General features: G+C 43.0%; 3 protein-coding genes across 7 annotated transcripts; 1 reads left to right on the top strand and 2 right to left on the bottom strand.

Annotated features, from left to right (window-relative positions):
* Positions 1 to 2,479: 2,479 nt before the first annotated feature.
* On the bottom strand, positions 2,480 to 10,207 carry DNAJC25 (DnaJ heat shock protein family (Hsp40) member C25). 3 transcript variants are annotated; one of them, XM_056325028.1, is made up of 4 exons: positions 9,869 to 10,207; positions 8,302 to 8,454; positions 6,145 to 6,216; positions 2,480 to 3,516 (listed from the first exon to the last, which is right to left on the bottom strand). In XM_056325028.1, the coding sequence occupies exons 1-4, from the start codon at positions 10,175 to 10,177 to the stop codon at positions 3,394 to 3,396; spliced, it is 657 nt and encodes a 218-aa protein (XP_056181003.1). In that variant the 5' UTR covers positions 10,178 to 10,207; the 3' UTR covers positions 2,480 to 3,393. The 3 variants fall into 3 exon arrangements, with proteins under 3 accessions (XP_056181003.1, XP_056181001.1, XP_056181002.1); XM_056325026.1 differs by having other exon boundaries at positions 6,145 to 6,615; positions 9,869 to 10,202; XM_056325027.1 differs by lacking the exon at positions 2,480 to 3,516 and adding an exon at positions 4,738 to 5,028 and having other exon boundaries at positions 6,145 to 6,615; positions 9,869 to 10,205.
* Positions 10,208 to 18,490: 8,283 nt separating this feature from the next.
* On the top strand, positions 18,491 to 90,169 carry ECPAS (Ecm29 proteasome adaptor and scaffold). 3 transcript variants are annotated; one of them, XM_056323681.1, is made up of 49 exons: positions 18,491 to 18,585; positions 35,863 to 35,993; positions 39,663 to 39,779; positions 41,382 to 41,500; positions 42,571 to 42,723; positions 44,818 to 44,986; positions 45,528 to 45,667; positions 47,117 to 47,198; positions 47,453 to 47,572; positions 47,746 to 47,831; positions 48,071 to 48,149; positions 49,258 to 49,307; positions 49,853 to 49,919; positions 50,026 to 50,148; positions 51,293 to 51,396; positions 52,395 to 52,518; positions 54,756 to 54,836; positions 55,582 to 55,810; positions 56,357 to 56,448; positions 58,200 to 58,334; positions 60,384 to 60,549; positions 60,961 to 61,133; positions 61,638 to 61,739; positions 63,812 to 63,935; positions 64,903 to 65,048; positions 66,127 to 66,181; positions 66,953 to 67,067; positions 68,005 to 68,070; positions 68,324 to 68,441; positions 70,732 to 70,899; positions 71,794 to 71,873; positions 72,648 to 72,753; positions 74,062 to 74,109; positions 75,140 to 75,261; positions 76,370 to 76,520; positions 77,295 to 77,360; positions 79,032 to 79,121; positions 79,628 to 79,694; positions 80,423 to 80,514; positions 80,604 to 80,670; positions 80,902 to 81,093; positions 82,039 to 82,247; positions 82,726 to 82,769; positions 83,327 to 83,519; positions 84,145 to 84,289; positions 84,949 to 85,054; positions 85,207 to 85,295; positions 86,433 to 86,504; positions 87,324 to 90,169. In XM_056323681.1, exons 1-49 carry the CDS (start codon positions 18,564 to 18,566, stop codon positions 87,461 to 87,463), a joined length of 5,535 nt encoding a protein of 1,844 aa, XP_056179656.1. In that variant the 5' UTR covers positions 18,491 to 18,563; the 3' UTR covers positions 87,464 to 90,169. The 3 variants fall into 3 exon arrangements, with proteins under 3 accessions (XP_056179656.1, XP_056179655.1, XP_056179657.1); XM_056323680.1 differs by lacking the exon at positions 18,491 to 18,585 and adding an exon at positions 18,826 to 18,997; XM_056323682.1 differs by lacking the exon at positions 18,491 to 18,585 and adding an exon at positions 36,601 to 36,705.
* A 330-nt stretch (positions 90,170 to 90,499) lies between these two features.
* On the bottom strand, positions 90,500 to 112,127 carry SMC2 (structural maintenance of chromosomes 2). Its single transcript, XM_056323683.1, has 25 exons — positions 112,116 to 112,127; positions 111,148 to 111,376; positions 110,119 to 110,268; positions 109,281 to 109,403; positions 108,330 to 108,368; positions 108,013 to 108,123; positions 107,801 to 107,845; positions 107,060 to 107,293; positions 106,209 to 106,358; positions 105,281 to 105,514; positions 104,270 to 104,429; positions 102,283 to 102,400; positions 101,314 to 101,452; positions 100,961 to 101,080; positions 100,435 to 100,639; positions 99,756 to 99,891; positions 98,608 to 98,732; positions 97,590 to 97,783; positions 97,155 to 97,298; positions 96,707 to 96,901; positions 95,962 to 96,162; positions 95,011 to 95,127; positions 93,446 to 93,606; positions 92,452 to 92,599; positions 90,500 to 91,491 (listed from the first exon to the last, which is right to left on the bottom strand). The coding sequence occupies exons 2-25, from the start codon at positions 111,313 to 111,315 to the stop codon at positions 91,330 to 91,332; spliced, it is 3,579 nt and encodes a 1,192-aa protein (XP_056179658.1). The 5' UTR covers positions 111,316 to 111,376; positions 112,116 to 112,127; the 3' UTR covers positions 90,500 to 91,329.
* Positions 112,128 to 115,460: the final 3,333 nt, after the last annotated feature.

Consider the following 115,460-nt stretch of genomic DNA (forward strand, 5'->3'; position numbering starts at 1 on the left):
CGCTAGGGACTGTAAGCCCCTTTGGGGTCCCTTCGCCTTCTGGCAGGGCTCTGCCAGCCATCGGTTTGCCAGGCTGTTAAAAAGTGGGATGAAGCTCATCGCCTCAAACGATTGCTCTGAACACAGAGGCAGCCGCCACGGATGCTCCAGCCTCAGCCAAAGCTCGGCAAGGTCATGGAAGAGACCCGCGCTGAGCGTGAAAGGCCCTGGCTCCAAATACGTTTTGCATATTGACTGAAACATATAGTTTCACCTTAGATACACTATATATTTGAAAGTACATACATGTTAACAAATACAGTTCTTTGAAAAGAGTTGATGGGCCCGTAACGCGGTTCCTCTCCAAGACCCTGTTACCTTGCCACGCTTTTCCACACGAAGATCTCACCGCTACCCAGTACCAGCAACACTTGTTCATGCAAACACTTCTCTCTCGTCACTTCAATGTAGACTTTACTAGGTACAGCATTGTAACTGTCAGCAGTCTCATTCCTGGTTTTTTTTTCCTATGTAATTGCTTTGTCAACTTTATTTCCAAGACAAAATAGGACCTGAAAACTTATTTCCAGCAGACAGACATGACGTAGAAGTACAATGAGATGTTAGGCTAGGAATGGTCAGTAGGCTCAGCTAATGAGGTGTCACTGCAACGCTGCTAGCTTTGTAAAGACACGAGTTTTTTCCATCCTTTGTCAGAGAGATGCGACTGCAGTGTCACTGCCCAGCACATTTTTGCTGCAGCCCACGAATTTATGCCTGTGCCTAATTATTTTCAGAGGACTCATATGTTAAGAATAGCTCGTTTTGAGCAGGTTGTACAATACCTGCTGACTCTCCCTTTTCCACTGACTCGGTACCAGGCCACAGTTTAAAAGACAAAGACACCATTGCTGCTGAAAGACACTGTTCTGTCCTCCCCAGGGACCGCCCCTCCATTGCACCAATTTCCTGCCACAGTGTCAGGTCAAGAAGTTAAACTTAATTAGAACTAACCCAGGCAAAAAGGGAAAACAGGTCTGTGTTTTGACTTCTTATTTGCGTAACCCAAACACTTGGCTTGGAAGGGAAAGGATGGAGCAAAATGAGGCACAAGGGCAAACGCAGCAGAGCCGTTAGCCTGTGAGACTGTGACTGCAGGTTTGGATCCTCCTGCATGCACTTGACTGGTTCCTTTCCAGACATAACTGTCTCGCCTAATAACCAGTACCATTTCACTTGTGCTTACCTTTATTCCCTTTGTTTCTATTACAGCAACTTCAATCTTCCCCCCTCCACTTTTACAGGAGGCTGGCTGTCTTGGGGGATGAAGCAGCAATATACCCAAGCTGTGAGTCTTGCAATACGTGAACATTTTGCACTGTCCCTGCCACACCACTAGTGTCCCCAAACCTACTTCAGGAAAGTAAGTACAGCTTATGCAAGATATATTCTTTAACAAGTCTTAGATTTGAATTGACCGTTAAATATGAGGTGAATTAAGTTTATTAATTCATCTCACACAGCAGAGATGAAGGACAGATCTAGCAGTTACTCTTCAACTTTACTAATGCACACAGATGTAAGTAATTTAGCATAATACTTCTAACAGACTTTTGCATGTGTATTATTTTAAACAGAAAAATGAGACATTCCAAGAACTAGTAAAAGCTAACCAGAAGGGGCTTAGGAATAGAAACTCCTCCTTCAAAGAATGAGGACAGGTCACCTTTGCAGCATCAGAAACATCCTGCTTCAAATATTAATCAAAAAGTATTTTAAAACTTTTAAAACATCTCCTCTTCCCCTTAAGCAGGCCAAGTTCATACTGTCGGTTTCTCTTGTAGAAACCTCCCACCCAGATGGGCCACAGATGAGCTTCTATGGAACAATCAAAGTGTTTTGTCCATCTGCCACCCCTCAGCATCCCCAGTCATTGTGGACTCCAAATTCTGTGCTGTGGCTGATGTTCTTTCACTGCTCTCACAGAAGCTTAAAAAAACCCACTCATTGACTATTTAGCAAGGGGCTGTCCATGGCAAGAGTTCGCAGCTGTGCCCAGTGGTATTTCATATGCCATCTTTACTTGAATGGGCTCACGGCACAGCAACAACAGTCCCTGGCTCACTGAAGGCCAAAGAACTGTCAAGGGACAGTTTAAAAACCACAACCTAGGAATTCATGGTTTAGAAGACTGATGAAATAGGAGTTTTAGATTATTTTCGTTATTACCGGCTTTGGCAGGAATATTAAGTTCAAGAGCTTTTCTCCCAGAATGATCTCAACAGGAGCCAAGCTAACCTGGTACCATTTTCAGTAGAAACACTTTTGAGGAACTTGTTTTTACAGATGTGATAAATGACAAAGCAGCCCAAACTGGCTACACTCCCCACCTGTCACCTCCCCAGTAGAATTCCTGAATAGAAATACGGTAACAGAATCCCTTTTACCAGAAAATCATGGAAACTCTGACCTGGGCTGAGTTACAGAGGAAACCACATCATGGTGTTGTGCATTATTTATTCCAAGTACTCTGAGGTCTGATCAGAAGAGATAAACACAAAGAATACTTTAGATTTAGAAGTTAAAATAAATTCAGTGTGTGTATTATATAAACTTTTTATTTACATAAGGCATCAAAATTGCCCTTTTTAACAAAAGGGTCATTTTCCCTTTTACCAATACTTTGGTGAAAGAAATGTCACATTTAGTAGATTAATACTCACTGGTATACTTGTTCTGAACAAGCAGGTACAATCCAACACACAAGATGAAAACCCAAACGCAAAAGATCTACACATACTACTTCATTAATTACTCTGTAAAACAAAGAATTAAGGCTTATTTGCATCACAATGATGATCAACCATGCATCATTTATTCCCACAAAAAATAAAATTAATTTCCAACCGCAGCAGAAATAGCAAAAGAAGTCTGGTATAATCCCCATATTGTCTACATCAAAAAACATTTTGGCATCTTAGACATTAGATTGAAAAGTAGGGAGGAAGAGAGAGGGGAAAACAGAAAATGGCCCTTGCTCAAGTGTCCATGTGCAGGAACGCTTCAGTTTAGAAGGGAGAACCGGGACATTCAAGGACTGATCTAGAAATATTTTCAGAAAGACTAAAGTTACAGTTCCACTGATCATGAATATGAAATATGTAGAGAAAATAATTGTTTGGAATAATGAATTCCACACCGAGATCCCCAAGTAAGTGGCATATGTACATTTAGCTGAGCCTGTTTAATAGGTCTGATTTATAAAAATGGTAAACCTGTATTATTTTTTGGCCTGATTTAATAATTCCTGAGTTTTAGATCACTGCTGAGCCACAGCAGACAAAACTCTGAATGATGTAGTGAAAAGTTTTGCAAATCACTTTCAATATCAGCACACACTTTGTTCAGCAACTTTCAATCATCAATAAAAGTCAGTCTTCCAGGTCCTTCATTCTTCATCCACCGCCGATACCTCTTCCATCGGGGATCCATGGCCATCTTCTTCTTTAACTCCTCCTCTTGTTCTCGTTTATAGATCTGACAGACAGATGAAAGTTTTTAATAAGGCTGAAGAAACAGTTAAGTGAACCTCAAGGGGGACATGAAGCATTCATAGTTCAACCATTCACCAGCTTATTGTTTTTACACAAGACTGAACTGCAACATAGAAGCAGACCTTGGCCAACAAAGCGTAGGAGTATCTTCAACGGAGGAGCCTACTGGCTGTGGTCGAGATGCTCTGCATTCTGCTGAAAGCAGAATTATCTCTTTGTAAGATGTTGCTGCAAGCTCCACAACTTTTTCTGCTAAAAGAACTAGACGCTCATGCATTCAACAAAGTAAGATTTACAGTAAAGAACCGCTAATGCTCAGAATACCTTCCCCGCACACATACTGTTCAATGCAGTTGTTCAGCTCCTCACTTAAGTTGTTTTCCTCTTTCAAAGTCATCACCTAGACAAAATACTGCTACAGAACTTTTTATTCCTAATTAAGTTTCTCAACTAAGTATCTCTACATTAGTTATTCAGGGCACCAAATGACAAGTAACTACATTCTGTCAAGAAATGGTGTTGTCTTAATGAAATCTACAATTATCAGCAGAGTTAAATATCTAAAAAAAGCAACTGTATCTGCAGTTTTAGTCTGGAAGGCAGTTTACATAATACAGCCAGTGTAAATCTCAACACCGTACAGGTTTAAGTCATCTCAGCATCATCTGACTTCTTCCAAGAAGGGAATTAAATCTAAGGTTCTGCTAAGCATGAACAAGATTTTAAAAATACTATAGATGGCTTTATAAATACACCGCTCAATGTTCAGTGATCATACAGGTTTTAGGAGTCATTAGGAAGGTAACAGGGTAGGGTGGGGGGTGGCAGAATATTGTGGAGCTTCATGATGTACATGTGTATTGAATTCTTGGTCCTTCCCATGCTAAAAGGACATTAGAAAACTAATTAACATGCAAATAGGCACCTCTAATGATCAAAGAACAAAGAAGCTTTTGGGGAGAAACACCTAAACATATTTTTCAGCTTAGAAAACACATAGTTAAGTTTCAAGTAAGGATATGGAAGTGGTACACAGGAGCACAGGCAGCACAAGGAAAGAGAATAAAGTATAATTATTCCCCACCTCCAATAATGCAAGAACACACAGGTGTCTGGGTGGCTTCAAAAACCCCCAACCTATCTTCTACATGTATTGTTGAACTCATGACCAGATGGCACAGCAGACAATGGAAGTTTTAATGCATTCAAGGAGTGACTAGGTAAGTTTATTAAAGGAAAACTCACTAAAGCAATTACCTACAAAGATACCACTTCCTTTTCAGGATGTCCCAAAGCCGCGAATTATACTGGATAAATATTGCTATATAGGTGCAAATTTCATGTATTCTTCACTAAAAATCAACTGCTGACCACCCCAGGAGATGCGTTTGGGCTAAACAGACTTCACTTCTGGCAAACACAGCTCCTTCATATTCAGTGACCAAAACATCAGTAGTTAGAAACAGTAAGGAATCCAAATCATGTCATTTTTTCTCTACAAAAAAAAGAAATTCACTCTATCCTACTTTTTCCATATAACACCTGCTTTGACTAGTAACATTACTCCATCTTTGGACTTCCAGACTCTTTTCTAGCAAACCCATCATAATTTAACATGTGTATGTACCTGTTGGCTACCCCTTTCCTCACATTAGCATGAATTTTACTATATTCCTTTACAAGCTTCTAGATTAATCCACCCCTGCCTACTTTTAAAGCAGCATTCTCCTATCTTCAGTGGTCTGCCAGCAGCAAAGGCAGTCCTGCCACCATTCCATTTCTTTTTACAGCATATGCAGAGCAGCAGCAATGTCTCCTCTTCCCCTTAAGCAGGCCAAGTTCGTACTGTCAGTTTCTCTTGTAGAAACCTCCCACCCAGATGGGCCACAGATGAGCTTCTATGGAACAATCAAAGTGTTTTGTCCATCTGCCACCCCTCAGCATCCCCAGTCTTTGTGGACTCCAAATTCTGTGCTGTGGCTGATGTTCTTTCACTGCTCTCACAGAAGCTTAAAAAAACCCACTCATTGACTATTTAGCAAGGGGCTGTCCGTGGCAAGAGTTCGCAGCTGTGCCCAGTGGTATTTCATATGCCATCTTTACTTGAATGGGCTCACGGCACAGCAACAACAGTCCCTGGCTCACTGAAGGCCAAAGAACTGTCAAGGGACAGTTTAAAAACCACAACCTAGGAATTCATGGTTTAGAAGACTGATGAAATAGGAGTTTCAGATGATCCAGGTAATTCTCATTACAAATTCTTACTGTTTGGAGAACAGTCTTCAACCTACTGTAATAACTTTGCCATGTACCACACTGTTATAAGAAAGCCTTTCATCAGATTCAGCTAAATCATGTATGCATAGATGGACGTCCCCTGACCAAGCAAATCTCTTCCTACATCCATGGGCATGGTCAGGAGCTGTTGTCTACCAGACCATGAGAATAAGTCAAAGAAAACACATCAAGTGGTTGTTTAACAGTTTCCAATTTAGAAAGCAACAGCTAAAACTGGAGCATTGCTTCACATAGCCCTGTATCACAAAACAGCTATTTTTACTCTGGAAGTGCTGGATAACAAACATTAGCTTGTTCCACCAGAGCTACCCACCTCATACTTTTCTCGTATCCACAGTCGCCGTTCAAGAAAGGTCTCTTTTTGATGATCTTCTAGGCTGTCAAACTGAGAAGGAGACATTTTCATGTACTTTCGTATGATATACAGCTTCTCTTCCACACCATATTCTTGCCCTTTAATAGAGAAACAATAAATCCACCAACAGTTCCAAACTAAGTATTTGCCCAAGTAAAAAGGAGCAAGAAGGATCTGAAATAGAAGGATATCATGTATCTTGGGCTTCTGATAACCGCCTTTTATATCTATTTTATTTTTAATAATGTCTTTGATGATTTCTTCCTCCTCTTCGCGAATTTCTTCTTTAGAGCGCCTGTTCTTGCCTTTTTCTTTAGTCTTGTTGAGTAAACCTTGTTGCCTGGCAATCTCAGTAGCTTGTATACGGTATTTTGGCACTGTAGCTAGGTAGTTGATAGCTTCGTTGTAACTACTCCACCAGCTGAAGAACTGTAATTAAAGAGTAAAAGTAGAAAACATGTTTTTATACAGACACAATCCTACTTGGAGATTTGCCAGGAAAAAAGAAAATGCTGCTATACAACTCTAACCAAAATCACATTACAGCAAGAGTAAAACCTGAAGGTAAGAGTACTTCCGCAGTATTGCAGAAGCTATAATTATTCCTCCACAGTTCGTAAGGCACCTGGAAAACAGATATATAGATATATATCTCACAGCCATATACAGTGACAAAGAAGGACAAGCAGACACTGTTCAGACCAGTTTTGCTCACAAGAAGATGGTAATCTCCTGAAGGTTAATGCTAGGCTGGTGCTGCCCATTCTCAGAAGCCCCCTTGGATTTATAAATAAAGTAGCTGGTGTGTGAACATTTCAGTATAAAATTTTTACTTGTTTAAAACATTAATTAAACATGACTTAAGAATATGACATCTCATTAGTCTGACAGGATTCACTTTACAAGATTCTCAGCATCCCTCTCTAATCTCCAGCTACCCTCTCAATTTCAAGGGGGAAAAAACCCCCAAACCAACCAGAAATACAGTGCCTGGGATGAATGTGTCTTAATGGGACAACTTCTTTAAAAAAGCAGTATTTCACACTGTTCACCAAGACAAAGGGCAGGCATATACACATAATACAACCTTAACAAAGGCCAAAAAGCAGAAAAAACAGAAAGCAAGAGAGGCAGATCAGTTTATACAGGCATCTACACTGAATTTGCAAACATCTGGCAACTGGACTGCAGAAAAGCGATCACCTCCACTTACAGCCAAAACAAGAAATAAGAGGTGAAATGAAACTCTGCCACTGGATGCAAGTCAGAAGAGAAATCAAGTATTTGGCTGCATATGCCACTGGAATTTAATCTTCCAAGCTCTGACATTCTGATCAACACATTTTTGTTTTAACTTCAGATATCCCACTAAAAAGTGAGCTACCTGTACTACAGAATAAGTTGTATCTACATGTCTTAAATTTTTGGAGTACTTTTGATGACATTTTGAACAAGTAAGCTAATGAATCCTAAAGAAAAGAGTTACGCATCTTCTTTCACTTAAGTATTTGTCAGCAATAGCACAAGTTTTCTCATCCAAAACGCAGGCTGTTTTCTTGACCTTGGATCTACCACCTTCAGAGCAAACTTCGCTAAACCCAATTCGCTTCTCTCCTGACTTCACTGTGGTGTTCAAAATACACTGCAATGTAAGATTCACACATTAGTAAACTCCTGATATTCAGTCCTATCATCTGAATTGAGTCTTGAATGTAGTATGTAATTGATCTCTTTTTAAAAAAGTACTTATCCAGCTTGACAAACGGACACATGCTTATTGGGAGCGCTAGTCCTGCTAGCGCTCAGGAACAGGCTATTCTGAGCCTGCCATGAAGAACTTCTTCAGAAAAGCTGCACTGGTCTCCATGAAATATCCTACCGTTAAAAGAAACTAATCTCTACTTTTGTCCAAGGTACCAAGGACAGTCAAAAATCTTGCCCAGTCTATCCTGACTTCAGATTTGTTATGGAGACCACACAGAAGTTTACCAAAGCAGATGGGAAGGGGCCTCCTCATGGCCACTGTTTAATACCTGGCACATCATGAGAGCTGCAGATACTTCCCCTTCCATGCAGAAACTCATTAAGCAGTGTCACGTAAACATGAAATTTTACCTGAAACACGGAGATGGCACACACCATAACAAGAATCACTATTCTGACATCCACTTTAGGTGCCAATCTCCTGCTGTAGTAGTGGTAATAATGCCTGTAATACTCTTCTGGATGATCCAACATGTAGTCATAATCTTTACGTGTTTCTTCATCCTGCAGGATGAGATGAAAAATATGCACAGGTTCAGATTCCTGCTTTCACTTACTCTTGTTATAGCTGTGTTTTACATCTTATTAATGGCCATTCTGCTATAAAATTGGCAATAGCCCAAACGAGTATGAAGTACAGAGAAAAATCTTTGGTCCTTTTCTCATATTCTCAATTAGTTTGTTCTCACATGTATCTGCCATATGGGGTCATATGCATGCACACACTGCACAAAGATCTTTAATACTGAAATAAAGACAGGCAGCTAAAATCTACGTATTTTTAACTTCAGAATGTGAATCCACATGGACCAGAGAATAAATAAGGTTTTCTGATGAAGAACCTATTAAGAGATTGTTTTACAAATGTTTTAGAATTAGCTTACAGGGCTGTGGAATCTATCCAATGGAAGGCTGTTTCAAAATCTCATTGTCCTCAGCTCCTTGGAGTTTTTCTCATTTTCACCCATGTAATTAAGAGATGAGAAATCGAATTTTGTCAGCCTCAACTGCATTCCTTTCCTACCCGCAAAAAAGTTCCCTTTTCTCTCCCTTGTAGCCTTAACGCACTTACAGGTTTCTTTCTGCCGAGTTCCCGAGTTCCACCTTTGCCAAGCCACACATCTGGCCCGATAAGCCTCCTTTATAGATCCCATGCGCTACTGTCACTTTTTTGTTTAATGGTACGCCTCAAAGATAAAGCCAAACTGGCTCGTTTTAAATGCAAAGGCACTTTCAGAAAAACAAATTCTAGCTACAATGGGATTTTCAGGAAAACTGCATCCTTCCTCCCTGCGGTCTTGGACTGGCTCTTGAAGAAGGTTGGTTTTTCCCCCTCCCTGACTGCTGGAGGGAGGCAAGCCGGCGAAGTGCTGACAAAGGAACGCCAAACCGAAGCTGCAGAGACACGGAGGTGTCAACCCGAGGGGCTCCGACGGTCCTACCGGGGGCAGCCACCGCCGGCCGGGCGCCGGCCGGGCAGGGTCCCCGCGCTGGACCTCCCTCGCCGCGCTCCGGACGCAGCAGACGAGCCGCAGCCGTCGAGCAGAACTCGGAGGGCACCACGGGCCTTCCGGCGCACGTCCCCAGCCGCGGCTCTTCTCCTCGCGGCACACGGCCGCTTCGCTCTCGCCGCCTGTCGCCCCGCAGCCCGCACGCCGAGACGGGCGGTGCCAGCACCGGCAGAGGGGCGGGCAGCACCCGGGCCGGCGCTGGCCCCCGCCCCGCACCTACCCGCCTGGGCGCCGCCTCCGTCCCCGAAACGGGACCGCCGAGGGAAACGGCGGCGCGGGCAGACGCGCGGCCGGGGTCAGGCGCCCCGCCCGCCCGCCCGCCGCGCCCCCCGGCCCGCCGCCGCCCCCCGCCACGGCGCTGTCTCTTACCGGAGCGGCTCCGGCCGCGGCGGCGGTCCCGCTCTCACCTTGAGGGTCTCGTAGGCGGTGGCGATGAGGAGGAACTTCTCGTGCGCCGCCTGCGGGCCGCCGCCGCCCGGCGCCGCCGCTTCTCCGCGGTAGCGGTCGGGGTGGTACTTGCGGGCCAGCTGCCGGTAGGCGCGGGCGATCTCCACCTTGCTGGCCTGCCGGCTGACGCCCAGCACCTCGTAGCAGACGCGCCGCCCGCAGTACAGCCCCTCCGTCAGGCCCCGCGCCGCCCGCGGCAGCACGGCCGCGCACAGCCACAGGCTCAGCAGCCAGCGCCGCCCCGGCCCCGCGCCGCCGCCGGCCGCCATCGCGCTGACGATCGCAGCCGCCCTCCCCCCTCCGCCCCGCCCCGCGGCCCGCCCCGTGCGAAGGCGCCTGCGCGCGGCGGGAGGGGGCGAGGCCGGCGGGCGGGGGGCGGCCTCAGCGCGCGCCGCTGGGGCCCTCTAGCGGCCGCGCGGCACAAAGCGGTCGCGATAGAGCGCGGCCCGCAGCGCGAGAGAAGGCTGCGGTGGCGGTAGAGCCCGGGCTTGACACACCGATCTTGTGCCTGGTTTCTTCCAGCCTGCCCGGCTTGTTCTTCCTTCCAAGGAAGGACCTTCGGAAGCGCCCCCGGGGCTCGCCCTTCCGCTCAGCTCCGCCTGGCAGGGCTCGGCGGGCTTCGCTCTGCTTTGTGCGGTGCTGGATCGGCGGGCTCCACCGGCAGCCCCAGAGGGCATACACGCATCACCCGCGCCGCAACAGCCACGCTAGCAAGCGCCCCTGCTGCTGCTGCCGGGGGGTGTACAAGGGCGCCGGATGCTGTACAGCTGCCCAGGGGGTGTACAGGGGCCCGGGGGATGCACAGCTGGCCAAGGGATGCACAGCTGCTCAGGGGATGCACAGCTGGCCAAGGGCTGTACGGCTAGCCAAGGGATGTACAGCTGCCTATAGGGATGCACAGCTGGCCCAGGGCATGCAGAGCTGCCCAGGGGATGCACAGCTGGCCAAGGGATGCACGATTGGCCAAAGGGATGCACAGCTGCCCAGGGCATGCACAGCTGCCCAGGGGATGCACAGCTGGCCAAAAGATGCACAGCTGCCCAGGGGATGCACGGCTGCCCAGGGCATGCACAGCTGCCCAGGGGATGCACAGCTGGCCAAGGGATGCACGACTGGCCAAAGGGATGCACAGCCGCCCAGGGCATGCACAGCTGCCCAGGGGATGCACAGCTGCCCAGGGGATGCACAGCTGCCCAGGGCATGCACAGCTGTCCAAGGGATGCACAGCTGCCCAGGGGATGCACAGCTGGCCAGGGCATGCACGACTTCCCGGGGGATGCACATCTGCCCAGGGCATGCACGACTGGCCAAGGGATGTACAGTTGCCCAGGGCATGCACACCTGCCCAGGAGATGCACAACTGGCCAAGGGATGCACAACTGGCCAAGGGATGCACAACTGGCCAAGGGGATGCACAACTGGCCAAGGGATGCACAACTAGCCAAGGGATGCACAGCTGCCCAGGAGATGCACAACTGGCCAAGGGATGCACAACTAGCCAAGGGATGCAGAACTGCCGAGGGGATGCAGAGCTGCCATTGGAATGCACAGGTGGCCAAGGGATGCACAGGTGGCCAAGGGATGCACAGCTGCCCAGGGGATGCACACCTGCCCAGGAGACGCACAACTGGCCAAGGGATGCACAGCTGCTTGCACAGCTGCTCAGAAGATGCACAGCTGCCCAGGAGATGCACAGCTGCTGAGGGGATGCACGAATGGCCAAGGGATGCACAGCTGAACAGGGGATGCACAGCTGGCCAAGGGCTGTACGGCTGGCCAAGGGATGCACAGCATTCCAGGGGATGTACAACTGCCTATAGGGATGCACAGCTGGCACAGGGGATGCACAGCTGGCCAGGGGATGCACAGCTGGCCAAGGGATGCATGACTGGCCAAAGGGATGCATAGCCGCCCAGGGCATGCACAGCTGCCCAGCGGATGCACAGCTGGCCAGGGGATGCACGGCTGCCCAGGGGATGCACAGCTGCCCAGGGCATGCACAGCTGTCCAAGGGATGCACAGCCGCCCAGGGCATGCACAGCTGGCCAGGGCATACACAGCTTCCCGGGGGATGCACATCTGCCCAGGGCATGCACGACTGGCCAAGGGATGTACAGTTGCCCAGGGGATGCACACCTGCCCAGGAGATGCACAACTGGCCAAGGGATGCACAACTGGCCAAGGGGATGCACAGCTACCCAGGAGATGCACAGCTGGCCCAGGGATGCACAACTGGCCAAGGGATGCACAGCTGCCCAGGAGATGCACAACTGGTCAAGGGATGCACAACTAGCCAAGGGATGCAGAGCTGCCGTTGGAATGCACAGGTGGCCAAGGGATGCACAGGTGGCCAAGGGATGCACAGCTGCCCAGGGGATGCACACCTGCCCAGGAGACGCACAACTGGCCAAGGGATGCACAGCTGCTTGCACAGCTGCTCAGAAGATGCACAGCTGCCCAGGAGATGCACAGCTGCTGTGGAGATGCACGAATGGACAAGGGATGCACAGCTGAACAGGGGATGCACAGCTGGCCAAGGGCTGTACGGCTGGCCAAGGGATGCACAGCCTTCCAGGGGATGTACAGCTGCCTATAGGGATGCACAGCTGGCACAGGGGATGCACAGCTGGCCAGGGGATGCACAGCTGGCCAAGGGATGCATGACTGGCCAAAGGGATGCATAGCCGCCCAGGGCATGCACAGCTGCCCAGCGGATGCACAGCTGGCCAGGGGATGCACGGCTGCCCAGGGGATGCACAGCTGCCCAGGGCATGCACAGCTGTCCAAGGGATGCACAGCCGCCCAGGGCATGCACAGCTGGCCAGGGCATACACAGCTTCCCGGGGGATGCACATCTGCCCAGGGCATGCACGACTGGCCAAGGGATGTACAGTTGCCCAGGGGATGCACACCTGCCCAGGAGATGCACAACTGGCCAAGGGATGCACAACTGGCCAAGGGGATGCACAGCTACCCAGGAGATGCACAGCTGGCCCAGGGATGCACAACTGGCCAAGGGATGCACAGCTGCCCAGGAGATGCACAACTGGTCAAGGGATGCACAACTAGCCAAGGGATGCAGAGCTGCCGTTGGAATGCACAGGTGGCCAAGGGATGCACAGGTGGCCAAGGGATGCACAGCTGCCCAGGGGATGCACACCTGCCCAGGAGACGCACAACTGGCCAAGGGATGCACAGCTGCTTGCACAGCTGCTCAGAAGATGCACAGCTGCCCAGGAGATGCACAGCTGCTGTGGAGATGCACGAATGGACAAGGGATGCACAGCTGAACAGGGGATGCACAGCTGGCCAAGGGCTGTACGGCTGGCCAAGGGATGCACAGCCTTCCAGGGGATGTACAGCTGCCTATAGGGATGCACAGCTGGCACAGGGGATGCACAGCTGGCCAGGGGATGCACAGCTGGCCAAGGGATGCATGACTGGCCAAAGGGATGCATAGCCGCCCAGGGCATGCACAGCTGCCCAGCAGATGCACAGCTGGCCAGGGGATGCACGGCTGGCCAAGGGATGCATGACTGGCCAAAGGGATGCATAGCCGCCCAGGGCATGCACAGCTGCCCAGCGGATGCACAGCTGGCCAGGGGATGCACGGCTGCCCAGGGCATGCACAGCTGTCCAAGGGATGCACAGCCGCCCAGGGCATGCACAGCTGGCCAGGGCATGCACAGCTTCCCGGGGGATGCACATCTGCCCAGGGCATGCACGACTGGCCAAGGGATGTACAGTTGCCCAGGGGATGCACACCTGCCCAGGAGATGCACAACTGGCCAAGGGATGCACAACTGGCCAAGGGATGCACAGCTGCCCAGGAGATGCACAACTGGCCAAGGGATGCACAACTAGCCAAGGGATGCAGAACTGCCGAGGGGATGCAGAGCTGCCATTGGAATGCACAGGTGGCCAAGGGATGCACAGGTGGCCAAGGGATGCACAGCTGCCCAGGGGATGCACACCTGCCCAGGAGACACACAACTGGCCAAGGGATGCACAGCTGCCCAGGGCATGCACAGCTGCCGAGGGGATGCACGAATGGCCAAGGGATGCACAGCTGCTCAGGGAATGCACAGCTGGCCAAGGACTGTACGGCTGGCCAAGGGATGCACAGCCTTCCAGGGGATGTACAGCTGCCTATAGGGATGCACAGCTGGCCCAGGGCATGCACAGCTGGCCAGGGGATGCACAGCCTTCCAAGGGATGCACGAATGGCTAAAGGGATGCATAGCCGCCCAGGGGATGCACAACTGGCCAAGGGATGCACAACTGGCCAAGGCATGTACAGCTGCCAAGGGGATGCACAACTGGCTAAGGAATGCACAGCCGTCCAGGGGATGCACAGCTGGACAAGGGATGTACAGCTGCCCAGGGGATGCACAGCTGCTTGCACAGCTGCTCAGAAGATGCACAGCTGCCCAGGAGATGCACAGCTGCCGAGGGGATGCACAAATGGCCAAGGGATGCACAGCTGCTCAGGGGATGCACAGCTGGCCAAGGGCTGTACGGCTGGCCAAGGGATGCACAGCCTTCCAGGGGATGTACAGCTGCCTATAGGGATGCACAGCTGGCCCAGGGCATGCACAGCTGGCCAAGGGATGCACGATTGGCCAAAGGGATGCACAACTGCCCAGGGGATGCACAACTGGACAAGGGATGCACAACTGGCCAAGGCATGTACAGCTGCCAAGGGGATGCACAACTGGCTAAAGGAATGCACATCTGCCCAGGGGATGCACAGCTGGACAAGGGATGTACAGCTGCCCAGGGGATGCACAGCTGCCCAGGGGATGCACAACTGGCCAAGGGATGCACAGCTGCCCAGGGGATACACACCTGCCCAGGAGACGCACAACTGGCCAAGGGATGCACAGCTGCTTGCACAGCTGCTCAGAAGATGCACAGCTGCCCAGGAGATGCACAGCTTCCGAGGGGATGCACGAATGGCCAAGGGATGCACAGCTGAACAGGGGATGCACAGCTGGCCAAGGGCTGTACGGCTGGCCAAGGGATGCACAGCCTTCCAGGGGATGTACAGCTGCCTATAGGGATGCACAGCTGGCCCAGGGCATGCACAGCTGGCCAGGGGATGTACAGCTGGCCAAGGGATGCACAGATGGCCAAGGGATGCACAGCTTCCCAGGGGATGCAGAGCTCCCCAGGGCATGCACAGCTGGCCAAGGGATGCACAGCTGCCCAGGGAACGTACAGCTGCCTAGGGGATACACAGCTGCTCAAGGGATGCACAGCTGGCCAAGGGATGCACAGATGGCCAAGAGATGCACAGCTGCCCAGGGCATGCACAGCTGCCCAGGGGATACACAGCTGCTCAAGGGATGCACAGCTGGCCAAGGGATGCACAGCTGCCCAGGGGATGTACGACTGGCCAAGGGATGTACAGCTGCCCAGGGGATGGACAGCTGGCCAAGGGATGTACAGCTTCCCAGGGGATGCACAGCTGGCCAAGGGATGCACAGCCGCCCAGGGGATGGACAGCTGCCTATAGGGATGTACAGCTAGCCCAGGGCATGCACAGCTGCCCAAGGGATGCACAACTGCTCAATGGGTGCACAGCTGGCCAGGGGATGTACAGCTGGCCAAGGGATGCATGACTGGCCAAGGGATGTACAGCTGCCCAGGGGGATGCACAGCTGCCCAGGTGATGCACGACTGGCCAAGGGATGCACAGCTGCCCAGGAGATGCTCAGGTGGCCAAGGGATGCACAGCTGCCCAGGGGATGCACGACTGGCCAAGGGATGCACAGCTGCCCAGGGGATGCACAGCTAGCCAAGAGATGTACAGCTGCCCAGGGGATGCACGACTGGCCAAGGGATGTACAGCTGCCCAGGGGATGCACAGCTAGCCAAGGGATTTATAGCTGCCCAAGGCATGCAGAGCTGCCCAGGGAATGTACAGCTTCCCAGGGGATGCAGAGCTCCCCAGGGCATGCACAGCTACCCAGGAGATGCACAGCTGGCCAAGGGATGCACAGCTGGCCAAGGGATGTACAGCTGCCCAAGGGATGTACAGCTGCCCAGGGGATGCACAGCTGGCCAGGGCATGCATGACTGGCCAAGGGATGCACAGCCGCCCAGGGGATGGACAGCTGCCTATAGGGATGTACAGCTACCCAGGGCATGCACAGCTGCCCAGGGGATGCACAGCTGGCCAAGGGATGCCCGACTGGCCAAGGGATGCACAGCTGCTCAGGGGATACACAGCTGCCCATGGAATGCACAGCTGGCCAAGGGATGCACAGCTGCCCAGGGGATGTATGACTGGCCAAGGGATGTACAGCTGCCCAGGGGATGTACAGCTGGCCAAGGGATGCCAGCTGGCCAAGGGATGTACAGCTACCCAAGGGGATGCACAGCTGTCCAGGGGAGGCACGACTGGCCAAGGGATGCACAGCTGCCCAGGGGATGCACAGCTGGCCAAGGGATGTACAGCTTCCCAGGGGATGCACGACTGGCCAAGGGATGCACAGCTGCCCAGGGCATGCACAACTGGCCAAGGGATGTACAGCGGCCCAGGGGATGCACAGCTGCCCAGGGGATGTATAGCTGGCCAAAGGATGCACGACTGGCCAAGGGATGCATAGCTGCCCAGGGGATTCACAACTGGCCAAGGGATGTACAGCTGCCCAGGGGATGCACAGCTGGCCAAGGGATGCACAGCCGCTCAGGGGATGCACAGCTTCTCAAGGGATGTACAGCTGCCCAGGGCATGCACAACTGGCCCAGGGCATGCACAGCTGCTCAAGGGATGCACAGCTGGCCAAGGGATGCAGAGCTGCCCAGGGGATGCACGACTGGCCAAGGGATGTACAGCTGCCCAGGTGATGCACAGCTGGCCAAGGGATGCACAGCTGCCCAGGGCATGCAAAGCTGCCCAGATGATGCATAGCTGCCCAGGGCATGCACGACTGCCCAAGGGATGCAGAGCTGCCCAGGGGATGCACAGCTGCCCAGGGGTTGTACAGCTGCCCAGGGGATGCACAGCTGGCCAAGGGATGCACAGCTGCCCAGGGCATGCAAAGCTGCCCAGATGATGCATAGCTGCCCAGGGCATGCACGACTGCCCAAGGGATGCAAAGCTGCCCAGGGGATGCACAGCTGCCCAGGGCATGCACAGCTGCCCAGGGGATGCACAGCTGGCCAAGGGATGTACAGCTGCCCAGGGCATGCAAAGCTGCCCAGATGATGCATAGCTGCCCAGGGCATGCACGACTGCTGAAGGGATGCAGAGCTGCCCAGGGATGCATAGCTGGCCAAGGGATGCACAGCTGGCCAAGGGATGCACGACTGGCCAAGGGATGTACACCTGCCCAGGGGATGTACAGCTGCCCAGGGGATCCACAACTGGCCAAGGGATATCCGTACACGTGCCCTGGGCAGCGGTGGCAAAGGGCAGAGCATTGAAATCCTCAGATGAGGCCCTACGGCTGCTGCCTTTAGGTCTGTTCTACCCAAGGGCTTGGTTTGGAAAGGAGGGCTACACCTCTGCCTTGGTGTAACCAGGAGGAACGTTGCCTTGATCTTGGAGCTTTCCCAGGAAAATCAGATTTATGCTTGATGCTGGAAGCAGGTGCCACAAAAATGCCCAGCTCATCAGAGAACACATGCTGTTCTCCCGCTGAAAGTGAGTATGCAGGTCATACTTCGGGGCCTCCTCTGTGTGTCTCCTTTTTGCATTATTAAGTGTTTACCGTTTCCTTGACAGATGGGTGAGTCCCAGATCTGCTGCTTCCTCAGAAAAATTCTACCTCTTTGCAACTTGTTAGTGTCCAGCCTGTCAGCATCAGAGGCTAACGGTCAACTCCACAAATCTTGAGCTTAACAAATACAGCAAAAATTGCCCACAGTTTTATGACACCCACCCACCCACCTTTTTTTACGATTATTTTTTAAGTTGAGAAGGAAGCTAGTTCTATGGTACTGTGTTACCTGGGGCTCACTTCTGCCAAGAAGAGCTGGCCCTGGAGCTGCAGGGGGAGGTCACCAGCTGCCCCCATGCCATCTGCAGGCAGCATTACAAAAGCTGGCAAGCAGGCGTCGCGCTGCCTGCTGCCAGTTGTGCTCCGGGGATGCCTTGCTTTGACCTCTTGCCCACATGCTCCTTACGGACCTGGCATGTGGCACTCCTGAGCTCGGGAGGCTGTGTGGTGGTCACGCCTTTCTCTCACAGTCTTAGCAACCCCAAACCAGTATTTTACAATGCAACTTTCTCCCTTTAGCGAATGATTTTAGAATACAGTAGCTCAGCAGCAATAGTACTGAACTGTAAAAAAATAGAAAAAAGGTCATTCCTAAATACGTGTCGCGCATGCTGACCCACAGCCGGGGCAGCAGGGGAGGGCAGGCGCTCGGGGGAGGCAGCGGCGGGGCCGGCTGCTGCCCACGGGCATCGAGTGCTGAGCCCGAGGCCGCCGCAGCCCGGGCTGGCAGGCGAGGAGCGGCCGGGGCTGCGGGCGGGGCCGTGCCGTGCCGTGCCGTGCCGTGCCGTGCCGTGCCGGGGCTCGCAGCCCGCGGGCCGCTGGCGGCACCGGCGGCCGGTAGAGGGCGCAGTCGCGCCGCCCGCGGCTCCGCGCGCCGCTTCCCTCGTCTGCCCCTGCCGTGAGCGCGGCCCGCGCCGCCGCCGCTATGGAGGTCAGCGCGGACACGGGTCAGTGTGTTGCCCCCCCTCCGCCCCGCACCTGGGGACCCTCCGGGAGCCGCGGGCGGGCGGGCCGGTGCCTGTGTGCGGCGGGGGCGGGCGGCGGCGTGGGTGGCTCTTTCTAAATATAAGACGGCGGTGACGGGAGGGCGGGCCTTGCCGGGCTCCGCAGTTTCTCGCGGCGGTTGGCCTCGGGGAGAGCTGCGGGGAGGAGGGGGCGAAAGAAGAAGGAGAGGAGGAAGAAGGAGGAGGAGCGGGGAGCCGGCCGGCCCTGTGCCTGTGTGGAGCCGCCGGCGGAGGAGAGGGGCGGGAGGCGGGGAACGGCTGGGGCCAGGCGGCTGCGGCGCGTCTCTCGCTGCCTCCTCTCCCTCCCCAGCTGGCAACATGGCTGCGGCCGCCGCGGCTGCCCAGGACGAGCTCAGTAAGTGGCCGCGGCCCGCGGGGCTCCCGATCGGGCGCCGTCCCCGCGAAGGGCGGGAGGGTGCGGGGCGGCGGCAGGGCCGGGGCGGACCGGGGGCTCTCCTCGGCCCCTGCGACCGGGCCTACCTCCAGGCCCGGCGAGACGGTGACGGCGGCGGGGCCGCGGCCGCCCCGGAGAGCCATGTCGCGGAGCGGAAACCGAGGGCTGCGGCGGCACGGGCGGCCTTCCCCCGCCCCGGACCCCCCGCGGGCAGGGAGGGCTCGCTGTAGCCTGCCGGGGCCCGCTCCGCCGGCCGGCGGCGTGACCTTGCGGGGCCTCCCCGCTGCCTCGGCGGGGAGGCGGCGGCGGCTCCTGGCCGAGAGGGAGGCCGCGGGGCCGGCAGAGGCCGCGGGGCGCACCCCGCCGCCGGGGAGGGCGGGCAGCGGCGCTCGCCCGGCAGCGCTCGCTCTCCTTTGTTCGATCTCCGCCTCTTGGCCGCAGAACGCGTGTGGAAATGCCGTGTGCGAGGCGTTAGCGGCCCCGCTCCGTGCTGCAGGCGCAGTGCCGTGCCGCGCCGCCGCTACGTGGGCGCATCCCCGGCCGCGCGGGGGGCCCGCACCGCGCTGCCAGCCTGTCACCTCCAGGTCCCTTCTCGGTGCTGTCAGCGACCCGCTCCTCTTTGGACAAGCCTATGAAAGTTTGAAGAACGCCTTTTTCTTCCCCTGCTTTTCCCTGCTGTCTCGGAGCAGAGCTAGTTCTTGGGCAACAGTGAGGAGTTAATGGCAAGATAATGTATGACTCAGCCAAACGAGAGGGCCCTTGGTTGCCCTGAAATAGTACTTGGCAACCACCAGAGAGGAAGGACAGAAGGCATACTTGTAGCATATTTGATTGTGCTGTGGGCTTTCAGCTCTAAGGCGTTTCTGCGTGATATGTCACTTGGCTTTTTTTGTTGGTGGTGGTGCAGGTGTGCTGCTGTGTAAGTAACATCCCCGTTCTGCTCTTCGTTAGATGTTACTGGAACTAGGCCGAGGGAGAACAGGCATACAGTAAATGGTGGGGATGCCCTTATGTCGCCAAAGAACCAGGAGCTCATGGTGGAATGAGAAGGATCTTTCAATTACACCAGTGCTTGAGTCAGAGGACACAAATGCCGAGCTATTTATGCCATTGACAAGTGGGATAAATTGTAATCATGACCGTGAAAGACCTCGCTGTCATCTGAGAGATTCTATTGTCAGTTTTATAATGCTAATGTTATTGTCCTTGGTGAAACCAGTCAGTGAGAGCTCTTGCTTGTAACTCCTTGGCTTTTATCTATGTGTAATCTAGCTTCCCAGCTTCCAAATCTGATCCTGCAAAAAATTAGTCCTTGGCCATGTGCTGGTTGCTACGCAGCCCTTTGTATTAAGCTGCACTGAAAGGACAAATGTCCTTAGATTGAGATTCAGGTTAATAATTACATGATGTCATTCAGGTTATTTGACCACTGTGTCCTTCAGAATTGAGAGATTTTTATTGGTTTGGTCAGAAATCTTGGGGTGGGGGAAGAATAGATATTTTTTTGGTTGGGGTTTTTTTTTTCCCTGGTACCTCATCTGTCACTGAATAGCAAGTGCTTGTAGTCTTAAATGAAAATTAAAGCTAATGGAAAAAGTTTGCCTCTCCTTCTCTACGTGATATTACTGAACAGCCTCTGTGTGGGCCTACTGTCTTTTGATACATTTAAACAGTTAAATTTGAGCATATTTGGAAAGAAGTCTGTTCCTTTTAAGGATCATGAGTAGCCCCAAAATAAAAAGAATAGTTACTACTAGTTTTAGATTGGAAAACCAGCTTTCCTTGCCTTATATACACATGACTATAGTAAGCTTTGATCTATAGCTCCAGTCAAACACAAACGCATACTGTTTCTTTAAATTCTGTATAAGGTTGCTTACCATTTTAGAGGACAGATTGTTTGAAGGCAGTGTAAGAATGGAGATGTGACAGTTTAAAATGTCACAGGGGCAAAATCGGTAAATTGCCCCTGAAGCTGTGAGGGTTCAGATGCAAGGGAAAGGAAAGTTAATTTTGCGTAAGAATAGTCAGCCACTTGAATGGAGAGCCTAAGCCTGGCATAGTGCAAACATTTGGATTTCTGTATGCTGTTCAAGGTTTTATATAAGCTTTCCTATAAAATGGAAGAATAGGATGAAAGAAGAGAATATATCCCCTTTCCCTCAGGCTTTCACGGCCTTTTTCCGGTCAGATCCTGTGAAATAACCCAGTGACTGGCCTACTTTTACACATGCCCCCTTAAGTGATTTGGCTGTAAGCACACAATGGGTTACTCGTAGAGCCAGGAATAGCACCAGCAAATCCTGACTCACTGTTTGCTGCTGTAATCATACTAGATATATTTTCTCCCAAAGCGTAATACCATTTGAACCAGAATTTGACTCCTATTATAGTAGTGGCACAGTAGATGAGAACTTTATTTTTTATTCTGCATGCAGAATAGTGCAAAAAGAATTGTTTAGCTCTGGAGGGACTGAAGAGTGTCTTTGAGCCTTTGCTTTAGCTGAAACTTGCCCCTAAAACTACCCCTGCCATCCAGGCAGCAAAGTTGAAAAACTCCTGTGTCCAGTACTCTTGATTTGGCATAGAGCCTTTTGGAGAAAATGTGGGGGATGCTAGCGTGATTAAATGTTTCTACAGAGTTTAGGTAATGGAGGGGGAGGATTTACTTGATTTGATTAATTTAATTTACTGAAACAGTTCTAGAAATGCTTAATGTAGCGCTACCACTAATCTGTCAAACAAACACTTTATGGGAAAGTGAAGATAAATTCTGGCGTTGTGCACAGCATTTTGCTAGCCCCATTCTCTGCTCTGTTTTGCTGAGGACTTTGACTCTCTCTTTTGGTTCCTGGGATGCTTTTGTGGTGATCAGTTAAATTATGAAGTACAGTTAGCTTGACATGTCCTAGCCCCAGTAGTTTCTTGAGTCAGTTTTTGTAAGAACAATGTGTGTTTTGCTTGATACTCAACTAGACAAATTTACATTGCTGAGGGATCTGTGCAGAACAGCTGAGATACTGTGCACAGTATTTATGAATGCCAGAGGGATCTAATTCTTTATCTTGCATAAAGACGAGGAGAACCTGTGCACGTGAAATGGTGCTTAGCTGAACTGAGAGCAAATTTCTGAGATAGAACGACATGTAGTGAACTAGCTACATCAGTAAGGCAAAACATTCAAAGAGTTCACTTCCATGATTTTAATAAAAAAAAAAAGAGGGAGACACCCTTGCTAACGGAAGGAAAATGTTAAGATGTTTGTTTATTTACTTCATCCTTTCTGTGTCTTCCTCTCAGTTGTTCTCTTTGGCAAGCTACTGTAATAGCAGAATGGGAAGAAGGGGTGTGTTTCAGTGAGCAGGTTTGGCTTTTGCTCTTGGCTTGGGAGACTGCAAGATCAGTTCTGAAATAACAAGACTTAGAAATCTGTGACCCTTTTATGGCCAGTGTTGTAGGACTTGGAAGTTTATAAAGCACAAGTTAGAGCCTTGTTCTTACAAATTTTACAAGAAAATCACAGTACACATTGTCTGTGTTTTGAAATCTTTCCTTTTTGCATGAGGTGTGGTCTTTAAGCACTGAAAACTATATTCCTCCTTGTAGTCTTAAATGGAGACTGGAAAGAACCAGAAGGGAAACATGCATTTTCTGACAGATAGGTAGCTACATTGCCATGGTAACTTGGGGATTTCAAATTCCAAATAAACCATGTCTGTTGACACAAATTGGACACTGCTGCTGATAACAAGGGTACAAAGATATATCTTGTTTTCCTGCCACTTTGGCTCATTTACATACAGTGAAAGGAAATGTGTCTTTATATGCAACGCCCATTATTAAATTCTCCATATTTATGTTCATCCTTTTGTAAATGCTGCCCCCTCAGCAAGAAAATGCTACAAAAAAATGAAATACTGTGTGAAAATACTACACAGCAGCATGGAAAGAAGTTGTGATTGTACCAAAATACATGAATATCTGTTACAAATTTTGCATGGACTTACTTGTATGTATTTTAAAAGTAAATCTACTCACGCAGTTCATTCTTGGTTGGTTTGTTGGTTTTTTTTAAAATCCATAGTAAAATGTTGACTGTCATAGCTGTGTCACACATAAAATGTTTCTAAGACTACATATTAAACGAGACATGATTTCTCAGGTGATTTCTAACACTGTGGGGAAGTCTGACGGACTGTGGCTGGTGCCCAGAATCTGCTTATGAGCTGTGTGCATAGCAGTCATCTTTTTTTCAAGAAACTGCTTCCAGCTTTCATGTTTCTGAAGGGAAACTTGTAAGAGTATCCCCAAAAAGATGAATTCAGTGATGCACTGAAGGGTAGTAATGATTTAATCTTACTTGCGTTATTCCTTCCAACACTCCCTGGCAAAGCAAGGAGCTCTTCACAATGGAGCAAATCTAGAGGGCTTGCAATGATCTCCGTGTGCCCTACGCTTTTCCATTGTTTCTGAAGTGCAAGTTTGCTCTTGTAGTGGTTTTTGTAGAATCCTGCAGGATTGGGCACAGGGTTTTCCAGTTGTTTCTAGTGAAGTCTCCTTCCTTTCCTCCTTTCTCCCTTTCACTTTGACTTTCTTTGGCAAATTCCTACACTGTAATTCCACCCCACCCCCTCCTTTTTTAATTGTATTTGTAAATTCTCTGGACTGCATTAAAAGTTGGTTCTTTGCCTCTGACAGCATATTGTTCCCCCAGCCCCATGTTCACCAGAGCTGAACTGTGGTAGATTGACTATGGAAGGAATTTTATAAACAAACATAATTAGCTAATGCAGAGGGTGCTATAGGTGGGAACCAATACCAAGGAAATATTACAGTCCTAAATTTGAGATGAGGGTTTAATGTGAGACCGAGGAAGGAGAAGCCTTTGTAAAATTTCAGGTCTCGTAAGTATTGGCTTTATAGGTGGGGATAACGGTGTACTTTACTAAATGCCACGCCTCCCATTACTTCTTTCTTCAGTGCTTCCAAAAACTTTAAAAATACCTTTAACTGTATTACTCAACTAGGAAGTGTGTCATTGCTTGAACTGCATTTTAAGTTCGGTATTGGCTATAAAGACTGAGATGCGTAAAGCTTTGTGATTAAAATTCAGTGCTCTTGTTGTCAGGTTGTGGTAAGATTGCTGTAGTAGTCAATTTCAGTTGCTAAACCTTATTTAAAGTGTCTTGTGTAATTTTTTTTTTTTCTATGGTGTATATAGCAAAGCAAGTTAGACCTCTTGCTTCACTTATTTTTGTTGTCATATAACCTATCATTTACCCGTGAAGTTACAACTATGCGGTTTTATAGTCGGCAGTAGGGGCAGTAAAATTAGATGGAGAAGGGTTTGGCTTCATTCTTAAAAAGTTGTGGAGTGCGTGCTATGGGAATGTGAGACGGGTTGTGAGCAAACCCTTTGTCTGGTTTGATGTCTGATACACAGTGGTCTGCTCACTGGTGCAGGCTGGGCGTGCAGGCTGGGCGCGCAGGCTAGGTGAAGGTGAGGAGAAGAGGCAGGGAAGGGAAGGAGCTTGCCCTGCGCCAGCAAGCGAGTCTGCAACACGCATGGAGGTAGAACACAGCATCAGGCTCCTCTCTTGGACCATTGTGTGTGGTGCTTTAAATCTCAGGGGTTTATGCTTTCCCATAATGAATGCTGTCAGCTTGAGAGATGGTCTTAGTTGTTAGTAGAATAAAAACTGAGCAGAAAATAGCGTGCGGTACTTGGGAGGGTTTATACCTCTGTTTTCCTGTCCCACTGCTATGGATACAGCCTGCATTGGCAGCACAGGAGAGTGCTCTGACAAACTCCTGAGCAGTTTCTTGACTGCAGCCAGGAGACTAGTCTTGAATTTTCTGGAGTCCTGTCATGCTTATGGTTAAGGGAGGGATGCATGATGGCAGCATGGCATTAACTGGCTAGGCAGCAGAGATAATGGGAAAAGTAAATATGTCACAGGCAGCATAAACAAGTAGGTAGCCTTTTTTCTCCTGATATTTTTTTATTATTATTACAATTCTGGTTGCTGCTTATAACAACAGAATAACGGAGGAAGCTGGAAATGGCATAGATGCTGGAAATGTAGCACATTGCTGCGCTTCCTGTGGGCATGTGCAGAGTGGTTTCTGTGGCTTTTGGAAGGCGTGTGTCATCCCATGGCTACAACAGATGGCTTCGGAAATGACCGCTTGTGTTTCCTCACACTTGAACCTGATCTGTTACCATGTGAAAGAACATGTTGTTGGGAAGGTTCCTCAGCTGGCTTGCTTGAGGATGGTAGGTCTGCAGTGATCTTCTGGAGTTCTGGGTCTGAGGGGAAAGATTTGGTAATTTCATTCATTTTTTGAGTTACTAGGGCTGCTTGGCATGGTGTAAGCAGTCACCTAATGCAGCTGGGGTCATGAGACACTGTGGAGGTCCTTGGGGGGAGGGGGTGTTACCGAAATCTCGGAATGAAGAACTTATCGACCAATGTGATGTAGATAAGCAGACACTTCTTTATTGACGGCCGGGTGCGTGAGCGAGTCCTCTCACGATCAATGCACACCAAGCTTCAAAATCAAATACCATATAGAGAACTTATTCATACATATTCATTAACTATTCATACATAATCATAATATTTCCAGTAAATCATTAACATAGGCTCCTCCTATATCTGATTCTGCGCAGTAGAGCTTAGAAAGGTCTAGAAATGGGTCTGGGGTACGATTTGGGTAGGTGGTATATGAGTCGGTGGTCGCGATCTCCCCCTGCCGGAATTACCTTTTACTAAAGTTCACGGTTTCTTGGCAGTCACCTACAAGCTGTTCCAGTCGACTCTTCCCAATTTCCATTAATCTCATATTCTGACATCTCAATACACTTTCTACATGCAGAAGACTGATCAGATACAAAGAAACCTTTTAAACCCTAAATTATTACCTAAGTTTCAACAATAATTCCAGCCCATTCTTCTGGCCTTGGTACAGGATGTACAGAGGGTCTCATAGCAGCTTTTACTGAGCAATTATAAGTTTCCTCAAAATATATTTTTATCCTTCTATATTTCTATTCTATAAAATAACTCTATAAAATCAATCAATCAAATAAAGTCAATCAATCTTAACTTATTAACAAATCGATAACATTTCCCCCCTTTGAAAGTGTTGAAAATCATTATTTCAATACTTTCACATTATTTACATATCATTTGTTTCAACATATTTTGGTGGTGGGCTATACCTTGGTGGACTAGTAGGTACTTCGCTCATAATCATACGATTGACTGCAATCCTATTGGTAAACTGCTTCTTCAAACATGCATATACTAGCATGATCATCAAAAAGACAATCAGTAACAAAAACAAATTTTTGATTATGGATTGTATCCAAGAGCTCAAGTGTTGCAGAATGGCTGTGTGATCACGGCCATGACTCCCTTAAAGGTCTTTGTGAAACAAAGTTAGTGTAAGTTAGCTGAAGCAGGCCTTGCAGCTGTGCTGAGGCATGCTGATAAGGAAGCTGAGAAAAACAGACTGATGTTGTGCCTAATGTTGTAAATAACTTTGAGGAATTCACGTAGACAAGAGAGAAAAAAAATATGTAGCTAGCTATCCGCAGAAACCGCAAGTGGGAGGATGTATGAAAATGTAACCCTTTAGAGCTTAGGCAATCAGCAGATGACTAGTAGGCATAATTAACTGGAACTGTATATAAGACATAATCGCACCGTAATAAATCGAAGCTTGCTTTATCACTCATATTGAGTTTGCCCGCTTGACTTCCCTCGCCGTCAACACTCAAGTTCCATCCTAATTTGTTAAAAATTTTCCAAGCCAATCTTCTGACATATCCTTTTGAATTGTTTCAGTTTCTTTTTCAATTTTTCCTGATAGGTCTAGATCATGTTCCACATCCTGAGTGACATTTGGAATGTGGATATAACAGTGGTCCAGTTTGTCCTTGAGATATCCACATACTCCATGTTCTTTAAGTAAGAGCATATCTAATGCCATTCTATTTTGTAAAGTCATTCTAGAGGTTGCCTGTAATTGTATGTTCAATTCCTTAAACCCCTTTTTAGTAACGTTTGCTAATTTTTGCACTTGACCAGTTAACTTGTAAAGCCATGCTCTGTTCCTGTATGATGCTATAGGATTTAAAAGTGATTCAAGTGCCCAGCCAATTTTCACTCCTGTAGATGGTTCATTCCAATTATCATCATTTGTCTCAGATCTCTTTATTCGTTTCAGTTCTATATTCTCTAGGGATCCTCTAAATGGTGATTTCTTCCAAATCGGACACAATGTTGGCATGCTTAAAATAATTTGTTTCACTTTACCATCTAATGGTAGATGAGTGGTCCAGGTTCCATCTCAATGCCCGAACTAAATGTCCTGGACTGCAAATAGTAGTTTTACTACAACTAAACAAAGTTCCTTTTCTAACTATAAAAGTGCTGGTTAAATTGAGAGTGTTCTTAAGACCTCGACAAAAACAACCATATTTTAAAACAGTGGCCTACGGAGGAATTCTTTGGATTACTAAGTCTGCTTTACTGCAATCATACACTTTTTCCCATTTCCACCATGGCACTATTTTATTTTCCTTCTCTCCCGATGAAGTTGACCTATCATTGACCCAGGGTAATACTGAAAAAACTTTTCCATCCCAGGTAAAACACCAAGAAGTTCTTGCCATATACTGAAAATGAGAAAATATGGGCATAGACCATATAGAGTCTCATTGTTCTACTAATTGGGTACCTTGGCCAGTTTTGTTACACTTCCATTTCATGATACTTCTGCTCACATTGGTTTTAAGTTGTTCATCGTAAGAACACCATCCTAACTGGAGATTTGGACCCCCAGGAAGAAGAACTCAAGCTATGGCACTAGGTCGGGATCCTGTTATAAAATCATAATTCAATAGTTTGGTTTTTTTTTTACAATCTGTTTCTTTACCTGGCGACTTCCACTGTTTTCTAATAACCTTTACTTGTTCATACCATTGAGTTACTGGCCTTTGTTCACAATAGGTGGTCTCATTTTTATATTCCAGATTGGTCGGATTCACGGTTAAAATTCCCCATGGAATAGATTCACCTACTGCCCTCGGTATTGGCAAACAAGCAGTGATCTGCGTGACATTTTGTAAATTGGCAAATTCTTTAATCAATCCTACCATCAAATTTTCCTCAGCCATTTGTTTGGGAATGTCAATTACTTGTTCTGTTTCTATTTGTCTTTTGTTCCTGTCCACAAGCCGGCCCATGATCCCACCAACACTACCGACCAAAATAAAATCCAATATAAAAATTAGACATGTTTCAGTGTCAATTTTAAAGTCTCTGGGTCACGATTGACAGTCTTCCATGGAGTAGGTGCTTTCTTCACTCGAGTATAATGTATCCAAGCATCTGATTCTGCTATCTTGATAGCTGTAAAAGTGGTTAACAGTATCTGGAAAGGTCCTCTCCAGCGCTCCTGCAAAGGTTCGGAGGTCCAGGTCTTCACATAGACATAGTCTCCTGGTTGGAAATTATGCACTGAATCTTCCAGGGGTATAGGTCTATTCCAAATTACTACACTCCAAATTGCAGCCAAAGTTTTCCTTAGAAAAAGCAAATAGTTATACACATCTTGTTTTCCTTTTACATGTATGTTTAGATTTGGTTCTAGAGACTCATATGGTTTTCCATATAATAATTCATAAGGACTGACTGAGGTTCCGCTCTTTGGCTGTACCCTGATTCATAATAATGCCAATGGAAGTGCCTGAGGCCACTTTAGACTGGTTTCTTGACAAATTTTACTTATTTGTCGTTTCAAAGTTTGATTCATCCTCTCCACTTTTCCACTAAATTGCGGTCTCCAAGACGCATGCAAATCCCAATTAATACCCAATACTTTGCTAACACTTTGGACTACTTCAGCAACAAAGTGTGGACCTCTGTCAGAGGAAATTCCAATAGGAACTCCAAATCTCGGAATTATTTCTTGTATTAACCACTTCACAACCTCTTTTTGCTTGTGTGGTGCGACAGGGAAGGGCTTCTGGCCATCCTGTAAAAGTATCAACCCCTACCAGGATGTACCGGTACCCATTTTGTCTAGGTAACTCTGAAAAATCTACTTGCCAATAATCTCCAGGTTCTGTACCAGACTTCAGCCTACCCTTTTGAACCTTTTTCTTAATCACTGGATTATTTTTCAAACATACTTCACACTTTGCAGTTACCATTTTAGCTATTCCCAACATCTTAACTGATATTACTTGCTTTCATAAAGATGTTACTAAAGCTTCTGCTCCCCAGTGACATTCTTGATGCCTCGTTTGAATTATCTCTCTCATCACAAGAGGTGGAATTACTACCTGTCCGTTAGGAGTTATGCACCATCCAGCTAAGTTTTTCTTAGCATTTAATAACTGACCCAATTTGTCATCTTCCTCTGAATATCTCGGTTTTTCCCTAGGAAGGGTTACTGTTTTAGAAGGAATTATTGCCATTTGCAATGCTTGTTTCTTTGCTACCTTTTTTTTTTTTTTTTTGCTGTTCTATCAGCTAAATTATTCCCAGCTATTATTTTTGTATTCCCAATCTGGTGTGCCTTACAGTGCATGATTGCTACTTGATCTGGCTTTTGAACTGCTTGCCATAATCATAAAATTTCTGTTTGATGCTTAATGTTTGATCCTTGAGAGGACAATAACCCCCTCTCTTTCCACAAAGCTCCATGGACATGCACTACCCCAAAGGCATATTTTGAATCAGTCCAAATATTTACTCTCTTGTCTTTGCTTAGTTCTAAGGCTCGAATTAAAGCGATGAGTTCCGCCTTTTGGGCTGATGTGGTACTCGCCAATGCTCCTGCTTCTATAACTGTAGTCTCTGTTGTTACCGCATATCCAGCGTATCGGACTCCTTGTTCCATAAAGCTGCTTCCATCAGTATACAATTCCCAGTCTGGTCGCTCCAAGGGCACATCCTTCAGATCTTCACGACTGGAGTAAACATACTTGATGGCAGCCAAGCAATCATGTTCCAGTCGTCCTTCTTCCTGTATGGAACTTAAAAACACTGCAGGATTTACCAGGTTAGTTGTCTTTAGAATCACATCATCCTGTTCAGTCAATGCCACTTGGTACTTCATCATTCGGCTGAGGGACAGCCAATGTCCCCCCTTCTGTTCTAGGACAGTTATCACCATGTGTGGAACATAGACTGTTATTGTTCTTCCCAAAGTTAACTTTTGAGCTTCTTGTATGAGCATTACTGTTGCTGCTACTGCTCGAAGGCAGTTTGGCCACCCTCTACTCACTGTGTCCAGTTGTTTAGAGAAATATCCGACTGGTCGTTTCCAGCTTCCTATCCTCTGGGTTAACACTCCCAGTGCAAGGTGTTGCCTTTCATGAACAAACAACTGGAAATCTTTGGTTAGATCCAGCAGTCCCAAAGCAGGTGAAGACATTAAGGCGTGTTTTAACTCTACAAAAGCCTTTTGCTGTTGTGGGCCCCATACAAAGGGGGAATTCTTTTGGGCCTCATACAGCGGTTTAGCTATTAGCCCATAGTTCATGATCCAAAGGCGACACCACCCAGTCATTCCGAAAAATGCTCTGAGTTCATGAATATTTCTCGGCTCAGGTATACCACAAATAGCTTCTTTGCGATCTTTTCCTAATTGTCGTTGTCCTTTTGAAATCTCAAAGCCGAGATGTATCACAGTCTGGCAGGCTATTTGGGCTTTCTTCCTGGATACCTTATACCCATTTAGTCCCAGGAAATTCAAAAGGTCAATAGTCACCTGTATACAGATAAATCTTTATTCTGTAGCAATCAATATATCATCCACATATTGTAAAAGTAAATGCCCAGGTCTTGATTTATCCTGTTTCCAGATTTCAAGTTCCTTTGCTAACTGATTTCCAAAAATAGTTGGACTGTTTTTAAATCCTTGGGGTAATCTAGTCCATGTCAACTGCTTCTTTCGCCCAGTTTGAGGATTTTCCCATTCAAAAGCAAACAGTTTTCTGCTTTCCTTTTCCAAAGGTATACAAAAGAAAGCAGCTTTTAAATCAAGCACTGTAAACCACTGATAGTTCTCCCTCAATGCTGTTAACAGTGTATAAGGGTTTGCTACCACAGGATAAATATCCTTAACTATTTGATTTACTGCTCTCAAGTCTTGTACCAGTCTATATTCACCCGAAGGTTTTCTGGCTGGTAAAATAGGAGTATTATACTCAGATTCACATTCTTCCAAAATTTTATACTCCAAAAATTTATCACTCAATTTCTTCAATTCCTGTCTCACTTCCGGTTTGATTGGATATTGTTTAATTCTCACTGTTCCTGCGCCTTCCTTCAAATCTATTTTAACAGGTTCTGCTAGTTTCGATTTACCAGGAATATTTGTTTCCCATACAGTAGGGATCACTGCCAAATCCACCTCCGGTGGAATTTCTTGTTCCTTTACCTCTTCTTGTATCATCAGGATTTCTCCCGTTTTTGACTCAGGTATTTTCAAGAAAAGCTCTCCTTCGTCAAAAACAATCTGTGCATTTAATTTGGATAACAAATCTCTTCCTAACAAGGGTATCAGACATTCTGGTACATACAAAAATTCATGTGTAATTATCTTATTTCCAAATTTCAAATCCAGGGGTTGCAGGAATGGCCTGTTTTTGTTCCAATTTTTCCTTTACAGGTATTTAATAAAAAAAATGTTGCTCCTGTATCTACTCCCAATCTCACAATTTGAACATTTTTTTCCACTTTCTTATTATCAGAAGTTATAGCCATTACCAAATTATCTCTAATAGTTAGTTTACATTCATCCTGCCAATCCTTTCTTTGTCTTAAGTAAAAAAAAACCAAATCCACATCTGGCATTTTATTCCATTTCCCTTCTCTTTTATAATACAGCATTAACTGCAAAATAGTGTTATAATTCAGTGTCCCATTCGTGGGCCACTTTTCCTGATCATCCAATATATACAAAGGCCACCAATTATTACAATACTCAATCATCTGGCTCTTTTGCAGATCATCCTGTAAATTTCCCCAATGTGCCAATAAACATCCCAACAAAGAATTTTTCGGGATTTTGTCATTTACAGCAAGATTACCCATGCTTTTACTTTTAAACAACCGAGTTAATTTAGTTGCCATGGTGTAATTACTCACAGTACAATACACAATTATTCAACTCTGTCACTCCAATCCGCGGATCCACACTCCACACTCACTTTCGTTCTCAATTACACATCTCACCCTTACAGCCACACTCACACTTTCCCACAGTTACTTTAAACAAACATATAACACAATATTATACCTCTTAATTTTCTTCCTAATACACAAACTCAAAAAACAACAAAAACCCCCAAAAACTTCTTCTAACTTCTTGTTAGAGGCACTACCTTAGAGAACACTATAGCATATAGTTTCTCTTGTTTCCACTTTTGTCCAACCCTGCAATAGCTCTCGCTTATGTCTTACGGGCAGACGCCTAGGCTTCCACTTCCACAAGGATCCTTTTAGTCCAACCCTGCGCAGCTTTCACCGCGTCTGACAAGCAGACTTACTCAGTGAGACTCAAACTCACTGGTGGGTCTCCATCCCACTCCTTACCATACACTTATTATAGTGGGACTCCTACCCACTTCCTCTAGTGCACTTACTTACTTACTTTAGTGGGACTCCAACCCACTTACTACAATTAAAAAAAAGAAGTGTCTTACCAAAAATCCAGGGAACGTCGCGAAGAGCCTTACAGATCGGGGATCGATGGGTGTCCCCGAGAAATCCTCGGTGCCGGCTGGAACCGATCAGGTCCCCGACTCCTCCGGTCTCCTTCAGCGAGGTCCCATCTGGGGTGCCAAAACTGTTACCGCAATCTCGGAATGAGGAACTTATCGACACCAATGTGATGTAGATAAGTAGACACTTCTTTATTGTGCGTGAGCGAGTCCTCTCACGATCAACGCACACCAGGTCTCAAAATCAAATACCATATAGAGAACTTATTCATACATATTCATTAACTATTCATACATAATCATAATATTTCCCACAAGTCATTAACATATTATCCTCCTATATCCGATTCTGCGCAGTAGAGCTTAGAAAGGTCTAGAAATGGGTCTGGGGTACGATTTGGGTAGGTGGTATGTATATGAGTCGGTGGTCGCGATCTCCCCCTGCTGGAATTACCTTTTACTAAAGTTCACGGTTTCTTGGCAGGCACCTACAAGCTGTTCCAGTCGACTCTTCCCAATTTCCATTAATCTCATATTCTGACATCTCAATACACTTTCTACATGCAGAAGACTGGTCAGATACAAAGAAACCTTTTAAACCCTAAATTATTACCTAAGTTTCAACAATAATTCCAGCCCATTCTTCTGGCCTTGGTACAGGATGTACAGAGGGTCTCATAGCAGCTTTTACTGAGCAATTATAAGTTTCCTCAAAATATATTTTTATCCTTCTATATTTCTATTCTATAAAATAATTCTATAAAATCAATTAATCAATCAAATAAAGTCAATCAATCTTTACTTATTAACAAATCGATAACAGGGGCATGACTTGAAGAGGAAAGTGAAGAGAGAAATTGTTAGGATTAAATTAAAAAAAAAATTGGAGTATGAGATAAATGTTGTGAAATTGTAAACTAGCTGAAAGCCTGATTGTTCAATGAAATCTGTCTGAAGCAAGAGATTGACTTGCAAGTCAGTTTGCATTGTAGGTGCTGCAGAATTTCGGCTTGCAATTTCCCTGACAGTAAAATTTCATAGTCCTCTGTCTTTTCAGCTGCCTGTCATATTTGCTGAGCAGAAAATAAGATGTTGGAAGTGATCTGTTTAATCTGCTGCTGGCAGAGGAGGAATGATGCTGTGAGGACTCAGTGCAGGGATAGCACAGACTTTAAAAAAACAGGACAGTAAAGGCTTTTACAGCTACGTCGCGATAGGTTTGCTGGCTAGAGCTGTATTTGCATTTGAACATCCTTTTTCTTCACTGAGGTTCCAACCATATCCATTCACCTCAATCATTCCCTCTGCCCTCTACCAGTGCTTTTTTCTCTGTTGCCTCTGTATTCTTTTACAGCCAGCCTAGTGATCCTACTCTGCTGAAGGAGGTTTCTCCTTGGTCTCCCTCTAATCTCAGCTTGCAGCAGTTCACTTTAGTTTTAGGGGGAATGATTTACTCCTTGTAGGATGTCTGAAGACCTGTTGTCCCTTCAGAAGCCCTGGGCCTTGCTGCCTGTAGGTCTGGCCCGCAGTGCTGCAGTATGGAGAAGAGATGCTCGTGATCCTGTGCACAAGGACTGTTGTCAGCCTGGTGGCTGGGAGTGCTGCTGTGACAGGGACGTTTTGCTTTGCCTGGTTTAGCTGTTGGGGCAGCTGCATGCTGGCATTTGACATGGGGGCTCTCCCATTCTTTTTATAAAGATGTATGGTCATCAGACCCTTGTGCTTGAGCTGCTGACAGAAGGTTTTAGTGTCATCTGTTTCCTTGAAATGATCTTCTGCTAGTTTCCTGAGAAAGCAGATGTAATTTCTCCATGCCCCACTCCTCCTCTTGATCTTGTAGGAATTGCAACTTCTACCTCTTTGCAGATGTTAAAATATATTTTTTTTTCCCTGTTCCTTCCTGGGTTTGGGGAGGTGACCTGCTGGCTAGAGGAAGCTGTTAGAGGAATTTGTTAGAACACTCCAGCAGCTTTGTAATAGGAGCTTTGTGTTTTAAGTTATGGCAATATGTCCAGAGTTTCACATTTATGATCTTACTCCTATTGATGACAATGCTGTCTTTTGGGAAAAAAGATCAACAAATTGTAACAAATCAGTAACTGGCTGTCTTTTGGAAAAAAAAGAACAACAAATTTTAACAAATCGGTAACTGAATCAGTCAACATTTGTACTGCTTTGTAAAGATTTCCTGGAAGACCTGAGTGCCATAACAGAAAGTTGTGGGCAGAACAGATTAGTCTGTGTCAAGATGTCCTATGAATACTCCCATGAGTATCAAATTTGTCTGGGAACAATAGTCTCAAGCTTTCAAAGGATTTATTTCTCACTTTGTAGCTTGTTTCTGGTGCTTTCAAGTGTGTGGCCTGTTTATTTGTAGGCAACTGCCATGATGTGGCTTGCCCCTGGCTTATAACTTGTACTTTGCCTAGACACTTCCCTTTCTGCAATACTAACAGTCTTGGGTTCTGTTGTAAGTGCTTGGTGTTTTTGTTCTGTTGACACAATATCTACAACAATGGGATCGCTGTGCATGACCGGAACTCTGGGTTTAACAAGAATAATAGCAAGAATTGGCCAGATCTTTTTACCCTCTGATTAACTAGAGGAAATACAGAACATCATGGTCTGAATGCAGATCACAGCAAGCATATTTTCAAAAGTTAGCTGCAAACCTTTGCTGTCAAAGCAGAAAGGGCAGGAATGACTTGAGATCCTAACCTTGAGTTTCACTTTTGGAGATATTCTAGCCTCTACTTGAAACACAGTGTGAAGCAAAGAAAATCTTAATTGCTCCTGTCTTTGGTAAGACTGGTCTCTCTGTAATTGTGGAGACTAGTACTCAAAGCTATCAGACTGGTTTCTGCCATCAACAGTTGGCTCAGTTAACGGTAAAAATACAAGATGGCTCTCTGCTGAGTGCTGTTGAGATGGAAGTACTTTGAGAATCATGTACAGCATTTCTTACAGGCCTGTTAGGGAATGTTGAGAAAAAGTTGTTTTCTTGCTACAGCAATTTCAAGTTTCAACCAGGTTTTTGTCTTGGTTTTTTGTTGTTTGTTTTTTTTTTTTTAAACTGCAGATCAGCTTGAGCGTGTGTTCTTGCGTCTTGGCCATGCAGAAACAGACGAGCAGTTACAGAACATTATTTCCAAATTCCTACCCCCTGTTCTCCTCAAGCTGTCCAGCACACAGGAAGGAGTTCGTAAAAAGGTAAGAGTGCCATTTTGAATCATAGAATAGTTTAGGTTGGAAAAGAGCTTTAAGACTAAGCTTAGAGTCCAACCATCAACCCAGGACCACCAAGTCAATTACTAAACAATGTTCCTAAGCACCACATCTCCCTCCAAATACCTCCAGGGATAGTGACTCAGCTGCTTCTCTGGGCAATTTACTGTAACAGTATGTTCCAGATCAGGGAGAAGGAAATGCCCCAGTGTATCATGGTTTACTGTGCTTGGTTCTTCTCAGTGAAGAAATTGACTTTTTGAGGAAAAGTTGTGAGCCTGATAGAGAATGGGTTTATCACAGCTATTAGGGCTTAAAGGAAACAGTCACTGCTTGCATCAGCAAGGTTTTTTGCAACTGTGTGGCTTTTGCAGGTTGTGGAGGCTGCATTTGTTTCCACTTGTGACCACCTAGCTGTGAGTTAGCCTGAGACCAAGACTTTCTGCCATAGCAGCGGTTGCTGTGGCTTCCAGGTTAGGGCTGTTGTGCATTCCCCTGACTTATATACGGCACATATGGAGCAAGCTTGCTTCTGTGTGTGAAAGACTCATGAAGACATGCTCATCGATGTCGTTCACTTGTCTGATAACAGGAATAGGAGCAAGGACCAAACAATTTTGAAGATGGACTTTGATATCTATCTGAAGGAATTCAGTCCCCTGGTACAGAAGGCAGTTTTATCACAGAATTCATTCAGGTACATATTAAATTCCACCTCCAAAACTGTTTGGTCCTAGCCCGGTTACAGGTTACTCTGTTGTTAATGTGGGTAGGTGTCTTAAGAAGTATGATGCATTTTCAAATGCTAATGACTTTTAAGCACAAATGCCTGACTTTCTTTCCAGCGCTAATTTTTCCTATTGGACAACAAAGAATGTGCCTGTTTTTCAACTCCAGCCTCAAAATCATGTTAAGGCAATGAAATAAAACAAAAGTGTATGTCTCCTCACATGAGCACTCAGGTGATTGGAAAGCTAATCTAACAATGACTTATGAAGTAGATGAAATAGAATGGAAAGAGAAGGACAGACTCCTTATTGACCCAGTGACTGACTACAGGCAGTGACGGATGTCTGCTGTTCCATGTCATGTCTCCTCTGCAATTATTGTAATGACTTAAAAAAAACCCCCACACCTAACAACAACGAAAAAATGTACCAACATAGTTAATTGTCATTTGAAAACTTAAATCATCTTGATTGAATTGACAATGTAGTCAAAAATGTTGACTTTTCATAGCATATGGGCAAAAAAGAACATCTGTGTGTTGCCAGTAGGCTGCTGAAGGTAGATCAATGCCATTGCTCAAGGACTTCCTTTCACTGAATTTCAGAAGCACAGTGTAGTTCATTCAGTACACCACATGGATTGACTACACATTTTTCACTCTGACTCCCCAGACTAACTTTCCACTCAAGCTTGTACTGCTAACATGGAAAGGGTAACTTAAAATTCCATTTTTCTTCCTGCTGCCTTAACATATTGCTTTGTTGGTCTCATGGGTGCTCTTAATTTTTTGACTGTCAGGTCAGTATTACTGCAGCATTCAGTAATTTGAACCCGATTGTCCTCATATGTTTTCAGATCTAGGATGTAGTCTAGCTATATGGATAAACTTGCAATGCCTGTACCTTGTTAGTCCATTTACTCTGAAAAGGTAATCCCTCTTCAGGCGACATTTTGACAGATTCAACTCTAGGATTTTTTTTTTTTACCGAATCAGTTACCCTAGCAGTGTCACACAAAGAACTAATCTGGGGTGAGTTCACTCTGTGGGTTCAGATGTGTTCCAAGAAGCAAGCAATGCACTGGCAGCATTTGTGCCAGACTGGATACTGTGTCGCTTTATGCAACCCATGTGAAGCCAGCAAAACCGTAAGAAGCAGTCATACTCAGATGTGCAGACATTTGCCTGATTCAGGTCACATGAGTACTTCTGGATGAGTTCCATAGTGCACTGATCTGATATTAATGATTAGAGAAGCAGGACATGAGCTAAACTCTCACACATACCCAAATCCATCCACGTATTTTTTTACCAGCCACTGTGTGTAACTTGAACAGGTTCCTCAAGCTCTGTTGTAGTTGTGTGTTTCTCTTCCTTCACAAAAAAGTGTGTGCAGACACATTTTTTCCTCTCTAACATAATAGTAATTTGTGACTGCTATTATAATAATTTTGCAGCAGCAAAATTTGGTGGCTGTCAGCATTACTTAGCTTGCCGGCTTATCTGGTCTCAATCCCATGCTTGTGGTCAGCTATGCAGTTGCTCTAGATTATAGCTGGACATTGTTTTGTTTGATACTTAGTCCTGGAGTGGATATGAAGGTGATGTCTTAGCTCATATGCAGCTCAATAAGCATATGGTTCTGCAGTTTCCATGACAAAGTCCAGTGACAGTAATTCAGCTGCTTTTTCACCATACCAAGGTAATAAGCCATGAAAAACACAGGACAGCATGCCCACCATGGCTCTTTGACTTCCGTTGCTTGAAGTCAACATGCATCTAGGACGGGCTCTGTCTGGTTTTACTGAAGTTGAGCTGACACCACTTCATATTACTTGCATTTTTGCATCGCGTCACTTGAGAACCTGGTAGGGTTTGTAGGCAAGATGCAGGTGTTTTGTGTGATTTCTAAGAACCTATTGTGCCATACTGGATGCTGTCTGTAGTTTTTTGAGTTCCTCCATTCAATTATGGTATCTCATTTAGTGGATTTACAAATGGCACTTTGCTGATGCTATGCTGAGAAACTATTCCATGGGATTGTAGAATCATGGGTAATTCATCTTGGAGGGGACTTGGAAGTTCTCCAGACCAACCTCCTGCTTAAAATGGGCCATTACAAGTTCTGGCAAGGATGGTGAAGGGTTTATAGAGATGAGTCTCTAGAAACTTCCAAGGATAGAGACTGCACAAACTCTCTGGGCCCCTGCTTGACTACTTGAGAGTCCTCATCATGAGAATGTACCACTCTGCACTTCTCTTGTTTCAATGCAGTCTGGCCTCTGCTCAGTTCACAGTCTGCCAGAGCCCAGGGCCATTCCCCCAGAGCTGCTGTTTGGCCCCATTGACGTTTCTGCTGGGGCTCTGCCTGCCCAGGCCAGGGCTGTGCCTTGCTCCTGCCTGACATGCATAGGGCTCCTTTTGGCTTCTTTTGCCTGGTGGGTTTCAGTTGAGTATTGTTCCACTCCAAGCATTGTCTTCATACGCTTACTTGAAAACTTTATCATGGGTGCATTTTTTTCATTGGTTTTTTTGTTCCATGTTGTGAACTGGAGTTACTGTACAGCCCCAAGACAGAGCAGCAGTGTGGGTTTCCAAGGCAGGCTCAGTTTTGAGGGGATGGTAACCAACTGTGTAGTCATCCTCAGTAATCATTTCTTATTGACATTTCTATTAATGGAGGTTATTGGTTGTGGTGTGGTTTGGGACTTTTTATGTGTTTGTCTTAGTGACTTGAGACATGTCAGAGTGGTTTCAAGATAATGCAATAAATGATGGATGCCATTTTCTTAGAGATTGAATAATCATGAAGCTCAGGCCTGATTTGTTTATAATAGGCCTGCCTTCTGGACTGGGGATGATGTGCAAAGTTCAATGTAGTAAAATTAATGGTGACTCTTTCAGGTTTTTTGTTTTCTTCCTGTCAGGTCATGGAGCTGCTGGTTCATCTGAATAAACGCATCAAAAGTCGTCCAAAAATTCAGCTTCCAGTAGAGACATTGCTAGTTCAATATCAAGATCCCTCTGCAGTGTCCTTTGTCACTGTAAGTGTCTGTTCTTCCAAGAACAGTTACTGATTTACTTGTAACAAGCAGAATATTTTTTGAAACTCTGTTTTTAGCTCTGTCATTGTTCCTAGCAAGTGTGTTATTGTCATGAGGTTGATGTTTTAAGAGGTTTTTTTAAACTAAACTAAACTTGATAGTCTGTTTTGGGTTAAAATTAGTTTCATAAAGCAGCTGCACTATTGATTCTGTCCAAAGTACTGGTAATTGTGCTTGATATTTCATGAATGCGTGAATTGCCCTTGCTTGTATTTGTAGAGGGTCAATTCATTGTTAGAAGCTCCCTTTTGCAAACTAACCCTTATCCTGATACATGCAGGATCCGTCTTATTTCAAACATCTGTATTTCTCTGAACACCTAAGAACCCATATTTTTATGTGTTTTTAGGGTCAGGAGCTTAGCCAAGGAAGAAAAGATGAAAAAAACCCTTATTTTATAGATGGGGAAACTTTACTAGATGGATTCCTTCAGTGTAGTTTAAAGAGTGAAAATAGTTTAAAAAAGTTTTTGTCTGTGAAGACAATTTTCATTTCAGCTGTGGTAGATCTATTGCAAATGACCATCATGAAAAAAGTGATAAAATCAGAGGCATTTTTTTTTGTCCTTCTCATTTGACTGTTCGTTCCTAAGTAGCATAAATGGAAAACATAGTGTCTTAGAAACTGATGGAGAAATATTTAGATTTTAAGCAGCAGTAACATAGAAAAAATGTAATACTGTCTTTAAGCAAGTGGATTATCTGGAGTTCACCCTTTAGAAATAGCTGAGGGCTTCTAGAATGCATGCATTCTGTAGAGCAGTAAAAAAAATAAGATCTTGTTTGAAGATAAACTGTGCTTTTGGCTGGGCATGTCAAAAATCTGTTTTCATTCATGTATCTGAGTGATGCATGTTGTTTTGTGCCATGAGGCTTCATACAATTTTAACAAGTGCCATCTGCAAAGAAGCATCATACTTCCCACTTCAACACTTGTTTCAACCAGGTCACTGAATGCGTAACTCTTATCTCTACAGTTCTTGGCTGAATTTGGATCAACATGGCAACAGTTAGGTAGTCCAGTATTCAGTATGGCTCTGCAGTGTTGACCTATCACTGGGCTGTGTTTGGATTGCATTTTCATGATGGTACAGAAACACATTTTCAAGAGAAACCTTGCCTATGCTGCTGACTTTCTATTTATTCAATACTGCTTTCTATTTTGTTTCGGAAGTAGATGAGAGGGAACATTACATTTGCTTTCGTTGAAGCTGTTGCTCAGGTAAAGCTGGTTTTGGTGTAATTAGCAGCAAATAAGAGAAGCTAGAGAAGGTTTTTGCACTGTTGTTTTCATCCTTTTAAAGTGGAGGTTTAGCAGGACGTACTCAGAAAACCCTTTCTGAATTTTCTTAGGTTTTCTGACTGGGTTTTGCTGAGACTCCCCTTTAATAGCTGTTATGAGCCTTAGAATTAAGAAATTGGTCTCCCAAAACATACGTTGTTTCCAACACCAAGTTATGTAACACAACATACAAAAAGAGTTTAAAGAGCAGGTATTTCTTTTGCACTGTTGCAATACTACGTGCTTTTTCTACTCCTTTAGAATTTTACCATAATTTATGTTAAGATGGGATACCCTCGTCTGCCTGTGGAAAAACAATGTGAATTGGCTCCAACTCTTCTCACTGCAATGGAGGGGAAACCTCAACCGCAGCAAGACAGGTATAACTACTTATCCTTGGAGTGAATTCTGTTGGTATTGTTTCAATAAAATAAATTGTATCAATTGTTAAAAGATTATTTTTTTTCTCCCCCTGTGATATCCTAATTGTTTAGGATGTTCTTGGCTGGTGCAGTTTGGATCAGCAAGTCAGTAGTTTGTGTGGTACAAAGAATTCATATAGTCTAATGTTGTAATAATATACAGGATCTTCAGCAGCAGACTCCCTGCATGATAAGAAGTCTGTGTTGTAACAGATATGCCTGTCCATATTCCCCATCACTGTTCATCAATTTCTCATTTCCCGCTTAAGGCCAGACCTTCACTAAATCCTCTGTCCAGCAACAGGAACAGCAGTAAATGTCTCAGACTGGCTACTCTAAATTGTGAGATAACCAAAGTACTTACTCACTTGAAACACCAAGTTGTAATTAAAAAAAAAAAAAAAAAGGCTGAAGTTGGGAACTGGTGTGTACAAAGAACTTTGAGAAAACTGTTCATTATGGACCTGATTCTTACTTACGTTGAGATGAGTTTCCACCATGCTGGCACTGGAAAATGGCATAAAAATCATATCTTCATTCACTGTATGTCACTATGACAGTGTAAAGCTAATTTTGAAATGACCTTACTGAAAGGTCTTGCAGTAAAATCTTGCTTCCATTCATGAGAACAGTGTGAAAATACTTTATTGTCTTCTCAGGGACCATGGTTTTGCCCTGTCTGTGAAAAGCAAGTACATGAGTGAAGAGATGGGAAATTTTACTATACTGGTATATAATCAGTATATTCATCTGTGAATATATACACCATCTGCAGATGGTTGCCTGTGTGCATGCATGCAGACATATATGTTCTATTTTAAGAACAAATCCTAGTTTGTCTTCTGCCTTCCATTTTTAAATGCATCAGGTAGCAAATAGAGGCCACCATATTGTGAATCAGTTTGTCTTTTGTTAACCATTTTTTTGCTATTAAGGACCATGTTTGTTGTTAAGTTTCTCTTTTGAATGTTAAGAATAAACAGATGTGTTTTTTTTAAATGGTTGCAGTAAATGTAATTGTTTTTCAGCCTAATGCATCTTCTAATACCAACCCTTTTTCACATGAAATACCCTGCCGAACCACTGAAAGCAGCCTCTTACCCATTTAATCTTGCTGAAAAACCAAAGACTGTACAGCTGCTTTTGGACTTCATGTTGGATGTTCTTCTTATGCCTTATGGGTAAGTAACAGTTAATCCAAGTCTTCTCTAGTATTGATGTGTTCTTTGTGTGTGAAACATGAGTTGTACCTTGGGAAACTCATTTAAAATAAGCTGCTACTTCCTAGCTTGAATGAAGCCAGTTACGAGTTTCAGTAAGACACAGAGCAGGACCCTAATTTTAAGAATGGGATCACCATCTTCCTTATTTAATAAAATGTCTTTTTTTTCTACTTAATTAGGTGTTATGCTGTTCTGTCCTTGACCTCTTTTGGGATCAAAGTGAAGCTATGAGACACGTGAACTATCTGTTAAATAACTAAATCTTTAAAATAGAAGCCAAATCAAAATATGTGCTCATCTTCCTGCAGTTGAGTTTTAAGGCTTATTCCTCCAAGGTCTTAAGCAAGCATAGTATCTGAAAACTTCTGAGTTCCGGAATTGAACCTTTAATAACAAGATTTGTCTTTCATCTGTCTTCTGCTGAAAAATGTTTTAAATGTAATGACATGTCTTGGTGTGAGCACTGTTTCTGAGAGCAAGAAGGATTTACAGAGCAACTTGAATGTACTGATCACTGCTTGTTAGGAATCTTATAGTGTCTAAAATCAATGTGTTCTCAAAATCTATTTTCCACCAACTTTTCTAGTGTCTTTGTATTGCTAGGGGGAGAACAGGGGGTTTTTTGACAGTGCATTGATTCCCGTAGGATTTTTCTGAGCATCTAATTTTTTTTCACCCAAGTGGATTAACCTAAAAGAGTGACTTTTTGAAATAGTGAGCATCTGATGTTTCTCATGTAGCTTTGCTGGAGGCCATGCTCCTGTCAAGCATTTCAGGGGCCAGTTCCTTACCATTTGAGTGTGTAGAGACTTGCGTCTTACAGTTTAAAATGCCTAGCTTGCTCCTCTGTTCACAGCTCACGTTCTTTAGTTTGCCCAGATTTATGCTTTTAGCTTCACCCCCACACTGCTGTGGCTGTTGTTTCAAGTACTCAGGGTTTGCAGTGACACTGCATTGCCTTCCGTGCTTTTGTACTCTGGCCAAGCATGACAAGTTCTTAAATACTCAGAGACCATGAGGGTAGGAGTGAAGGTTTCATTTTCTTTCCAGAAGGTGCTCTGAGAGCGTCTTCAGCTAGCGTGTGGCTCCGGATGTCTATCTCCGGTGAGACAGCCACTTACAGCTAATTTATGCCTGGTAGAATTTGCTCAATCATTGCCAGTCTGCATGCAGTAGAACAACCCTAAAACCTAACTGTAGGGCTTAAAGCCCATCATCAAGTTAGTGTTTTAATGTTTTAACTAGTGACACTTGGAATGAATGTTTATCCATATTGATGAGACTGTTTACTTCCTTTTGTTACCTGTGTGCTGAATGCAGTGCAGATTATAGCTGTCTGGAGCAAAGTAATTCTTGCTGGTCTCTGCACTACAGTTTTGATGCCTTAATGTGTTGACCAGCTTCCAAGGATCCAGGGAGAAGTGGAATGGCTTTTGTGGAGTATGGAGGTGTGCATAGTGCAGCTGGACTAGCCAGGTTCTGAGAAGACTATGATCTGTAAACTTAACCTTCATGGTTTTTGCTTTCCTTCCCTGCCCAGCACTAAAATTGCCATTTCCCAATACATTATTCTTTTTTTTTTTTATATCAAGGATTGTTTCCTGCCACTTCATTGTTGCATATGCTTCATTATTTCCCTTGTTAGGTTTGCATTTTGTATAGAAATCATACCAAGTGTTGTTAAAGCCTGTAGTACAAGTTTATCAAATGTAGTACTGTTTGAGCAGTCACTTCTAATACGAAAGAGATCTTTCTTTCTGCTTCGTAACCTGAGAACTCTTTTCAGAAATGCCAGTGAACCCTTCCCTTTCCTAACAGGTTTGTTTTCAGGCAGTTAAAATGAGATTGTTACGGCTTTTGCAGAATATGCTGGGATAACTGGTAACTGAGTCTCAACTAAGTAAAATTCTGTCATGTCAGAGCCATGGGATTAATTCAGGAAGAATATGTAAAGTTGGACAGATTATGTTTATTCCTCCATTCCAGCTTCTAATAGAGCTGGCAACATGGGTTGGTAAAGCCTCTAAAGAAACTTCTTTCTCACCTGCTTAGGTTCGTATTGAACGAATCTCAGAGTCGACAAAACGTGCCCTCGGCCCAGGGCTCTTCATCAAGTAGCGTGGGAGGTCCTGGAATCCCTCAGCCACCTCCAGGGATGAGCTTTTATGCAGCTAAAAGGATAATTGGAGATAGTCCGTGGACACCAGAGCTGCTAGAACAGGTACTTAAAACTGCAGGGCTGGTTCTTGACGAACTGGGGTTGGTAACAGAGATCGCTACAGGCAGAAGAATGTAAGGCTGGTGGGAGAATACATAACTAATTCTGATCAGGCCTTTTGTTGCCCAGAATAAATTTATTGATGGACTTTGCATGATGCCGTAAGGAACTTTGTTATAGTGAGATGGGGTGGGAGGTGCCAGCAGTTCTTGGAGCTAGTTAGGAGGCAACTGTGACTGCAGCCTACTCTTGCATTTTCCTCCTAGAGATAGTAAGGTTGCAAAACTCTCTCCTGTTGATGAATCATCCTTATTTAGTAGAGAAGTTGCAGAATATCCCTAATTGTAATGCTGATACTTTGCTGCAGGTGACTGCTTTGCAGGAGGCAAGAGCAGGGTACAGCTGAAGAGATGGAGAGTATATGAACTTTTCCTTACCAAGCAGAAGCCATCATTTCAGACAGCTGCACTGCTAGTGCTACCATTGCTGTAACGTAATGCTTTCTTGTCAAGTAACTGCCTTTACTTTCCCCACTGTTGAATAGTGTAAGCTGGGGATTGTGAAGTTCATTGAAGCTGAGCAAGTGCCAGAACTTGAAGCTGTTATACACCTGGTTGTAGCCTCCAGTGATACAAGACACAGTGTTGCCACCGCAGCAGACCTTGAACTAAAGAGCAAACAAAGGTACAGATTTGGATGTTTGGAAATGTTGGTGCTAGTGTTCCTAGGAGAGCTAGCTGCAATTAATGTAGTGCTCCAGAGAGACTGTGCTCTGAAAGAGAGAAGGCTGCAGTCTCTCTCCCTGCATACCTGCAAAGCTGCTGTGTATCCACACAGGGCTGGGAATGGTGTGGCTCACAGTCTTGTAGCTGGGAACATCACCTGGCTGTGAAGCTGGCAGCTTTAGCTGTTTTCAATCATCTTTGGTACTGCTTTTGAGCCATTTTCTTACTCCTTCGTTTCCAAATTACCTTCTGTGGACTATAGATTGTCAGTAAGGCATTATAAGTGATTCACAACTGGTCAGCTTACCTATATTGTCTTTCCCAGAAAAGTATACTTTCATTTGATTTATTAAGGAGGTAAAGAGACTGTAACTGTGAAGTGGACTATAGTCTAGGAAGCTTGGCAGCCACCGTTTTCTGCATTATTAAACCTTTTGCTCATCTGCAGTCCACCTTTCGTCAGCTACAGACAATGCTTCTGTCTAACCCATCAAGAGGCCAGAGTAATAGCTGTGGTACTATTTGCTGAGTCATTGATCATACAAGGTTTGCTGGCTCATGTAGGAGATTTGGAGCAAGAGAGACCTGCCTTTGAAATGTGCAGATGGCTTCTGTATTACTACAAGTACAGGGCTATTTATCTTGGAGTCAAATACGCAATGGGAAATCTTCTCCATTCGAGTCTATTCATGTGCCTCCATTGTGGCAGTGGAGGTGATTCTAGTAGGTGTTGCCAGCCTGGTTAAGGAAGGCAGTCTCTCCTTTGCTGCTTGTCTCATCTTTCCCTTTTTGTTGGTATTCTTTCTTTGCCCAGAGAGCAAATTACATGTGTAGGCAAAATGCATGTTAATAGGCAATGTTCGATGTCTTTTATGAGAAAAACCCTGCTACTTCCTAGCTCACTTGTTCACAGATCTGAAAGAAAAGAGATAGTTTTATCTCTTCCACTTCTTTTGAAGCATGCATGTTTAACTTCTTGTTTTCACTGGGGTGTTTTTTGGATGTATGTGTGAGTTCCAAACAGTCTCATCAATAGCTGGCATTAGATGGTTATGTATTAGATGTTTAAATGGATGGAGAAGCTTGTTAATGGATGACCATTCTGTATTTAGTCAGTAGGCTACCATTGTTTATATGTCTTGTTTCAGTGGGAGAGAAGGGAGCATGTAGGTTTCTCACAAATTATTTGGAATTGTATTGTCATAATTTGTATGTGAAATTTGTAATCACATTCTTCATGATTATATATTATGTTCATGTGGGAGGAGTGATTAGAAGTCAAACTAGATCTATTAAAACTCAGCAAAGAATATGAATTTGATGTGAAACGTTATGAAATACATATTTTTAAAAGTAATTGAAGGTCAGAATCACAACATGTTGGTGTTAAATATGTTTTTTTCTTTAGTTTAATTGACTGGAACAATCCTGCTATCATCAACAAAATGTATAAAGTGTATCTTGGGGATATACCACTGAAAACCAAGGAGGTAAGCCTTCAAAGTGCCATACCTGCTTAATTTGTGAAGCTTTAATTTTAGTTGCCTTATTTTATTTGGAGAAGACACAGATTTCTTAAATCTGTCACTTCCTTTGATTTCTGCTCTCACTGAACATTTTTGCTGTTGAATAAATTTTCTTTCTCTGTCCCAGTGTGTTCTGATTTGCAATGGAAAGTAATTTAGCTAACTTAAAAGTAGTTGTCCAGTGATGCTCTGTATTATTTGAACTCTATTTCTGACAGGGATCTGTTCTGAAACCAGAAATGAAACGAGAGTCAGTCAGCACCCGTGTTAAATTAAAGATAGTTCCTCATCTTCTGCGATCCAGGCAAGCTGCAGAAACATTCCCAGCTAACATTCAGGTAATGTTTACATTGCAAAGCTGCTCTTCCCAATGAGCTTGATATTACAGTTCCCTTAGTACTTAGGGGATGGAAGCGCTGTTACTGATGATAGTGTTTAAAGAAGGGGAATTAGAAAACCTTTGAAAGTGAAGCCAGACCTTTCTGATCTGCTCTTTATTCCTTTTGGCCAGGTGGTTTATGATGGACTTTTTGGTGCAAACACAAATGCAAAACTGAGAAATCTGTCCTTGCAGTTTGTGCATCATATCTGTATCATGTAAGTATTTAGAGAGCGCAGTGGTTTTTTAGCTATTTGTCTGGAAGCCTGTTTACTACCTGTGTAAAACTCATAGAAAGTAGGGTTTTTTTCCTTAATCCTGAAATCTGTGTGTGTGTGCTTGCACACATTAAAATGTAATTTCTCAGCTTAAAGTTGAGGAAAAAATGAAACTGACAGTATATACCTAAAAGGGATGCAAAAGATAGTATTTTGTTTATTCTTGTCTCTAATTGCAGTTGTCCAGAAAGTAAAATAAAGCCGTTAGGCCCAATGCTTTTGAACGGACTTACAAAGCTGATCAATGAATACAAAGAGGTAAGCTGAAAGATTCTTTGCTGTAGAGCTATAATTCTTCATATGAATACAAGCAAAAGACAAATACCTTTATGATGGAAACTGATAAAGTGTTCTTGTTGTTGCCCAAGATGGCTATCAAAAGATACCTATTAAGAAATGTTGAAGAGAAATAAATGCTATAAAAGGCTATATAGGAAAACTGTTTTATTTGTTTGACAGCTATGGATAGGTGTTTGGACACTTTGCAAAGTCTCATGAAATCGACATGTTGGTAATCTGAAGAGTGAGGGCACAGTAGCATCTTGCTCTTGTTGCTCATTACTCTGGTGCATACAGGGGCCTCAGCTCCAGGCATACATCCTGTTGTGATAAGCAGCTGTATAGGCCTGCTTGTAATACCTTCCATCCTCTCTGTCCAGGGATGGTATTGCTGTGGGAACAGTGTTACAAACAAAACTGCAAATGCCAGTCTGGCCTGAAGAAGTCTTTCCGCTGCCGTTTCAGAAGGCAAATTCCCCACAGTACCCCTACATATATCTGACAAAGGGCTGATGTTGCAGATCACCTGCTGCAGCTTTGATCCTCTTGCTGGTTCATTTGAACTGTTGGTTGTGACCTTCTGGCCTGAGTCGGTGTTCCAAAGTATAGGCCTCCCCTGCCATTGGGAAGGGCATGAAAAAGGAATGTTCAGGAGGAAGTAAGCCCACATATAAATGTGCTGCATTGGTCATCTGTAGCATCTGTTGTGCAGACAGCATCCTATGGGTAAAGCTGCTGTTCAGGGCCAGCAGAAGGTTTCTGTGTCTTTGCTACTGTTTCGTATACTTGCTGAATCTACTTAGCTGTCTCTTTTGAAATAAAATGTGATTAGCTGAGACCAGAAGGAAGATTTACATTTTGTCACCATATGCAATTTTGTGTTTCTGCTGGAAAAGCTTGCTCCCTCTGTTCCTACCTGATGCTTTTATTCTCAGGTATGATTATCTTATGTTCCAGGATTCTTTATCCATGAAAACCTATTCAAGCGCTTTGAAGACAGAATTTAAAGTAAATATTTAATTATAAAAGATACGCCATTATATTTTTCTGGTTTTGCTGAATTTTATTTATTGTTTTATCATTCAAGGATTCAAAACTGCTGTCAATGGCATATTCAGCGGTTGGAAAGCTCTCCAGGTAACTGAAGCGCCGTTTAAGCACTGGAGCATTGCATAATTTTTCCAGAGTAATCTGTTGATTTATCAGCAGCAAGCTTTATGCCACCTGCAAATTGAGTATACAGTGCAGAGAAAAGCATTCTTCTGGTGACATCTCCAAAGATGCAAAAAGAAATGTTTTAGCCAATAGTTTCTCTAGCAGTGATTAGTGGCTGCTCATGAATTATGCACAGAATTTAAGAAATGTTCCATTTTCTGGATTGTTAAAAACGTCAATTTAAGGAATGTACAGCAAAAAGCAGAGGGCATAAAGCTAGACAAGTGACATGTTTGGTGATATGCTGGTGATCTGAAGGATTGTCCGTAGAATACCTCACTTCCCAAACTGTCTTAAGTGTGGGTATACTGCTCCATGGTGGAAATGGATAAGATAGAGCAAACTTTCTGTGCTGACTTTGCTTTGTTTGGCAGTTAAAATGTGGGATGAGGGGAAGACCAATGAAATGTGAAGCATTTCAATGTAAAAAACCCAAAAACTTCATGGATTAAAATATCTCGTTTCAGCCGAATGCCTCAGCTGTTTACCAAGGATATAGCACTGGTACAGCAGTTCTTTGAAGCTTTATGCAAGGTGGGTGCTCATGGTGTTTTGGGAAATTATTAATATTTTATGCTGGTTTTGCTTAATTCTTGTTACTGTATGCTGTAAAGTGAAAACTCTTGGTTTTGTACTGCAGGAAGATGCTGATACTAGGCTTGCCATTCAGGAGGCTTTGTCTATGATGGTTGGAGCATACAGTAACTTGGAAGGAGCCCAGCGTACCCTGATGGAAATTCTTGTAGCTTCATACTTAATAAAGGTATTTTCAGTGGAGTCAAAATTAAGTACCTTTAAAAAAGAGCTATTTGTTGTTTTTCTGTTTCCTGACACTTCCTGTGGTGTATTTTTGGAACAGGTCTCCCTTTTCTTACTGAATGTATTGGCTGATCTGGGAGAAGGGGGTTGTGTATGCTCAGATGAAATATTTTTAATATTTGTGGCTGCAAGAAGAGAGACAATGCAGTTTTCTATTTGTGTTCTGGTTTGCAAAGAAACAAAGCCATTGTGATTACACTGTGTGTCTCTCATAGTCTCCTAAGAAAACTTTTGAGAAGTATCCTTACTTCAGGGACTGTATCTTGTGAAATACTTTGTGAAAGCAAGAGCTTGGTAGAAAGGGTCATTCACTGCTAAGTGGGGTTTTTAGTGTGCTGCGAGATTTCTAACATTATAAGGCACCTGAGAACCTCCCCAGGAACTCAGCCTTGAGACACCAACCCAGAGGAAACCACACTTCACTAACGCTCTTACTGAGTGTCATCTTGTGTTCAGAATTCCCCAGAAGTCTGGGTTTTCGGAAAGAGTAGGTGTTGCATACTCTGTGCTTGCATGTGTTCTCAGGGTGATTGTAGAGGTATTTCTAGTGGTTGCACTAGTAACTGTGTAAGAGACTATTTTCATGCTGATGACTCTTTTGCCTGGGTGCTTGAGCAATCTAAGTCACTAGGCAATACCATTTTGAGACTATCTGAATGCAGCAAAGAGAATGACGACCCTAACCTAACGTTTCTTTTCCACCTCTGGCTGTGCTGCTCCTAAGTGCAGATCTGTTTTGTGTGGATAGATGATGTATATCATTCTTCATTTCAGCACTGCCTGGCTGGGGCAGTTGAGCTGTCTAAGAATTAGTGATAGCCCTGATTTGTGATTCAAAAACACGTGCATGTATCAAACATTTTATTTTCCACTTGTATATGTTTATATGAGAAGCTAGCTTTTGTTTTCCCTGTCTCCTGCAATATGAAGAGTTAGCAAGAGCAGTGTCTCAAAATGTCAAAATTCTTTGGGTCATGTTCATACCAAAGGACAAAGCAGATGACTGATGATTTAAAAGGGGAGAATGCAGGTCGTTAGCATGTTTATTTTCAAACTCAACAGTATGTTTGTGTCTTTTTTTCTCTAAGCCTGAAGTTCAAGTACGTCAAGTGGCTGTGAAATTTGCTAGCACGGTATTCCCTCCAGATCATATCCCTTCCAGATACTTACTCCTGTTAGCTGCAGGAGACCCGTAAGTTGTTTTAATTTTCACACACACACACACACACATTTGCATCCAGTATATATTTGGATGAAATATAAGTGCATCTGTATGTGTGTTCATATGTACATAAAAACTTGCTTACTAAAATCAAGTATGATGATTTGGAAATTATCCTTTACACAGGGGCATTCTGTGACAGTGTTCTGTAGAGGACTGTTGCTGTGCCTTATGGTAGTCTTTGGCTTGGATTCTTGTTTCAGATGAACCACTGTCACTAAAGCACTTCATGTTAATGATCAATTGCAGTTGAGAAGCAAAAATGCATTAACTGAAATAATCTTTACAGTGGCTAAAAATTATTTTTTCCTGGCAAATTCTATCAGTCTGTTTTTAGCTTGAGTCAGGAGCATGCATCTGTGAGAGCTGCCACTCTGCTGAGGAGTAGTTGACTCATTAAATTACAGTAGTAGTTTCATCTGCCATTTTCTGTTACTGCAATTTAAGTGGTGGATTTTTTTCCAGCTTACTTAATTGCTTGGGTTTTGATGTGATTAGCTATTATGTAACTAAGGAAAGCTAAATAGATCAATTGCAACAAACTTTTCTGTCGTTGCAGTGTCAGCACTGTTTCAGGAGTTGACCTTCTGCTAAGTAGATAGTGATAAACCTGACAGGTGTCAGCTGAAGCTTGAATATAGGAAGTGATGGAGAGGAGGAGCAGATAGGAAAAGAAGGGTGTGGTAACCAGGAACCAGTGAACACTAGCAGGATGTAAGAGGAGCAGAAGTGGGCTTATCCAGCCTCTTTTGTAGAGGCCACTCATCACTATCCTTTTTCTTACCCTTCTAAAATAAACAAATCACTAGAAGTTCTAATGCAAGCATTTTTTCCCTTCCTTTCAAAAAAACCCACTTCTTACTTAAAAAGTGTTATCTCTCCCCCAGCTTCCCAAGATACCTTATTGCCCATTACAGGTAATTTGTTCTGTGCAAATAACACCTCTGTCTTATCTTTTCTTCTGAAAGGCGGGAGGAGGTACATGGAGAAGCCCAGCGGGTGCTGAGAACATTTCCTGGTAAAAATGAAAAGGAGAGTTCTGGGAAGCAGATGCCTGCCTTCCCTGAAATGGTCCACTACATTCAAGACAAGGTACAGTGCTTCTGCCCCAGTATATAAAAGTACATGCCTGATGCTCAGGCTTGTAGTAGGTGTGGTCTTCCCTTCCCTGTATCCATCTCCCTCACCTCCCCCACGGAATAAAGTTAGCTAAAGTCACAGTGAAGACCACACATAGTATTGCATTGGCAAGGTTAGCTAGCATTCATTGTTACCTTCTGCTGGCCATAATTGCGAGAGATCCAAGTGTTAGGTAACAAGGAGGCAGGACCTTTAACAAAGGCATTATTTTGCTTTGGTGCTGTTGGTGCAGAAGATGTGTGGACTGGGGAATCCAGTGTTCAAGAGTGATAATCCAGTGTGTTTCACAGTTTGCTCACAAACATGTTCTTGAAGGGATAGGAAGATGGCGCTCCAGCTGGGCTGATGAAAATTAATATTGCACATAAACCAAAAAAGATTCCTGGCTAGGAAAGGAGATGCTGTAACAAGAGAAGAAGTCTGGTTTGTTGACTTAAAGGCTTGATTATTTATCTTCATTGAAATCTGTGGAAATAATGACCATGTAAATAACCATTCACGAGTCTAGTGGAATGATATACTGAAACCTGTACTACTGAGTTTACCCTCACTGTTTGCACTGAGAGATCATCTGAAGAAGTGTTAAAATGTAGTCTGTATTACACACCTATGTCTGTAGTAGCTACGCTAGGCTTATAAGCTATAAAGGTGATGTGGAGGGTCACTGACGGTACTTCTTTTCCCTGTGATAGTCTACTTTTGTTTTTTTAAAAATATCAGAAGTCTTAACGTGTTGGAGCACATCTGGCTTTGCAAGAGCTCTGTTGTAGCAGAACAGAGATTTCTTGTGAAACACGGTGTACTCTGCTGGTGTACACAGTATGTGAAGCTTTATGAAAAAACTTGCTTTTGTCCAAAATACTGGTTATTCAAATTGATACAGAAAAATTAAGAAACAAAGATTGAGTTTTAGGTAACACTATTAAATGCCTGTCCCCTTGTAGTTAATTTTTTAATTTTCCTTGACTTCTGTAATGTCACTAAATACATATGGATCAGCCTAGTCTAATCACTGCTGAGAAAAACAAGATTCCCTCACTCCTGGCTGAATTTTAAAATTTTTTTTCTTTGAGCACTTTTCAGATCTTCTTTACATGTCCTGAAGGCATGTTAAAAAATCTTCAGAGGTACATTTCTTTGGTTAGTTGTCTTGAAGTGTGAATTTTCACATACGAATACTCTGCGAGTGTTGAAGATGTTTAAGAAGTTTGTATGCTTTGCTTGGCACAGTAGACCAAGATGCAAAAGGGCTTTCCTGCATGCATTAGCATGATCCTTGTCTCCCTCTGCAAGAAAGTGTACATGAAAGAGTAGGACCTGATCTGCATGATATGATGGGAATGTATTCAAGAGGGTCATCTTCTGGTTCATTAATTCGGGTTTTCATGAATTTTTCTGGATGTCATTGCAGTTACAGTGCAGCAAAAGACCTGAGCATGTTGAGATGTGAGGATCTGTTGACTTCTGTGCGACTACCTTGTGTGTTTATTCAGATGCAAGGCTTCCTTGCTGAATCTAGCCCTAGCACTGATGTGCGTATCACCTAGAGAATACAGACATGCTTTTCTGCAGTATTTGTAGTGGGTGTTACTGGAAACCTTCTGCTTGGATGGTTTTCTGCTGGAATACTCCTGCTTGTCAAACCTCACATTCCCATGGAAAGGAGTTACTCATTTGCTGCAGTGGCCTTCTACCTAGCAGGTGGTAGGGTCTGGGAGGCTCCCTGGTTTTGGCTGGTACAGCACAAGTTGCCCAACTCTTGGTACTGGGGAAGCCTGGCTGCTCTGCAGCATCTCCAGGCTGAGCTGCTGTCTCCAAGCTTCCTGGTTGCCTGTCAGCTCGGATGCCTTAGAGTTTGGAAGTTTATGAGGTATTTTGGTTTCCAGTTCTAAAGCACTTCTTTTTTTCCTGGGAGGAAGAAAGAATGTTGTCCTCGTCCAGCCTCCCATGCCGTTCCCTCTCGTGAATTCAGAGTTTCTGCATTCTGAGTTGACAGGGACATAAAGTTGGTGGACCTAAACTGTACTATTCAAGTGCACTGTGCCCTTCTTGTTATAGAACTGTTGTACATTTTCAGTTGCTAAGTGGAGGATAAACATAATTGCATCAGCAAAATTTCCTTGACCTTTCCAACATCTCTGCTGTTCATAGGTCTGAATGTTCCACTCTTAATATACTCTGTTTTTCAGGCCTCTCACCGAATGAAAACTCCAGCTAAATATATGACTGGAACTGCAGCATTGCCTTTCAATCCTGCCACATTTGCAGAGGTAATTGTCTGGATTTACTTCCTCAGATATGGTACCGTTATTTATTTAGAGGACAGTATAAGAAACTAACATTTACCGTAAGTTGCCCTACATCCTGAAATTCTTCTTAGAGACAGATGTTGGGATTAACTCTCCATCTTGTATCTGTCTGTCCTTGAAGGGCAGTCTGAACAGGATTGTCATGGAGGATTGAGAGGAATGTTCCTGAGAGGGCTGCTTTCTGCAGCGTACCTAATATAATAGCTTGTCAGAGGGAGAAACTGGCAATCCTGTGCAGAAGTCCCATTATGCTTCTTGAGGCTGTTCTTTTCATAGCAGACTCCCTGGCTTCAGTGATGTGTAAACACAAATTCAGATGTGATGCAAGGTCTGTATTAGCAGTGTGTTGGATTGCATTCGTATACATGCCAAATTAGTGCGCGATACAGGCTGAATTGTCTGCAAGGTTGCATCCGCTGATGGTAAACCAGAAGTCTGTGTATAATTTAATCTTTTGAGAGTGTTGCCAGCACTGTAGGGTTGTCTGCTTACGCAGGTGTATTGCCTTAACTGGTCCTAAGATTTGTTACGCTTTGTATTTGTTCCTGTCTCCTGACTCTTCTGTCTAGATTTGATTTAAAGAGGAAACTGTCTTGTTTTGATTACATTAAATACAGCATATTCCATGCTCTTTTATTTGGTCTTCTCCATGGTTTTCCAAGCGCTCATGCACTTGGTATCCTGTGTTTTTCTCTTCTCTACTTAGATAGTTCTGTATCTGCGGATGTGTCTTGCTCACAGTGCAGGTGTCGTGCCAGCCTCGCAGAGCTTGGCAGATATGCAAGATCATGCTCCAGCCATTGGACGTTACATAAGAAACCTCATGTCTGGCAACCACATCTCTTTCTCTTCCTCCTCCTCTTCAAAAAGTGCAGAAACCAACCCTGTACATGTATATATTGGCCTTCTTCAGCAGGTCTTAGCCGGTGTTGGAGGTAAGAAGCTGTGTGCAGCATCATCTTAAAGAAAAAGTCTTCTATTACTAGAAATGAGTTGCCACTCCCAATGCTTTGAACTTGGCTGTAGCAATCACAGAACTGTGACATTGACAATATGGTGAGAAGTTTTAACTTGTTCCTTTATATGCTGCTGTGTAGGTGGGAGAAAGCAGGACAGTAAAATTACAGCATTGCTTGACATAATGCTTTAAAATTGTGAGGCCATTGCCTGTAACAGCTTCCTCACCAGTGAATGCTATGTCTTCCTCACTCTGATAATGGCGCATCTGTGACAAGCGTAGTCTTAAAGTGCTGGAATACCTTTAGAACAAATTGCTACCAGAATGTTTGCTTCTGTTAGTTTTTCCTAATATTTCTGAGAAATACTGTACCCTGTTCTTCTGTTTTGTTTGTTATCCCTAGTGAATTGCAAATGAGTGCTTTGAAATGCCTCATACTTCTTAACCTCTTTTTATCACTGATTGTTAGGTTGTTGTAAATACTGCAGTTGTTTAATAACCTGATTCTTTAATTACTTCTTAGGTTTGCCAGTCATGTATTGTCTTCTAGAAGTTGTTTCAGTGTATCCAGAAAAACTAGCCACTAGATTTGTAGACAAAATGGATTGGATAAAGGTATGTTGAAACTTCCCCATTTTTTTGTTGTTGTTTTTTGGTTTTTTGGGATGTAGAGGGTTTGAATTAGAAAAAATTGGCTTTCTCCTATGGTGGAATGGAGTATTATTTCCAAGCATGCACTGAATTTGAAATCTGGTATTTCTACTTACAGCACCTCATGACGTGTTATATATAGCAGGATAGGGAAAATTATTTTTTGCTTGTCTGCTGTTACTGATTTTCTTCATCGACCTACATCTTCTTGGGTAATCTATGTAATTGATCTTGTTGGTATAGTCAGTCAGTTTTCCCCCTTGGTAAGAAAATCCATTAAACAGCAAAAGAAAATTGAAAAAAGAATTCTGCACATTTTTCAAGGAATTGTTTAACAATGGGAATGTTCCAGTGGGAAGATGTGAGTGGTTTTGCAGAAAATGAGATTAACTAGATCTCTGTTTTAGAGCCCTTTCTGTGGAGTTTTGGGGTTTTCTTGGTTTTTTTTTTTTATTGTCCTTGAACAAAAAAAAAGGGATAATTTGAAGTCTGCGTGGGAATAAACCAAAGTGAATTCTCCTTTCCCTAGATTGTTTTCTCAGGCAACTTAATGTTTTTGATTTGCTTCAGGCATCCAGGATTTGCTAAGCTCTTGCAGGTTGCCTTTCATTTCATTGGGGGAATCTGGCAGAAAAAAATACTTGGTCAAGTTAAAGAAAAATCAGAATATGTTCTAGTAATTTCTCCTGCTCCTTTCTGTGCTGCTTCGGACTGTATACAGTTTATCATGTCTCAGTTAAATGCAGGTATGAACCTCAAAGGAAAGGACTTAAAATCATTCTGCTTTTCAGTATTGCTCATCATTTGCAGAAAACCCTTCTTTTTCTTTGATCTGGTGTCCATTTGCAAAATTCAGCTTCCAGGAGTGGTAACCGATACTACCTAGTTCCAGAAATACTGTTGTAAATCATCTGTTGTGTGATATCACTTTGCCAAGTGGAAGGAACAGTTCCAGGAGTTTGTCGGCTACATGATCTGATGCAAGTTTTGAGATGAAGTTAGAGTTACGTTTTCATGCCTGCCAGATCTCATTTCTCGCTTGGCTCATTTTTGCCGCCTTTGTGGTGGCCCAAGCCATTCAAATTTGGGTATGAATTTTTTACATGTGATGCATTACACCTCAAATTAATGACAGAGGTGAGATTGTATCTTAACAAATGACCTGAGGCTTCCCAAATTCAAATTTTCAACAATTTAAATAATACAACGTCTAATATAAAGTGCATAAATTGCATTGATAGCTGTGCTTTCCTGGACACTTTTTTTTGTCACCATTGGATTTAACTGGTTTAACCTCAGGTTTTTTCCCCCTTTGATTAATAAAAAGAAATGGAAGCCTCCAGTAGCTCAGGAGAAATAGTTTCTTTAGAGCTTTTTTTAGCTCAGTATAGGTGCAAAATGTGGAAGCTCATGTCTGAAGACAAAACTTGGCCAAGCATTCAATTAGCGTGTTTTAACGCAGAACTGATGGGTAGCCCTCTTGTGGCTAGTGGTAACCATCCTCCTAAACACTGAGTGTGTAATGAATGCTTTGCTGAACTGAGTACTTTGTTTCTTACTAAATAATAATGCTGTCAGTTTAAAGAGTGGTTTCTGAGTTAAGTACTACATGTGTAGCTGCATGACAGTTGTGCTTGTATATTGAAGCTCTCTATGAACAGGTGGTATGAGAAGCTGCTTCCATATATTATGTTTCTTTTTAAAAACTCCTGCAGAGCCTGATGAATACAAACAAAGAAGAAATGCGTGAGCTTGCAGCCCTGTTTTATTCTGTCGTGCTGTCTACCATGTCTGGAGATGAGCTTAGGACCTCCTTGGAGCAGCTGATCAAGATGACAAAAGACAACCATGTAACTACCTTCCTTTGTCTGCTACTTCTTTGATTTCCTCATGTCATGTAACTAATAAGAAATCTGAATCTCATAGTGTGCCCAAGATGTATTAGCCTTAATCTGAGTGTAAAATTAACCAGCTGACTTCCAGTTGGCCTGTGAGAAGGGATTTTTGTTGTAGGTGAGTTCAGCAGATCTTTAAATAAATTAATCCCTGAAGCTGTTGTTAAGGTCAGTAGGAAGGTTTCCTGGAGGCAATTCCTAAGCAAAGCCAGCACTGTCAGATATTTAACCAATTCTAGCCAGCTAAATATTCCTCATCCCATTGAGTGGCAATAGATCACACTGCCTCAGTTTACCAGTTCCTTATTCGTGAGCAACTACAGGGAACCCACAGAACTAAGAAAATGTTTAATTTGTGAAATGTTTAACTCCCCCATCCCCTCCTGAGCCATAAACGCTTCCTGGCTCCTCATTGCCTCAGGGTCTTGTCCTGCCAGCAGCCCTTGCCAGGTGAGGGCTGGCTTCTTCCCTCCCACCCCACATGGACTGCTCAGCAGCCTTCTGTTGCTGTGTCGCTGCATGGTGGGTTCGCCAGCCTTCTCTCCTCGGGCACCCTCTTCCCCTCCCTGTGATCCTCATCTCTGCATTTTGCCACTACAGGCATGGAGAAGGACTCCTGAAAACAAATCAGGCAGGTTTCTGTGCTGGTGTGTCTTGAATCCTGAAAGGCAGGGAAAGTAGTAGTATTTTTAGGTTACATTTCCCAAAGACGTTTTTATATCAGTCTCTCTGAAGGACTGAACAGGCCACCATATTACATTGCAGGTAGCAGACTCAAATGTTGACTAGAGGTGCTGATCACTTTGCTGTAATTAGCAAACACAATTTATTTTAACTCTCTCAAAGCTCTGTCTGGGAGCTAAAGCCCTGTCATTGTTAAGATTTACGTGAAACCTTTTGCAGAAACTGGCTGAGAATGAAGAGAGATGTCAATCACGAAACAAAAAAAGCAGGGTGTTCCCATGCATTTTTGAGTTTGCGTCAGTTAGAACTCTGTTTTGCTGCAAGTGTACCAAACCAGTTGAATCAATACAGCCAGGGGTGGGTGGTGGTGATCTCTAGTGGCTCACTGCAGTGAAAATGAGTAGCCGAAGTGAAGAGAGGGGAAGGACTCATCTTCAGCTGGCTTTGCAGCTGTGAGACCGCGACAAGGAGCAGTCCCTGCTGGGCAAGCTAGTTTCAGGATTCTGTCCTGGCAGCCCAGTTGCACTGATGCAACTTTTTGCAGGGTTGTGATAAAAGCTAGGTAGACTTAACTAATCTGAGTTTTAAGTTCCTGCCCCCTTCCTTGTGTTTTTTTAATTAAGGTAACATGTAAGTCTCACAGCCTTATTTCTGCACAAAATCTTTTTGCTAGAATTCACCTGTAGGAATGAGCACCGTCATTAGATAGTCTCCACACTAAATCAGCATTGGAGAAATTAATGTTCTTGACATTTAATTGCAATAATTAGGTTTCACAGTCTGTGGCCTACCAAACTGTGTAGAGGCATTGCCTTCAGTATTTATAGGCCAAGTGTGTTCTTGTTCTTAGCAATGCAAATCTAGACTTAATTTCCCTTTACTGCTTTTTACCAAAGGGCACATTTTGTCCCCTCAATCTGAGAAGGTCCAGTTATTAAGTAGAGACAGCATAGTTTTAACTTAGTTCACCTTCATAAGTCTTTACTTACAAATCAGGTGAGTTGGATTTTTTAAATGTGATTGTTGGGGTTGGTTTTTTTGCCTAGCTACCAAAAGGTAGGCTTCAGGAATGTGAGTGCTGGTGATAAGTTCTTAATCTGTCTTCCTAAGCCTCTTTTAAGCCTTGTTCATTTATCTTAAAGGACTCCATCCGTCAGAGATCACTAGCAATATCAAACTCTCTGTTGTTGCGTTGTGTGTTAGTACTGCATTATTCAGGATGCCTTCTCATCTGGCTTGTCCATATATGTTTTTAAACTTCATGCAAAGGGTTACTTACTTTGACAATGAGGTTTTCTGCACTGTTGGTGTTGTCTGTAGAGCCCGGAGGTCCAACACGGATCCTTGTTGGCTTTGGGATTTACAGTAGGAAGGTACTTGGCTAAAGGAAAAATCAGAACAATGGAGCTACATGACATAGAACACCCAAACACTGCAGTGATGCCGGAACAAGAACAACTCATAAAGTCGACAACAGAGACAATAGGTAACTTCCTACTTAAGACTGCTGCATGTAACAGGTTTTTTTTTAACCACCCCAGACTGAGGAATTTTCTAAGGTGTTCAGCCCATAGATACTGTAATCCTGAGTTCACTTTCTGTTATAGAATTTACAGCCTTCAAAAATGTCATCTGATGTATGGATATAACACTTTTCAACAAGAATTAGGTGGACTTTTAGCTCATATACCAACATTGCACAATTAGGACTGGTGCCACTGCCTAGGCTCCTCAGTTATCTCCTTTCACTTTGCGTTCTAGCATAATGCTTTCTACCAGCTGTAAAGGAGATAGATACCCATGCAAGAAGCAAAGTATTTAAAATATAAGTGCCTGCCTGCCTACAGTTAAATACTAATATAAAATCCAAGCTACCCTGTTTTGCTTTTTCCTGTAGGTTCTTTTCTGGACAGCTCCTCTCCCTTCCTTGTGGTGGCTGCTTGTACAGCTCTTGGGGAAATTGGCAGGAACGGCCCATTGCCAATCCCCAGCGAAGGAACAGGATTTACAAAGCTGCAACTTGTTGAAAGTTTATTGGCCCGCATCCCTTCCAGCAAGGAAACAAATAAGGCAAGATTTTGTAGTATTGTTATGATTCTTGTTCACTTCTGGAATGCTTTGTCCCCAGGTTTATGTATTACCTGCCAAACTGAGCCTTGTTTTTTAAAGGAATTAGGCTTATTGCTGGCTTCAGTGAGTCAGGGTTATGCTAAGGGTTTTCAGAATTAGGCTAAGGATTTTTCCAGTGTTGTCTAGCTGTTGATTGTCTGTGCTTTCTGCAGTTGTAAGTAGGAGCTTAAGGGATGAAAACTGTGAATGGTTGTAATTTTAATTCAAGAAAAATGTGAGTATTTTCTTTTACCTGGAAATAATCTCAAAGGTAACAGGACATTTGTTTTGATCTGTGTTTTGGAAGAGAGGTGCACTGCTTGATCTAATAAGTCACTTGCATGTCTAACTTCTGGTACCTTAAGTGAAACTTCATCAGGGGTGAGAAGGAGTGGGTTTAAAGTGTGTCTTCTGGAGTTAGGAGGAAGGTTATGTGATGGTGTTGGTTTTTTGTTTGTATTTAAGATGAAGGAACGAGCAATACAAACATTAGGTTACTTCCCAGTGGGAGATGAAGATTTTCCCCACCAGAAGCTACTGCTGCAGGGTTTAATGGATTCTGTGGAGGTGAGGCATTATCAATTTATTATTCTTTATATGGCAGTATTTGTCGTGGTTTAACGTAGCTGGTAACTAAGTACCATGCAGCTGCTCACTCATTCCCCCCTCACCCAGAGGGATGGGGAGGAGAATTGGAAAGGAATGTAAAACTCGAGAGTTGAAGTAAGAACAAATTAATAACTGAAATAAAATAAAACAAAAACCCCACAATAATAATAATTATAATGGAAAGGAGGGAGAAGGGGAGAGGAATGAAAAGAAAGCAAGTGACGCACAGCAGCTGCTTACCACCTCCTGACCAGTCCCCAGGCAACAATCAGCAGGCCCTGGCCAGCCCCCGCAGTTTATACACCAAGCGTGATGCCCCGTGGTATGGAATACCTCTTTGTCTAGTTCAGGTCACCTGCCCTGGCTGTGTCCCCTCCCAGTTTCTTGTGTCCCTCCAGCCCTCTGACTGGCAGAGCCTGAGAAGTTAAAATGTCCTCAACTTAGTTGTTGCTAACACCATCAGTGTGTTATCAATGTTGTTCTCACAGCAAATGGAAAACACAGCACTGCACCAGCTACTAAGAAGAAAATTATCTCTATCCCAGCTGCAACCAGGACAGTATTTCTAGTTGAATGTTTTCTGTATACTTTAGGGCCAGGTTTACAAGGTGAGCTGTCTTTTTGTAATTGTGCCTCTGGGTTTTTTAAAACTGCCTTGAAATAGAGAGCAGAGGTAGGCTTGGGGTTTGTGAAACATTTTATGCCACAGTTCAAAAACTTGTCGGTTGAGGTCTCTGCCCCAGTCTCTGAGGTGAATATGTGTTCCCCTTCAGGAGAACTATCTGTATGTATAAAATCTTAAGAGCTTATAGTAGTGAAACTGTAGGCCTGTACTTGGTTCTTCAAAAGAACCGTAAAAGTAGATAACATAAATAAATCTTTTTTTTTCATCTGAACTACTTCAGCTGATACAACTGACTTGAATTAGAAGCTTTCCTTATAGGAATGTGTATGTATCTGCTGTCAGTCTAAATGCATCAGTGTAGTAGACTTCATTCTTTAGCAGTACTTCAGAGCTGATGTACATATTGCAGTATGCCAGACAGCAGAATCAAATAGTCAGGGAACTTTTTTTAGTGTTCTTCATTTACAGCTTGCTTCACCTTCCTTTCTTGTTCAGACTGACATAGGGTTCAGCGCTGTAGAAGCAGCTATTGAATATATCAGACAGACCTTGAGTCCTTCAACCTGATGTGATCAAACAAGCAGTAATCGTAAGAACATTGCGTACACGAACATAGAAACAGCAGTTAGAAACGTAATTTTACCTCCTTTAACTGCTTAGGGACATTAACAGCTTCCTTTTTAAAATGTGTACTTGAAAAAACAAAACAATTTATCTTAGATTGCAGGAAGCTAAGGGCTTCTTCAAATGCCTGAGCATTTCATGCTTCCAGAGAGTAAGAAAAGCAATCTAGAAGGTGCTCAGAAGGTATGGAAATCAGTTCTTACGACTCAAGATTCATCATAAATAATGACAAAAAGTGGCACAGTTCTGCACATTCTGTTCCTGAGAGCTTAGAGAATAGTGAAAATAGAACAAAGAAGCAAAGGAAAGCATTGTATGTACTCTTTTAATGTGAAAAACAGGTTTGTGCATCTCTTGGGGAATTACAGGAAAATCTTTTTACTATTGCATATGTAACAAAGCCACAGTAATTTTCATTAATGACTGTCAGTCTTGTTCTAACTTTATTTTCATCCTGCCTCTCCAATTCTTTCTGTTCACTAACTTGAACTTTTGCAGAGACTAGCAAATAGTTTGTAGGAGGTACACTTTAAAAAATAAGTATGGAAATTTTAGCTTTTACCATATATCTTGGAGAGTTCAACATCTGCTCAGTTTCCGTGAATTTCAGTGGGTCTTAGGTGCCACATAGTTTCAGAAGCTCACCAAAGGATTGATCTTACTGAAAATTGGTGTTGAGAGTTGGGGTTGGAAGAGGGACTGTGGTTTTGTGGAGTAAGTGCCAAAAGTTTTCGGGTGTGTTTAATTAGTACTGTCAGTGAGGCTCTGTTGTGTTTTTCAGGCCAAACAAATAGAACTGCAGTTCACTGTAGGTGAAGCTATTACCAGTGCTGCTGTAGGAACCAGCTCAGTGGCTGCACGTGATGCATGGACAGTCACAGAGGAGGAATATATCCCTCCTTCAGGTAGGCCTTCCTAATACAGGGGCTAGGCTGAGGAATGTAAAATATCATACAGTGTAAAATCACTGGGCTCCATAACTTTTTTCTGTGGTGTTTGATTTGTAACAGTAGAAGTAAGAGCCTTTTTTGTCTGTTAGCACAGTGCCATGTTCTGCTGTGCTGATTATATATGGGTCGTTTCACCTCTTCAAGTCCATTTACTCGGAGGGTAGAAGACTGTCTCATGTGCTGTTTAAATAGCTTCTTCATGAAATCTAATTCACTGCCAGTTGACACTGCATTTGTTTCGGGTTTTTTCATTTTGGTCTGCCATGTTTTATTAGTTCAAGTTTGAGACACACAGACCTTTTAAAATAGCATTTTGAAGCCTGCACAGGGAAACGGCACTATAAAACTAAATTACAAGTATTTTTCCAACGACTTGGAGTGATATGATTAAATTACATTTGCATGCAATAAATGCAGAAATTTTATTTGAAGACTAAGATTTGGTACCCACTGAAATACAAGCATGACAAAATGCTAGTTTCAGAACAGGCACCTATTGGCCTTAGATCTGCAAACAGGTGTTTTAATGTTGTAAGAGTGGTCTTAGATATCTGTTGTTCACAAAGCTGAGCATGTGCAGAATGGGATAGGAACCAAATCCTGCCATTGCTCCAGAAATTTTGAGTCCTAACAGTAGTGCAGTGGGTCTCACGCAGTATGAGTGCTACCTCATCTTGGCCACAGGCTCCAAAACACTTTCAGGAAGGGTTAGGAGGATTCTGTTCACTGTTTGTTAGGAGAAATACTTTCCCAGTGACTCCAGTGAAGGCTTTTCCTAGGTAAGCAGAGATTAAGGTGTCATCTGAGTACTTATGACCTGAATAGGTTTTGCATTGCCACTGCACATTATTGAAATAAAAAATAGGTGCGGCAAATTCTCAAAGTTCCCCCTCTCCCCTTCACCTTTCTTTCTTCCATATAGGTTTGAAAGTGAATGACGTGGTTCCCTGGGTCCTAGACCTTATTTTGAACAAGCACATTATCAGCCCCAACCCACACGTCAGGCAGGCAGCTTGCATCTGGCTTCTGTCAATGGTGAAGAAGCTGAGCACACACAAAGCAATTAAGGTAAGAAATAGGCTCCTTTCCCAACACTGGCTCCTTGTCCCTGTTTTTGTCTCACCTCCTTTCTGTGCCTTCCTTCTCCTTCACTTCCATTGACTCTTTTCCCCCAGTGCTGCACTTATTGAGACCTTATTGAGGTCTTTTTGAGATGTGCCTTATCTTCTGTTACTAGGGGTACATACTAACTGGCAGGTGAACAAGGCTGTTTGGCACCTTTGTAAACATCTGACTTGCACTGAAGTCAGAGTGAGCTTAGTGTGAACAGCTGTTGCAACATGTAATAGTACGTCTTCCCTTGGGAAGGAGAGATTGGTGTCTGTATAGTTTTCAGGATTTATTTTTGGAAAACATTAAAAGGCACTCTAGTTGGGGAAGAGGGGGGAGAACTAGATGGAATTCCTGGACCCGGTTTCACAGAGTTTATCACAACTTTGGTACCTGAGAGCAGTTACGATGTCCTTCATGTGCTCTGTATTTTTGATGTGCTTTGATGGAAACCTTATGTTTAGGGTGCTTGTCTGTAATGAGAGAATGTGAAAGGTCCCATGCAAGGACTTAATAAAGCATTCCCAACCAAAATGTCTGCTCTCTGCATAGAGGTACTACAGGCTGTGATGGGACCATGTAACCATTTTCTGCCCTCCAGGTAATGATAAAGAGCTTTGGGACAATAAGTGCTTTGCAAATGTAAGATCATATTTACACTGATCTAAACAATGCACCTTGTGGGAGGTGGCAAAATCCACTAGTTTGGGGATGAAGTAAAGATGTCCTTGCACAAAAGACAGCCCCATCTGGCTGCATTACTCCTCTGTATTAGATAAGGAAAATAAAAGTTGTTTACTAATGGCATGATAGCTGTAAGGAGATGCTGGACTAATAACTGTTACCTTCTGTGAATGTCAGTAAAGCTGCTGCTTACCTGTCTGGAAAGGAGGGCAGTTCTTGTCATAGGTGCAGCTCAAATAGGCAACCTCACTGGTACAGTAGCCTCTGTTTATCTGTTAGGAACTTGCCTTGAGACCAGACAAAGGATCCAAAACCTGAGATAAAAATAATGTCCTTTTTTCTCACTTTACAGTCTCATCTCAAGGATATTCAAAGTGCATTTGTTTCAATTCTGTCAGATAGTGATGGTAAGTACTATCGCATCTTAAGAGTTGTGTCTTTTGGTGGTCTTTTAACGGAATGGAGGGAATGTTTGAGCAGGCAGAAAGTCACCTACGTTCTCTCTGTCAGTCAGCCTTAAAAGGTGACTGTAGCAACATCCTATTTCTGATGTAATAGGAATGATTTCTTTTCTAGACATCACATGTAGTCATGAGAAGCACAGCTTTTTTCTGTTCTTTGCTAACCATGCACAAATCTTTTTCTGCATTTGCCCTTTCAGACTGCAATGACAGAAGCTGTTCAGTGGTGCTGCTTCTGGACTGCTTTGAGCAGCAGGATGCATAACAGAGTTCTGCATGGACAGGAACTCTAAGCCATCTTTAAGCTACCGGATTTTGGCTGGTAGTTCTCCCCATTGCAGCTGGTGGAAAGGGTGGCATGTGGCAGCCTATCCAAAGCTCACTGAAGTTGAAGAGAGTATTACTATTAACTCTGCTGGACTTCAGGGGCCAGCAGTGTGTCAGAATACTTAGGGCTCTTGGAACTGTCTCCGCTATTTTAAAACCTGCACTGACAATATTAATATGAAGGTGTCACCTGGAATGATGGCGGTATGCTTTCAAAACAAATAGCTGTTTCAGAATTCAAAGCTGGTGTCTTGCCAGACTAGATCTTGTCTGAAACAGAGAGTTGTGAACTGCAGCACAGAGATCTTTTGGTTGGGACTTATTTTTGAAATTTGTATGTTACTTTATAACATGCTTGTATTTAATTTTACTTTGTAAAATTTCTTGCAGAGCTTAGTCAAGATGTTGCTTCAAAAGGTCTTGGACTGATATATGAACTAGGAAGTGAACAGGATCAGCAAGAGCTAGTCACCACACTTGTTGATACACTTATGACTGGGAAAAGGTACAGTGAGGGAGTACTCTGAGCTATGTGTCTGATGGCAACAAAAGTGTACCTCTCTTGCGTGTGGAAAGAGATGTCTTGTGGCCAGGGGCAAGCCAATATGTGTATATTCCCAGTGGGTAAACTGGGACATTTCTTAATTCAGCTTAGTTTGTAGTAACTGAAATTGCTCTGATTTTGTTTCATTCAACAAAGCTTCAAAATAATGGTTCTTTCCTGTTCAAGCAGTTCAGATCAGTTGGGGTTGGGTTAGATTTCCTACTTGCTGCATTGTGTAATTGCAAAAGACAATGGCCACTTGCAGCAACTCTGCACAGTGTGAATGTTGCAGAAGCAGGGACTTGCTTGTGCCTGAAATGTACCTTTTGCTGAGGAATTCTTGTTTAATGGTTGCTTGTCTGCTTCACTGCAAACAATGCTGGTCCTGCAGGACTCCTGGCTAGTAATTATGTTCATGGGTGCTGGAAATGTTCTTCTAACAGCCTACTCCTGTCTAATCTTGTATGAGTATGGCCACTGTGAATGACAAAAACCTAGGCTGGGAGTATGGGCATCCAGCGACGGTAAACTGAAAGAGATTAGATGAATGGAAATTGGATTTTTTTCATTTTGAAGTAGAGAATTGCAAACCATTATATGGGTTGTGTGTGAGCAGAAATAAAAAGCCATCCTTTCACGTTTTGACTTTTTACCTTTTGACTGCACAGCAGAACCTTCACTTTCTGCAGCATCTCCTTAATATTACACATGATACGGGTTAATGAGATTCCTTGCAGCTTGTGTGGTTTCACACCTATATGTTTTTTGTGGGATTTGACCTGAAGGAATGGGAAATTACTGAGTTAATAAAGCAAACCAAATTAACTTTCCGTTCTGTAGTGTGGTCCATTCAGGGGTAGAGTTTGGTAAAGCTAATTCTGGACCTCTTTTCTACCAGAGCCAAACATGAGATGACTGGAGAAACTGTGGTGTTTCAGGGCGGCCTGAGCAAAACCCCAGATGGGTAAGTTTACTGGCAGTCTCAGTGACAGACGCACAATCAGTGCTGAAAGAGTATTCCCTTGCTTATAAAACGGCTTCCTGAGCTTTTTGTTCCTTCTTGTTCTTTAAGTTACCGTTAACTATTTTCTTGTGATACAGATAGGGTATTCATTTATCTCTGTCTGCTTTAGTCTGTGGTTTGACTATAGTTTTAGCTATTATGGCACTTGTGTAGCTAAACATAGTGACACTGATCTCACTTCTGTTTTCCAAAGTCAAGGCCTGTCTACCTACAAGGAGCTTTGTTCTCTGGCTAGTGATCTCAATCAACCAGACCTGGTGTACAAATTCATGAACCTGGCCAACCATCATGCCATGTGGAATTCTCGGAAGGTAATTTGCTGCTTTCGTACCACTTCCATTCCCACCATGAACTCTGGAAACAATAACTGCATTTCTCTAGCTCTGGTTATGGGATCTGTGGGTAACTGCTTGTGAAGGCTTTGATGTTAGGTTCAATGGAAATTTATCAGCCTGAAAAACAGATTTAGGATTGCTTGAAATTCTTACAACAAAACATTGGTATCGTAGGGTTCATATCGTTCTACATTACTCTCTGAATCAACTGTGATCCTTTCCCTTTACTTTTGAGTGTGCTTAGAGGCCAGGTCTTGACATGTTCAAACAGCGAGGTAATATTTTCAAAACAGGATGAGTTTTCAGATGCTAGAGAAGGTGACTTTTGTTATGTAAAAAGGCAGAGCAAAAAGTATTCAGCAACAAGTTTAGGAACTTGTTGCTAAGCCAGTTGACAATATACCAGTTAAATCACTGCTGCCAGAAGTACCCGTTTTTAACTGGGTCTTGGTATTTTAAAGCTACTAGGAACTCTAGCAAAGCCAAAATAGTACGGGATCCACATCCTGCCAAAAAAAGTCACATCATAAATTTGAAGATTCAGGTGTACTTCTCAGAGCTTAACTTGGGAACTTGTTCACTGGCTTTAGATAAGCATGGAAAACTGGTTGTGACCCTGGGAGCAGGCAGAGCACCTTTTGAGTGCTTTCATGCAGAAGAACCAAGTAGCTGCACCTACTATACTGCACCTTTCACGCTCTTTCCTCCTTGCTACCTGAGATTTTAAGTCTGGCAACACCACCTAATGCAAAAAACAAGCCCCAGCATTAAGTTTCATCCAGAGTGTGACAAATCAGCATGCTTCTCAAGACTTCCCGCTCTTTGCCTGGGAACTGAGAAGGACAGGAGCATGGTTAGGTTCCTGACCCTTGTGGAATTGCAGCAGTCAGGATGAGTCAAGAAAATCCACTCAGCAACTGTAGGTTCAGCTTTAGCATTTCAGGAATTTTCAGAATCATGCAAGTTGAAAGGGGCATCTGGAAGTCTCTGCTCCAAGCCTCCACACAAGAGCTAGGCAGAGCAGGCCTTTCAGGGCCTTGCAGATGATGCCTCCCTTTTCCTTCTATTTTCTGCAGCCTCTTGCTCATCACAGCAGTGGTCCTAACTGAGAGTGTCATTATTAGTCTTCCTTTTCTAGACTAACCCAGACAGCACATCCCTGTACTGTGAAATCCCTAGCATGGGGTTTTGAGTGGCAGCTTTTGACACTGACATGAAGTCATTAAAGGCTGTCACTGCACTACAATTTCTTATTGGGCTGTCCTCCCAAATCCCAAGGGACTTCACAGGCAAGCATCAGTTCCACTGTGTTACAATTGACAGTGGGATTGACAGTGTTGGAGAAGGAAAAGAGTATGGAAGAGTACTTGCGTTTAAAAGTAAATATGAACAGATGCAAAATGATAATCCACAGAAGTTTCAGGTTGTAGAGGTAAGGTAAAGTTGTCTTAGCTTCTCAGTTCCTAAGTTGTTTGGGCTCTTGCTGTATTGAACGATTATACTGAACTCTGAAGCAAGTGGAAAAATACTGAAGAAATAAGACGAGGTTACGACCAGAACAGTGGAATGAAGAAAGAGGAACAAATTGCAGATGTTGGCACAAAACCAAGGCCAACGGGACGTGATAAGAGGAGCTGGGAAACCGCAGAAAGGAGCCTACATGCCAGAACAAGCAGAAACAGAAATCTTCCCAGTAAACAATTGTTAACCAATCATATTATTATACGCTTGTAAAATAGCCAATCACATTATTGCACGCTTATAGAATGCCTTATAAAAGTCTACCTGGTTTGTACAATAAACGGATCAGATCTTGAACTCTGTGAGTATTTGAATCTGACTCCCGCTCGCCCGAAATGCCCGCAGCACTAAGTTGTTCTAAATACAGCAGAGTTGTAGGGAAGCAGTGGCCCACCCTCACCAGTTTTATGGAGAAAGAATCTTTCAGAAGAGTATATTCAAGTCTTGATAGTTTTAATTCTTCACCACCACTTTTGCAAAGGGAGTCAATCAGTATCTTGAAATGAAGGTTGAAGAGAAAGAAGTTTTGAAGTATTATGTTTGCTGAGTGTGTTTGTATGCTTGAGAACACTGTGGTACTGTAGTGCTGATGGGTGGACGTAATTCTGGTACCATTCTAGCCCTTTTGGTTTAGTCTAAATCCAAACTGTATCAATCAACTTTGCCACTGACTGGTGTGCTCAGGTGCAGTAACTGAGTGAGTGATTAGATTTTTTCAAAAAATACTCCTTTGTCATCATTTCAGGGAGCAGCTTTTGGTTTCAATGTGATAGCTGCCAAGGCTGGAGAACAGTTAGCTCCATTTTTACCCCAGCTTCTTCCCCGGCTCTACCGTTACCAGTTTGACCCCAACCTGGGCATTCGACAGGCAATGACCAGTATTTGGAATGCCTTGGTCATGGACAAGTCAATGGTGAGTGAACAGCAAAGTGCATAGCGGTGGGTTTGCTGCTAGCCAGCAGCATCTCAAAGATCCTTGTGGGACGGTTGCATCTTGTGAAAGGAGGGGCTGTGCAGGAAGGGGGGAAGTATTGTCCTACAGAGAAAGAGGTGCTTGAATCCATGTGTGAGCTGGGGTGTGTGCACAGGTTTTGTACTGCCCCTTACATGTGAAAGCATATCGCAGACCTTGTTTGTACAGCCAGTGTTAAGAGTTCATGGTTTACTTTACTTTAAGGGAGTCTTTCCACCCTTTGATATTGCTTTGACATTGCTTATGAGAAGCTCTTCAGGAATCCTTGTGGCCTAAGATGTGCTTCCTAGAGCAAGAGCATCTTAAGTATGGTTCCTCAGTTTTTAAGTGGGAGGAAACCCATGGGAAGAAGCTGTTCCATCAGTCTGAGGGAAATTTCTCCTAGACAAATTTCAGAAATAAGTGATTTTTGTGAGGTGGCCTTGCTTTTGCTGTGAAAGGCCTGGAACTGGGTTTGCGGATCTTTTCTCCTAGCAAAGCTGATCTTAGGATGAAGTCATCTGCTCTGATACCTCATCAGAGTGCAGCTGCTTCTCCTGTAAATGTGTGTTTTGTGCTGCTTCTAAACAGTTCAGCTGGGAAAGAACTCTTTTCTTGTCATCTATGTCACAGCATTAAGCCCTGAAGCAGTGCAGAGAAAGTGTCTAAAGCAAAGTCAGAGTAAGTTTGCATTGGGTAAGCTCTGGCAAGCATTAGTTCACCTGCTGTGACTGAAGGCAGTTGTGTTGTCCAAAAGGATTTTTTTTTTCTTCTACCCTGCCCCCCACCCAAAATACAGAATGAGGATGCATGACCCATGTTTGTTTCATGATTTTTCCTTTTTTTTAATAATAGGTTGATAAGTACATGAAGGAAATTCTTGAGGATTTGATCAGTAACCTAACCAGCAGTCTGTGGAGGATCAGGGAATCCAGGTATTGCTAGGAAAAGTAACAGATTTTTCTTCAGACTTTCTTTTCTCTTTTTCACCATAAACTTGTTAACCTGAAGAAGTTGAGGGGGGGAAGAGAACACATCCTTTCATCAGGATAGAGCCCAGTCTTGTAGTCTGCACTTGAAATGTGGTACAATCTTGAAGCTGTTTGCTTCGTTGAGCCTGAATTTTTTTTTTTGCATGTAGCCTGAGCATGATACTAAACAACATTCTCTGAAGGAGGAGATTTGTGGTTGCAAAGTTCTTGCATATTCTTGGACCTGAAATATTGCTTAATGTTAGAAAATCTTGGCAGTCTGGCTAAATACATACTTGGCAGCAGGATGCCAGTTGGTATAGTATTTTTAATAAAGCTTTTCGTTTATAGTGGTTTGTAGTTACGCTGTATTGGAAACTTCCATTTTAGTTTCAGTTCTAGACTTTAGACCATTTTGTTTTGTTCTTATCCTATACTTACAAAAAAGAAATCGGGAACAATTTTGTAACTGGAATGTTTGCATAGGCTGCTGTGGTGAAGATTGCTTTCTCACTTGCTGTCACCTGTTTCAGATTTCACCTGACTGGCTAAACATCTTTTTTCCTCTGCTAAAGGAGATGTTCTTATGACAGAGTAGGTTGAGGATTTGAGGAAAATAAGGAATGTGAAATATTCTAGGGTTTTTTTTAACCACTTGCTTACATTTATAAATGTATCTATATACACCTATATCAAATAAGTACACCATATGAAAGAAAGAAAATTCCTTGTTTGCAGCTGTCTGGCACTGAATGACTTGCTAAGAGGAAGACCTTTGGATGACATCATAGACAAGCTTCCAGAGATCTGGGAAATCCTATTCAGAGTGCAAGATGACATTAAGGTAATGGAACTGACAATTGAACAGGAATCTTCAACAGAAAATACAGTGATCAAGCTCTGAGGTGTTTAAAGAGAGATTCTGTGAGAAGTAAAGTTGAAGCCAGTGGGAATTTTGGGTATTAATCAGACTAGAAATTGAAAGCCTCTTGCAGTTAAAATCTCCATGCCACGTTGGGAATTATTTGTATATGTTTCTCACATTTTTAAGTGTTGGTTTTCATTTGTACCATGTTTATTCTTGATGGTTCAGCATTTTTCGTGAATATACAAGAATTCCTAAGTATATGCTTAACTCTCAAGTTTAGAAACACTTATTTTGAGCTGCTTGTGTGCTTAAATATCTTGCATATACAAAGTCAGAATTGTCAGGTCTTTCCAAGCTGCATTTTTGCTGAATCCAGACTTCCCTGGTCAAGCTTAAGCAAAAGCTGAGCTGTTTTCCAAAGTGTACTGTGTACCAGGAAGTTGCTTCCATACTAGTAGATTTAGTGTGTTCAGAAATGTGCCTGGGAACTGGAACCAACTGAGCAGTTTTTCCTTAGGCTGTATTAGCCTGCAGAACAGAGCAACCACCTGCAGACTGCCTTTTGGGAAGGGGTTAATTCCTGAATTTTACTTGAAATTGTTTGGGAAAGTGTACTTGTGGCAGGCCAGATTTTTTCCAAGAACACCCTAAGACATTACCAGTCCAGGTGATTGTGTTTCAGTACCCAGTAACTGCTATCTAGCTGTATTGGTAGATACAGCTTAATTCATCAATACAGGTAAAGAGTCTAATTGGTGGTGGTGTCATGTGCCACTAGAGCTGCACTGATTTTACTGTTTACTTTTAGTCCCATCTTTCTCTAGTCCTAGACATTCAGTTCACTAAAGCATCACTAAGCAACAGGCATTATACTGAGGAGTGGGTAAAGCAAACCCAGGGCATGGTATACTGCTTTTTGCAGTAGAAAGTTCCATTGTTTTCTGGGGGTTTGTTTTGGGTTTTTGATATTTGTTTGGCTTTTTTTGTGGGTTTTTTGTTGGTGTGTCCTTTTGTTTTGAAAAGGACAACCAATAAAATATTATCACAGGCACAAATGTGAACAGAAGCTCAGAGAACCTGGCAGTGTCAGGCAGGTTTGTTTATGTATTTGACTAGACCAGATACTCCAATGGACCAAAGCAAAAATTTCTTTGAAAGGTATCATATTAAGTATTGGCCATGAATATAACCTTGTCAGTACTAGTGTTATACTTACCAGTTAATATGAATCATTCTACAGAAGATTTAAAAATAGCAACAATGGATTGTTGATTTCTTTTTTAGGAGACTGTGCGAAAGGCAGCAGAACTAGCCCTAAAAACTTTAAGCAAGGTAAAACACTAATTTTGTCATTTGAGCGTGGAGATTGTGTGTGTTTTTGATGTCAGGTAATCGTTCACTACCATATCTGCAGGACTGACCTGTTCACCATGGACTGTTGTCTGGAAAAGATCTGTAGTACAAGGAGGGGTTGTGATAAACAGGGCAGCCCCCTTGAAAGCAATCATAATAGCTTGACCACATACTGCTCTGTACTTTTGTTGATGCTGGTGAAGTTCTGCTGCTTGAGGGTAGTGCAATGTTAAGTTCTATACAACCGAAGGAGGGATATAATGAACTGGGGTGCTGGGGTTTTTTTCCCCCGATGTCCTTTTTTTTTTTTCCCAGTTGGGGGTGGGATTTAAGGAAACTTCCTGTAACTTCTAACAGTTGATCAAGCTCAACTGATCTAGTTGACTAAGTTATGGAACCTCACTGCTGTGAAACAAAGTGATCTGACTGGACTTCACTTACCAGTGCTGTTACTAACACAAGATTCTTTGGGTGTAGTACACATACCGCTTAATACTGTGTCTGGTATTCCTCTCAAAAAGTCTTATTAGTGGAAATGGAAATAGGTCTTAAGAGCTGTCTTTAAAATCACAGCCTTCACAGTGCATGCAGCATGACATTTCAATGGCAAAAATTGTGATCTGGTCCAAAAATTTTGTTGCAATTGCAGAATCTGTTCTGATCTGAGATTTGCTGCTCTGCCTCATGTAATGATTGAATCCGTGTGGCTGAGATAGGCTGTCCCTCAACTGAGAGGTCCTTTGGTCCTTCTCTTCATCCAGATGCAGACCAAGGCCTGCTAGGGTCTGAATTTTTGTCTTTTCTGGAAGCTGACCATAGCTGAAACTCCTTTCAGGGATGTGGCTTAGGGCTTAAGTACCTCCTGGAGAGGATAATGAAGGTGTTAACAGAGCCTGGGTTTGGCTGTGAGCAGCTGCTCCTGTCTTCTGTCTGACAGAGAATGTGCTTTAATGTAATTTGAGCAGGGGGTTTGTATATAACTGCAACACTGATTCTCACCTGTCCCCAGGTCTGTGTGAAAATGTGTGATCCCTCTAAAGGAGCAGCAGGTCAGAAGACGATAGCTGTATTGCTCCCTTGCCTCCTAGGCAAAGGAATAGTAAGCACAGTTGCTGAAGTCCGATCTCTCAGGTTAGTTTTGCATCATGTGTGTTGCCTGGGAGTTGTGTCATGATTTGTCCCCGGGAGACCCAGCTTGTTCACTTGAGTTGCAGAAAGTTCTTTGTGTTTGAAGTGACATATCTCTCCCCAAAACAGCTTTCCTGCTGAGTCCTCTTCTCAGAGAGTTCAAACCCCCCGCCCTGGGAACTCTGCCTATTTTTTGGGAGTATCTGGCCTCTCTGCAAAAGCCCAGATTGAGTTTCCAGCAGGAAGTTGTTTTCTGATTTGCTGTGCATGAAGCTGTCCTTCAGGACTAGCATACCTCACCTGCCTGTAAACAGAAAATCCCACCATAGTTCTTGAAACTGCCAGGTCTCACTTCATGACTGGTTGTGAGTAAGGACAGTTCACACCCCAGAGGTGGCTGCCTTTAGTCTCACTGTTCATATACATTTTATGTCTTGTAACCATTGGATGTCCCTTAATGTGTTGGGACTTGTCACTTTGTAACCCTGTTTATTCCTTCATTTGCTTGAAGGACAGAAAAGCTGGAAAATTCAGACCTGGAGTGTAGCTGATGTTTGCGAAAAAATAATTTTATTTTATTGAACATGATTATCCAGGAAGGTTAGAAAGCTTCTAACAAATTATAGTGAATATTCCTTGAATTTTTCATCCCTTTTGAAGATCTGAAAACCCTTCGTCAAAATGAAGCCTGAGAGATGTGGTCAGTCTGAAGCTGACAAGTGAGATTTGAACAGATGGTTGTAGTATTTTTCTTGGGCAGAAACAATGGATGCCTCTGGGGTGACTGTGCCCAGAGCTTTTTTAAAACATGAAGATGGGTTATTTCTTCCTGTGTCTGTCTATAGTACTGCCTCTTTGCCCATTCTCTTTGTGATACCCTGGCCAAAGTAAACAGCCTCTGTGCAAAGCGTAGCATCAGTTGGAAGCTCAGGGCTAGGGTATGATTTTGCTTAAGCAGAGAAGTACACAGATTTGTGTTTGCAGGTAGATTCATCTTGGTGTATCTCAGGTTTGGATTGGCCTTGTTGGTACTGGATTACAGTACACCAGAGAGGTTTTTCAGCTAAGTCTGTGTGCTTCTCTGTTGACCTTCCTTTTGATCTTTTTCCAGCATTAACACTCTTGTGAAGATCAGTAAAAGTGCTGGGTCTATGCTGAAACCTCATGCACCAAAACTTATCCCAGCCCTGCTGGAATCCTTGAGTGTGCTGGAGCCTCAGGTCCTTAATTATTTGAGTCTTTGTGCAACAGATCAGGAGAAGGTAAGTGCAATTATAATGAGAAAGTACCATCAGAACAAAAACAACAAAGATTTAAGCTTCATTCAGTGAACAGAAAAATAGCAGATTTGGTTGAGAGGTGTTCAAAGATGCAGAGAGAAGTAGCTAGTAAGTTATTAAAAAAAGTTTCATCATTGGAATATGACTGGATAAATGTGGGGATTTTTTTAAGAGTTAGGGCTGGTTTTTTATTCACTAGACCACCACATATTTCAGAAATTGAAGAGCAATCTTAGTAAGACCCGTTGTTAAATGTCAACACCATATACAACTGTGAAACAGGTGAAGAGAGTCTCTAATAATTATCTGCAGTATACCTGTACTGTCAAACCTTTCTGGTTTACACAGGGGGATAACTGCAAAGCTCACAACACAAGTTAGAAGGTGTGCCATAGTACTGTGGGCTGGAGGTGGACGTTGTCAGCACGGTGTCCATTAATCTGTCTCAAAGAAACTTATTAATCAGTAGTGGTCTTCTAGGAAAGTGACTGAAACCCACTGTTCAGAAGCAAATATAGCTAATTTCATTGTGGGGAGGGACTCCATCTTCTGCAAACTCAGTCCTTTGCCAATGAGAAAGGAGTGACCAGCAGGTCAGAGAGGAAATTTTCCTCCCCCCCTCCCCTGTGTGCATCAGGAATGGATTTTGGGTTGAATACGTGAGGTGGTAACTTACAGATTATGTCCTTTTTGCTGTTTTTATGTTGAGTTTACACTTGGTTTTGGTTTTTTCCTTTTTTTTTTCCTTTTTTTTAGGCTGCAATGGATAGTGCCAGACTTAGTGCTGTCAAGTCATCTCCTATGATGGAAACCATTAACATGGTAAGTACTTGATTCAGAAGGGTTCCAGTGTAAGGTATGTTGTAGGAGATGAATCGAAGTGGGAACTTTACAGAATACTTCTTCAGGGTTCATTTTATCATCACATTTCCATGGAGATGTCCACCTTCTTTTTCACATTCTGACTTCCTTCATCCTGTCACCACAACTTACTCCTCAGATCAGTTGTGAATAACCTTGGCTCCATTTGGAGTTGGAGGGATTATTTCTCCACCTCAAGACCTGTCTGCTCTGATAAAGAAGGCATACTGCAAGCACTGTCAGGAGCTGGTGTTTGGCACCATAGTTTCCTGCTGCTGGAGGAGGAGTTGCTGATGCACAGACACTGTGCTGTAGCGTCTGTCTTGGCAGAGCGCTCTGCCCTCTGTAAGAGCCTGTCCCTTCCCAAAGAAAACTCACTTTTCTGCTCAGGCACTGCACACAGCGAGGCGCATGTGAGCAGGCTGGGTGTGTGAGCATTGAGCTTTAGGAGAAGCATAGCCACCAGAGCTATTCTTTCTTTCTTGTGCTTATGGAAAATTATCAACAGCAAGCCTTCTTGTACATAGCAGCATGTGGAGCTGTGTTCTGGTGTCAGGTGGAGTGCTCTCTATAAATAGTGTGTAAAGCAGCTAGGAATGGAAGGCTCCATGAAAAAGCGTACTCACTACCGCGCATCAGGCTGCAGCAGCTGCTGCTGTCCCTCCTCCCAGGCCATGCCTTGCCTCTGCCAGACCTGCAGGAGGTGGCTGTGCTTCCTGGAGGAGAAGAGAAACAGGACGGAGTAGCATGAAGATGTCCTGGCTTATGAGCAACATTCTCTCTATTCCTGTATATTCTGGGGCTGGCTGGGAGATTATATGATATAATCTTCCCTTCCCCATATATATATATATGTAAAAAATATATCATAAATATATATATATCTCATAAATATATAATCAATATATAATGATCTAATTCTCTTCACCATACCAGTGCAGGAGGGGGAAGTGACAGATGATAGGACTTCTGAAGCTAGGAGAGGCTTACCTTCGGTTTGTTTGTGATGCTTGAATTTGCAAGGATGGATCTCCCCCTACCCCTACAGCAGCACTTCACAGAGTGCTGGTAACGTGAGGCTTTCTGTTTCACCCAGTGGTATTTTATTCATGGGAGATTAGAAACAATACCAGTAACATCCTTTTTGTACTTTTATGTCATTTATACCGCTTGTTTGTCTTGAGTTGTTCAAAAACTGTCTTGACTAGTTTAATTTCATTGTCTCATTTGGATGTGTTAATGCTTCAGGGTTTCAGGAAGTTGGGGAAATACTGGCTTTTGTCCTTGGACATGCACACCTTTGCATCTCTTTACTTCCCCAGAAGGAGTTCTTGCTGGTGTGTTGCTTTCAGAACAGTTGGAGTGCAGGAGGATGTCATTTCCAGCAAATGATAATTTTAGCGGGGTCAGCTCAGCACAGGAGTGGGACCGGAGAATCTGTATGTGGTGCTTTTTTCCCACCATGCAGCAAACTTGCATGACTCACCTGAAGAGACCAGCCTGCAGAACTGAGGCATGCCTCAGCTGGAAGTAGATCAGCTTACGTCAGCTACCATTACCTTTCTTACTTACTTTCTTGCTTTCTTTCTGTCTTTCTTTCTTCCCCCCACCCTATCCCTTGCCTTTCTCTAGGGCTTGCAGTATTTGGATGTGTCTGTCCTGGGTGAGCTGGTTCCTCGGCTGTGTGAACTGATCAAAAGTGGAGTAGGCCTTGGCACAAAGGTATGTCTGTGACTTTAATAGTCTATTTGGAAATGGAGACGGAACACAGAGCAGTGTCAATGTAAATATGGTTCTTTTGACTGTCTCTTTTAAAGTGACAGCTTGGGCTCATTCATACTGGAGTCATACTTGTGATTTTCTGAACGTGTGCTGCCTTAACCTCCCCTGTTAGCCACAATATGGCTCTTGGGCTCAGTGACACTTCAGTGGGGAAGGCTGCCCTTGATAGCTGTAAGTCTTTGAGAACCATCTATCCTGAGTGTGGGTCCCGGTAACTTTTTCGCTTCCTAATTCAATTCTTGTTACTCATTTGTTACAGACTGGTTTTCTGCTTCTGCCCTTGGCTCCTGGGATATCGGGGCAGAGGCTAGGTGGGCCTAGATCATGTCATACAAGTGCATGTAGCCCCGCAGCAAGTATTGACAGTAATAGCCAGGGGCTAATATTCTTGTATGTTACCTTTTTGTTTCCCTCCCCCCCCCCCCCCCTGCCCCGCAATCTTCCAGGGAGGCTGTGCCAGTGTAATTGTGTCATTAACCACACAGTGTCCTCAGGACTTAACACCTTATTCAGGTAAGGTTTGTTTCTAGTGTTAGGTTTTAATAGTGCTTTTTGTTGATGTTCTGTAGGTAGTATTTCCTCCCTGTTGGCCCTTGATTTTATCACAGGAATGATCTTTAGATGCATATTTTCCTTGGAGAGCTGTTTGAAGTTGTCTTGTCCGTATAAGACTGGCATGCTAGGGGGTAGGTCCAGGGGCTGTTACATACCTCATCAGGGTGGAAGAGGCAGAGGAAGGAGTTGAGGGAATTCAATAATACCCGGCAAGAACAGGCAGAAATATCGCTAGACTCCCTTGGAGCGGGCTAACAATGCCTGTGTCAGTGCAGTGCTGTCCATAAGCACTTGTTCCTTGAACTGGAGCTATGGGAGGAACAGAAACAGGGACGTCTCTTCCCTGTGTCTCAGTCTTCTCTTTACAATTTACTGTGATTTGATAGTAGAAAGAAGGTCACCTTTCTGTTGCAAGATAGAAATAAAGCTGAAAGCATGATTAGCTGGGGTGCTTCCTTTCAGGAATATGAGCAGTCGTGGTGTGCAGGCTGAGGCTGGCAAAACGCTAGCCTCCACTGAGGCTTGCTGTGTTGTGCTATGCACTTGTTTAAACGTAAGGACCCCACAAGTATGTGACAAGTAAGAAGGCATAAAATCAGGCAATCTAATGAAATGCAGGCTGTTGTAATTCTTGCCACAGCAATGAAAACATGATACTTCTGATAAAGCAAAGTCTCTTCCAACAGGCAAACTTATGAGTGCTTTACTTACTGGCCTGACTGATCGCAACAGCGTGGTACAGAAGTCTTTTGCCTTTGCTATGGGGCATCTAGTCCGGGTGAGTAGGGGGTTGAGATTGTTTTAGGTTTTTTGTTGTTGGGGTTTTTTTGAAGTTTTTGAGTGAATTGAGTCTCTTCCCTGTTACAGACTTCCAGGGACAGTAGCACTGAGAAGCTGCTGCACAAACTCAGCAGTTGGTACATGGAGAAGGAAGGTATGTTGCTTTGGGGGCGTTCAGCTACAGAATACAGTGCAGAAAAAGTTCCTGTTGATAGCAGAAGCTAGTAAAGAAACATTGCTATATTGTGGTGCTTGGTTTCACTGGCTAATTCCCACGTATTGTTATATAATACACTGCATTTCTTTGCTTCTCAAGAGGCAGACCAAGCTGTTGAAGGCAAATCCTGCTTCCCAGTCATAATGTGTGATTGTTTTGCTCCTTCAGAGCCAGTGTACAGAACAGGCTGTGCTTTAACTGTGCATGCAATGGGACGCTACAGTCCAGACGTAGTGAAGAACCATGCCAAACATGTGCTGCCATTGGCTTTTCTTGGCATGCATGAGTTTCCTGATGAAGAGAAAGGAGACAAAGAGAATTCTACTCTGTGGACTGAAGTTTGGCAGGAAAATGTACCTGGTAAGTTGTGCTGAGTGCTGAAAGCTTTCTGGGAAGCAGGGAGGGAGAAATACCATGCTTTCTGGAAATCCATTTTGGAAATAGAGTTCTCATGGTAAAAAATTTGGGAAGCTTGTTTACATTTTCTTCCTTGCTAAAGATATCCTGTGTGAGTTTTGGCACGCTAGCTTCTTTACGAGTATTTAAAATAATAACGGGGGTGTTAATAGCTGGGGATACACAGACACAGTCAGAAGTATTTTAAGACTGTGAGGTACTGAATGCCACTGTAGTGGCCATGATTGTGGTGCAGATAGCTGGACATCTTTGGAAATCTTTATGCAAGCCTTTATGGGCTGCTGTACACTCTGAAGTTACTGGGGACTTTGGCCTTGGTTTCTGTGGAGATCTCTCTGATGCCTGTGTCTTTAACTTCAGTGAATGAGTCTGCTGTAGAAGGGCTATTTTGCCATGCTGTCTGTCTGTAGAGGAAAATCTGCGTGCATGGTGAAATGGTTTTGCTGGCTCCTTCTCTGACCTGATTTTGGATCTGGTCCCTCAGTGACGAGATCACTTTTCTGGAACTTCAGAAAGGAGCTGCAAAAAGTTCTACTGGTGACCTGTTCTCGTTAAAAAAAAACCCAAACAAACAACCCCACAAATTATATTCCTTATAAACAGGCTAACACAATGTCTGGTGTCTGCCATATGGAAGGACTGAGATGAGCTCTTGGTTAGATGTATGCTAAAGATTTTCTTTGGAAGCACCTGGGAAACAGAACCAAATCGGCCTGAGAGGAATTGTTAACCCCTTTGCCTGAAGTAGGCCATGCTGATATGTTTCATAGCCAAAATAAAAAAAGATAAATCTGTAATTGCTTTTTCTTTTTGCCTCTTTTTTTAAATAAGATCAGATTTTTGTTGGGTTTGTGGCAGCATTATGGTGTTTCTCTGTTTGCCACACAGGTACTCAGGGTGGCATCAGGCTGTATATGCAGGAGTTGATAGCCATTACCCAGAAGGCTCTGCAGTCCCAGTCCTGGAAGATGAAAGCCCAGGGAGCAGCTGCCATGGCATCAATTGCCAAACAGACAGGCTCCCTTGTACCGCCACATCTGGGAATAGTTATCTCTGCCCTGCTGCAAGGCCTGCCAGGGAGAACCTGGACTGGGAAGGTAAAAAAAGAGACTGGCACCTCGTGGATCACAGTGAACAGCAGCACACCGCCCTTGGGCCAGGAAATGCGATGTTCTGTGCTGCAGAGCAGCATGTGTAGGAAGTCTGCCTTATGCCCTGCATTTAGCAGATATAAAAATGACATGGAGGATAAGTAGATAGAGTTCATGTGGCTTTAGTCGTTGGGTTCCTGCTTAGATTACTTGCATTGCACCATATTCTAGCCTTGAGGGGTACTAGCTTGTGCTGCACAGGGGTGCTGCAAGGCTCCTTTCCGCTGCCAGTTTACTGCAGATGGAAAGCCAAGTCCACTACAGCAGAAGTGGTAAGAGCCAGACATCACTTCTCTAGGCTGGTGTCATAGGCATATTTCCCCACTACCTCTCACAGCAGAGTACAAAGGTTTTGCTTGTACAGCAGGACTGTGCCATTTGTCTGTGTAGCATTTCTCAGTGCTATCTGTTTTACTTGCTGCAGGAGGAGCTGTTAAAGGCCATTGCCAGTGTCGTCTCTGCATGCAAGTAAGTGTCTTGAAAGAAGCGGTAGTCTCAGAAAGTGACATCTCAAAGAAGGAGGTTGTTGCACAATGTTGTTGCCTGTCTGGTGTTAGGGAGACTGAAAAGCACCATCCTGACCTTGTATCGGCATGTGAGGAGTCTCTCTCCATTCTGCTTGTCAACATGTGGGTCACTGGTGAGAGCTGGGAGGGGCAAGCGATGCTTCTGACAGACCTGCAGAGGTAACGTAGGGCAAGGAAGAGGGTGCTGAGAGGCCAGAATTGCAAAGAAGAAAGAAGAGCCTAAGGGGAAGGATGGACACCTTAAAGGGGAAAAGATAGGAAGAGGTAAATAGAAGAGTGAGGGGGAAAGTACGTCGGAAACATATGAGGGAAGACAGGAAAGAAACAGGGAGAACAGACAGGGTAAGAGCGAAGAAGAGCATGGGAGTGTAACTTCTGCTGTAACTGTTGGTAGGAAGCCCTGTGCCTGGACACAGGAATTACCTCCTGTCTGGGAGAGGAGTGGTGTTTGGGAAGGGATTAATGTGGGTCTGACAGTTTCTGTGTGCCGTGTTTCAGTGCAGAGCTGCAGAAGTCAGTGCCTGGCCAGCCCACTGTCAATGATATTGTCCAGGCTGTCCTGAAAGAATGTCGGAAAGAGAATCTAAAATATAAGATGGTGGCATTGCGCTGTGTGGCTGGGGTGCTGCAGGCAACGAACGAAGACCGGTTCCAGGAGCTGGCAGAGATCATCTTTCCCATGATAAAGAAGGTGACGGTTCAGTTTCTTGAGTTTGCCCTCTTTCGGTGCAAAAGACCCAAGTGGTGACAGTCCATCTGATGCTGGACACATGCCAGGTTTCTGCCCAGGAGGCTGCTGGTGTGAGGGATACCCCACACTCAGCTAGATCCCTGGTGCAACTGAAAGACTGTTTGTGAGCCCCATCAGGGCTTGTACCTGTGCTGCCCAAATTCTGAACTGGCCCAACTGTTCTCTAGGCAGAGCCCTTCCTCTGATGTACAGTGCTGCTCTGATACAGCATTGGAAGTTATTTCCTGGCTGCTCTACAGGCAGCAAGAGACTTGTAGGAAGCTGTGTTAGGGTGCTTCTGTTTAGTATCAGCAGTGCTTCACAGCTCTGCAAGTGGGACTGGTATAGCACAGGCAATATAGTTTGGGTGCAAGGCCAGAGAGCCTACCGTGCACTTCTGCAGGCTGCCAGCAGCGCCAGAGCTGCCGGTGGCTGTGGGGAGCCTGTGCTGCATCTGTGTGGAGGCACCAAGAGGTTACAGGACTGGTGGGCACAGAGTGCAAGGGAAGACTGAAATGCACTGAAGTGTGTGGCTAGCCTGCCATCCTCCTTCTGTCAATCATACTGCCCCCCGTGGTCTCTGCAGAACTCTCTGGAGAGCATGGGCTTGAGTTTACCAAAGCATGATGAAGAGGATGAGGACATGAGGGAGAAGGAGCTGCAGATGGAGTACCTGATCTGTGCCTTCGAGACCCTGGGCAAAGCTTGGCCAAGGAGCCCAGAGACACAGCGTAAGTCAGCTAATGGTGTGCGAAGCAAATTTTCTCAGCTCAAACTGTTCCCTCTTAAAATTAAGAAAGGAAGGAGGGAGGGACCTGGAGATGGTGTGAGGAGTAAGGAAGATTTTGAGGAGCTGCAGGTTCTTGCTGCCTGCAGCTTGCAAGATCTTCAGTGAGAAAGTTGCCTCAACATCTTTCCCACGGAGTAGCCCATCCTTGGGGAACTTGCTTTAATGTCTTAAATTCACTTCACCAAACTGTTCTGAGTGTATGGAGACATGCAGAATGCCTGAGGTGGCTTGCTTAGTCAAAAGCAGCCTAGTTTTGCTGCTCACATTTATGTCTGCATTAAAGCTGTTAGAAGGTGGAGGAACTGGGTGTTCTGGGGGAAAAAAAACCAACCACCAACACCAAAAAACCAAATACGTTGCTTTTATTAGCATGCCAGAATGTGTAATGCAGCTGTTTATCTTCCAGTGGTTGTAAGGAGAGTGTTGATGTGATGGAGACTTTCAGAGTCCCTCATTGCAGGATGTTGACTTGGTCATATGCAGTGACTAGCTTGATGTCACTTGGAGGAGGAGCACAAGGAACACCTGGGAGACAGAACAGGAAGTGTTTCCCTTTGCCTTTCCCCACAGTAACACAATTACATTCTTATTTTTCTGTAGGTTGCTATCGCCAAGAGTTTTGCAAGTTAATGTGTGACCGTCTGAAACTCAGCACATGGAAAGTGCAGCTTGGAGTGCTACAAGCCATGAATATATACTTTCAAGGGTAATTCTCCTTTCTGCAATCCACTTTGTGTCTTTTCTTTGTTGCTTCAAACTGTTTAATGAAATTGAAGATGACGCTGGATTCTCTTGAGGAAGTCAAGCTGACTTCTGCCCGTGATACAGCATGTCTGACAGAGTTTCTGTATTTGGCAGGCTTATGCTGTTTGAGGAGGAGCAGTCAGACCCTGTGGCTTTGACAGAAATACTGTTGGAAACTTGTTCGTCTATCACACATTCTTTAGGTAAATGGACTTTTCCTGGTTTGTGGTTGATAATTAATTGCTCATTAATACATTCCTCCTGCGGGGGTTGGCTGGTATAGGGAGTGCAGCATAAGCATAAGCTCTCAGAGATGACATTTTGCTTTTCCTTGCACTGCACTGTGGTTATTCCGGTGTTGCAGTAGCTGTTCAGGACAGTACTGTGCAGGGTGCTGTGCACAGAGAAGTAAATTGGTGTGGTGCAAAAGAGTTCTGAAAGGGGAAGGAGAGGCAGACAGCAAACTGCAACCTCTCAGGTATGCAAATTGGAAGCATGGTAATTTTCAGAATGCAGAAGATGGACCCCACCTAATCCAGCTGTTACTGATTTAATGAATCACAAGCTTTCTGCTCCAGTTCGGACTTCTTGGATACATATGCATTGGAAAGACTCAAAATTTTCTCAGACAGCTAGCGCATGAAGCTCCGAGGCTTTGAGGCAGTTTGTGTTCTTCCTGGGCCAAGTGCCCATGGGGCTGTAAATGCTGCCATGTAATGCTGACGGTTGTGGGGCTCTTCATTACTTTGGTAGTGTTTCTGCTTGTCCTGTGACTGTAACAGTGTCCCAAGTCTCCTCATACCCACATGTGGCTACCAATCCAGAGACCCCTTTGGAGAAAGCTTCTTTGTAGCTATGAGTCCTCCTGGAATGAGACTCTAAGCAAGATTTTACCTCAGGAGACCAAATAACTTTTTGTGTCAAGCTTGTGCTTCTTGGCATAGAGTACCCTCACTTAATGGTACTTGTTAAAATTTGGATGGTTTATAGCCATTACAACTCACCAGAAGAACAGGCTGTTAGCGCACAAGTTGTGTGTCATCACGCTGCAGCTAGGCCAGCATTGTTCCCTTTCAACCCATGCAAGCACTGCAGTAGAGGCAGAGGAGACGCACAAGGTTTAGCTGACTCATCAGCCTCTAGTTGGTCACTTGCTGCCATTCAGCTGTGTCTAACTGGGGAGCAGTGCAGACTGCCGGCACAAATGAGCTTCAGTGAGCTGTGCTGACAGGAGTGGTCTGGAGACTACGGTGGTGACTGCTCTTTGTACAGTTAATGTGCCTTTGGTTCTCAGTGTGGTTGTGGGGTTTTTTTGTTTGTTTGTTTTTTAAATCCCTCAGAAAACAAAAGTTACACGTCCATAAGAACAGAAGCTTTGTCTGTGATACAGCTGCTGCTCACCAGACTGCAAGGTGAGACTTTTTGCTTGCCACCTGGGAGAGCCTCTTGTTTGGTAAAGAAGGCACTTGGCTGTGTGGCCTGGAGCCCTGGAGAGATGGTGTTACCTTCTGCTTGCAGCACTGGGTGGTTTTAGGGTGGTTGGGACTTGGAGTTCTGTGCTTGGTGACTCCGGAAACTTGGTTTGAAGTACCTGTGGATAAACTCAAGGTCTGAAGTACTGTTGCATACTCCTTGGGTGAGGAAAACATCCAGCAAGGAGGGTCCCAGGGAGAGCACACAGGACTGAGCGTGTAGTCAGATTCTGCTCTGTGTGCGAGCTCCGCAGAAGGGAGAGCTGCTGTTTGTGCAGAAGAGTAGTTTCTACCCTTTCAGTGCCAAGTTTAGTTCCTCATTCTTTAGGATTTAAACCTCATGGAACTTGAGAGAATTAGTCTAGTTAGGTCTCAAGGTCATGCATTTCCGCAGTCGTTCTGTGGTAAACGTTTCCTTTGGATTTCTGTTACGCTTTTCATGTTTCCTGTATTCCAGCAAAAATCTTACACTACATGGAGCTGTTGTGAAATGGGAAACATTTGGGTTTTCAGGCCCTTGTTTTCACATTACAGTCCTAAGACAGTAAGCCTAGTCTGAACAGACCTGACTCCCTGTGCAGGAGGCAGCACCGTGCACCCAAGCGTCCACTTGAATTTGCCTGCTCCTAGAAGAGCAGCGTGGACTGCAGGTGAAATGCTGAAGCAGTCACTCTTTCAGCCTGTCTGGGGATGGAGATGGCCTTTTGGGTTTTTTTGGCATTCTGGTATTTGTCAAGTGTCTTATCTGTCTCTACACAGAAGCTCAACAGTGGGAAAGCCTGACACCAGAAAGCAGAGAGCACCTCATTCATTCGTTGTCTACAATGGCGTCAGACAGCAGACCCGAGCTACAAGAGAAGGCATTTATATTGAAGAAAACACTTGAAAAGCTTGACTAAGTTGTAAAACACAAAGTGCCATGTAAAACAAAAAGAAAAAGTGCAGTGGTCTGAAAACCAAGTGGAAAAATGAAGATTATTCTGTAGCATGCATCATTCCTGGCCAAAATAGAAAATGCCTTATTCTTTTCCCCATTAATGTTGGTTTTACTCTTTTAAGCTGATGGTTAGTTCTTTTATCAGTAAATACCTCTAACAATCTGCCCTAGAATGTTTATAAATGTGCAACATAAAAAATGTTGAGGGCAAGAAGCTTTTTTTTTCTTTACATCGGCAAAAGAATGTTACTCGGATCCCCTTTGTACTTCAAAGGAATTGTTGAAAAATGACCAGCACAGGAAGTGAAAAGCATATTTGATTTTCACTTATGTCATGTGTTACCTGGTGTCTGAACAGTAAATCTTCAGGACTCTGCAGCAGAGCTAGTGCTTTTATCTTTAGAGAATGAAATGCTTTCCCTGATGAAGCCTGTGTTAAACTTCTGTGGCTTCCCAGGGGCAGGGTTTCCTCTGATACCCACCACTGCTTCTCCTGCATGCTCCTCCCTTGCAGCCCCTTGTCTGTGAGTTATGAAAGGCAGAGTACTGTTAACTTCACTCCTTCCTCCTTCTCTGACCTCAACATGGATTGACCGAGACTATGCCTCCCCCAGCTAGCAACCTCGGCCTCCCAAACTTAAATGAGAATTTTTTTCCTGAAAGGATGCACAAGAGAGCACTTTACTGAGCTGTGTGGGACAAAGTTGGGCCTAGTTGGTACCCAGGCAGAACACTGCTCTTCTCAAAATTGTTTTGCATGGACACTCCTCAGCTGCAGGAAGAAAAAAAAAAAAAAAAAAAAAAAAGAGAACAATCTTTTCTAGATATGTTTTTGAAGAGTGTTTGAAGTTTCCAATGACATGTCTTTCTAATAGTGGTAATGTTTTATTCCCTTCCTGTTCGTAACCCTGTTCTTGCTTTGGAAACCTGTAATGATTTAAACTTGTCGGTATTTGTAAGAAACTGAATCACCTGTCATTTCTCAGCAGCCCAAGTCATGCTGGTTTCTCAGAAATACTTTTTTATTTGCACTTAAGAAGAAAGATCATACCTGCATTAATGTGGAGTAAAATTGCTATATGATGATGTGGCCATGCTGCCTGTTTCCTTTTTGCCCTCCTCAGATAAAAGACAAACCTGACCACTATAGCAACAGACTTTTAACAGTGTAAAGTATAGCACTGCACCATAATCTGACCAGTATGTGTACAGCTTTTGGGGATAAATGCTTTGCTGATGGTGAAATACAATCATTAGTGTGGGCAATGGCTTTCAGCATAGGAAGGCTTGTTTCTTTTCTTACAGTCTGCAGCTCCTTCCAGATGCGATCTGTCAGGGAGAGGACTGCTCAGATAACATCACGTTTCCTCCATGCCCATTTATTCAAAATCAGGTATGCAGTACCTACTTTTCCCTCAGGTGCCATTTCCCATTCAGTGTTTTCTGGTACTGTAACAATCTCGTCATCCTGACTTGCTCTCCATGGGAAGGGAGGAATGTAATTTGTGCACACCTGTTAAGAACACGTCAGCAAGAAATGGGCAGAGCTGTCCCACTGTGGCTCTCCTGTAGCAGAAACCTCAGCGAGCACTATTGCATTGTACACTAGAACTGGTCAGTGGGCAACTCCTTGGTGCTTGGGAGCTGGTGCTATAACGTTTTGATTTACACTTTGTTGCAGGGAGCTGCTCTTTGTTTATGTGTAGTTTGAACTATTGAGCACAGTGTATGTTTTAAAATTTTACTGGGCAAATCACCCTGCGGTATCTTTAAAAATTTGCTTACCATGACAGTGTCATGAGTGCTCCTTTTTTTTTTGTTTTAGATGAGTATTACCAGTTATGCTTTGCTGTAGCAGTTCATTGTCTGACTTGGTTTTTTTTCGTATTGGTGAGTGACAGTAACAGAAAAGCAAGAGCCTCCATGTCTCTGGTAATCTGAGTTTTCACTGTGGACTGGAGTAATCAGAGGCAATGCCTAACACGGTCAGATGACCGCAAGTAGAATAACTGTAATTGCTATCAATAGCAACCTGAATTTCTGTATTGGGGATTTACACTAGAGGGAAGAGCATATTCTAGGAACTCTACAAACAGCTGGATTAACATCTCTGGCTAAGAGTGTTAGGAAGGTTAGAGATGGTATAACACTTTCTGAGTCACAAAGCAATATGTCTTTCTCGTGATTACAGAACAGATTCAGAGCTCCTCTCTAAAGCACGTGCCTATACACAAAACCTACCTGTACAAAAGTTAATTCAGTCAGAGGTTTGATTTCTACCCCCCTCACATTTGTAAACTTGACAGGATTTAAGAAAAAAAAATAAATAATGAATAGATGTGGCCTTCCTAGAGTTTTTCCTCTAAATGTGATTGCACTATGTAAAACACACTGTACTTTGCCCAGTGCGGGCATTTCTTGTGCTGCTGCAATGCTTTGTATACCTGGAGTGCAGTGCGCAGACTTGACTCTAGCACTCACATTCTGACTTACAAGCTGTTGCTTAAATGGATGTATATTGAGAAAAGTTTTCTAACGTTGCAAGATCTCCATCAAATTCACTGCAATCTGTGCTGTCAAAAGTATGTGAATGGTCTGACTGAAAGAAAAACCCTCTTGCTTACCAAAAAGGTAAAACTAAATAAAGCTGCATGACCTGTTCTTTGAAGTGACTGGTAGTGGTTTTTTCTCCCACTGCAAGTGTTTTACAGTATTCAAGTGGAGCACTGGGCCATCCCAACTGTGGGTATCAGCTGTCCAGGCAGAATGCATGTGCTGCGGACTGCAACACCTGGTTAGGAGGAACTGTGTCAGGTTGCCTTTTAAGCAACAGCTTTGTCTCTTGCAACCCAGCAGTGTTAATTACAGAACATGTATACAGAAAATGGAATACAATTATGTATATATGCATGTGTATATATATATATGCAAGATGAGACCACGAGATTGAAAGTTTACATTTACTTTAATGATATTTAAGAACATAACATTTCCAAACTATTCCAGACAGACACATTCCCTGCCTCCCACCGCAAACCTCAATTACATTTATCTCTGAAATTGCCTCAGGGGGGAGGAGGGAATACCTCCTTCGTGCATGTTGGCCGCCATCTGGAAAGGTGAACATTATCACACCATACACCCCCAAAACACAGAACCTTGCTGCTGCTCGTGGTAGGTCCGCATCCCTTTGTCATAGTGCAGGTTGCTGCAGTGAGTGAAGATCCTCCATGTGGGCAGCGTGACTAAAGTTTGCTTTCTGCTGCAGACAGGTTTCCACTAGCAAGGGCAGCAGGATAACATTATGTTGTTTGGGTTCACTACTTAAGGAAGACAAGGGAAATTAAGTATAAAAAAAAAATACATACTATAAAAAGACATCAGCATTATCTGACCTTAGGCACAGATGGTCATAGAAATACAGATTCTCTTGCCTCTGATGTTTAAAATACATAATTAAATCAAATTACTGAGAAATACAACATGGTGCTTAATTCAGAGTAGGTGCTGTTCAATGAAAAAGTGAGAAAGGCAAACAACACAACCTGATGGTTTACGTTGAGATGCTGCTAAATACTGAGAATTAATTTTTAGAATCCCAAGTTAATTTTTAGAATTTTTATAATTTACAGCACTGATGTAAGATACAGATGTGAACTAAAGGCTGAGACATAAAAGAGTATTTCAAGATTTAAAGTACTTCTAAAAAAGAATTAAGAGTGTCTTCCTGGCCTAGCTACAGACAGAAAGACAGAGAACACTTAAGCAGCTGTTGCTGCACATGAAGGGCCAGTGAGTAACTTTCCTGGTTCTGCAGCCCCTCTTTTGTCACTCTTTAGGTACTTTCTGGGCTTTCTCAAGGACAGATGCATTCTTTCTTTCTTTAAGCTGACTGTGTCTTGTGACAGTGGATACACCATCCACAAACTTGGTCTTGTAGAGGACATTGGCATTGCTAAACATTCCATCCTTCAAGGACACCACAATAAACTAAAAACAAAGCAGAATTTAGTATTATTTATATATATACATTATTGAAGTATATATAGCATTTATAGCATTAAAGTAAATACTGCCATCCAAATAAAGACTTTAAATAATATTGGAAAAGGCTCTCAAAAGGGAATTCCTTTTACTTTATTCAGCTAATATCTTGATATTAATCAGATAACTCCTCAAAAAGTATTCTAAACTTTAGATGAAGAGCAACAGAATGTACTAAGCAGGTTAACATACACCCACATGTGAGACATTTTCTGCAGCTAGCGATGTATGGGTCTGTCCATATCCCAGCGCTTTGGCCTGGGATACAGGCCACAACGCAGAATACCAGTTCATGGTGCATCCATCACTGGAAAAGAAGTGTTGCTATGGATTCTGTAAGGATTCAGGGTCTTTCATAGTCTAAAGATACTGCTCAAATTATATTACAGTACTGCTTAACAAATGTTCCCCTCCTCTCATTAATTTGGAAAGGTCATGTCCTACCACCAAACAGAAACTAAGTTTCTTCACTCCTACAGATTTTCTTCATGCACAGGCCACAGTGATCCAGAGATTCTTTTGACTAGTGCCTGGCTTACTTCAACAGGGTCAAAAATTAAAGTATTTTTAAGGCTCAGGTTACAGAACTTGGGGGGGTGGGAGAAAAAAATCACAGTGTGTGGGTCATGCCTGAAATTGATTGCATCACAGATACTCTTCCCTATTAATACAAATAATATAAGTTACAGTTTTTAGCCACTGCAGCAACAGCTTACATTAAAACACAATGTTTAGAAGATTCACAGTTCCACATCGTCAGTGTAACTTGCAGTTTAAATAACCTAGCCATACAACAGACAACTCTGGAATAAAGTACTCAGACAGCTGAGACTCCTCAGTGGCAGACTGCCTCTGAAAATAACTAAAGTGTATAAACAGATGATCACAGTAGTTTCAAGTTCATACCTGGGAACGTCTGAAATGAGCATGAAGCATCTGGCCAATATTCTGAGTATGAGAGAGATCAAGAGCTGCATCCACTTCATCCAAGATGTAAATTGGGGCAGGTTTGAAGAGAAGCATGGATAAGATCAAGGACAGAGCCACCAATGATCTAATACAGAGAAGAAAGTTATGTTTTGCCCTCGTTTGAGAGACTTTGACTTGAAAACAATTTGGTAGTAACAAAATTCTCCCTCAAAAGCAGATTTCTGCTGTGAGTTCTGAAGAGACAAAATGACAGCTTCTGCTACAGCTTCTGATTTCAAAATGCGAAGCCTGAAGTGACGTATGTTACTTCTCTTTTATCAGATTCAGGTTAGATTTGTGGTGATATTTAAAATCACACTGTTGCTTTACCTATTCTCAATTCTGAATTTTTTAATGCTGTTTTTTAATGTACAGCTCTTGAAGCATTCTGTCCTTGTGAAAGTTCTCCGTCTCGCCTCTTCCTAAATTCCATTTCTGTTCTTCAAGTTGTTAGATTTTTCCCTTAGCAGTTGCAAAGAAGCACATCCCCTACACAGCAGCTGTAATCACTGGAGAAGAGAACTGTCCCCGTGACACTCCTTTGACACCGTGGCAGAATCTGTCTGCATAGGTTTTTGAAACTACAACTCAAATGCTGGAGCATTTTATTCAACAGTACCACAGTACTACCTAGAGTTAACTGCAGTTTTCTCATTACTTAATTTTTTCTCACTTCTCCGGAGTAAAATCTATCTTGGCATACAATATTGTATGCCAAGTAACGCATTCTTTCTAAGTTGGATGCTTCTTTGAGCTGAGCTGAATTAATAATGCTTTCAATATTAAGTCAGGTTGGAAGGAGACAGAAGTCCCCACTTTGACTATGGAAAATACTAATTTTTTGCTTTTCTGAGCTATAATTAGCTAGACATATTACATACACAACTGCAATGGAAAACAAAAAAAAAAAAACCACACAAAGTTCACCAACCTTTGTCCTCCGCTAAGCTCCGTTAAGTTTTCCTTCCAGGTGTTTCCTAAGGCAACTCTGAACTCCAGGCCATGCAAGACATCCTGGGTTTTACAGGGTACTAGCATAGCTTTGGCTTCTGGTAGAAGCATTGAGAAAATTGAACCAAAGTCTTTGTTCACCTAGAAGTCAGACCACAACAAAAAAAAAAAAAAAAAAAAAAAGTATGTGCATGCTTTGCATCAAGAGCACAAACAGCTAAAAACTTAGTGGGGTAAGCTTCACTATGCTCTAGACTTCTTGCCCTGTTTAACCCCATGACTTCTTATGTCTTGAAGATTAACACGCAGAGGACGGTGAGAAAATACTAGCATATGGAATTAGTACAGAATTCTCTCTGTACTGAAAAAAAAAAGCAACACCAATACACGTGTGTGTGTGTATATATATATGCAACACCTTATACCAAGCATTTTAGAAGGATTAAATGGAAGAAATATTAGAAGGCTTTTTTATGCTATCAGCCAGGGAAAAGGTTATGCCCCGTCTCAGATTTATTAACTGGTAAACTGTGATTTCTCCCAATTAAAGAACTATTGAAAGTATATAAGCACCTTGCAAAAGGCACACACTAGCATCTTCCCCCCTCTTTTTCTTCCCATGATTACTTAAACAATACCTAGGTATTGGATGGGATGCAACTTTGTAAACTCAGCGTAGTTTCCTAGGTCAAAGAATGTATCTGAGAACGCACTTTGTATCCGAGAACGCACTTTCTCCACCACCCATGATGCTTTTAAACACAATTCACTAATTTCTGCCAAACAAGATTTTGCAATGGAAAGGTACCATTTTGTCAGCGATACCTTCGGTATGGGCAGTAATAATTAAAACTGATACTTCATTTGTGAGCAATTTAATCTTAGATATCACTGATCTTTTCAAAGGCCAAAAAGTACAAGTTCTCCTGGTACAGCAGAAAACAATGTGTCAGGCTTTCTGTATAGAAAGGGAAAGTTTTATAATTTTGTTATAGCTCACGATATGAGAGAATTAGCAAGAAGGCAGAGTGCTTAGATAACAGAAACATTAATCAGTTGTTGCTCTATTCCAGTATTACCTACCCCATCAGTGACAGGCACAGTAGTAGCCCAGGTCCACAGCCCCCATTGTATGGGGCTACACAGAACCTGAAGATTTTAACTCTGGTCAAACACTAGTTTAAGCAAACAAAAAGCAAAATACACCGCATTACTGTTTTGTTGAACTTCCATGTGAGAGACAGTGATTTCAGCATGCCAGTAGCTTGACCTTCTTTAAATTTTTGTGGTCACTAGAAAGTAATGATAAAAGTAGTTTTGCAGGTTTGATTACATCTTTACAATTCTCAGAGAATTCCTATCTTTTTCTCAAAAGTGAGATGAAATAGGAGAAATGAAATGGTTGTTTTGTAATTTAAATACAAGGGAGATCAGTTCTGGAAACAGGCTTTTTTTTTTCCCCCCATGGAAATACACAAAACAGTAATCCTATCTAAATCTGGTCCTCTGCTAGAATGTGAAGATCAGATTTCAAGTGTCACATACCTTTTCCCAAGCAATTTGTAAAACTTCATTTTTCTTCTGGTCAAGCTCTTCAATAGTTTCAAGAATTTTTAACTTGTCATTCTCTACAATTCTTTTTTTCCTCATTAGGTCATTGTACTGGTGCAATGAGAAAAGACCAGTTTCAGTGAATTTTGGCACAAAATGTATTTCAGCACAATCTTAACAGTTTCACTGTTTACCTTTTTTCTAACTATGAAATAGCCATTAACTGCAAGATTGAAATCCAAATAATTCATTTAGCTGTACACAGGACTTAAGTTTTAGGAAATTATTTGCAAATTAAAGCATCAGGATTTTCAACAATCAGCAAAGGGGGAAGACCAACATTACTCTGAAAAGTGGCACTTCCATTTCAAGTTAATCATGTTTCATTTGCTTTTCCACAGAAGAAAGGGTGCTTCTGGAGGCTGAGAGGAAGAACAAGCCAATTCTAATGAAAATAGTAGAAAAGCTGGGAGCATCATTCAATGGACAGTTTTGAGACAATCCTGGAATAGCCTCAAAATACAGATGAATTTGAGACAACCCTGGAACACCTTCAAGCTATCATGCTTGAAGATGAACAGTGTTCTGATCTGCAACCTTTAATAAAGCATATAATTCTCAGCTACTGTAATGGATACCAGAAAGCTTGCCTAACGCTGCTGCTAACTCAGGATGGACTGGGGTAGGGAACAATGGAATTAATTCTTTTTATCATCCAAAGTAAAGATTACACATAACTTAGAAAACTAACGCACACGTGACTAGTTGAAAGATATAAGATTAGCATAAAAGACCTAACAAAAGGTTTCCTGCTATCTCATGAAGATTTAGTTCTATTTTCAGTATATTCAGAAACAGAGCATATGAAAAGACAAAGCTATGTTATACATAATACCATATACCCAAGCTGCCCAATCTTTATACATTAAACCACGGAGTGTTTACCCTTTCCTCTGTCTCAGAAAGCATAGTCATAGCTTTCACGTTCACATTCCTTCCCAACATCTCTTTCTTTGCCTGCAATTTCTGCATCTCCCGACCTGCTGCTTTTGGATTGTTAATTTTGAAGTCATAGGCTGTGTTTGGCTGACCAAAAAGTGTTTTCTCTGAAGCTATCCACTCATGCTCTTTCAGCATTTTGGTCACCTGGAAACAAGAAGATACATTGAGGCTTTTTCCTCCCCACTCACCTTCTCAAACAGGAATTTAAAAAAAAATTATCAACCAACCTCCTGAAATTACATTAATTCTTCTAGCCCAACACTGCACAGGTGCATACCTTTAAAATACTTCATGTGATTTCCAGCACTATAGATGAAGCAGGATTTTAAGGAAGCTTTCACATATACCCATCATGTTTCCTTGGAACACACTCTTCTGTATCTGGACTAAGCCACTGTCCCTATATCTTGGGATTAGCTTCTTTAATTAGTTATCTGATTTGTCCATACAGTCAGAATGTTCTTCTCAATGATCACCTCCTCACTGTGATCTACTCTATTATTCCATAAAATAAGCTGTCTTACAATTTACAGTTTCCACCCCTTCTTCCTAGGATAAAACTCTTCACATCAAGAGCTGCAAATGTGACGGTGCTTATTAAGATAAAAAGGCTTATTTCCTCTGCATGTGGCAAGGGAAATGACCACTCTTGGTCACAAGATTAAGGAAAGGCACAGTTCCGAAATACCTTGGTAGCAGCACCTGCAGCCTCTTGTTGATGTTTGCTGATGTCGTGTTCTAAAGCTTTAGCCTTAAGCTGTAATTCATTGTGTTGTTCTGTGTATTTTGCTCTCTCTGCAGACTTGGCTTTAATTGCTTCATCCTGTAACGCAATTAATTCCTTTTCCTTGGCCAGCTCCTCCTGCGATTTCTTTAGAGATTCCTGAAAAGCAAATCCAACAGCCATTTATTAGCTTCTTTTAAAGGCTGGTGTTAAGACAGTTGTTAGAAGGACACAGAAAGGAAGGAGAAAAAAATTCACATGTGGTAACAAACCCAAAAAATAACTACCCAGGCTAGACACAATTGAGTGCTAGTAAGACAATCCAACAACACACACATTATAAGACATGATCCCCTAAAGCTCTAATTCAGTAACATCAAAATAGATAATCAAACACAGTGTTCATTTTTACCTTTATCTTGGATACCTCAGCTGCCATAGCATTAACTTCCTCGTGGTAGGACTGGATTGCTTTATCTGCAGCTGCTATCTGTTGTTTATAGGAGGCCTGTTCTTGTTTTAGCTCTTCAATTTCCAGAACTAGAGCTTCAACTTCCTAGAGAGATGTTTCCAAATTTATTAGTTGTATTTAACTGGAAAGAATTAAGATTCAGTGTAACATAGTAAATGCTGTAGAATATTAACAGTACCCATTCTTCAGCAAGGGGGCAATCTCACAAAAAAAAAAAAAAGAAGCATCAGCAATTTCTATGTCAGATGTCAGGATGGAATAAATATAATTAAGTTCCAAACCTGACAGTATTAAAACTTCAAGAAGAATCAAACTTTCTGATTGTTGGCAATTTTCTCAATGTCAAAAGTGGTTGCAGTAAAGATTAAGTTTTACCTGCTGCTTTTCTTTCATTTTTTTGCTTGAAGCCTCTGCCTTTTTCTTTGCACCGTCTAGTTTCTGCTGGGCATTTTTTAGTTCTTTTTCACATTCCGCTTTTGCATTTTTCATTTTATTCTCTAATACCTTATATTTATCTTCTGCTTTCTTTTGGCTCTCTTCAGTTTTCTTTAATGTCTCTTCACACTCCACTGAATCAAGAAGTACAGTACTGAGATTGAGCGTAGTTCTTATCTTTAAATTTACATAATAAACTCCAGTATCTAGCAAATGTACAACCGTTTCTTTCTGTTAGCGGTGAAGATGGATTTATTTCAGTTGAAGACAGCTATTTCAGTGATTAGCCTAAGACAGTATGTGTTGTTACCAATTATTGGTAGGGCACCAAACAGACAACCAGTCATTAAAATTAATAAAAACAAGCCTTTTTTCTTTTTTTTGACAGGGGCAAGTATATGCCAAACCACATGATCAAGAAGTAATTAATCAGATTGCTACCTCATAAGCTATCACCTCATCCCTAGAATACTATGTCTACACATGCATCACGTCTGCCCCTCTTTTCTTTAGGTGTTTTACTTACTGCTTAATTTGCTTCCTTTTACAGTTTTCCTTAGCTATGTGAACAGTACTTCTTTCCAATACTTTTAGTTACACAAACAATATTGCTAACCTTAAATACATACAGAAACAGATGGCTTGGAAAAAAAAGTAAAGATTATTCAAATATGGGATCAAACCCATTTTAAAACTTCCCTGGCAAAGCTGTTTTTCCTTTTGTTGTAAAGTATATCAAACACCTAAGGATATAACCTTTACTACAAGGGAATGACCAACCTTATGCAAGTCTACTGTGATTCTGTATTTTGTTACATGTTCCAAAATATAGACACAGTATTTTCAAAGCAAAAAATGTTTTTTTCTTAAGCAAGGATTCTGCTACTCAAACAGCTAAATACCCAGTTCATTCTCAACAATTATTTTGCAATTAAAAGATAAGGAACACATTTGTCACCAATGGTTTTCTTCAAGGCAAGCAGCTCCTCCTCTTGTTTGTGATAAGCACTTTGATGAAGCTTTGTTTTCAGCAGCTCTGCTTCCTCAGACTTCATCTCCCACTGCTGTTTCAATTGCCGGTACCTTTGAAGACAGTAATGATATGAAAAGTACCCAGCACTTCAGTTTCAAAGTTGACATAAGTAGATAGAAAAGTGAGCAGATAAATACTTACATTCCCCTTCTAATGACAGAAACAGTGACAACTGTAAGTCAAATGAGCTTAAACGCAAGAAAGCCCGATACAATTTCTTAAATAGTAATTGTGAAGTTTGTAGGTATCTAAGTTATTATATATGTAACTCCTGGTTACATAGCCCTAATACAATATGTCAAAACCAAACAAATGCAACACATGGAATTTGGCAACAATTCAGAGCTTGTATTTTTTTGGAACCAGCAGCATGGCAAATGCTAGGCTGAATGATTAAAGAAAAAAATACCTAAAGGTAAAACTCGTTTCTTCCTTTTGGTCATATTTGTGGAAGTCTATTATGACTCAAAACAATCTGAAAAATAAATCCAGGTGGTAGGTAGCATGCTACATAACACTGTCTCTTTATGGGATTTTTATAGACCTGACTAAACGTATTTTTATATTCCGTCTTTTAATAAGATCTTCAGTAATTAGGTAGCTGAAAATCAAATAAACTTAAAATTACTTACAGTATCACTCAGATACTCCCCTTTCGTATCTTTGTGTTTTCTTGGGAGAAAAATAAGAACTATCACAAACCGAAATTTTGTATGGGGAGTTACAAAATACGGCTGGCACAGATTCATTCTTCAGCAGACTTCATGAAACTTTGGAAAACTTAAGTGATTTCAAGTAGACATCATTGTATGCCTTTTTTTTTTCCCCCTGTCGTATCCAAAAACAAGTTTTCTTGCATGTATTATCTAAAAACTGAATTTTGTTGACTGCTGTACTTACAAATTAAACTGGGTTTTTTTGTTGGTGGGGGGGGGCGGGGGAATAGAGAGGAAGAGAATAATTTTCTGCATATTACATTCTCAACAGGCCCTACGCCCTCCAATAAAACCTTTGTATTACAGTTATTCAGTCATGTAAGAGAAGTTACAGACATTTTGTAAGGCAAACCTTACTTTTCAGCAACCTTCTTCAACCTTGCCAGCTCATCCTCTACAGTCCCAAGTTCAGATTCCTTTTCCTTGAGTTTTGCTGCAACATTTTTCATTTCTTGAAGGTTAGACAACACTGATGTAAACTGTAAGCACCCACCTGTTCAGTGAAAAAAAAAGTCAAGTCAAGCTAATTGGAAGTAGACTAGTGGATACACCACTGGCAAACAGCATATTCTAAATGTTAATAATGATGCAGAAAAATTTGTTTGCACAGAAAGGCAGCTTAAGTTCTCAATGGAAAAAGACTACCTCCTCTGCTAAAGTATTTAATTCTGCAGACTGACTGTGCATTTCTTGTGAAATCAACTAACTTCATAATTTATGCAGTTACCTGAAACTAATCATGAATTACTTCAAAAAGTACCTGAATTCAAAGCACTTCTTCCAGGAGAATTACGTAGCCAAATAGGATTTAAGTATTTAAAATCTAAACTACTTCACGCAAATAGTTTGCCATTCATTTTTTTAGTCTAATCAAATCTTACTTCAGCTCAAGACCAACAAATCTTTGCTCAAAGAGATATTAGCCTCACTACGAGTCTAAACAAAAAGGTTACCTTCGTTTTTATGAAAAACATGCAGAGAAGTAAACAAATCAACAGACACACAGTATTATTCTAGAAATAAAACCAGCAATTGCCTCCACGCAGAGTGCCCTGGGGGTCAAACACGTCTCCATCAAATGTAATACTTCTCATCATTATCCTTTTGTCAAAGGTCACTCTCTTAGCATTTTCCATGTTATTACAGACCAGTGTTGTTCCAAAGACATACTCCATTGCTTTCTGCAGTTCAGATTCATATTCAATCAGATAAAGGGCTAAATACACGTTACCATGACCAGCCTAGAAATCAAATGAAATGCAATTAGTATCCCTTAAGGTGTAAGAATTTTCAACTTGAATTTCTGTCTTCTCTTGATAAAAACTTTCTAAAAACATCATCACATTTTAAAGGCATTTCAGTTAAAAATGGAATAATGAATATCCATTGAAACATCATGTAGCTGAAAGGATACAAAGGAAAAAAATAAAAATCAAGAAATCCTCAAAGCCTTTAGAAATTCTTACCAGTACTACCATTAAGAAGCTCATGTTTTTAGTAAAGAAACAAAACTAAAAAGGTACACAAACAAAAGATTGTAAACAGTATATTTATTTACATACCAAGGTTTCGGCCAACTTGATTTTCTCTTCTTTAACACACCTGGCTGAAATTTTGTTCAGTGGAATGATGGTGGATCGACACTTTAGTGCACCCTTTTCTAAAAGCTTTTTGCCAGTAACCTCAAATGAGAGACAAAGTATACAGAATCAGTTACCTCTTCAGGTCAAGTAAGGCAATAGGGCATTGCAAGAGGACTCTATCGTTGCCACTACATATGCACGACACTTACTCTAATTCAAACACATGCATGGGCCCCAACCACTTCTTACAGAATTCAGTAAGAATTCACATGCTGGCTAACCCTGAATCACACAATCTGTACTGAATCTCTGTACTGAAGTAATAAATATACCTCTGTGTCCACAACAATCTGATAGAGTTTCCCTCCAGCCACCGCTTCCAGGGCTTTTGCTTTGGATAGATCTTTCACAGTAAAAAGGTGCACAACAGGGCCTTTCACAGAATTCACATTCCAATTTTTTTCTGGATGCCTTAAAATAAATTTAAGTTATGATAATCACATTTGTTTCTGTCCCACACATCTTAAAAAAAGTTATATTTAATAAATCATACTGCTTATTATACAGGTGTAAGACATTCTAAATTCTATCAGGAAAAAACCCACAGAAAATCATTAGATTAAGTACTTCAGGGCAAGAAACCTCCCAATAAAATATCAGTTACAAAGAAACATATGGTACATTAAACATATGGCACTTCTGATTTTGGTACAATTTGTTCACGCAATTTTAAAATTATTTTAACTGCAGGTTCTATTATTAGCACAGTTATAGGAATATGTTCAGACCGATTATTATGTAAGCAAATACATATAGGGATATATATATATGTATGTATGTATATATATTTGATTGGCAGGAACAGATACAATGCTGACCTCCACAGCACAAGTCTACTCACAGTCCTCAGGCAGGACTCTGAAAAGTAGTGATTATGCATTTTTGCAGTTTAGGCCTTTGGATTCTACTATTTGGGTTCTATTCTATTCTGTTTGGTTTCAGCTACTGAAGTTGCAAACACCATCATACAAAACTTTTAAATTCCAGTGATTTTTATGTCTGTCACTTAAGAACGACTGTATCACTTTCCCTGCTGCCCATTAAATCAAGTAGCATTTCCTGACTTCCCTGCCCCACTCCCCCCTTCAACTGCATCAAGTTAAGATAGTCATTATTCACTGGTACTAAAAGGAAAGCAACAGCTAAGCAATTGCTGGAATTATCCTGCAAGTCCCATAAGCCAAATAAAATGCCCCAAAAAGCACTTTGAAGTGTCTTTCAGGATGACACCGAGATCTTACTTGTATTCAAACTGTAGATGAGGAAACTTTGCGATTAAGCTTTCATGGTGTTCTCTCAGTCGGCTGATGTCACGAGTCAATGCCACTTTCTCTGCTAAAAGGGCTTCTTCTTTCTCTTCTGAACAGTTGAGCACAAGCAGCAAATACCCAGGGCACAGAAACCTATTAGCTTAAAAACTGGTACGCTACACTGTATCTACATAGATGTAGAGAATACTTTAACACTTTCTAAAATTCTTTGTAAATTTCCAGTTTAGACAAAATAATGGCATCACAATACCAAATATGCCAAAGAGAGAGTTTAAAGTCTAATGTGCTTCTGAATGTCATTCTGGAATATCAATTTACAGTTTTGATAGCTTCTGCAACAAATGTTACCTGGAATGAGAAATGAACTTTAAGAAGTGCTTTAAGGTAGAGAAAACCATGAATGAATAGGCAGGTTAGTCACCTTTTCCATCCACGTTTTAGATCAAATTTAAATTTGCCAACAAACTTTAAAGCATTTGGCCTAAACTTTGCAAAAAACTATTATTATAACTAGAGAAATGTCTTTGTGTATGAAAGCAGCATACTTGGTTTTTCAGTTCCTTCTTGTGTTTAGTCTGGCTAGGATGGAATTTACGTTCCCCCCAGCAGCCCTCATAATGCTGTGCTTTGTACTTCTAGTAGAAAGATGGTGGTAACACTCCAGTGTTCTGACTACACCAAGCAGTGCTCCCGCAGCATCAGAGCTGTCTCTCCAACCCTGGCTCCAAAGGGCAGTAGGCTGGGGCTGGGCAAGAGGTCGGGAGGGGACATAGCCAGGACAGTTGACCCAAACAATAGTCCATACCATATGAAGGTGTGCATAACAATACAAGTTAAGAGAGAGGAAGAGGGGAGGGAGCATTCATTATTAAGGCATTTTTCTTCCAGAACAGCTGCTACGCATACTGAGGCCCTACTTCGCAGAAGTGTCTGGACATCAGCTGCTGATCAGAAGCAGAGACTATCTTTTTATTTTCCGTTGCTTCTGTGTCTGACAGAAACAGTACCAGCTGGCCCACAGCTGGCTGAGGCTGAGTCCATCAGAAGTGCTGACAGTGCTTCTGTGATAACCTGAAGGGGTAGAAACTGCTGCACAAAAGCATCTGGGAAAGAGGAGTGAGAATATGTGAAAGCAACAACTCTGCAGACACTCAGGTCAGTGCAGAAGGAGGGGCAGGAGGTGCCCCAGGCACCACAGCACAGGTTTCCCTGCAGCCCATGGTGAAGCCTGTGGTGAGGCCCGTGGTGAGGCAGGCTGTGCCCCTCAGCCTGCCCATGGAGGTTTACACGGAGGTGGATAGCCATCCACCTGCAGCCCATGGAAGGCCCCACACCAGAGCAGGGTGAATATGCCCTGTAGAAGGCTGTGACCTGGGGGAAGCCTGTGAGGCTCCTGGCTAGGACTTGTGACCCCAGCTCATGGGCAGGACCCACGCTGGAGAAGCTTGTGGAAGACTGTCTCCCATGGGAGGAACCCCAGGCTGGAGCAGGGGCAGAGTGTGAGGAGCCTCCCCTGGGGAAGAAGGAGTGGCAGCGATGGCGTGTGAGGGACTGACCGCAGCCCCCATTCCCTGTCCCCCTGCACCATGTGGGGGGGAGGAGGCAGAGAAAATCGGGAGCAAAGCTGAGCCCAGGAAGAAGGGATAGGTCAGAGGAAAGTGTTTTTAAGATTTGGGTTTATTTCTCATTATCCTACTCTGATAGGATTGGTAATAAATTAAATTAATTTCCCCAAATCGAGTAGTCCATTTTGCCTGTGACAGTAATTGCTGAGTGATCAACCTGTCCTCATCTCAACCCACCAGCCTTTGGTTATATTTTCTCTCCCCTGTACAGCTGAGGAGGGGAGCAATAAAACAGTTTTGGTCTACCTGTCCTCTAGCTGGGGTCAATCCACCACACTTCTATATTCCTCTTCAGATTCCCCCAAAAGTATGTACCAGAAGTCTGTACAGACCTTCATAGTTCAGCTTCTTCATTTGGTCCTCTAGTACTTCTTTTGTTTTTTTGACAGCTTCAAACGCTTCTTGGTCTTTCTTGTAGCCTTCGTCCATCTTTTTAACTTTAGCTTGTTTTGTCTTTAATTCTTGGCATGCATAATTCAACTTCATTTGAGCCTGTAAGGAGTAAGAAAACACGGAATCAAAGATCTTCAAAGAGATCCTTGCAGGTGTGGATTTAGAACACTTACATTAATATCATGTTTCCACTGGTTGCAGAAATGCCAAAAAGCAGCCTTGCATTTTGAAGGTAAGGGCACAGGTGTTTTGGAAATAAAAACATAAATCACGTATTTGGATATGGTAAGTCATGTTAGCACAAGAAGAGAGTCAGAGGAGAAACAAGGTAAAAATAAGGTGGGACACAGCTGCCCTTGTTATTTTCCCCAAAAGATTTTTTCCTTAACGAGACAAGCAAGGTGGACTTTTCAACTCTGAAAATTTAAATTCCACTGTAAAAACTACCTCAGCAGAGGTTTCTTATCTTAAGACAAAAGAAGTGGTGTCTGTTTCAGTTATGTGACTAGCACACAATTTAACTGAGGAGAGAATAGTTTCTTCTGAACTTTCCATTTACAGTATCAGGCATCTTTGTTGTGATTCCATTAAGTTTTACCGTAGAAATATCTATAGCATGAATGCACATGACCGAAAGCAGTCTTAATTTATTCCTACCCAAGACTGTCAGTCACTTCAGTACTGCGAGTCCTACTTTACGTCTCAAATGTCAGTTTCTGTACTTCCTCAGTGGTGTTACAGGTTTTCCCTATTTATGCAAGGATTTTATTATTTCTAATGACTTATTTCATCAAAGAGCCACCTTAATGTATAAGCTAACTTGTAAAATAACTTGTAGAGATAATTCTGCACATCTTTTCACTGACCTTTGTGCGTGTCATTTGGTTTTCAGACAACTCTCAAAAGAAGCAGGAAGACTGGTCTAAGACAGGCAGAGCTTTTATTCTTACCTGTTTAGCCTCTGTTGCTGCTTTGCTGATTTCATTTTTGCAGGTTATCATCTGCCCAGCAAGAGTAGCTTCTTCACCACTGTCACTGCTGGACAAGCCAGCAGACACTGCATTAAAATGCAGTTGTGCTGCAGCTAGAGCGTCTGCATCTTTTTCACTTGCTTCCTGTAGAGTATTTAGTGCTTTCTGTACCTCCTTTACCGCTTTCTCCTTTGACACTAGTACTTCAGACTCCTTCAGCAAAACAAATCGGGGGGGGGGGGGGGGGGGGGGGAGGGGAAAGAACCTGAGTCCCATCCATCCCATCAACTTTGCATTCATGCCAGTTAGATAAGGAGCTGTGACTAGTTTCATCACCTAAATTTCTATGACCCTTTGTCAGATTTTGTTATCTTATAATTTGTCTTTGCATGCTTTCAAGTGTGTACTTGCCCCATGAGCGCAGTGAAGATCTACAGAAAGACAAAATAAAGGAAGAGATGACAACAGCCCAAGAACTAGGAGACATAGCTCTTTCTTCCTAATATATAGAAGGTATTCTTCAGTTCTTTCGGATATTCATTCTCACCCTCTTGCATAAAAAAAAAAACCCATCAACCGTCAGAAATAGGCAATGTAGAAATTTCTCAAAATTAAAGAATACCCCATGTCCAGCGAGCATAATCCTTTTGAAGCTACAGGGATCTCTCCTGAGCTTAATGGAAGGTTGGCAGCTGTGAAGAGTTGCACTTTCTTTGTACATGCTTTACATTAGAAACAAATGTGATGCTACTACCTATGCTGCACAAAACAAATAATGCCCTTACCATTTGTTTCTGCTTTCCTGATGTAATTCTTGCCAATCATAGGATTTCTCTTATCGTAATAGGTAAGAAAAAAGTTGTCCCCCTCAATCTGAATTAAAGAAAATCATATACAGAGCTCTTACCTCCTCCAAACTTTTTATCAACTCTTTGTACTTAATCTCTTCAACTTTTAAGTTTTGCTTCTTGACATCAAGGGCACTTTGTGCTTTAGTATCAACTTTTTGAATTTTTGAAAGAGCATCTTCCAGTGAAGAGAGCCTACCACCAACTTCCTACAATCAGAAATAAAGGAAATTTAATTTAGCCTAAGAAATTAGTAGAAATATTTGCAATATTTCATCTTCTGTTCACAGCTGTATGTAGAGAAGATAAATAGCTGACCAAGTGGGCAGTTAAGACTCCAATGCAAACAGGTCAGAACATCTTTTCCCTCCATTATCCAGTAGTGGTGTTGAGTTATTTTGAAGACCCACACCATTCCATACCATGGGACACTGTCCCTGCACAAAAGCTACATTAGGCATCCAAACACCCTACGGGCCATCCTGTATCTAACCAATTTTACTGCATCCAAATATCAAACTTACTGTGTCCAAAAATCAGTCAGTACCGATTTTTGTTGAACAAGCACTTTCCACTTGAAGTGTGTTTCTTTGATACATCAACAAAAAAGGAGGAAAAAAAAAAATCTTCGGTAAAATTTACCATTGAATACAGAGTGGAAACACGAAGGCAAAGAGTTTCTATTCTTCAGTTATTACTCATCTACAGCAAGTGGAAGTAAACAATTTCAGACAAAACTTTAAATGGATGTCTTTTAGTCAACAGCTAAGAATGACAACAGTGTATAATCTAAACAACACACCAGAAGAAGATAAAAATTCAAGGGTATATTTTATATAAAATTAATTCACTTCTCATCTAACTCCTTGTAGCCAGATATTCAGAAAAGCACAACACTGTTCTCACTTACCTCATCCCTTTTCTTTTCCATCCCCACTATTTCTTCATTAAGTTGTCTTATCTTCTCTTCATTTTCAGCCACTGATTCACAAAGCTTCTCTATATTACCCTTCATTTCCTTTAATAATTCAGCAGAGGCTGTCTTTGTCTTTTCAGCCAGAACAAACTCATAAGCTATACAGAGGCGGCTTAAATGATCTAATGCTCGTACTACTTTTTGGTATTCTAGATATGCTGTTCGGTCCTGAAAAGGCAACAATAAAAAAATCTCTAAATATTCATGGAAAAATAATATTAAACAGGACTGTTACAGAAATCTCATAGAGTACTTCTACTAACATTATTATTTTAGATAAGAGTAAGGATTATCCATGTTACAATATTCAGTATTGTACACTGCAGGCCTGCTTAGGAAAATCTTACATAAAACACTACTCATACAATTGATTGTACAGCAGAAATACCACTTGGCACAAGGGGGTTTTTTAAGAACGAATATACGTTTTTATCTTCTAGTTTTACCTAGTTCTCTTGTTTTCTTGCTTTTCCCTACATCACCCTCTAGGACTTCCTGGAAGTCCTGAATGTCACTTCATCTGTATTTGGACAGAAGAAAAATTTTATCTTTCTTAAAAGATTCTATAAAGCTTGAAAACACGCTGTTGTTTTAGCCACCATATACTGGTTCAAAGTAGCTGAAAGTATTTTTTAGTACTTTAAGGGCCCTACCACTCTTCAACTTTTTCCATACCTCTTTCAGTCTCTCTAAAGTTGGAGTGATCTCCTCATTTAAGACCTGAAACACAAAACAAAACATTTATATTCCAATTTGCAAAACTCTCATATGTCTAAGCATGAATACCTACTTCTAGGTGCAGAAATTAAATATTCTACAAGTTAAAAACTACACTAGTTATTCAGTTAACTTCAATAAATAAAGACAGTATACTTTCAACACAGTACCGTTTCAATATCTTTCAGTTTGGCTTCCTTCTTCATTATGGTTTTCTGGACACCTATTTTCTTGGATTCATACATCCTAGTACCAGCTGCTTCTTCAATCATAGCTAAAATCTGAAATACAGCAACGCAACAAAAATTTGACGTTTCTTCTTATGTTAGATAGGTTCAACTCAGAACTGAGCTGAACATCTCATCCCCCTCTGACACTTTTTTTGTGTGTGTGTCTGTGTGTCCTGCCCCACCCCGAAAGTATTGATACCTGTCACTCAAAATGAATCCGTAAAACTTGATACAAAAAACTCCCACAACTTCCTTACCTCTGGTGGCTTCATATTTAAAACTTTGGTAATTCGACCCTGGTGACAGCAAGATAAAACAAGAATCATGTCTGTGTACCATGCAATAGTAATAAAAAAAAGTCAACACCAAACAAAAAACCCCACTCATTTTTATGCATTAATAAGTTCAAATATGAGGGTTTTTTTCCGCCTTCAAGGATAATCTGGTTTACTCAGCTGTTTTGCTCTTGGAAGTTCAAACAAGTCACCTCACTCAGCATGTTTGAAATGGCTTATCATCCACATTCCTGATTACATCTTAAAGGAGTAACATACATGTTTTCTTCTAGAGTCTTACTGAGTTGCTGATGTTGAATTAATCATAAACTGGCTTTTTGGAAAGTTAGCTCATATGTAAGGAATAGGAAGCAGAAAAGGCACAAAATTGCCCTTCCCTGCCTTCCCCCACCCCCTCCCCAAGTTGGGACAGTTCCACTGGAGACAGTAATCCTGCTCTGTTTTATCATTCCTTGCAAATATTTCAGGAATTGTCTGTTCCCTGTGTTGATGTTGATAAGGGTCTTTTCAGCCGGTCAGTTCTCTCTTTTTTAACCGTGGCTTAAGGCGGCAGGTATGTCAACTTAATATATAAAATTGCCTGACACGGAACACACATATTAGAAAAGAAAATCTGCCTTTTTAGCATAATAATAAATGCAAGACCTTTCTTACAGAGACAAAAGAGGAAAATAAAATTAGACCATGTTTCAGAAAAAGCTTGCTACATAAGGGCTACACAACATCTTGTGCTACAAGACACATGTTTTAGAGTCTAACTATGAAACCTTAACTACTTCAGACATTTGATTTTTACTTGATAAGAAGTTGCTTTTCTCCGATTAGGAAATTAAATGATCTTCCACCATCTACCCACCTCAAACTTAACACAACTTCTATTCCTTTTGAATTGTATAAGGATGCGCACAATACCTGCATAATGAGGAAGTGAGGGTTGTTAACATTAAGTCCAACAGAACAGAAGAGATCTTGCACACGAGTGTTGGTAGCATTCACACCATTGATAAGATACTTATTTCTACCACCAACGGCAATCTGAAGGAGGAAAAGAAATGGAAGAAACTGCAAGTGATTTGAACATTACTTGGCATTATGAGAATATAAACTGTAACAGGATACAAAATTGGAGCAAATCCCATATATTCTATCTTTGCATACACACATATACACCTACTATACAGAACATCCAAACAGATCTTGTGAGACTGAAGACATTTAAAGTATCTAACTCAAACATGAAAGATCAATCACCGAGGGCAATATGGACAAGAAAATTTCCAAAGTCCGCAAGTTTTCACTTTTTTTTAAAAAAAAAAAAATCGTGAGACATCTTCATCGGAAAATCAGAAATATAAAGGCTCTTTTGTTCTTGGAGACCAAATTTAACACACAGTTCAGATATTAAGAGGGAAATATTAAAGCAGAAGAAAAAGCCATGAAACAGAAAATTGGAACTTGCTTTAGAAACATTATTTCATTATTGTTTCTGTGCAAGTCCACAGAAAACATTACTGACATAATACATTCAACAAAAAAAAAAAATCGGAATTACATGGGAAATCAGGTGAATATTATCTAGTACACTGGATCTACTTTTATAGTTCGCATTACTAACTTCATCGTAGAAGCACTGCCTTAACTGCAAAAACTCAGGGACTTTAAAAACTACGGGTTTTTTAAATCTTGAAAAGTCACTCTGCTGAGCGTGGTAAAAATAGGGTACTAAGCAATACAGATACTTAAGACTCACCTGCCTAGTGACGATGATTTCATCATTAGCTTCAAATCCCAGTGGACTCAGTTGCTTGTCAGAATTATCAAAGGTAACAGACACAGTTGCTTTAGTAACTCCAGCTTGCCCATTTTTATAAACTAGGTCTTGTAAGTTGGAAGCACGCACCTAAATCCACAGAACAGGCAAATATTTTTTTTAAAACAATTAATTACACCGGTTCAGTGCACTACTGTAGGTTTTGGAGAAATTAATTAAAAAAATGCAAATCTAGCTGCCAATTTAAGACTGACATATGGGACCTGTATGGTGCTAGTGCTGTAAAACCACTGGCAAAATCTGTAGTTTTAGTGAGCTTCTGTACGAGATTCCTGTCAAAACCTGATGTTTAAAAGAAAAAAAACCAAGAACATTTATTATTCATAATGCATGTACTATTCATAATGCAGTTCACAGGGAAATTAATCAGAAAGTGTTTCTTGGAGGTTTGCTGGATTTGTCTACAACTGGGAGGTGGGGTGGATAAAAAAAAAAATAATCGCCTGAAGACAGATTCAAATTAACATCAAAGCCCACAATTTTTTCCTAAAAGTAAAGCAGATGTATCATCTTTCAAATAGCAGGTATTGCATGAAAACCAGCTTTTTCTTTTTTTGTGATGAAGCAGTTGGCCAAATGTTAAGAACCAATTCAGAAGTGAAAAAGTTTGCTACAAATAAACAAGTTAGTGCCTTTAGCTGCAAAATATCTTCAGTTGAGACTGCTGCCTTTTAAACATTAAACTAAAAATACCCACTTAAGCTGTATACTTTGAGCTACTGTAGTATATTGCAGAAACTGTAATTCAATCTTAATGTAAGAATGAGCAAGAATGACAGAAAAGGTCTCACATAATGAAAATCCAAATAAATAAAACCTTTTTTTTCTTTTTTCTTTTTTTTGGACAGAAACACCACTTCAGGTCTTCCAGTGGCAATTACTCAACAGAGTAAGATGAAACATTGCTGACACAAGACAGCCCTTTCTTAAACGCTCCCTTCTCTTTACCTGTGACAGACTGCTGATACCCAAGAGGAAACAGATTGAGTCCAAGATGTTGGACTTGCCACTGCCATTCAAGCCAGTAATGGCATTGAATAATGGGTCAAAGTCAGGAATTTCTGTCCTCTGAGCATATGACTTAAATCCTTCAAGAACAATTTTCTTGATGTACATCTTCTGTGTGTTCCCAGGCGACCAGGCAAAGTATCCCTCCAATGAGTATGAGCAAAGGTATCTGGATATTTCGAAGAAAAGGAGAAAAAGAGCAGCTGCAAACGAATCATATCATGCCAAACAAACAGCTCAATGTGTGAGAAAAGCTGAAAGAACACATGCCTTTTATAACAAAAATACTATGCCTTTATAAACGGCACATTCCAAGCAGACCCCGGATTCAGGAAGCACCCCAACAATAACCTGCCCTTCAGCATTTTTAAGCGACGTGACTTCACACAACGCTCATCACAACACTTCCACGATGGCTGTGGCATAACCCTGGCTCCTCGCAGAGCTGGCCGTCCGCCCATCAGCCCGCGAGAGGCAGGGAAAGGCCAGGCTCTCCCGGCACCGGGCAGGGGGGAACCCCTCCCTCCAGCCTGCAGCACTGCCACCGGCTCGGCCCCGCCGCGCCGGGGGGCTGAAGCCCCGGAAACCGACAGCCTCCGCTCTGGAGCGCCGTCAGCACAGCCCCTCCCCCACACCCCCCTCCCCCAGCCCCCGCCGCTACGGCGCCTGCCCCGCTGCTGTCGCCGATGGCGACGTGACTCCCCACAGCCCCGCGGGAGCCCCTGCCAAGCCGCCTCTACCGCCGGCGGGACCCCCCCCCCCCCACCTCGGCGGGACCCCCCCCCCCCTCGGCGGGACCCCCCCCCCCTCCTCGGCGGGACCCCCCCCCCCTCCTCGGCGGGACCCCCCCCCCCTCCTCGGCGGGACCCCCCCCCCCTCCTCGGCGGGACCCCCCCCCCCCCCCTCACCGCTCACAGCCGCCCGCGCCACTCACAGCCGCTCACAGCCGCCCGCGCCGGTTTAATTTCGGCGCCAAAAGGCGGCGACCGTTAGAGGAGGCGGCGCCTGATCGCGGCTACCCCGCCCCGCCCGCCCCCGGCCGCCCGGCGCGCCCCTCCCACCGAGGGAGGGCAGGGGCGGGGGCCTCCCCCCATCCGCGGCAGGCGGGGCCTGAGCGTGGCCGCAGGGCGGCTCCGCGGGCGGGACGCACAGTGCGCACGCCCGGGCCAGGCGGGTGTGGAAAGGCCTCTCCAGCCGCGCCCGGCGGGGGCGGGGTTGTGGCCGTCGGGGAAACGGCGGGTGTCGGTTTCGTGAGGGGCGGGGGCGGAGCCGCAGCTGTGAGGCCGCGGCCCCCGCGGTCAGAGCGGGTGAAGAGGCGCCTGGGCGGTAGCGTGGGGTTACGCGCGGCGCAGAGGAGTTTGAGCGCTAACTCCAGGCCACGGCGGGGCGCGTCTTTGTACCGCCCTTAAATTACCTTAAAATTAAGCAAGTGCAGTTTTGGACTTCAGCTCCCCCCATCCTCAAAACTCTCTGCGGCGGTTCAGCTATCTTGCTGTGTTTTACAGAGGTGTTTGATTCGAGCACAACAGCGTACCGGTTCAGAACCTGCGAGGGCATGTCACGGGAAGAAGCTGCGCCGGCCGGGGGGGGGACAGCCGCTCGGTGGGTGCCCTCGCCCGCTCCTGAAGCGGCTGTAACCGCTGTGAGAGCGGGCAGGGATCCTACAGGAGGGCAGTGCTGGCCTGTCAGCTGGACGTGTTACCTCCCGAGATCTGGGGAGCTGCTGTAAAACTCGCTGCACTGAACTACCTGGCCTATAGTCTGAGGTGATTTTAATCCTTTGAAGTAATTCAGGCTGCGCTCCTGCATTATAGGGAATTTCTTACACTTCAGAAGTTACGTTGCGTGCAGCTTGGTCTGTTGAAGCGACTAATGTGACAGCACTAATGCTGGGGGTTCTGTAGCCAGGATGGAATAGCACGTGATGGTGTCCCGTTAGCTGTTCATTACTGAGACACATAGTGAGAAAATTCGTGTTCCAAGTATGGGGAACAATTACACTGATGTCACGTAACTATACAGCCACCACTAAATGCCACTTTTTATTTGGGGAATTGAAAATCTTCCCAAATTATTTTTGAATCATTTTTCATTGGCAAAAAATGTGCAGTCTCTGGCAAACATGCTTACATGTTTCTTGCCTGAGGGCGAGCTCCTGATGAGTTTCTGTGAGAGGTGGCTGCTTGGATTACGCTGCAGATGGCACCGGTTTGCCCTTCAAAGGGCTGAAATGATTCTCATTTTGTGGCTGATGGAGCTGGCAGCTGAGTAGTCAGTGCTGTACCTGCTGCAGCTACCCCTTTTCCATGCGGGCTAACTGCAGCCTGAAAGAAGAAAATTGAAAATTAAAAAAAAAACAAAAAACACCACCACACGCTTCAGATGTGAGACTATCTGCTATAGTAGTGTATGTTCTCTTATTTGCATGTGACATGAAAGAGAGAGTAATTTCATCCTTTCTTAAGTGGTTATGTCATAGCTTTGACCTCATAGGCCCCAAAAATTGGGTGCTTCCTTTGGCAAAATGGTAAGATGTGCTATTTTAATGATTGTGTTAAATTTTAAGGAATAGAAAAAAGTGTTGCAGCTACTCGGCATGCATTTAGCGTGTTGAATGAATATAGTATGTGGTTTGAGGAAGGACAGGGTATTTTTTAGCAGCTAGTTAGGAGAATTTGCAGTATTATTATACCATAATATGAGTTATACCAAATATATCTCATACCTTTCCTACCTCTGAAGCCGCAAGTACACATTCTGCAAAGGTAAATATATAGTATAGCTTCACTGGTTTGTGAAAGGAATATTTTAGGAATTTGGAAAATTTTAGTAATTTTTTGTTTTAGTAAAGCGCAAAATTAATGATGTAGTCAGTTCAGAAAGAGGTGGCATATTTGGAACTCACCAGTGTTCACTAGAATCTCCAAAGTCTGAAAGCATAGTCACAGCAGATACATGAAAGATGGTGTTCTATTTTGGTAAAGCGATGCCTGATTCTTTTTCTTTTATGGGATTTAACACTAAGCCTTTTGGGTAGACAAGTATTGTAAGGGTTGTTTTTTTGATGTTGGTGGGGTTTTTTGCTATATCATGCTATAGTGCTGTTGGTTCTTGGTTCAGGGGAGATAACTGTTCTTTTTTTCTTCTCGGAACTCAGTTCTGGTGAAAGAAGTTAGGGCATGTATGTCCTGAATAAGTCTCCCATGAGTGTTTTCTGCTTCTGTAGGTATTTTGAAGAGTATCTTCTAGAAACCTGCATTAAAGAATAAGTAAAACAAATAATGATAAATATGAAATTGTAACTTGTTCCTAACAGTGATTTCATTCTTAAGGAGTTCATGGCCACAGCTTTTCCTATGAAATAAGCACCTGTTGTACCAAGAGCTAATTATGAATTCAGAGTGCTGGTTGCCATTATATAGTCACAGATTAATTTAGGTTGGTAGGGATTTGGGGAAGTCATGTAGTCTGTACACGTGACCAAAGCCAGACCAGATAGGTCAGATTGCTCACAGGCATGTGAAGTTGTATACATTTTGAAAAATGGAGATTCCATAATCTCTTCAGGCAACCTGTTCCAATATGTGAACCTGCCATGGTTTGGGTGGGTGGGGGAATCCCACAACTTTCCATTATCATTGGAAAAGACTGTCTTCCAAACTGCATTCATCATCTCTTACCCTGTCGCTGCACACCCCCCTCAGATGAGCTGGTTTCTATTTTCTTTATACTGTCTTACTAAGCTGTTGCGACGGAGGGAAGACACAGTCACTCAATATGAGTGATCAGCAGACTTCGTTTATTGTACCTTACAGTCACCTTTTATGCCTTGCTATAATTAGCTCATACATATTACAAAAGTTAAGCTCATTATTGGTTAGTTGCCTAAATACCAAGCCCGCCCCTAGTTTCTCTTCTGTAGTTTTCTGTTCCCACCTGCAACATTCTTTTCCCACCGAAATCTTCCTGTTATTGTGTAACAAAAACAGCCAAAGACAGTGTATTTTTGCTTTACTGCAGATAAGCTGAGAGTGATGTGCATTTTTGTGCAGCCAGCTGGACTATGTCTATGTGACCCTTTTCAGCTAGCCAGTTATCCACACTAAGCAGCTGTAGTCTTCCCACAGCATTTGTTTCTGGAGGCTAAACAAAGCCATTTCTCTCAGGTTTTTCCAGATCTGTAACATTTTCCAATCCCTTCATCATCTTGGTGACTGGGCTTACTCAAGTATGTCAGTGACTTTCACGTACTG

Source organism: Falco biarmicus, chromosome Z, assembly GCF_023638135.1.
Source record: "Falco biarmicus isolate bFalBia1 chromosome Z, bFalBia1.pri, whole genome shotgun sequence".
Classification (NCBI taxonomy): Eukaryota; Metazoa; Chordata; class Aves; order Falconiformes; family Falconidae; genus Falco; species Falco biarmicus.

Excerpts from the sequence above, each read along its gene's own strand:
- SMC2 (XM_056323683.1), bottom strand. The coding sequence starts at position 111,315 with ATGTACATCAAGAAAATTGTTCTTGAAGGATTTAAGTCATATGCTCAG. Across the intron at positions 109,404-110,118 it reads AAATCATCGTCACTAGGCAG|ATTGCCGTTGGTGGTAGAAA; the intron begins GTGAGTCTTAAG and ends TTCCTCCTTCAG. Across the intron at positions 108,124-108,329 it reads TAAATATGAAGCCACCAGAG|ATTTTAGCTATGATTGAAGA; the intron begins GTAAGGAAGTTG and ends GCTGTATTTCAG.
- DNAJC25 (XM_056325026.1), bottom strand. The coding sequence starts at position 10,177 with ATGGCGGCCGGCGGCGGCGCGGGGCCGGGGCGGCGCTGGCTGCTGAGC. Across the intron at positions 6,616-8,301 it reads GTGCCATCTCCGTGTTTCAG|TTCTTCAGCTGGTGGAGTAG; the intron begins GTAAAATTTCAT and ends CTTTAATTACAG. Across the intron at positions 3,517-6,144 it reads GGATACGAGAAAAGTATGAG|ATCTATAAACGAGAACAAGA; the intron begins GTGGGTAGCTCT and ends TCTGTCTGTCAG.
- ECPAS (XM_056323680.1), top strand. The coding sequence starts at position 18,961 with ATGGCTGCGGCCGCCGCGGCTGCCCAGGACGAGCTCA. Across the intron at positions 42,724-44,817 it reads GTTCTTCTTATGCCTTATGG|GTTCGTATTGAACGAATCTC; the intron begins GTAAGTAACAGT and ends TCACCTGCTTAG. Across the intron at positions 71,874-72,647 it reads TGGAGGATCAGGGAATCCAG|CTGTCTGGCACTGAATGACT; the intron begins GTATTGCTAGGA and ends CCTTGTTTGCAG.